Genomic DNA, 137,397 nt, shown 5'->3' on the forward strand with positions numbered 1-137,397 from the left:
ACTCCGCCATGGCCAAGACCAAAGAGCTTTCGAAGGACACCAGGAAAAGTATTGTAGACCTGCACCAGACTGGGAAGAGTGAATCTACAATAGGCAAGCAGCTTGGTGTGAAAAAATCAACTGTGGGAGCAATCATCAGAAAATGGAAGACATACAAGACCACTGATAATCTCCCTCGATCTGGGGCTCCACGCAAGATCTCATCCCGTGGGGTCAAAATGATCATGAGAACGGTGAGCAAAGATCCCAGAACCACACGGGGGGACCTGGTGAATGACCTGCAGAGAGCTGGGACCAAAGTAACAAAGGTCACCATCAGTAACACACTACAACGGCAGGGAATCAAATCCCGCAGTGCCAGACGTGTTCCGCTGCTGAAGCCAGTGCATGTCCAGGCCCGTCTGAAGTTTGCCAGAGAGCACATGGATGATACAGCAGAGGATTGGGAGAATGTCATGTGGTCAGATGAAACCAAAGTAGAACTTTTTGGTATAAACTCAACTCGTCGTGTTTGGAGGAAGAAGAATACTGAGTTGCATCCCAAGAACACCATACCTACTGTGAAGCATGGGGGTGGAAACATCATGCTATGGGGCTGTTTTTCTGCCAAGGGGACAGGACGACTGATCCGTGTTAAGGACAGAATGAATGGGGCCATGTATCGTGAGATTTTGAGCCAAAACCTCCTTCCATCAGTGAGAACTTTGAAGATGAAACGAGGCTGGGTCTTCCAACATGACAATGATCCAAAACACACCGCCCGGGCAACAAAGGAGTGGCTCCGTAAGAAGCATTTGAAAGTCCTGGAGTGGCCTAGCCAGTCTCCAGACCTCAACCCCATAGAAAATCTGTGGTGGGAGTTGAAAGTCCGTGTTGCTCGGCGACAGCCCCAAAACATCACTGCTCTCGAGAAGATCTGCATGGAGGAATGGGCCAAAATACCAGCTACTGTGTGTGCAAACCTGGTAAAGACCTATAGTAAACGTTTGACCTCTGTTATTGCCAACAAAGGTTATGTTACAAAGTATTGAGTTGTATTTTTGTTATTGACCAAATACTTATTTTCCACCCTGATTTACGAATAAATTCTTTACAAATCCTACCATGTGGATTCATGGATTTTTTTTTCACATTCTGTCTCTCACAGTTGAAGTGTACCTCTGGTGCAAATTACTGACCTCTGTCATCATTTTAGGTGGGGGAACTTGCACAATCGGTGGCTGACTAAATACTTTTTTGCCCCACTGTATGTGCACAGTCTAATTTTTGTCTTTAAATACTTGCAGTGTCATCGAATCCACAGAACTTTAGCCAGCCAGTTCAAATATGCCCTGGTTTGGGTAAGTTCAAGTTTCCAGGGTCAACAATCTTCAGAGACACATTTTCTGCTTGTCCTATGAACCGTTTGAGCTAACTCTGTACAATTGTACTCTTGACTAGAGTAAACATAGTCTGCTGACGTCCTGGTCACAGGGCATTTAGAACAGACACTTTCTTTCTACTAGAGATGTAAAGCAAAATTCTCATTTTGAAACATAGAGCAGAGAAGGCAAATAAATATACAGTTTACACTTGAACATGAAGCCCTTTGATTGAAGGGGAACTAAAATGTGTTGTCTCTCGGTCTTTTAGGGAACCAGTACCAAGTACAGCCCTCAGAGAGTGGGCCTAACGCACATCATGGAGCACGAGGATGTCATCCAAATTGTTAAGAAGTAAAAGAAAAGAAGAAGAAAAGCTTCTGTTTGGACAGAGGAGGAACTCGCCAGGAGAGGAGGAAAAAATAAACTGTATAGTAGAGAATAAAAACAAAATAATACCCACCATCCTTATTTTGTATATGGAAATTAAGAGAGGCAGTGAATCAAAGACCTTACAAGAATTGGATAAGGACAGAAAATGGTGCATTTTACCTTTTGATTAAGATAAAGAGAACACAAGATGCATTGATTCAGAGAGAACATGGATAGAATAAAGTCCATACAACATTTCCAGTCTTTTTATGTGTGTTTTATTTGTAGCCTTATCTCAATCTTAGATTGAGGCGCATGCAAACATGTATGTTTTTGTGTCCTTTATTATTATTATTATTATATATATATATATTTTTTTGTTACACTTCTTTTGTCAAAGTAAAGATTACTTTTTGGCATTTTATTGTCTGACTTTGAATTTGGTCATTTATAGCAATAATAATCCAGTTAAATTGTATTTGCATAGCACAGGTTCACCACAAAAGTCGTCTCAAGGTGATTTGTAAAGAGAACGCCAACAATCAGAAAATCCTAATGAGTGACATTCAGCTGTGGTGGGAAGGAAGAACTCCCTTTTAGCAGGAAGAGACCATCCAGCAGAATGAGGCTCAAAAGTTCATTATGTGAACATGCAATTATTTTTAATGAATTTGTTTTGCCATGTGAACTTTTTCCATTGTCAGAGCAATGATGCCTTTGAATTTATAAGCCGAGTAAACAAACTTGTAGCAGCACTAGCGGTTCTATTTTATTCTACTTTCTGCTTTTACTCATATTTCTGTTGTAATTATGATTGTGTTTTGGACTTCATACCATTTATTTTTAAAGAATTAATAGTTTTCAGTTTAAGTGCATTATTAAGCAATTCAAGCTATGTAGCAAGCAATAGTACTATCCAAAAACCTCAAACCACCCTTTATTTTTTGAATAGTTTCATATTTTCTGGGTAAAATGGCTGCAGTAATTTATGCACACACATAAGTGTAAATGGAGTATATAGGGCAAAAACAGTGTTTCAACAATTCTAACAAACTTGAAAGTCAGTATTTGATGTGACCACCTCAGTCTTCAGGAATAGTTCTCCACATTTCTTCAAAGCTCTTCTTTGAAAAGTCGAGAAGTAGGCCAAAATAACAAAAATTGTCATTGTCCAAAAATGTATGAACCAAACTGCATGCCTACATCATCATAAGCTTAAGGTCAAGGGTGAGAAAAGGCAAGTCTTTCCCCTTCATATGTGTCAAATTAGATTTGCACTAAAGCCACAGGCAACTCCCTTTTAAGTAGAAAGGCGTAGTGGTGGTCCCAAATAAATGGGAATCCTACAAAGGTCTAACTAACAGTGATAAAGACTATCACAAAAGGCCAGCTGTGACTTTAAAATGTTTTTGTCACATGAATCCTTCAGGTGCACAGTAGCTGATGGGGATGTCCCCTCTGAGCTCCCCCTCCCATACTGCCTCCTTGCAGCCGAATTGTTTGTATAGCTGTATCCAACGCTCCAAAGCAAGCTGACCATTTGTCTTTCAGAAAGTGTGGACTCCCAGCCAATGGACCCCATTCACTCGCGCACACACAAGCATAATAGGGCCATTAAAAATTCACAAGCATCTCTTCAGTCTAGGAGACGAGGACTGAGTGGATGCTTTATACTAGAAAGAGAGAGGGGGGCTGTGAGTTGACAGGGTTGTACTTCAAGATGCCTTAAAGATGTCTCATCGAGTGTGTCATGGATGGAGACATTCTGCTTTGAAATTACCTGAGCAGGAGAGGAGAGATGGTGGGATGATATCGTGGTGCAGAAACAGAAACAAAGGTACTGTTGGCTGGGTGTGTGCTGAGTGGTGCAGGTATGACACTTGATGCTGTTTGGCTCCATATGGCATGGCTAAGCGTGAGTGAGTGTGTGGGGTGCAGGTGTCCATGAGCTAGAGTTGTGTCCTTGTTCATTAGCTGTTTAAAGCAATGAGCTGAGAGAGCACATTTAGTGTGTGAGAGGAAGAAGTAGCTTGTAATTCCTGGATGTAAATAACTTTTTTCACAGCTTGGTGAATAACCGTTAGAAACACTTGACTGGGTTACCTATGAGTCACCAACGCATCTATAGCTCCACAACTGCTGCACCTTGTGGTTAACTGAAACCAAAAGTGCATCTTACCTTTGAGATAAGACAATCATAACATGAGGGCCAGGGTCATGACCTGCTGAGACAGTGTGGCTGTTTTTCACACTAAAAGTCTTTCCTGTCTCTCTACTGCAGCTATCATAGTCTGTAATTTTTTTCTGTTCTTATATATTTTTTTCTGTTTTTAGTTTAGACTGAGGTTGTTTGTTTTAGTTTAGTATTTACTCTTTGGAAACGTTTAGCTTTATTGTGATTTATATTAGTGTCAGAGACAGTTTTTAACCATGGTATGCAAAGTCAGCCCACCAGGGGGCAGCACAAGCGAGGGAAGGAAAAAAAGGTGTGACTTTCACTATAAATACTATTAACCATTAATCTGGAAAAATAATCCCACATTATTTAACTGTATAGTAATAATAATATTATTAGACTAAACCTGCTCTCTGGAATTGTATTTTTTTAGATAATAAAATTTAATTACGTTATATAGTCTGCATCTATTTATTTATTTATTTATTCCTAATTCATTTTATTATAATAGTCATTCACACTTTCAGTTTTTGGTTTAGTTTTAATATAATAATGGGGTATTGAGTTTTGTGACCCCTGAAAGCATTATGACAATGTCAAAACTGCCAAAACAGAAGAAGACAAAAAGAAAAGAAGAGGGGGAAAAGATAACAGAGACAGAGGTACAATGAAGTTAATGTGATGAAAATATTTGTCTGTTGTTTTAGCTATCGAGCAGAGTGTAGCGTTAACATGCTAATTTGCTAGTTTTGAATAGCAGTATCCTTTAGCCTAGCATGGCTTGCTAATCAATAAATAGCTTGTTTTAACATAAGCTAAAGTACTGCAGCATTTTATAATAAATATGTACAGTACAGATATCAAAGACAAAGCTATTCAGTGTCTTGTGTGTCTTAAATCTTGCCATGGCAAAGTGTTTAGAGGCAGGACTGATGGTACAGTGAGGTATTTGTCAGGGAAAGGATTTAAGAAGTCCATAACACCTTTTAACAGGGACAAAGGCTTCACTCACAATTTCCTTGTCCCAGTTTTGATAAACAAATGCACCAAAGGATCTTCAGGTACCTTGTGTTGATGAATTGTATATTTTTATTTTAGTTAGATTGTAAGTACAAAGTAATTTTTTTTTTTTTAATATAGTCTAGTTTAGATTTTTTTTAAATTTAGTTTAATATATTCACACTTTCAGTTTTTGGTTTAGTTTTAGTTGACTATAATAATCTGTAATATATTTGTAACTCCCTAAATGAGGTAGACTATGTTTATTTACGCAGATAACAGTTTTTCACAAATTTTACTTAAAGAAGGGTACAGTGAGGTTTTTGGACAGTGACCTTTTATTGCAATTTTGCTTCTCAACACCATTATAGTGGATTTGAAGTCCAACATTTAAGATATACCAACTTTCAACTTTAATTCAAAGGATTTAGCAAAAGTGTTGCATTGTCTATTTAGGAATTGCAACTATTTTTAAATATTCCTCCATTTTCAGAAGCTGGAAATAAATTGAAGTAGCCACCTTCAGTTGCTGCCTGTTTGTGGGTTGTTCTGCATTCAGTTTTGTATTTGGTAATTGAAAAGCACGCTCTGTTGGGTTGATATCGGGTGACTGACTTGGTCTTTGAAGAATATCTAATTTCTTTTCCTTGTCTTTGAGAGACTCTTGGGTTGCTTTTGTAGTTTGCTTTGGGTCATTATCCAGCTGCACTGTGAAGAGGAGTCGGTTTAGCAGCGTTTGGCTGAATCTGAGCAGATAAAATAATAATAATATAACTCTGTACACTTGACAGTCCTCCTGGTACTTACATCAGCAGTCACATTACTCAAAAAAACAAACCCAAACTGACTTGATTCAGTTAGCATTCACACCATAATATTGCCTCCACCATGACTTAAAGACATTGTATTATGGTTTGGATCGGGAGCTGTTTGTGTCATCTTCCATACTCTCTTCCCAGTGTTCTGGTACACGTGGTTTCATTTGTCTAAAGATGTTTTTTTCAGAACTGGGCAGGTGATGTGGATTGTAGACTTTGGCAATGATTTGGTTAGATGCTGTGAAATTGTGTTTCCTGACATGAAAATAACTCTGTGATTGTGCACTTTAGCTGTCTTATCTGGTCCTTCAGGCCATCATTATTGATTTGGCCACTCCTAAACCTTCTTCTATCTATCTCTAATAGGTTTATTTTCTTCTATTTCAGCCCACTGATGGCTCTTTCATTTGCATTGATCTCTGGGCCTCATTGAAAAATTCCAGTGAAGAGCTGCTAAATGCAAGCTCAAGACTTGGAATAAACTTTAAATGTCTTTAACCGTCCACAGGTCTCGTCTGTCCATGAAGCTGCACGTTAGTCGATGGTTTAAATTATTTTGAGCCTTCATGAATGTTAATCCAACGATAATGTTATCCCCTTTGAATTAAAGCTGAAAGTCTACACTCCAGTCACATCACGATTGCTTGATTTAAAATCCATTGCGGTGGTGTGCAGGGGCAAAAGTACAGAAACATGTGTCACTTTACAAAAAACCTACATACCTGACTGTATGGGCTGAGAAAACTTCATTAAAAATAGTAAGCAGACATGCAAGTCTCACGAGACTCTAAGTTGAATAGTAGTTAGTGGGAACCAAGCTTTGCTTTTTTTAATAAATATTTTTTTAGGGTGCCTTGAAAAATAATTACAGACAAAATCACACTGTGAATAATCACATTTGACAAAAAGTGTAAAATTACAAACGTACAAAACAACATACAGAACTCAAGCGTTGATCTGAGAGCCTGGATCACGTTGTCTCTCCTGCCCTCTTGTGCTTCATTTTGCTCACTACATGAAGTTGCATACTTGAGTTAAGAGTCCAGTTATCACTGTGTTTACTGCAGTGAAAAGTTAACAAACAGAAGATGACTAAATGTCACCTACAAAGAAATCTAAATGTTTAAAAGTTGCCAAATGAGAGCAACAGTTGAATTTATCTGACAGTATAAAAAAAAATTATTATAAAACAAAAAAAAAAACCCTCTAGCAGATCATTACATGAAGGAACCTTTTAAAAAACAAAAAACAAGCGCGTCCATGCTCACAGGTGTACACACGGGTGATCACACCCACAAACTACACCCTTTTTGGCTCCTACCTCAAAGCACACTGTGTTCTGTTGATCTTATGTGCTGCACAATAATGTTTAATATTTAGTATTTACTGTCATATTCCCATATATCATTGTGATGTTGTTTATTCTATTACTCTTGTTCTCTTCTGCTTGTTTTCTTTTTTCTTTCTCAGCAGGTGATCCAGGTGATTGATATATGCATTTTTTTTCTTTTTTTCTTTTTTTCTTTTTCTGCTCATTCTGTTGGTTTTTGGTTTTTGCCCTTCTCCCCCGTCCCTCTTCTCAGCTGTTTCTCTTTCCCTCTTTCTTTCTCCCCTTCTTTCCCCCAGTCACGTCTGTCCCGTATTCAGTAAGTGAAAATAAAATAAACAATAAAAGGTGAATCAAATGGACCATTATAGCAAGGCTGGGATGGTCAATTTGGTAAAGTAAATCCTTTGGGCATCTTTCTTTGCCTTTAGACAATAATTCTGATGGCAAAAGAGCCAAACGGGACAGGCAAAAAAAATAAAAATAAAATAAAAAAAATTGGACATTGTGAAAGGGTCTATATTGTTTTAGCCAATTGGTTCAACCATAAGAGATCAAACCAAGTGTTGAATGTGCAAATTAACTTTTTAGAAGTTGGACATTTCTGTATTTTGATCCTTCATTGACCTTAAGAAATATTCCAATGATTTGAGATATTGAATATCTTATTTTCAAGAGATATATGCCATTTTCTTCCACTTGGAGCCTGTCCCATGTTTCCCATAACCATGAAAAAAAGGATTGAGACTTTTCATGGATACAGAATATGTAAGTTCACCTTTTTTGAAATACTTTTTAAAATGAAAAAATATTCTAGCTGTGAAAGATTAAGAAGAATATGATTACAAAATACAAATGTCTCATTGCTTTTGATGTTTTTATCCTTAGTTAAAGAAACATTTGTGCAGTTTCATGTCTCTATAGACAGCAAGACATATTTAACTACTCATATTACCACTACTTCAGTTGTCAGAAAATGTTTGCTCAGCTGCTACAAGAATAGAGTTTTACCTTTTGCACTAAGTTATATAAAACACTCTGCAGTAATATCTGTGGATGTTAGTTTCTATAGACATTGTTTGTATTGATCATGTGTACTTTTGTAAGGTAAAGAATGGCAGACTGCTAACAGACATTTGCCTTTGTGTGACTTATATGCCTTTTAAGGCCAGTAATAAGTGGTCCAGTTGTTTCTCTGTCTAAAGCATCAGTGACATCCATAAAGAAGCAGGCCCGGTACAGAGAAACGAATCCAGCATTGTATTCTCTCTTCTCACATGCAAGCCCAGTTTCTGTTTTGTTAAAAGCACAGATTGAATCATTAACAGTTAAACACACTTAGTAATTTCCCTCGCAAATCCGATTCCTATTGGCCCGCTTTAAATGTTATTTTAATTTGAAATACTCACAAAGTCATGAAATATTTCAACAAACCTAAAAAGTAACCAAGTGAATGCAGTTTTCACATAACTGTCGTGTTTCCTGTTTAAAAAAAACATTTAAGTAAAGAAGAAAATGGAAAGCAGGAACTGTTGTGTTAGAATTATAGCCATTTGCCACTTTATTAGGTACATCTGTGAATCAGATGGTGCAAATATCTAGTCAGTTTAAGATGACCTGCTGAACTTCAAAGCAAGAATCCAAACGTGGAAGGAAGCAATGCAATGTTGATATTTTGTCCCAAAAATATAATTTTCCTGTAAAAACAGAGTTAATAGAGTTCGTCATTTTATCATTAGTATCGTTACTTCTGCAGATATCATCTGATGTGAAAGATATTCTCAGGTCTGTGAGGCTCTGTTGTGATGCTATTGTTATCATAGGCATCCTATCGCGCTCTATTATTCTGGCATCTGCAGAATGTGTCGATACACACACACACACACACACACACACACACACACACACATATATATATATATATATATATATATATATATATATATATATATATATATATATATATATATATATATATATATGATGATCAGAGCTACAATCTTGTGATTTATGTCTGTGTGTGTGTTTGAAAGAGAGAGACAACTTCTGAAAAGGCACCCCAACAGAGAAACGCACACACACACACAAATGTCTCACAGCTATTGTCACCGCACAGGATTTATAACAAATAACTCTCTGGGCTCTGACGTTAAGACACGCTTTGGCAATGATGATAGCGTGATATGTGTTTGTGAGTGTGGTAAGGAGAGGATGCTTGTGTGCCAGTCCTGCCATTAATACACAAAGGATCCACCCGGTTGTTTGCTTAAACACTTTATTGGGACAGGAAGCTGGGTAATGCTGCACGTTGACATTTGTAAGTGCAGCGTGTTTACCTAGAAACCCAATCACTGCGCTAATGATGCGTGGGACAGCAAAAAAAAATGCATATGTCTGAATCACCACTGTTCTCTCTCTGCTCCCTGTTGTGCCTTTGTTCTGTAGATGTACAGGTGGATACTGAAACATCAGAAGTTATGTTTACCATTCGATCTGCTCATTTCATTTCAGAGAAGCGAGGTGAACTTTGTGTGTCTGTGCGTGTGTGTGGCCACTATATAAATGTCCAGAAGAGGAGTCGGTCCATGCACAGAGGAGTCGGCGAGTTTAGTGGTTTTATTCCAGACGGTGGGTGGGTTGGTTCATAAATTGATGGATTTTCGTAGCAAACAGATGATCTGAATATCAGTCACAGTCACTCAGATTAACAGATGAGGTAAGCTACTTAAAAGCCAGGGGCTTATTGTGCTTTTATAACTAAAGAAGGGCCATCAACTTCACTGTCATGAGATGTTTTATCCACTTGTGCTGCTGCTTTCTGTGGAAAAAGAAAAAGGGAGATCGGTGAAATAGCAGATGCCATTTAAGGCTTTAAAACTGTGTTTTTAAATTTGGCACAAATCGCTGTATAGTGAATTATTTTTAGCTGCTGTGTTCCAACTAACAAATATTTGCACTTGTATATCTTTAGTCGGTTAAACTTTTACAACTTTGTGGAAAACTTGTTAAAGAGAAGTCCCAGTGAGGAACCTAACAGTTGTTAAAAAAGATGTTATTTTCACAGTTACAGTTTTAAAGTAAAATTTGTAGCACAAAGTGTCAGATCTCTTTGTGACAGTACTGGAGGAGTTACAATACTGTAACAGTGGCTCGTGTTGATTTAGCACTGTGAGTTTGTGTTTGTGTGTCCTCATGCAAATCTGGATCTGCTGATGCCTTCTGTAGGAGGAACTAAAGACCTTTTTAGTTTTTTTAAACAAGTTTTTAACTGTCTTTCGGCTCCTCAATAGACAAACAATAGTGTTGCAATGACGAAATTAAAACCGTTAAAGGGAATCAAGGGCACCTACGTCAGTGTTGCTGTTTGAATGAGCTGATGGGTCATTGCAAGTATCTTTATAAGGAATGTTTTTGAAAATAAGGTCGGAGAGCGCACAGGCATTCTGCTTCGTGTGGTCTGATGACAAAATGGTATATATAAGAACCAGTCTATTCATTCATGTCCTCTGTCATGTCATTCATGTGTTTTTGGTCTATATATTTTGACTTATTTGAGCTACCATACTGATCCTGATGTACTAAATAAAGGACATCCTGAGCTTTCCACTGACATCTCATGTGTTTGGGTGGCCTCTTTTAGCTCCAAAGAGGCAGGAAATCAAAAAGTTCAATGGGAAGATCCTTTTTCCTTGGATCTTAGGAGGCTATAATTGGTCAATTTTCCATTGTCATGGATAATCGCCCACATAATATAATTATTATCTGAAAAGAAAGCATGCTCACGCTCAATTCTTTTAAAGATAACATTATAAATGCTTTAAAAAACCTCACATCAAAGCAGAATATTCTCAGCCTGCATAACCTTTATCAGTTTTTGACATTCAAAGGTTCACTTTAGTTGTTTGCAAGGATAAAGTTGGACCCTGTTATTGAGAAACTAATGACTTCTCTTCATTCTGGTCATAGGGATCAATCACAAGTACAGAATTACATCTTATATTTAATATAAGCCTCACACACTGAGGCCTCATATGAAAGTCCCAGTTTTGGAATACAGCTATTGGGTTTAGCCAACAGCCCTGGGCCCTGCCTCTGCACCACAATGTTTGTGATTGTTTCATTCTCTGTAGAATGTAGAAATATAAAACATAGTTGGCTGGTTTTACACTGAAGACCTAGGATTGGCCCAAACTTTAATTCTAGACTTCTAGGCTTATTGAACATGAGGTTTGGGGGTTATACTTAGTATGTGCAATCTTCAAAACTACATCCGTGCATGTACTGCAGGAAGTTTGTCAGTATTACTTCATCAAAAATATTTACAAAGCTGTGAAGTATTCTCTCTTTTCTCGAGGTCTGTTCTTTTTGTGAAAATTCTGACTAATTTTCTAAATGTCTGTGTAAAGTCTGAACTTGTACATATTTTATTATGCATTTATTTTCTTTACCACTTTGTGGTAAAAGCTCAGTTTTTTACAGAGCGATAAGCAGGGTACATAAGTGAATAGCCAGAACATTTACACCCAGTAACATTAAACAAGTCAAAGTGTGTGTCTTATCTTTAGTGAGTCTGTTCAAGCAGTCAAACCAACCAAGAAATGATGTCTGATCCTCTGAGACAAGTCTTCAGTGAGTTACTAGCTGCTGGCATTTCCTGCATTGTCAAGTCTGACAGCGCAGGTTAAGACCTGAATGGGGCTTAAAGGCTTACAGGAAACCTGAATCCAGCCTCCTCATCCTCCTGTCTTTCCTTCAGTCTGAAGGACACTCTCCCTCCTTAACTCTGTGTTTCTTTCTGTCAGTCATTTTCCTCTTTATGTTTTACACCCATGTTTCATAAGCAAATATGTCACTGTGGAGTATTATTCTGTCACTTTGACCGTATAGCAGGTTGCGTGATCATCTCCAGCATTGTGTTTGTTTAAAGGTCAATTGTAGATCCATTACTTTGGTCTGTTTATATTATATTTATGGCTTGTGAGCAAAACTAATGATGTCATCTAAACTTTGTGTTTAGTGCTGCTATGTAGTAAATGTTAACATGCTAACATGCTAAGCCAAGATGCTAAGATAATTAACATTGTTATTGTGAAAATGACATGATGTTCATCAAGGTTCAGGGTTCACATGTCTTGGTCTCTGGGCCTATCAGTGTGCATGTTCTCCTCCATGTGCTCAGGTAGTGATGCTAAATATGCCATAGTTTTGAGTGCAAGGTAAATAAAGCTCTTAAGTGCTTAGATTAAAGTGCTGTATGAATGTGACTGATAATATGAATGGCCATTGGGGAAGTCTTTATCAACAGGAAAAATGTATTCAAATACATTTAAAAGTCCAAAAACGTATACCCTTCTTCACTGTTTCCAGTGCTGTCCAGTTGGTTGAAACCCCTGAGGTGTAGATGCATGTAGCAATTAACTAATGCAATCATAATAAACGCTGCTGCTTTTCCTGCAAATAAATTGCCCCTGTAACACTAGTGTGTGTGTGTGTGTGTGTGTGTGTGTGTGTGTGTGTGTGTGTGTGTGTGTGTGTGTGTGTGTGTGCGCGCGCACGTGCCCCCACTCACTGAATGAGCTTGTTGGCTATGCTCTGCTCAGGTGATCTCCTTTATTAGTCTTGTATCAGTGAGTGGGTTCACTGAAAGCCTGTTGTCAGTGGTTGGCACACGGATGAAAAGACTTGATCGTCATCTCTCGTTCACTCTCTATCTTCCTTTCCTGCCGCTCCTCGTTTTCACTTCTTCTCAATAACAGTTTTCTCTGAGGGACACCTATCACCACATAGTAATCCATAGTTTATTTGGAGTAATCTGCAGTTTACACACTATTACAGATTCTGTCTTTTACATGCCTTCTACCTCCCCTCTTTTTCCACCTCAGTCATTTCTGTCACTTGTACTCTGTTCATTGCACATTCACTCAGTCAGCAGGCCACATCAGTCAGACAGCAGATGCATATCACACATATCAAATAGAGCATTTTGTGTGTCTTGTTACCTGCCTGGTGACCAACAGTGTTCACATGGAAGGAACTTTTGAACTTTCCTCTGGGCCCGTTCTCTGTCCTGTCTTCACCCTCTTATCTCTACCGGCAGTTAGATGATACCGACAACTGCTGTTGTTATTGCTGCACAGGCTGCAGACAGTTTAGAGTGTGCTATGGTCACTGCCTTCGAGGAAACGTGATACCCATTTCTGCTTGGATGTACTCTCAGGTCAAGACTATTAGTCATTCCAATTCAGTGGTTAGAAAAGTTAGAGGTCAACCTGTTAACTGTGGTTAGCATTAATAACCACAATCCTTATTTTGTTCATTGTAATTTTCCTTGTAGATGAATGGTTGTAAATGCCAGTATTAAACCATTACTTTCCATCTGCTGTATGATGTCTGGCTGTTAACCCCTGACAGCAGTATGTATAATATATTGGTTGGGCAGCGGGCCTGGGTGGGGTTGACCCTTTGTGATATATTTAGAGGAGCCCTTGCTGAATGTTTTATCCATGCTACGTAGAAAGAACACAGGGCAGTCATTAAACATTCATATCTGCCACTGAGATGACCTCCTGGAATATCAGCCCATCATCAATGAATCCACGACAGACACTTCTGTAATTCTCTCAGTCTTTTGCACTTCCCATTGCGCATCTACTGACAGCCCATACATGTATGTATGTGTTTGTGTTTTTACCAGTTTAAATATGCCAACATGCCACAATAATGAGGGGGAAAATAATAAAAAGGTTTTTGTTGTTTGGCTGTTCTTTAGTTTGCCTCATAGCAGCCATCATTAATATTTAGAAAGATGCATAATAGCCAGTTTATGGTCACGAAGCAGACTGAGTTTTTAAAAGATCTGGGCAATATCAATAAGAAGCAAAGCGACTTGATTTTCTTAAATCTTTCCTAAATCCTTACTTGCTTTTTTAGTTGACATTTTAGATCCTTGAATGGTGTCTTTTTCCATAAAATGTATTGTGCATATGCACTGTAGGAACCTAATAGAAGGCATCACTCTCAGCTGTGGTCCATGCTGCTTCTTGTGTGTGTGTCTGTGTGCGTGTATGTGTGTGGTTAAGCTATTTGAAGCTTTGCCTCTCAGACACAGTTTAGCAACAGCTCAGCCAGCTTGCATTATTCATACAGAAGTGAGGCAGCAGATAGTGTTACCCCAAGCCAGTATAGCTGGGACATTATGGTTCCCCTTTTCAATTGTAACTGGGGAGACTCATATTCTGATGCACATGCACGCACAGACATACAATATATTTCTATATTTCTATATATGCTCCTATGTCATGCAACTGGATTGAGATGCGGAAGAGGCCTCGTGTTGAGGTGAACTGGGCTGTGGAAGTTTCAGTAACCAGAGAGAGATGGAGAAGGTTGCAGGAGGTCACAAAGGCAAGCTGACGCGGTTGTGGGTGGATACAACCGCAAACGCAACACTTGTGCACACTCATTCTGAGACAAAGAAGAGGACATCCCTTGACACGGAGACTCACTCTGACGCACTTGCATCGGCTCTCCTTGTTGGGGGGAGCATTGCGCTAAAGTTGGTGCGGTGGCCAAGATGAGGATTCACTGCTGGACTCACAGGACGAACTGACAATGGGAGACACACAAAGGACTACACAGAGTCTGTCAGTGGGATAGCAGGGTCTTTTATCTGTCGTGTGAACCTGGGAAATTACTTACAAACCCATACAGACCATCGGGACCAGGAACTTGCTTTGCCATGATGGATTATTTTCTTATTTTAGATGTTAAGTGGAAAAACTCAGTAAGTGGGTAAAACTTGGAAACAATCAGCACGATTTTTTTTTCCATATGTGATATTTGAAAATCAGTAAGCATCTGCAGTTTGGGGAGTTTTTGGGGGGTTTTTTGGGTTTTTTTTGCAATACTCCTGGAAAGGAGGTTTGTTTCTCTTTTTGTGCTTAGAAAACAGCTCTTTTGCCGAGGATTGAGGACATATTGTAATGCGAGCGAGCACTGATGGCTGAGATTCCGACTCTGTTACTAGATCGTCTTTTGAAGGACTGTGGTTTGTGTTTATCTTGGTGTGCATTATAGAACAACTGACTCGAGACAGAGTATCCTGAAGTGTGTGTTTGTGGTGTCACACTGACAGATCGGATGGAGGAAAAAGGAGAGAAGACATGAAAGCAACTGGGGATGAGAGGATGTCGCTTCTGTTTAAACTGCTCTTCTCAATGCTGCATATCAACATTTACATTAATGCTGCCCTGTCCAGCATGCGTTTGGGAACTTCCTGACCTTCTTTGAAATGATTTGACTCAGAATTCATCATGCCACCCAAAAAAGGTGACCCAAAATCAGCTGCCAAGAAAGGCAAGTCAGAGGAACCAAAGAAGGGAGGGAAGGATGATAAAAAAGGAGGAAAAGATGACAAGAAAGGGGGGAAGAAGGTGGAGGAGCCCCCAGCTAAGGGGAAAGGAAAGGATGATGGAAAGAAGGGAAAAGGAAAGAAACCTGTCAGTGAGTCGGAGGAGGGGTCGGAGGAAGAAGAAGAGGAGATGAAGACTGAGGAAGAAGAAAGTGGTGACAGTGAGGAAGAAGTAGTGACCAAGAAACCAGATAAAGGGAAAGGGAAAGCAGCTCTTAAAGGTGCATCCAAGGCCATGGCTGTAAAGGGTTTTAAGCCTCCTTCTAAACAGCCTCCTCCATCAGATGATGAGAGTGATGATGGAAAGCCACAAATCAAAAAAGGAATGGGTGCAGTAAACCTGAAAAAGATGAGTGATGTACACATTAAAGGAGCGTCTAAGGCCATGATGGGATTTGCTGCAGAGGGGCAGAAGAAGACCTTAGGAGCAGCAAAAGTACAGAAGACACCCGATGTGAAATCTCACCTGAAAGGAGCTTCCAAAGCCATAACAGGCCTTACAGGAAAGGCATCCCCTTTCAGTTTTCCCTCTAAACAACAGCAGCCAGAGAAGGCAAAACCAAAGAGAAACCTTAAAAGCACATCCCGTCTCTTCCTACGACTCTCCAAAAAAAAGAAACCAGCTGCTGGTAGTAAACCACTTCTAGGCACCAGTAAGCTTTTTGCTGGTTTTGGGGCAAAGTCTGCTGACAAAAAGCCAGGCTTGTCTGGCTTCAGCTTGCTTAATAAAAAAGACAACAATGCAAAAGAAACCACACCACCTAAAAAGACAATAAATCTATCCAGTTTAGGGGGTAAAGGAAACATGGCAACAGAGGCAAAGGGACTAGGAGGGAAGTTCAAAGGCATGTTTGGCAAAAAGAAAACCACACCAGGCTTTAAGGCTAAAAGTTCGATGTTAGGGAGGATAGCTGCAGCAACAAACTGGTTGACAGGGAGGTTCCTGACTTCAAAGGGCCATGGTCAATTTGGTGCAAGGGCTGGAGGACGAGGCCGAAAGCGCTTGTCATTTGCCAACAGGGACACTAGAGGGAGACAGACACATTATTACAATGGAGAATATGAGTATGATGATAATGAGCATGGATATGAGGATGATTACCATGACAGGTGGAGGCCTAGAGGCTTTGGTAGACAACCAATTGCCTATGACCCATATGACCCTTTTGGAGAGGAAATGGATTACTATGATGATGATGAGTGGGAAGATGAATATGGTTACTATGATGAGGAAGGCAACTTTTATTACGATGACGAGCTTTACTATGATGATGAAATGGATTACTATGATTACCCTTATGGCTACTATGAGGATGAGTATGACGATTACTATGGTGATGAAGGGGTGGAGTACTACTATGGTGAGGATGGAATGCTATATGCAATAGAGTCAGAACCATATGGCTATTATGGTGATGCCATAAATGGTTTCTCTGACCCATATGACCCTTGGCCATATGAAGAATACTTTGACCACAATGTGGGATCTGCCTTTGGCCTTTCAGACTCTTATGGACTGATGAACGGTGGAAATGGTTTTGTTTCCGGTCTATATAATGACCCAATGCTGGGATATCCACAGCCTGCTCCTACTTATAATCATTATCAGCAACCTTTCCATATGGATTCTGGGCTGATTCCAGTTGAGATTGGGCAGCTATATGGACAAGAACAGCTGTCTTATCCTCTACCTGAGCCAGTTCCTACACAGCAGTTCAGGTTTCCCAGGCCCCAGGTTAGGTTATTTGGAAAAGACAGACTAGAGGTGGAAACATTGCCACCACCTCCTCTTCATTCTCGTCCCCCATCCCCTATGGTTCCTCCTCCCTCCCCAGTTCTGGCCCTCAACAATCAGGAGATGATGTCAGATATACAATATGAGCAACCCATCCACACATATCATCCTACACAGCCAAATTACCCTACTGTCATGAACCAACAACACACTTCCATTCTTGCTGGACACGCCCCTTTTCTTACAGCCGCAAGCATTCAACAAGAACACATTCCTTTCCCTCAGCACACTTACCCTCCTTTCCCTGTTTCTCCTAGTCATCTGACCCCATCTCCCCTGCCACCTCAGTTCTCCTCACAAGTCTATCAAGATCCCCTTGCACAAGACCCACAGACATTCCAGATGGTTCAAATGACACCACTGGGTCCACCAGTGCAGCCAATGATGCATTCACAGCTACATTCACCTGTTGCCTCACCTAGGCCAGTGCGCCGAATGAGTCCCCTTCCATCCCCACAGCTATCACTGAGGCTGGGATCAACTAGGGCAATGGCGCCTCCTTCATCTCGCCTTTCACCACATCACATGGACTTCCAAACAGGCATCCGGTCTGACCTACACCTCTCTCCTCACCCTCATAGGCGGGTGCTCAGTCAGCGGGCCCCAGTGCCAGGTCAAAGGCCAACATCCCCAGTTAACAGGCGCAGACCACACAGCCCACCACCTTCTTCTCCACTACAACATAGGAGAGGTATGTCAGTGAGAACTCAACCTTCAATGACAAAAGAGAGGGGAGATATTCGGTTGCGTCGAGCACCTTCATCTGTCCGACCCCAATCCCCAATTTCCAGCCCGCTAGCTTCTCCCCGGGGATCGCTAAGGAAGAGAGCAAGCCCACCACCTTCCCCAAGACTCTCCTTTAGACAGCAACCTCCACCAGATGCAGTCCATTTGCCTTCTACCAGACCACAATTGTTCAGAGGAAGAAAACAGACATCTAAGATGAGGCGTTCCCCCTCTCCACCCCAGCCACATTCACAAAGAAGGAGCCCGACTCAACCTGAAAGAGCTGAGTCGCCTCCGCGATCCTTCCGCCCCACCTCTCCCCATCGCCCTCCTTCTCCATCGCCGTCGCGCATCACCAGTAGACCCCTCCCCACCCGCTCCTCTACTCGCAGAATGAGAGGTGGTGCAGGGATTCGAAGTCATGTGCCCATGGGGGCTGTGAAACCGTCTCCAGCCAACCCCTACTTACAGAGACACAGTCGACACGGGGCCCCTGTTACTCAGCATGTTGCCCCATTTAGGTCCTCCATCCATAGTGGTCCCGCCCCTCTTTCAGGTCAGATAGAGGATATAGCTGGAACACCGATGTTAGCCAGGGCAGGCTCCCGGCCTACAGGGTTAAGGGAGTCCAAGCGAATTGGTACCCCCCAACGAGGATTCCACAGACCTGTAGGTAGAGGGCAGCCATTAGTCCGAATGCCCAGAAACCAGTCCTCTCTTCAGTCTAGGCAGTCATTCAGAGCACCTCCTCCAGGTCCCCCTGCCCCTCCACAGCAATCATTGAAACAGAGTGGCCCTCTTTCTTCCCAGCCATCAGTGCGCCGGCTTCAGAGTACACCTCCATCTCCACAGCCCTTGCAGCAACAATCTCCAATGCTGTCCCGTTCTGCATCTCCCATGCACCATTTGTCTCATCCACCCTCCCCTTTGCCTCACAGGGCAATGAGTCCCCATGGTTTCAGACCAGCATCTTTTCAGCCTCCTGTTCCTAATGCTAATATTTCTCTTGCTACTTTTCCACCATCACAGAATATCACTCATTATGACTATACATTGATGGAGCCAGGCCCATCTCCAATGCTTACAAATGCTTTACCAAACGGTCAAATTGTAGGCTCACCCTTTCCTACCTCTCCTCTCCCTTACTCCACTATAGCTCACACTTCACCTTTACAAAGGCCCAGCTCCCCACAAACACAACATGAGATTTACCCTCAGAGCCTCCCTCAACTTACACCCTCATCACCTAATCTTGGACGCACACTCCAGAACCCTTACCTGCACAATGTCAGCAACACCACAGCTTTTCAGAGGAGCCCGTTACCTGTCATGCCTGGTGGACAGGAGGAGATATCAGCTAATGTACAGGAGAGCCAGATGATGCCCCAGTATCCCACTGCTGGTCTATCCAATGCTTTAATGCAGAACTCACGCCTACGGAGTGCCTCCTACTCATTTCCTCTGCAACGCAATGCCAACCTCTATACAACAGTTCTCACGCCACCTGAAGCAGCAGTCCCTCTTGCCCCTTCTGTCCCTTCCTCCCCACAGTTGTCCCCTGCTATGCTGACCTCTCAGCTACGTAATGCTTCTTTTGCTTCACCATTTCAGCGACAACCCTCCCCCACATTGCCAGGCTCACCTGCTCCTCCACCTTCCCCACAACAACAAGGAGGTGTCAGAGGTAGCTCCCCACTTCTCTCAGGTGGATTGCGAACTTCACACATCCAGGGATCCATGTTCAAGCTTCCAGGTGGCACTTTGACAATGTCCCGGGGCCCTGTTGAGACTCCAGTTAACACTGATAGTGTAGGTGGTGTTAGCAGTGGGATGCTCTCTAATGCCTTACAGAACCAAAGCCTACATCGGGCGACCTATAGACTACCCGATGGCTCTTTTGTCACAAGAAATGAACCTGCTGAACATGTCTCAGGTCCATCTCCACTGTCTTCCCCTATGCTGTCCTCTGCTTTGCTCAATCCCAATTTGCGACAAGCCACATATCGTTTACCTGATGGTACACTTGTTACCAGGACAGAGTCCACACCTGCACCCTCCCTTTCCTCTTCTACACTCTCCTCTGCTCTTCTCAATGCTAATGTTCGTAACGCCTCTTATCGATTACCAGACAGTTCATTTCTCACACGTCCAGGAGAGCAGACGCAGAGTGCAGAGAGCTCAGTAGCCTCCCCTGGGCTTTCTAGCGCCCTGATGAATGCTAACTTGCGTAAGGCAAAGTTTCAGCTCCCAGAAGGATCTTCATTGTTCTCACGGAACCAAGCTCAACCTTCTTCCTCTGCTTCTTCCGGCCCTGTCCTTTCTGGTGCATTGTTAAAAACCAACATCCGTGGTGCCTCTTATAGGCTTCCAAACACATCATTATTTAAGCAGCCTGGATCTACTGATGCCTCTCAACCGCGCTCACTTGACCTTTCCAATGCTCTTCGCAACCAGAACCTCCGATCTGCCACTTACCGTTTGCCAGACGGAACTCTCATGACCCGCCCTCAGCCGGCTTCGACACCCAAAGCGCTTGACCTATCTAATGCCTTATCAAAAAACCCAAACCTTCGTGGGGCGAAATACCGCCTCCCTGATGGCAATATCATGACACGACTCGGTGCCCCCAAAGCACCAGAACCTCGAACACTCAACCTATCTGGTGCTTTGCAGAACCCTCACCTTCGGGGGGCCTCCTTTCGCCTACCCTCCTCATATGCAGTAGTATCACCCCAGGTGCAAGGATCTGGCCCTAGACAGCACTGGGCACAGAACGCTGGAGTTGAAGCCCAACAAGATGAAGATGTGTGGGGGGCAGAGAGGGTTTTACCTCATGGGACAGTCCAAAACTTAAATAAGTGGTCCATGTATGGTGAAGGGGAGCTGCTGGACCCCCGCAGCTTGATGGGACAGGAAGGCTTGGGGAATGAGCAAGGAGAATGGAATCTCCGCAGGGAGGGGGAACCACATGGGCAGTGGTTTGACAAGGTAATTTCTAAAAACGAATGTGGCATGACAAAACTATGTATCCACAATGGCTAAAATTGTCATGGTGTCAACCTGTGAAGTGCTTTTGTTTATGCAGTGAGTTCGAAATATCTAGTGTAACATTAGAGTGAAAAAGTTCCATAAATGATTAGGTATGTCTTGATGTTTTTGTTTTGAAAAAGCAGAATGTTTTGCTAAACAGCAAAAAAGGTAAAAATTTCTGAAATGTTTTTCATAAAGTTTGAGGGTAAGCAACTAATAATAATTCAAAAGTAAGAGAATCAACAGTTCCTTGTGAGTGAATGTGTTCTTGTAACATGTACTTGCATTTAATTTCTGAATGTCTGTGCTTGTTTTAGATGTATGCAATCAGAAGCCTGCCCACAATGGTTCAGCGGGAGCAAAGAGAGGAAAATGGTGTTGAAGATATGACACAGCTAGAGTAAGTTAAAAACAAAAATGCCACAGTACACCACAGTTACACTTAGAACAAAGCAGTGGGGACCTTGAACACTGTCTGGTTGTTCAGTATTTGTATATATTTAAGTCATATTTTTGGTTATCAGATTATGGAGGCAATGCATTGTGCTCAGCAGGCAGTGTTGCACAACACATTTTATAACACCTTTATAACTAAAGAATGATGAAAGGGTGGAGAAAGTATTTGGCTGTAAGAAAAAAAAAGCTCAATTTAAATTCAGTTGAACTCAAACATGAAAAAATAGTGTGGTTTTGGGTTGCTTTTTTTGTTCATAACCCCATAAATAATACTCTAATTGCTTCTTTCCCCTAGTGACATGCATGAAGTGGCTGTTCTGCTGAACATAAGGAAAAGGTTTGAGAGAGAGGTTATTTATGTAAGTATTTAAAGTATTTAAGCAATACACACATTGCAAAAACAACCCTAAGGATGTTTTTTTGTTTTTGTCTTTGCAGCACTCATGTATGGTCAAGTTATCTTGTTGTCTTAAAATTTTCCTTAATTTTTATTTAGTTGGATGACAAAAACGTTGTCTATAAACATCTATGGCTACTTCACAAACTACATTGAGTTTGAAAGACAAACAAAACCTGACCTGTAAACCTTGGGTTACACCAAAAAGCGTACATTTTTAACCTGGAATCAAGAGTTATAAAAGGGACATAGTGCATGTATTTAATTCTTTGGTCAATAATTTTAGATACCAGTTTTAATACACATTGTAGCCAGATGGATTTACATCTTGGCTGTACATCTAAATTGACCCACAGGCTGATCATTTAACCTACGTCTGCTGCCTTTAGCAGTACTTGCTGTGTATGGCGTTATTTTTGTGCCACTATTCTGAGCGCATGTAAAAACAAATTGCAGGTGCAGGTGTTGCATTTTGAGGAGAAATTTATTTTGAGTGAAGAAAAGCTAAATTAGAGTGAACAAAATTCATTGCTGCTTGCAAAAAATGTATTTCAGTGTTTGCTATTATCCACACACACACACACAATAGCAGCCCCTCTCGCTCAGTTTTTGCATTTGTGCTCGCTCGCAATGTGTTGCTCGCGCTCTCAACATTTCTGCCTGTGCGTGCTCAACTCTTTCTGTACACCGCTATATTTGTGCCACAAAACCAGCCAATCACAGACTTGGATGCAAAAAAAATCTGATTGGCTGTTTTGGTCTCCAATCAGTTCGAAATGACGAAATGCAATATCCCAGAATCCATTTCGTCCAAAACTCAAACGAGGCAGTGGCGGAGGAACACAGAGTGGCGGAGTTTGAAATATTACTCTTTCTGGGTCACAAAATAAACTTTTAAGATATTTTCATGCGAGAATGGTGCTGTGTAAACTTCAAATATCTGCTCGATTTATCGAGACATCACATATTTGCATAAGTGCTCTAACGTTTTCGGAGATGCCTGTTACCCACCAGCTGACCTGGTGGTCACTCGGGTTAAACATAATATAAAAAGCTGAACTGACAAAAAATCGGCCGACTGCACCACCAGGTATTATAGGAAAAACCATAAAGCCTTTCAACTAAAACAAACGCTGTTGTGACAGTGATGTACACTGTCTTGTTGGTATATATGTATGATTTGTATCACCTTCATGTTTCCCTCTCACCACATATCCAAACCGATATCATGACCAGCAGCTTTTACAGCTGTGGCTCCAGCAAACATCAGCTGATACTAGAAAGTAATATTAAATAAATTCTAACAACAGCTTATCAAGCTTGAACGTGCTGCTGTTGTTTAGCGCGACATCCGCTGGTTTCCTGTTTCTGGTGCAAAGTGGGCGATAAACAAACAAGAGAGACGATCAGCTGATCATTGATCAGTTTCATGATTGAAATAGCAACAGGAGAGGGAGGGGGAGAGAATGAGAGAAGAAGAGGAGCTGTGCGTTCCTTTTCCCCTCAATACGGATGTATTGTAATTGGTCCAGCCCAGAGTTGATCATGACCAACTGGCTAATCCACCACCTTTCATTGTTTATATTGTTACAAAAACAAACATAAAAATGAAAAATCACCATCGGCCCACCGGGCAAATGTCCGGTATGCCCAACGGCCAGTCCAGCTATGCGGTCAGCTGGTGGGTAACAGGCATCTCCGAAAACGTTAGAGCACTTATGCAAATATGTGATGTCTTGATAAATCAAACAGATATTTGAAGTTTACACAGCACCATTCTCGCATGAAAATATCTTAAAAGTTTATTTTGTGACCCAGAAAGAGTAATATTTCAAACTCCTCCACTCTGTGTTCCTCCGCCACTGCCTCGTTTGAGTTTTGGACGAAATGGATTCTGGGATATTGCATTTCATCATTTCGAACTGATTGGAGACCAAAACAGCCAATCAGATTTTTTTTGCATCCAAGTCTGTGATTGGCTGGTTTTGTGGCACAAATATAGCGGTGTACAGAAAGAGTTGAGCACGCACAGGCAGAAATGTTGAGAGCGCGAGCAACACATTGCGAGCGAGCGCAAATGCAAAAACTGAGCGAGAGGGGCTGCTATTGTGTGTGTGTGTGTGTGTGTGTGGATAATAGCAAACACTGAAATACATTTTTGCAAGCAGCAATGAATTTTGTTCACTCTAATTTAGCTTTTCTTCTCTCAAAATAAATTTCTCCTCAAAATGCAACACTTGCACCTGCAATTTTTTTTTACATGCGCTCAATTTTTTTTACGTGCGCTCAGAATAGTGGCACAAAAATAATGCCATAGCTGTGGGGTTCATGCAGTCCTGGTCACCAAAAACATCGCCTGTCAAGTTAAATGTCTATGATATTTCAGGATTTTTTTTGTAATTCTTTATTCAATATTTGGTGGTGACTAAATGATGACAGTACGGTGGCCCTGAGAGGCCAAATGGACTGCAACTTAAGAAAACACCAGCAATAAGAAAAATGCTGCAAAAGCACACAAAACACAACAGAAATAGGAAAAAACACAAGGGAAGTGTTTCTGGGGAGACAATAACCCGACAGACCAGTTCCAGGAACCCAAAACATGGTAGGCGTGTTTTATCATGATTCATATAATACTGATGACGGATTTTTAGGCTAATAGTTAGGCTAACACACTTAGCTCTCATCTTTTCTTTCCTCACAAAACCGATAGATCCTCCACTTCTGTTAAGTGTCTTCCAGCGCAATTCTTAACATATTTTGGTTCCTGCAGCTGGTCCGTCAGATCTCCCCAGAAACACTTCCCTTGTGCTTTTGGATATCTGTTTTTTCCTATTTCCGTTGTCGTTTTTCCTGTTTCTGTTGTGTTTTGTGTCCTTTTGCAGCGTTTTTCTTATTGCTGGTGTTTTCTTAAGTTGCAGTCCGTTTGGCCTCTCAGGGCCACCGTACGACAGATACAAATTTTGATGTCTTTTAAATTCCACGCAGGTGATGTACAGGGAGTGCAGAATTATTAGGCAAGTTGTATTTTTGAGGAATAATGTTATTATTGAACAACAACCATGTTCTCAATGAACCCAAAAAACTCATTAATATCAAAGCTGAATGTTTTTGGAAGTCGTTTTTAGTTTGTTTTTAGTTTTAGCTATTTTAGGGGGATATCTGTGTGTGCAGGTGACTATTACTGTGCATAATTATTAGGCAACTTAACAAAAAACAAATATATACCCATTTCAATTATTTATTTTTACCAGTGAAACCAATATAACATCTCCACATTCACAAATATACATTTCTGACATTCAAAAACAAAACAAAAACAAATCAGCGACCAATATAGCCACCTTTCTTTGCAAGGACACTCAAAAGCCTGCCATCCATGGATCCTGTCAGTGTTTTGATCTGTTCACCATCAACATTGCGTGCAGCAGCAACCACAGCCTCCCAGACACTGTTCAGAGAGGTGTACTGTTTCCCCTCCTTGTAAATCTCACATTTGATGATGGACCACAGGTTCTCAATGGGGTTCAGATCAGGTGAACAAGGTGGCCATGTCATTAGTTTTTCTTCTTTTATACCCTTTCTTGCCAGCCACGCTGTGGAGTACTTGGACGCGTGTGATGGAGCATTGTCCTGCATGAAAATCATGTTTTTCTTGAAGGATGCAGACTTCTTCCTGTACCACTGCTTGAAGAAGGTGTCTTCCAGAAACTGGCAGTAGGACTGGGAGTTGAGCTTGACTCCATCCTCAACCCGAAAAGGCCCCACAAGCTCATCTTTGATGATACCAGCCCAAACCAGTACTCCACCTCCAGCTTGCTGGCGTCTGAGTCGGACTGGAGCTCTCTGCCCTTTACCAATCCAGCCACGGGCCCATCCATCTGGCCCATCAAGACTCACTCTCATTTCATCAGTCCATAAAACCTTAGAAAAACCAGTCTTGAGATATTTCTTGGCCCAGTCTTGACGTTTCAGCTTGTGTGTCTTGTTCAGTGGTGGTCGTCTTTCAGCCTTTCTTACCTTGGCCATGTCTCTGAGTATTGCACACCTTGTGCTTTTGGGCACTCCAGTGATGTTGCAGCTCTGAAATATGGCCAAACTGGTGGCAAGTGGCATCTTGGCAGCTGCACGCTTGACTTTTCTCAGTTCATGGGCAGTTATTTTGCGCCTTGGTTTTTCCACACGCTTCTTGCGACCCTGTTGACTATTTTGAATGAAACGCTTGATTGTTCGATGATCACGCTTCAAAGCTTTGCAATTTTGAGACTGCTGCATCCCTCTGCAAGATATCTCACTATTTTTGACTTTTCTGAGCCTGTCAAGTCCTTCTTTTGACCCATTTTGCCAAAGGAAAGGACGTTGCCTAATAATTATGCACACCTGATATAGGGTGTTGATGTCATTAGACCACACCCCTTCTCATTACAGAGATGCACATCACCTAATATGCTTAATTGGTAGTAGGCTTTCGAGCCTATACAGCTTGGAGTAAGACAACATGCATGAAGAGGATGATGTGGACAAAATACTCATTTGCCTAATAATTCTGCACTCCCTGTATGTTGAACGTGACAAACAGTGAAAGATAGCATTTGCAGGGGGATAGTGAAATGCACATATAGTAACACAGAAAATCAAAAGAATTGGGATTTATAATAAGTGTTTTTAAAACATATATTAATAATTGTGGTATGTGTGACAATGTTCATGAAAAGTTTTTGTTCAGATTGGTCCACGTGTTAAGGGATAGATAGGGTACACAGACACATGTTCCTACACACATACACTATGATCATTATGGTAAAATTACTTTCTTTGTGAACCTCTTCTTTCTTTTTTGTCCAGACATACATAGGCAGCATTCTGGTGTCTGTGAACCCCTATAAGATGCAAAACACCTATGGGACAGACATGGTGCTCATGTACAAGGGCTGTGCCTTGGGAGAAAACCCTCCGTAAGTTATTTTCACTCTAAAATTGTTGAACCGTGAACCTTATATTTAAAAAACAAAACAATAAATGTCAAATTATTAAGTATGTTTCATCCATGCTGACAGCTGTAAATAACTGTCAGCAACAGAGGATCAAAGTGCAGAAAGAGGGAAGCAGAATACTTTGTTGCGCTTCCTTTAAGAGTCTGAAGGCTTGTTGTGTATCTCTTTCTCCTTCAGGCATTTGTTTGCCATAGCAAACGCTGCTCATTCCCAAATGATGGATGCCAAAAAAAAACAGGTCATAATAATCAGGTAAGAGGCTGACTCTCATTGTTTCTTCACTCACTTTCTCTGTAAATATGAATCAGACAACAGAGACGTGCATGCAGTTAATTATACGATGCATTGTATTTTTAACATCTGAGTCTTGCAATGTGAAGCTTTTCTTTTGTATCCTTTGATATATCATTGGTAACCTTTCAAGGTTGTCCGTGAAGCTTCTTGGTTAAAGGTTTCCATCTACAGATGGATTAGTGTTTGTAAATTCATGAGTGTCTGTCTGTGGTTTACTGGCCAGCAAACTTAAGATGGAGTGTTTTGCTCCATGTCAGAACTGATCTCTTGGAAGAAAAAACACACACACACACAAACACACACACGCACATAAACCAGTGAAGTTAAATTTACCAACACTTGAGTGTGACTTCATTTAGTGGCTGCGCTCATCTGTGAAAACAAACACACCGACATCCAGAGGTTTGCACAAACATAGGTCTATGCTTTTGGATATGACAAAAGACACTCATAATATACACATAAACGCACACTCACACATGCACACGCCCTCACAAACCTGGAACACTTTAGCCGTATTCGGAAGGAGACACCTGTAAGGAAAGCCCAGCCAGGTCTGAGTTGGAGCAGGTTATGTTTCAGAGGTGTGTGTGTGTGTTTGTGTGTGAGTACATTTGTGCGGGCTGTGTGCTTGCAAGTGTGTCTTTGTGTTTCAGTTAGTATGTGTTAAGGGGTAACTGAGGTCTGGTGTACAGTGACCAATAATGGTCCTGTTTTTAGCTAAGCAGCCATTGAGCTGAAACCCTATGCTGGAATGCGGTGAAGGTGCCAGCATCCCTAAATGCACACACACACACACACACACACACACACACACACACACACACACACACACACACACACACACACACACACACACACACACACACACCCTTTGGCCAAGCTTACATAATGGTGGTATTTAGTGCTTGGCAATGGTAGATCAATGGACCTGTGTGTGCATGTGTGTGAAACTCTTTCAGGTGGTTTAATGCAAAAGTGGAACCGAAGCCTTGCCTAATGCAAGATTAGCCTTGTCTCACATCACTTAGTCAATTAAGTCAAACACTCTGCAAGCACCACCACAGAGGTGAAAAGGATCAAATAATGGACGCTCTAAATGATTTCTGGAAGTCCTGAGAAGCTGTGCTCTAATTCAGGGTAATGTTCACACTTGGTGAGCTTTTCCTTGCATCAAACCTGTTTTTGTATTTCCACTAGTAGAATGCAGATGATCAAAATAGTTCAGAGTTATTTTTGCCTACCATTAAAGAATATAATCTTTTACACTGCTCAAAAATAAAAGGAACACTTTTTATTCAGAGTATACCATCAAGTTAGTTAAACTTCTGGGATGTCAGCATGACTGGTTTGGTGGTGGGTCAGGGATGGTCTGGGGGGGCATATCCATGGAGGACACACCTCTACAGGCTAGGCACTGACACCATGACTGGCGTTACATATCGGGATGAAATCCTTGGACCCACTGATACACCCAACTCTGGTGCAGTGGATACTGGATTCCTCCTGCTGCTCAACTCATGTACCAAGAGTATGTAGGCAGTTCCTGGAGGATGAAGGATCTGATACCATTCACTGGCCCCCACGTTTGCCTGACCTAAATCCAATAGAACACCTCTGGGACATTATGTTTCAGTCCATCCGACGCTGCCAGACTGCACCTCAGACGGTCCAGGAGCTCAGTGATGCCTTGGCCCAGATCTGGGAAGAGATCCCCCAGGACACCATCTGTCTCATTAGGAACACCCCCCGACGTAGTCAGGCATGCATGGAATCATTTCTATCACTTGATGTGCCATCATTTCATTGAGCACATTGCCCAGTCCATATCTGTGTAGATATCAGCATCATTTCTTTCCACTGAGATCAGTGTTTCCAAAGTGTTCCTTTATGGAAATGGCACCTCATAATTAACCCATCATGGCTGTATAACAATAAAGCTTTTTGTATCTGGGCTTTGAAAAAGCACACACAAATTTTAAACATTAAAAACTGGGCATTGTAATGTTTGATAAGCTCAGTTTGTATGCACTAATATTCAAACTTTCCAGGTGCTGGTTATCTGAGGAAAAGTTGTCTCCAGCTCAGCTGAGCACTGGGGCAGTTCTTGATTGTTTTCATTGCCGTGTTGATGGGTTTTCTGTATTCCCAGTGAGACTCTGTTACTGTGTTTCAGTGGGGAGAGTGGGTCTGGAAAAACCGAGTCCACCAAACTCATCCTTCGCTACCTAGCAGCTGTACTTCACAAAACTAATCTTGCGCAACAGGTATGCACACACACTTCCTGACATGAATAAAGAACTGCCATCAGAGTTGGATATTTGCAAACTAAGACACTCAAAGTTTTCCTTCTTGTAATGACGACTAATGTGCTTGTGCATATTTTTTATTTGCCTGTATCTCCGGTGGCTTTCCTTGGGTGCAGATTGAGGTAGTTGGGGTTTTCTGCATGCTGCGTGTTTTATATTTTACAAGTAATTTTCATCAATGGCCATAAGAATATCAGGTTACTGTGTTTTGCCGTGGTGTGTTTTTCTATGATTCATTTGGCCAGACATTCCCACTGAAACAGCTTCTTTCCTGTGTGTTGTACAGTTACAGTTACTGCTCCCTTTATAAGGCGATCTGATAAAGGTTTATATATTGTTTGTGTGTTTGGCATCCCTGATAGATACTTGAGGCAGCTCCTCTTCTGGAATCTTTTGGAAATGCCAAAACCGTGCGGAACGATAATTCCAGTCGCTTTGGGAAGTACATTGAGGTCTTTATGGAGAAGTGAGTTGTTTTTTTTTTTTAAAAAGCAACAAGCAAAACTTTGACCTCTGCTCTGATCTCACTCCAGCTTCTTTTACTTCTGAAGCTGCTTCTTTTTCACGTGTGTTTTCTGATTCCTTGTTTTCCCAGTGGTAGGATCAGTGGTGCCATAACCTCTCAGTATCTGCTGGAAAAATCCCGCATCGTCTTTCAGGTGAGGCAAGCTGACACAAAGGTCTCGATAGCTTGTTTATTTCTGTATATGGAAGTGTTGCTGTAAATGTGCCGCGTGTGCTTCAGGCCAAAAATGAGAGGAACTATCACATCTTCTACGAGATGCTGGCAGGTCTTCCTTCGCAGCAGAAGCAGGCCTTCTATCTACAAGAAGCTGAAACCTACTATTACCTCAACCAGGTAGAAGATAGTTTGAGTTTGATCATCATCATTGTCAGTGATTTTGGGTCACGACCCTTCCAAAAATCCTTCTCGGGTCACGTTTAGCACTGCTGGTCTTCTCGTTCTGCACACAGGGAGAGGATTGTGGGATAAAAGGGAAGAACGATGCAGAGGACTTTCTACGTCTGCTTTCTGCCATGGAAATCCTTCACTTCACTGCGGATGACCAGTCATCCATCTTTAGAGTCCTGTCTTCCATACTGCACCTGGGCAATGTTTACTTTCAGAGGCATGAGGTGTGAATTATTTTATTTCTCAGGTTTTTCTCGTATGTCATCCCTTTTTTTAAATTTTGATTAATATAATAATAAGGTGCAAAGTGTTCAGTCACCTAGACTAATGAGTTAAATTCTAAAATAAACTAAACTTTATCAGGACAATAAAAACTATGTAAGATAAGCAGCAAAGATTTTCCCACAGGTAATTCTTCTTTTCTTTTTTCTTTTCTTTTTGCATTTCTATTTTCCTCCTGAACTGCAGGCTGATGGCCAGGAGGTGGCGTCAGTGGTTAGCACTCAGGAGATCAGAGTAGTCGCAGAGCTGCTGCAGATCTCACCAGAAGGACTACAGAAAGCCATCACCTACAAAGTCACAGTCAGTATCAAACCGTGTCCCGTCTGCATGTGCACTGATGTTCTGTCTTTTGTTCGTTCAGTGCTTGAAAACAACAAGCATAGCACTGCAGTCTGTGACATTCCTGAACCTGGAGGTGATTTTTCTACATTGTCAACAGGAAGGTTTCTACCTTACTTACACAGCTGTGGTTACATTAAAGGCATTGTATCGCCCAGAGTGTCGCTTACGCAGACACAAAGGAGACACATGTGTTGATGCCACACACAGAGTGAAAGAATGAAAGACAAGAAAGAGGCAAACTGCTGTCATCGACCTGCTTGGATGGTTCTTTTCTCATCCTGACCTCCTCTGGTCGGTTATTAGGATCGTTTCTAGCCAACCTGACTATTTCTATAAAGCAGGGGGTTTTGTGGAGTATTTGGTTATCAATTCCAATGAACCATGCCATGTTTTAAAGGGGAATTTAAATATATTGGAGTGCAAAACATTGGAAGATACTTTGTATATGTTTGCGTTTTAAGGCCTTAAACAGAACAATGAATTTAGAAGTGACAGAATTGAAAAACAAATCAAACGTGCATATAGCAGCCTGTAAACTAGGAGAGCCTTCAGCATTTGTGAAGGAGGTGCATGATTATTTATCGAAGGACTTCACTGCTGATTTAGTTTAAATCTAGGACAGCTCATAGCTCTGTGTAGTGCAGGAGAGTGACTCAGTTTATCAAAGATTTATTGGAGGAGTCTGATTAAAATTGTTCCCTTTTTTTAAAAAAAGTTTTGATTCCTTTATTAAGAGCCAAACATTCAACCCAGTAACTTTTTTGACCCAGCTGATAAACTACCAGCAAAATGGCAGACATCCTCAAGTGAATGTACAGCATGAAAAAAAAGTCTAAAACTGAGTTTTGCAACTTTAGCTTTTACCTTTGTTGGTGTATTAGTGGTATTCAAATAAATGCAGATGTGCCTTTAATAGGTCACTTTTAATGATCTGTATCACTTTCACATGGTGAAAACAAAACTTTGCAACATTATACACAAACAGCACAATTTGATTAAGCTCTTGACATCATTGAGGAGGAAACGTCTCTCACCAGGACCAAGATCAGGAAGGGCAGCCATCTGCCTCAGCCAGTGAAGGCAAAAGGGGCAAAAAAGTATGATGCACAGACAATATATATAAAAAAAACAAACCAAAAAACAAGGACGGGTCAGTCTAAATTAATTCAGTTCTATTCAGTTTTATTTTATATATGGATCAAATCACAACAGTTGCCCCAAGACACTTTATATTGTAAGCTAAAGACCCTAAAATAACACAGAGGAAACAGAGAACAACAATAACCCTCTGTTAGCAAACACTTGGGAACAGTGGGAAGGGAAAACTCCCTTTTTACAGGAAGAAACTTCCAGCAGAAAGAGCCTCAGGGAGGAGCAGCCATCTGCTGTGACCGTTTGGGCCTGAGCGGTGGAGACAGGACAAAAGACAGACTGTGGAAGAGAGCCAGAGATTATTAATAACTAATCATTAAATGGAGACTCCTAAAACGAGTGACTGAAACCATCAACTCAGCAGGAAATTGTATAGAGTGGTCAAGTCAGAAAGTCCTCTTTCTTATAGGCCTCTATAGGTCTGAATGTCTTTTTTGCAGCCATCTGGTGGTCTGCAGTTAGAATGCAATTTGAGGGCACTTTCACACTGGTTTAATTTTTCCAACCCAGAACAGGAGGCAGCCCACAGCGCTGGAGACTCGCAAGGGGGAAAGCATGAATGTAAACGGCTGCACACATCCACACATCCTCGATACATCAGAGGACACAGAAAAAATTCATATATAGTATTTAGACTGAGCTATGCTATTTTAAAAGGGAAAGCATCTTTTTACTTCTTTTATTTTTAGTGTGCTGCAGAGATGAACAGCCACATTCAGCTTATAGCTCCAGGGCGTGAATCTGTCAGTCATGCTTTTGTTGTGATTTCAGCTTTTTATGCTTCTGGTTTTTGAATCTAACCAGCTGGGAATCCTCTTTGTCCAAAGAACGCAGTTACTTATTTCCACGAGGCTTTGCTGTTTGCATCTTAGTGTCTTCATTTCTATACCTTACACATTCTCCTGCATAAAGAAGAAATGCTGTTTTGTTTTCATGTGAACTTTCTTGAGGTCCATTGAATTCAAACTGGGACAGGATGGTAAATTGGTCATTTTTTTTATGCTCTGAAGGAACTTCTTTAAAAACAGTAAACAGTTAGGTGGTGACAATTTTAAAACCTAGATTGTTTGCAGTACAAATAAATAAATTTGGTTCCATTTTTCCTTATTGTTGCCCACATGGTCAAGTGTGATTAAAAAACAAACTATTTTTGTTATTAATTCCAAACTAACCCAAACTGAGTGTGGAGAAGTGTCACAATACCAGTAAGTATTAAAACCAGAGAGCATAAAAACCTTTGCAGAAGCCTGGCTTTACTTGAACTTATCTCCTTTATTATTTTAAAGCAGCATAAGAGATTTCACAGCTCCAGAAAGTTTGATGGAGCTTTTGAAGGAACTGTCAGTGTTAACAGCGCAGTTAAAGGACTTGCACGTGACTTACAATAGCCAAAAAAAGAGAGGACCCTCCATCGCATTTGCTGTTCAGTTATCCTTAATTACCAGTACATGAGCTATTGATGTGGTCATTATCATCCAGCTAGGAAATGAAGTGAATCCATACCAAATCCAGGAAAGGAACAATTAAAATATCCCACTGTCCATACAAGTGTTCCAGTTGGTCATCCACCTATTTGTGTATTTCCTTGTTTGCTTAATTTCCATCATATCCATGAACAAAGTAGAAAAAAAACATATTTTTTTTGTTAAGCAAAGTATTTCTCCTCTTAGTATTTCGTTTTTTGGATCCATTTTCTTTTATGTGTAAGTGTCCAGTAGTTTCTCTGTCCGGTTTAAGGGCTGATTCAACTCGTCCTGACCCCTCTGGTGCTGCCTCTGGTGAGGAATGAGGGTGATGGGAGAATTAAAAGAGAGAAACATCTAATTATCACCCACCTTATATCTTCCACATACACATGCTCCTATACACTAACCAAGGACCTTTTGTATAATTGAATTCCTAATTACAAAGGTGCCTGAGTAACAGGAGAGGGGTGAGTCGTACCCACTCATTTCCTCTCACTGGAGGAATCATGTGTACACATTAGTGTCTTTGTGTGAGCGCACACGTGTGTGTGTGTGTGTGTGTGTGTGTGTGTGTGTGTGTGTGTGTGTGTGTGTGTGTGTGTGTGTGTGTGTGTGTGTGTGTGTGTGTGTGTGTGTGTGATAATTAAGTGTGTTTGGCAAGAGAGGGTCTCAAGTCTCAAAGCATTCTTTATCTGATCAGATCTCAAGTTTAAGACACCCGAATCAATGAATAAGAGAGTAGAAGAAAGGGAAGAAGGGAAGAGCTGAAAGGATGCAAAGGAGTGGATACAAATATAGGAAAAGAAGTTAAATAGGAAGCAGTTCAGTAAAAACAAAGGGTGAAAAGCCTAACTCTTCAGCCCAGAACTTATGGCGTCCTGTTGTGATTCTTCAATTGCAGAAGAAAAAGTTCTGCTTCTATAAAATATATATTACAGTGCAGGAAAAAAAAAAGGAAAAACAGGCTGGAAGAAGCAGGAAGCAGGTGGAGGATAAGACCACCTGATCTGTCAGCCCAAGATGAGAGCCTCACCACAGTTACTGAACAGGCACCAATGAGGGGCACATTAGCAGGAAATTTGGGTGCAATTCCATTTTTAATTTGAACTTAAAGCCTTTCAACTTCAAACCAAGATGAAAGGAGGCTTGAGACTCTATATTATCAGGTAGACGCCTGCGTAAAACGTGCTGACTTAATGTTTTTTCACAGGAAACAATGAGGGACAAGATCTACACCCCTCTGAGTGTAGAAAGTGCTATTGATGCCAGGTGAGAGACAGCTACACACAGAACATGCCGTGCATAAAAAATCATTACATTTATTACCGTTAATTTATTTAAATAACATGTTTGCATCTTTATCATTATGTATGCATGCACACTAATACATGTGCACTAAATTACTAACACATATGCAATCTTAAAATCCCTTTTGTCTTAAAGTCTTACCTAATAAAATTCTTGCTAATAACAATGCATATGTTTTCTTTCTCCTTTTTAATTTCTTATATCATTGTGTCACTCGCTGCCCACCACTCACACACATCCAGAGATGCTGTTGCCAAGATCCTATATTCGCTGCTCTTCCGCTGGTTAACAGAGAGGATCAATGGTCAGGTGTACCCTCACCAACACACCCTCTCCATCTCCATCCTGGACATTTACGGATTTGAGGTAACGGAGCCTTGTTGTATGTTTGACCTTAAACCCCTCAGAAAAAACTAGAATGCAATGAATCCTTAGTAGGTTCTAAAATTACTTTAAACTTAATCACAGATGAATAACAGCGCATGATATATTGCACCTTGTCATTATTTATTTAATAATTATTAAGCCAAAATGAAGAGGCAGCTTTACTTCTTCTATAGGAATTATAGGAATGCTACTTTCAGCTGCTCCTTTGCCACATGGGGTCGTCGCAGCCGGCAGCTCTACGTCTTTGATTCATTAGAGTTTTGCACCAGATACCCTTCATGACACCACCCCAAAGGGGATTTGTGGCTTTGGCTGGAATTGAAGCAGCAACCTTTCACTCACACTACATCATGAGAATGATTAGTCACAAGTGGAAAGTATTAAAAACTGCTGCCAATCGACACAGGAGTGAACGACCCAGCAAATTCACCCTGAGGTCATACCGTGCAATATTCAGAAAAACTGCAAAAACCCAAGAGCTCCATCTCAACTCTACAGGCCTCAGTTAGGATGTTGAATGTTAAAGTTCATGACAGTATAGTTATAAAAAAGACTGAACAAGTGTGGCCTGTTTGGAAAGGCTCACAGAAGGAAGCCTCTTCTCTTAGGACAGTTTAAGTGTGCAAATTTGCGGTGCACGAGCAGCTTATCAACACAAACACCTGATACCAGCTGTTAAACATGTGGTGCAGGGGTGATGATTCGGCTTGTTTTCCAGCCACGGGGCCTGGACGCCTTGCAGTTACTATGTTGACTATGAACTCCTCTGTGTACCGAAGTACTCTAAAGTCAGATGTAAGACTGACAGCTAAAGCTAAAGCATTTGAAATAATCCGTCGCATTCCCAGTAATGCAGTCAAAGCTTTTATTGACATAACTTATAACTATAAGAGAAAAGATTCAGATTACTATCAGCAGGGAAGGAAGGAAGGAGGGCTTAACAATGTTGCACGTTAAAGATACTCAGAGGGACGTCCAGATAATCACTTTGTAGGCATGATGATGAGACAGAATTACCATATATATGTGTGTGTGTGTGTGTGTGTGTGTGTGTGTGTGTGTGTGTGTGTGTGTGTGTGTGTGTGTGTGTGTGTGTGTGTGTGTGTGTGGGACAACAGGATCTGGTCCTCAACAGCTTCGAGCAGCTTTGCATTAATTATGCAAACGAGTACCTGCAACTCTTCTTTAACAGGATCGTATTCAGAGAGGAACAGGTGAGTCCACGTCACACTTGCCGATGAAAAGCACACACTCACGCACTTGTCCTATAACAATTGAGGACAAAAAATGCACATATTTGAGGCATCATATGCACGCAAATGGATCTCATTAAGTGTAGATTAGTGGCATATAAACATGTGAATCCTTTGCTTATTTCAGGCGTTGGCAACGTTCAACATCAAAACAGCCATTTTACCTCCTCCTACCAAACAGCAGGAGTAAAAGAGCAGCACTTGGGGGATGAGGGATAGACGGGTGGATGACAGATGTAACTGGGGGAGGATAAATGAATGTATTGCATATAGTATATGTATTAATAGGTAACCCTAACCTGTACCTCGTGAGCTGCAGGTTGCCAACATCTGGCTTAGGTAATAATGCAACTAATATTTTATGATCTTTTATGTGATCCTGTTGAAGGAGGAGTACAGCAGGGAGCAGATCCCATGGCAGGACATCACATTCAACGACAACCAGCCCTGCATCGACCTCATTGCCACTAAGCCTCATGGGATACTGAGGATTCTGGATGACCAGAGCGGTTTCCCGCAGGTGAGGATGAGGAGGAAGTACTGACAGACTTCCAGATTCCTTATATGGATTATAAAACTGGGACTTTTGGTGTGGTAATTTGTTGACAGGCAACAGACAACACTTTTCTTCAAAAGTGTCACTATCACCATGGCAGTAATCCACTGTACATGAAGCCAAAGATGCCGGTCCCAGAGTTCACAATTAAGCATTTTGCCGGGCGGGTCACTTACCAGGTACTAAGCTCCTCACTGAGATTCTCTTGGCTAGTTTCATTGTATTATAATTCATTGAAGTATTGAAAATGTGGTGAACTGTAATGACAAACAGAGTGATCATCTGTCACTGATGCAGGTTTACAAATTCCTGGATAAGAACTACGATCAGGTGCGTCAGGATGTCCTGGACCTGTTCATTCAGAGCAAGAACAAGGTCGGCTTGGTCTTAAAACTTAATCTAATCGACACAATCGCTAAGCAATGTTTTTGTAAAGTCTGTATTAATCTGTGCATTTGTGTGTTTCCAGATGGTATCGAACCTCTTCCTGGTTCATGCAGAGGCCACGGGTCAGCAGAGAGGTCACATAAGGAAGAGCAGCACAGTCACCAGAAAATACCAAGCTCCCACCGTCAGCAGCAAGTTTCAACAGTCCCTGCTGGAGCTGGTGGAGAAGATGGAGAGGTGAAGTACACATGTTCTCTCTCAGATCATAATTGGTTTTTATTGTTTTCATTAAAAAAAAATTATCATGTTTTTGTTGTTCCATTTCAGGTGCAATCCTTATTTCGTTCGCTGCATTAAGCCAAATAACATGAAGGTAGATCTTGAAGCGTCATATATTTAAAGTTAATTACCTGCACATACATTAGTGTTTCTGAGCTTTTGGACACCTGTCTTTAGCAACCAGGTGTGTTTGAGGACGAGCTGGTGAACAGCCAGCTGCGGCACTCTGGTGTCATGGAGACCATTAGGATCCGCAAAGAGGGATATCCAATCAGAATGCCATTCTATGTCTTCCTGTTCAGGTAACATGAACTCTGATCCTCAGCGTATTTGTTGAGTTTGTGAAGCTATTCAGGACTTTGTGTTCCCAAAAAAAATGAAGATAATTGATCTCACAGCTGAGGCAGAGGAGAACCTTCTATAACAGAAAATCCCAGCAATAACTGAGCAGACCGCGAAGTGGCAACTCATAGCTGATGCTCTTCTGATTTGCAAATATCATATGTCATGCCTTATTTAAGCTACTTCAACTGGTCCACAGTTGCACGTGTCTCTGCAAGTCACTTTGCAACCCAACTTTAACTAATTTTCTTCTTCTCATGCTTTGTCTGACTTAATCAGTGTCATAGCTGCTGTCATTGCGCTGCTCATTGGTGGGGTCTTGCTGCTGCCCTCCCAGTACAAAGCCATGCCACCAAAGTTTAAAATTTTAATTCATGTGTAACTTTGTTTATGGTGTTGTCTTATTTGGCAAAAAAAAAATGAACTATGGAAGATTCTGTAACCACAACCACAACCATAAAAGCACACAAAAAGAATAATTACACATTTCACACAATATACACTACATTGACTATGAGGACACGTACACATTATACCTACAGGAGCCTTTATTACATCCCATTATAAATCCACAGCCATTCATAATGTGTCTGTTAATGCGTCCATAATGCGTTTTCCTTCCTCCACCAAATTTTACAGTTGGCACAATGCAGTTTGGTGTTCAAACCCAGACTCATCCATCAGACTGCCTGATAGAGGAATGTGATTTGTTATGCCACAGAACTATTTTCCACTGCTTCAGAGTTCAGTGGTGGCATGATTTACTCCGCCTAGCACTTGGCATTGTGTCTGGTGATCTAATGCTTAAAGCATGGCCTTCAGCTATGGAGAGCCATGAAGTGAAGCTGCCAGTACTCCAAGAGCTTTGGTGTAAGTTGGCGACCCTGCTCTGTAACTTTGCATGGTCTGAGCTACTTTGGCTCCTAAACAATGCAACTGTTAAACAACAGTTTAACAGCTGATCGTGACCCAATACCTCTGTCCATATTACGTGTCTGAATTGCGACACAGTCAGTATCAATTTATATCAGTACTTCTTTTTTAAAAATCACTATTATCGACTGAGCACCCCTAATTTGAATGTGTGTCTCTGTCAGGTACAAGTCCCTGGCGGGGATACAGACACTTCCTGTGGCAAATGGAGAGAACTGTGTGTTGTTGCTCGGTAAACTGTGTCCTCTCCGACCAGGAGCCTACCATGTTGGAGTCACAAAGGTGAGCTTGTTCACATTAAGCCTCACAGTTAAAGACAGACCCAGCACCAACTGCTGGTCTAATGGCTGAGTAGAGATTGTTTTCCTGCTTTGTAGCTTGAAATTTGAGATACTATGGTTTGTTGGATCAATGTTATATCTTTTTTTTTTTGCATGAACTCACACATGTATTTGAATAATTGCACTTATATGTGTGTGTGTATGAATGGCAGTTGTTCCTAAAGGAGGACATCTACCAGCTGCTGGAGTGTAAGCGAGAGCGCTCTCGTCATCTTGCCGCCCTCACCCTGCAGCGTTACACTCGCATGTTCTTCGTCAGGAAACGCTACGTTGAATTCCGCAACAAAATCAGCAGGTTTCAGGCACACTGCCTAGGCTTCCTCGTTAGGTGAGGTGTCCCACAGAGATCTTACATTTTCAGTAGATTTTATTACAAAACAAAACGCAAATTCAGATTCTGATTGGAGTCCTGCATTCTTTCAATGTAATGATTCTGAATTCCAGTATGTGCTCAACCACATAGTTTAGGTTAAAAGGGCAGTGAGGTAAAGAAAATGTAAATTGTGTCTTTACATTAAAATCACTATAATTAAGAAATAAAGCTTTCAGTGAACTGTTGTGCTTGAGCTTGTAGCATGCTTGTGAAGTTTACCTCTGTGAATGTGGCAAATGTTAGGAAACAAGATCAACAATCAGTGCATTAGGATTCATTGTACTGAGATTCTCTTCATCTTCTAGGAAACGCTATGTGAAAATGAGGGAGAGTCTGGTCCGTTTCCGCTCTCTGGTCCACATGTATGTCAACCGGAAGCAGTACATTAAGGTACACTGAGATACTGTGGTTTGTTGGACTGATGTTTATACCTTCTGCCTGTGATTTTTTTTAAGTAACACATGTATTTGATGCAGTGTCCTTTCAAACATCTTCATGTTTTCTTCATTTCTAAGAAAATAATTTCAAATATGACCCACCCTTAAGCCTGCTTTGTGCTTTTGAGTCTTTCTGCTCTGGATTTACATTAAAACACTGACCGTGTGTTTTTGGGATCTCATTGAAGATGAAGTTTGAAGCCAGGAGGAAAGCAGAAGAGGAGAGGAGGAGGAGAGAGATGGTAAGATGAAGGACTAGCTAAGACAAGACTTCAATGAGAAAAGCATCCGTGTTTTTGTTTTTGCACACTGGCATGAGTTCAAACCAGCAGCCTATGTTAGAGCTCTTCTAACCTCATTGTTAGTTTGCAGATAGATTAAAAGTGGTGTTTCTTTCAGGAGCTGACCAAAAGGGAGGTGGTTAATGTGACCCACTTGGTGATCCCTGCAGAGCTGGGCGCTTTGCTGCAGACAGCAGGAGGTGTGTAGACGTCTGTCCGTCTTTCCCGTCAGTGTGCATCACATGCACATAGATTATTCATGTGTGTGTGAGTGCTCCAGCCAGCTGTTTGAATGTGTCTTATCTCATCAGCACTGACAGTATCAAATTAAGAAATGATACGAACAGTTCTGACAGGGTGGAGCAGGAGGCCCATCATCTAATAAATAAACCAGACACTGAAAAATTGTCAAGGAATGTAAAAAAGTTTTAGGATTTTGTACATGTAAGTTTTTGGTGCTCTTGCATTACTCCTGGCTGACTCCTCGTTTAACCTTGTCTGTTACTCCCTTCAGTCCGGAGGGAGTTGCACTCAGACTGCTTGGCTCTGCTTCAGGCTCCTCATATCCAGGATGATGCTGAACTCACGTTGCCTCTGGACATCAACAACTACCCTTTCTTCCGCTATGTTCAGATTTACTTCAGGGTGAGATGCACGTGCATCAGCATGTCGTCATATGCTGTGTAACATACTGTGTATGTGCGTGGTTACTCAGATTTGAGGACAGCTGTTGAAGTTTGTGTTTAGATTTATCGGTTATAACATAATTTTGAAAGGTTTTAGGTAGATTTGTTTGAAAAGCTGTTTATTAAACACAGCAAATCTTTTGTTGCTGTAGGAGCCAAAGTTTGGGATGTTGATGGCTCCTCTGGAGTCATCTCTGACCCGTGTGGAGGACGACCTGAGAGGGGAGGCTCTGGAGCTTTTCAACATGGTAGGGTGATTTTTGTTCTCCCCTTAAAAGGCAGAGACTATGTAAACTGTTCTTTTTGGTTGTTTGTCTGTCCGTCGTGCACAGTTTTGAAACATCGAAGAGCTCGAGCTGATTTCAGTTGGGTGGAAATCGCCCCAAGGTCAAGGTCAAATGTGAAAATCAGTAAAAACCTTCCTATTACCCAGTTTTTATGAATCGTCTTCAAACCTCTCAACAGTATAGCAGGTCTTGGGGAAATGAGTACGTAAGTTAGCTAAGCATTTGACCTTAATCTTCATTGTTAGTGCCGAAGGTCAAATTTAACCTTGAACACAAACTTCAAGAAATCATATCAAGTGTCATACACTTTTTTAATGCAACGCCCTACGACGTCACAACTATGCCATAACAGGTTGTAATGAAAGCATCATAAAACATCAGTTTAAGTTTCCCATTTACCCTGAATATTCTTGAGCACTGCAGTAATTTAAAATGATAACAGTTTCACAGAGACACACTTGCATCATGTCATTATGTTACTCTCGTTACACAGAAGCAAACCATCCTCTAATTATGAGGTTCTGCTACTAACTGGGAAGCAAATAAGAAATTTGGAACATGCTTTTTACATTGTAAAAGATTTAACAGCAGAATAAAAAAGTCTCTTCTATTTTCTCGTGTTTGTAGGACAAACCTACAAAAACACACACAAATACGTCACCAGACTGCCATAAAGCTGTAAAACCGACAGAGTTAGTTGTTACAGCTTTCACCTGGATTCTGTTTTCTTCAGGTATTACGGTTTATGGGGGACCCTCATCTGAATGGGGCGCAGGAAAACATGTTTGGGAATTACATCGTCCAGAGAGGCTTGTCGTCGCCAGGGTTACGAGATGAGATCCTGGCTCAGGTTGTCAACCAGGTGTGGAGGAACATAAACTCTGAGAATGCAGAGAGAGGCTGGCTGCTGCTGCTGGCATGTGTCTGCTGCTTCGCCCCATCGGCCAAGATGGACAAATATCTGCTCAAGTGAGAAATCATAAAATGACCTCGCAACTAATTATTTAGCAAATAGTTTGAGAGGTTAAAAAAAACACATGTTAAGAAGCTATATGCTGTAAGTAAGAGACTTCTACTCCACTGTTGAACCTCATTTCACCTCTGCTCCAGGTTCGTGTCGGACCACGCTCCTGCTGGCTGGCAGGTGCTGCTGCAGCACAGACTCATCCAAGCGAATCAGAAGATGCAGCTGGGATCAGGCTCCGCCCCCGAGACTGCGCGGACGTATCCGCTGTCGCTGCTTGAGTGGACCGCCAATAGGAAGAAGGCTAACATGGTGTTGCACGTGCACTGTCTTGATGGTAATATCTCACCTGCTTAATGTTGCAATGTTCAACTTTTCATCGGTCTGCTTCTTTGCTCTTTTCCAAGAACTCCAAACGATTCAAGCAAAGTAAATAAAAAATTCACAACATTTTCCTTTACAATCAGTATCTAGTTTTGAGGTGCACAGAAAAAAACCAGGAGCTGTTCAAATATTTAGGAAGTCTTTCACACCTGGGGTCTAAACTGGCACACACCTCAGAGAAAAGAAAGAGGGGCGACCTGGCATTGCTTTTATTGTGTAGGATCAATTACATCCCCAGATCATTGATTATTCATTGTCATTCAGGATCAGGTGATGTGACTGTGGGGCTCATGTGCTTTGTATTGCGCAATTAACACAGTTTGTTAGTTAATGAGTGTAATTTAAAGCAGCAAAGGAACTATTTGTTGCATTTTTATTAATTTATCTCTCCCTGCAGGAGGGTCCTTCCTGTGTCCTGTCCATTCCTGGACCAATGGAGAGGATTTAGCAGGAAACATTCTGCGTCACAGGTTTGGTTTTGTATTTTTAGCTCCATAACATTTAATGTAAACATCTGAACATGCCATGATAATGTTTAGAGAGTAGTTTTAACACGTGTGTATAGATATTGTGAACATCTGAATCATGCATCTTGCAGGGGAGTGTCTGACTGGTGGAGGGGGAGTTCAATTCTGATGAAGGAGCAGGGTCAGTGGGTGGAGTTAGCTGGTCATGACTATGTCATGGACCTGATTGCAGATATGGAGCTTCCTATGGACTTCCCAAAGCAGAAGAGTTACTTCATCATCAGCACTGACAACCCAGCTAAAGTCAGAGCTAATGCCAGCCTGTTAGTATGCAAGATGCACACATGCAGTTCATTACTCACGTGACTAAAGCTACACCACGTGGCACATTACTCCTCTCTCCTCTCATCTCTCAGTGCTTTGTTTGGCAGTGGCTTTGACTCAGATGAGGAGCTTCCTTCCTCCCTTCCTCTCAGCAGCAGCAGACCAGCCTACAGCCTGCCTGATTCAGATGGTTACTACAGCCACGGTACACACACACAGTTAACTCTTAACTGCATAACTGAATTTTTAAGCACTTACAAATTAAAGATTTTCAAATGATCTGATCAAATGTACAAACTAATCTTTCTGTGAATTGAAGCCCCCATCGGCTGTTGTTTTTAACTACTTACTAGCGTGTATCACTCCCAAACTGCTGAACCCAAAACTTTTATGCTCTTTGTGTTTAACAAATGCTTCAGCTGTGTTATAGATGAATCCCACCTGTCCAGATGTTTAAAGCTGAGTACCAAGGATGGCACTCAGAAAATAGCTTTTTTGAGTCGTGAAATCAGAGGTTTCAGGTTTCCAACTCACTCTGGGTTCCAAGAGATACAGTTAGCAGGATTATATGCAAATTTAAAACTTGTGCTAGTTTGAGTACACAGTCTATAAGAGGAACACTAATGAAGCAAGCTTGATCCTTGCATATTTGCCACTGCATTTTTGATATGCAAGAAAACACATGGATAGGCCTGCAGGGTGCTGTGAGTCTGTTTATGGACTGATGAGACTAAAGTGGACCTGTATTGACCTCTGGATGGGCTACGTGTGTGGTGTAGGAAGAGTAGGCACTATTTTACCATCATGACAGCCAATCCCTCTGATGTTCTTTGATGGGACTTAAAGAAAGCAGTGGATTCATAACTGAGCTGGATGCTTTTGGCTTCTTATTAGGAAATTACCGGAATGTCTTATTGTAGATTTTAACAGTTAAAAGGTGCCCAACAAAGTAATGTATTTGTTGATGATAACCTTTTTTGGAGAAGTTCATTAAAGCTTTAATTAAAGCTTTAATTTGAATAATTTTAATCACATGACCGGAATGTCTCTTACATTAATGCAGTTGAATAATTGTTTGTACAAGTTTCTGTATTTAAGTAGTTTTGTTTATTAGAGTTTTGGTTATGATGTATGCTCACCTAGTCCTCACCACTGTGTTGTATGTTTCTAACTCTAATTAGTTACTTCCTGGTTCATTTTGCAAGCACTTGTTTTTCTGTGTCTTGTGTTTGTGTTTTCATTAGGTTATTGTCTTCGTTTCCCACATTATCTGGTGTGTTTGTATTGTGTGAGTCTCCATCTGTTCCTTGTCGCATCATCCAGGTTGTGTGTTTCCTTTGTTCAGTGTTTCCCCTACGTTTCCTAGTTTTGGGCCCTTTGCTTCAGCTGTGCTCTTGTTTTGTATCTTTGTATCATTTGAAAGCATTCAGCACTACAGCTGCTGTTTGAGTTTACACGCTGTTTCATGAGCCCTGGATGTGGGTCCATGTCCTGCTTGTCACAGAGCTGCACTTTGGCAACAAAAATGGAAGAGTTGGGAAAGTTTGAAAGTCTTGTGATCTTGAAACAGTTTCCTGTGTGTTGTCCGAAGAGAGAGAGAGACGTAGATAAAAAGCTGGATCAATTAATCAAGGTTTCTGCAACAAATGTGACAATCAAAACCGTGAAAAAACAATGAACTGACTTAGGTTGCATTTTTGAGAATAAGACATTTTGATCAGTGACTAACAACCTTTTCTCTACAGTTAAAGTAAACCTGATCACCTGATAAAACATGCTTGATTAAAAGAAAAAAAATATCAAACATGACAGTTTCTGTGCACTAAAAACACTGAAAATACAATGTTTAAAGCATTATTGCTGTTTGTCTGTGTTCAGAGTCAGAAACATTGAGCGAGAGTCAGCCTCAGAGAGGGATGGACCGCTACCTGGACAGCCTGTTTGACCCTGTGCTGTCGGACAGCAGCACGGTGAGTGCTCGTCCTGATTTCTCATAAACTACACATGTCAACCAACTATTTCCTCTTTGTTTTTAAAATTGCTGTAGTGCTATGAAACTAACACGCAAAATAGTAATAAATGATTGCTTGGTATAATCTTTTAAGTCATCTACCAGGTGAAATACTCGACAGATGACCATATTACTGCATTGCCACTGCTTTCATTTTGACAAAGACTTTTCACTATAAATGTGTCTATGTAGAGCTGCAAGTGCTTTCCTGCCACTGCAACTCAAAGCTTATTACTTCTTTGTTCAGTTATATTAATTATATTATAAGACCAATCAGTTAATTGCCGACCTAAAAGAAAAGTAATAATACAGGTGGATAGTTGTAGCTCTGTGTCATTGATCTGTCCTCTGAGTGTGAACAGAAGAGTGCTGATGGAGGAATTGAGCATGTGATCCTCGGCTTGTGTTTGGGTATGAATGGAGCACACGGGACGGCTGATTAGGTTACCGAGTGACCTACCGTATATGACCGCAGCAGCAGTCAGCATAAACGAGTCACCGTGTGGGGAAAAGATTCCGCTCATAGCTTCATCTTTTGTTTATTAGTGGAAACAAAACGAGTTCAGCGTCCTCATCACTCGGGTTGCACAGGAAAGGTTGCATCAGGAATGTTTTAGGGCTTTGAGTAGTATATATCAATGGCAATAGTTAAAATAAAAACATAATATCTGTGTTTGGCAGAAGTCTTGATAGACCTGTTTAGATTTTCTTGAGCAGTTTTGGCTTTAAAATCATCTGACACTGGGAACAAAGTAGCTGAGAATTTCAGTCAGCTCAGGAGAATGAGGTCTGTCATGTAGTGGTGAATTTTGTTGTAGTCCATTTAGTGTCTTTATGCTGGAGCCTCTCCTCCTGCGTGTACGGTACTTCCTGGAGAGTATACTGTTCCTGCAGCTCTGGCTCAGAGAGGGTCTAAATCAACCAATCCAGTTCACTCCCTCTTGCTTGTTGTCTTAGTCCCTCTCCTTCCCTCCCTGCTTCTGACACCTTTTCTTTTTCCACTTCATGCCCCTTAAACTCCAGTTTCTCAACTATAAGCATCCCTTTCCTTCTGCTGAGTCTCCTGCTGCTCTTTGCTCACCAGGACATGGAGAAGAGTGGAAGTTTGTCAGAAAGGATGAAGGGAGGAGGAGGTATAGGCATCACAGGAGAAGGAAGGGAAGAGGGAGAGAGTCGTCCAGCTTCCAGCCGGCCTTATCCACCAGGAATACATCCTGGAGGTAAACACTGAGTGCTGTGTGTATTTGTTGTTATGTGTGTCAGTGCTGATTGGCCATATGTTTGTCTCTGGACTTCTATTTTTTTTGCTGCCTATATTTTGTGTCTAAGCGGATATTGCTGTTTCCAGAATTAGTGGCACCTTTCTCCCTTTTTGTATGTGAATATTTTGCTGGACTTTTCATTTTCAGACATTTCTTTTGTCCTCACAGCTCACTCTCTCTGCACTGACATTAATAATTCAGCTTAACCTAAGCGCTCCTAAATCATTGGCTTTTGTCTCAGGCTAATAGAGTTTCCCTTTGTTTCTCCTTTGTAAGCTCCTCCTCAATAAATTAATAATAACGCATTTAAAATGTTTTGGTGATGCTTTATTATCAACCTACTTTCATTCCCATAGTAACAGGCAGACAGAGTATTTCTTTATTGGTATCTTAAAGGCAATGAACAGACCTGAACTTTAAAAGTTTAACTTTGAGCTGTTGGCTGTATTGACTGTCCTCATAGATAATACATTAAAAGCCATTCACTATAACAGGTGACTGTTATTTCTCTTAAACACCAGTCATTACAAATTGATCACTTTCCACACATCTAGTAATGTTAAGTACCTGGTACTATTTTTACTGGCTCTTGTGTGCTCGACTGTAAAATTCCAGAATTTTTATTTATTATTTTACCTTCACAGTTTCCTCTTTTTTCCCCTCTAATGTACTGATGCCAGGCTTACGGCACTGAGCAAAACTCACATAGTGACAGTGCCAACATGCTGATGTTACACTGGTTTGATGTTTATCATCAGCAAGCATGTTTGCTTTACTTCTAAAGCAGGGTATTGGACAAATTGAGATTTTGACCTGACATGTGTTCAAAACGCAAATCTAAAAAGAGGAAACCATACAGTATCAAACAGCACATACTGTAGAGAAATATTGGACTTTTAAGACCAACACTGATAACAATATTTGGTGATTTAAAAATCTGATATCCTGATATATCACCAATGCTTTTTTTCCCCCTTTCAGACACATGAACAAACAGATTTCCCTAGCGCTTGCTTATTTACTTGCTTGCATATTTCCTGAGTCTGATTGGATAAACTGGTTGTTATGCTTATGGTGTTTCAAACATGTGTGTTGCCCTCTGCTGGACGACCTAAACAACGTCAACTCCCAGGACACGATTGAAGCATGTTTCACCTGTCTTTACTTTTTTGTTACATTCTCATTTGTCAGCCGTTATGTTATAAGTGTGACAAATAGCTGATATTGGCCAGTAATATCATTCCACTGATGTGCTCTAACAGTTACTACTACTTTACTCAATAGTAAAAATGTTAATTTTACAATGGCTCCAGCGTAAAGCTGAAAAATAAACCGAACATTGGCATGAAACTAATTTCTGAGATTTGTAGAAAGACCCTTTGCAACAGTGTTAATTTTGACAGCAAATTTTGATTTAGTTGTAGTCACAGACTTGACTATGATGTCATTTAGTTTTAGTCGACTAAATAGCTCATGATGAAGTCAAAAGCTGCCCAGCAAATTGGGGAAGTTGGTTGTGTTTTCACTGATGAGATTTGCTCAACACGATTTACAAAGTGTCTTATTTTCCTTGCCATCAAATGTAAAATGTGTACATGTGTCTACTCTTCTCTTCCTCCCAAGCGTTGACATTTTGTCGTGTTTTCATGAGAATCGGGGAGCATGGGAGCTGGTTGTAGTTTCCCTGGGGCGGCTCAGACGTGCGTGTCCAACCTCACAGCACAAGATTAGTTCTGCTTGGATCACTTCCAAACTCGCTTTTCTGTACAACTTAATTAGTTCTGATTGGATCTCGTCTCTCCAGAATGTTTTCATCTTGTTTTTTATTTGTTGAATGCATCAATACATTTTATCATAGCTTTTGTCGTCCTGCATAAGTTTTTATTAAGTTATTGTTCTCATTCGAAAAAACAAGGTTGTTGATGAAAACTATAATTAAAATTATTTTTCAACATAATTAACACGGTTTTTCAAAGCGATAAATACAGCACAAACATCTTCACACCAGCACTGATACAGAGCAGAAAAACATAACAGCTTCTTCATACAAATTGTATGAATACAGAAGTTGTTTGCTCAGCTTTAAGGACTTTTCTTGTCGTAGTCATGTCAGCACCTGCCTGATAACAAAGACACGGAAAGTGCCTCATGGCCTTGAACAGAGTTTACAGTTAGATTTGAACCTGTTGCTTCCCATCTTCACACACGCACACACTTTGTACTCTTTGTACAAGATGTTACAGTCACATACCAGCAGAACACAGAGATTAGAAAAGCTGAAACAGGTTTTCCATTACACACTCAGCAGGATTTGTCTGGGTCAAAGTTGGGGAGTAATAAACACATTAATATTGATGTTCTATGAACCACAGCATCAGTGTGGCTAATAACGACCACTCTGACATATTTTATTTCTGAATCTGAACTTGATCATACCTTGTTTGTCGTAAAATGTGAAATATTTCCCAGTCACTAACAATGTGTGGACTAACTGCCACTTAAGACCTGTCTATCTTCCTTTTCCCTGCCTGCTACTCCTCAAGCTGTGCCAGTGCTTCCAGTAGCAGGAGGAATGATGCCCCCAATCCCTGCTATGCCAATCCCCTCCCACCACCATCATCACGAGCAACATCAACAACAGCAGCAACAACAACAATACCACCAATACAACCGACCCCAACACCCCTACCACCGTCAGCAATCGTTTTCTGCCACCACTCCTTCTAGTCGTGTAGCACCCACGCAGTCACCCACTCGCACCCCCGCTGCTGCCCCCGCAGCTGCCCCTGCTGTTGATACCGATGTCGCTTCCAATGTGTCTGTTGTCCCGGGTCTGCCTGCGGCGCCCTCACTCCCAGCCACGCCTGTGGTTCCAGGCTTGCCTGTGATGACAGGTGTGCCAGGTAGAATAAAAGGATGTGTGTTAGGTTTTCCAGCATGTTTGGCCTGAAGTGTTTGGGCATGATGGACTCCTTTATTTCTTTTTTCTTTAATTAAAGCCAGTTTCAAGTTTTTTTGTGTTTGTTTTTTATGTGGGGTTGCAAAGTTCATTCGTGTGGTTTGTTTTAAACAGATAATTCTGTTTCTTGTGCTCTTAGTGCAGCAACAACATAACAGTTATATGTTTGTGCTTCTCCAGGATCGGAGCAAGTGGTACTGACTCAGCAGCAACAAGCCATCATCAACCAACAAGCCATCATTCTGGTCTGACATCATTTCTCTGAACAACTCTGATATTAAAACCACTGTTCGTACTGGGCAATACAGTTCTGTGTAAAAGAGAGACTGTGCAACACTTACACCTAATGATTCAGTAGTTTGTAGGAACACATCTAGCAGCAATAACTTGAAGTAATCATTTTCTGTGTGACCGGTTTGTCACATAGTTGTGGAGGAATTTTGGCCCGCTCTTCTTTACAGCGTTGTTTCAGTTCACTGGGGTTTGTTTATGCTTTCTCTTAAGGTCACATCACAGCTTTTCAGTCAGGTTTCACTGGACCATTGCAACACATTGATTCTTTTCTTTTTCAGCCATTCTGTTGTAGATGTGCTGCTATGCTGGGGATCAATGTCCTGTTGAATGACCCGGTTTAGGCCAAGTTTTAGCTGCCTCATGTAGACAGACATCACATTGTATTTTCTTTCTGCACCAAAAATATGACACAACAATCTAGTTTTTTGTTTGTTGGTTTTTTAGACTTGTTCAGTATATTTCCAACTTTCCAACTTACCTAATATTCATATTTAACATGCTAACTGATGGCTGCAGAGGCTTACATGTAGCTAATGGGTGTTTTGCAGTTCTTCTGAGTATTGCACTGTCTGACCTTAACTCGTGAATGCACCAGAGCAGCAAAGCGCCAAAACATCTGATTTTATAGATGTGCTCACACTTGCTGATGATCAGCTAATCCATTACATTTGATTTGCTGCTACTTACCCTCTCAATTTCAATGGAAACATTAACGGTGAACTTTTTTTACAGGACTGCACAGAGTCTTTTTCACATGGCTGTACGAGCAAATGAAGTATGATAAAACTGTCTTTATGCAGTCAAATGCTAAAAAGATAATGCTGCACTCTGAGCCCTTAAACTAATGTTTAAGTGAAAGATACCATAATCAGTACCACTTTCACATTTGTATGTCACAGTACACATGACGCTAAAGGCTGTACTACCAAAATACTTGGATAATCTAAGCAGTTAATTCATTTATTGAGTGAAAATTGACAACTTTACAAATGTACCACATTACTTTACTGACTCCTGACATCAAATGTCTTGCCTAAACAAATGATATCAAGTTACAAATTGACACAGTTAACCTAAACATTAAGTTAAACCATAAAAGATGAATATGTTTTAAACATAGGTATAAACTGTTGTTTACTAAATATTGAATATATGTTGGATTGTTTGTGTTGCAGGCCCAGCAGATGACGATGCAGGCCATAGCAATCCAGCAGCAAATGTTGTCTTCTTTCCCCCCAGCTGCTCCAGCCCCACAGTCACCACCCTCATACTATCACGCGCACTCACAACAGCGCTCACGCACAGCCAGTCCTGTGAGTAAACACACACGCTGCTGTGTTGATGTAACGTTCAATACACTTTATGCATGCAAATCTGAAATATAATCTTGAAGCCGTATCACTTATTGTTGTTTTTCCTGCAGACCAAAGAGAGTGAGGCGTCTCTGCACAAGCCAAGCGCTGCCGCTGTTCAACGGAAAACGAGTATGTGGTACACTTGCTGTGCGGTTTCTGAATCAAAAAAGAGTGGAAATAAAAATATTGGTGCATTGCAGCATAGTGATTTGTGGTTGGAAAGCCCACTGCAATAATTGAAAATGCAGAATTGAGTAACTGCCCTTAAATAAGTATATGATTATCACTTTAAGGATTTCTCCCTGTGTGTCATGAGTCGCTGTGTGGCAGGCAGGAGTTGGACCCAAAATGCAGGCACTCAGGCATGAGGTTTAAACACAAAAAAACTGAGCTTTATTTGCTGGCAGGGGAAAGTCATAAAAAAGCAACCTAAACTAAACTGGAAACTCATAAACAAACCTCACAGTGAGCCACAGGGAGATCCACACAGCATGAGGGACAACGCAACACTGACTCAGAGAAACACAGGGTTTAAATACACTGGGAAGTAACGAGGGGAATGAGACACAGAAGGAGAGCACAGCTGGGGGAAATCAGAACTGACGAGACAAGGAAGCGTAAACTGAACACACTGAGATAAGACAGAGACCTTCAAAGTAAAACAGGAAACACATAACACAGACTGAACAAAAGAGACAGACTCACATGCAGGCACTACAACAGAGGGAACAGAGACGTGGGACCAGGGCAGACACAGACACTGACTGGACACGGGGATATAGCGGACAGGGGAGACAGCAACTAAGGATTACACAGAGACAAACCATAAGACATGACTCTAACAAAGAAACCAAAGACTAGAAATGATAAATAATATATAAACTCAAAACCCTGGTTCAACGACCCAGGCATCCTAACACTGTGGCTACAGGGGTTAGGGATGAACCCTGAACAAACCGGGTTCGTGTGTAATCAAACTTTTTATTCCAGGTCCATTACGTGGCCCCCCTCCTGAGGATGTGGTCCGCTCCACTGTGAGTAACACTGAGCACTTGGACCCCAGCCATGATATTAAAGACATTATCAAACAGCACCAGCCTGAAGGCACAACATCTTCCTCTGGATCTCCCACGCAAAGGTTAACACACACACACACACGATGATGTGAGATATTGACGACTGTCATACTCTGTGGTATTTAATCTGTTCTGACTACTGTGGTGTGTGTAGGAGAAGTGATGGAAAGTTGTTTGGAAAGAAGCCAGACCCTCATGATGAAGCGATGGAGATCCTTAAAGATCAAATGGCAAACCCACCACAACCGGTATCCTAACTCCACACACACACACACACACACACACACACACACACACACACACACACACACACACACACACACACACACACACACGGCAAAACAATATCTAACCATTTTCCATATCTCAGACTCACAGAAAGACTTCGTCCGCCCAATCTAAAGAAGACAGGGGACACAAGACTAGCCAGAAAGCCAAGCCTCGCCCCCAAGGGCCATCTAGCTCCAACATAAGCCCCGCCCCTCCTCCAGGTAAATTTACACTGTAGAAATACCTGTGAATAAGCTCCAGATTAGACTGATACAGGTGTGTATTGTTCATGATATAAATAAATAAATGAATGTTCTTGCTTCCAGTCTCCAGAGAGTTGCCAGTTGAGGAGGAGATCATTCAGACTCAGCTCCACAGCAGAACCAGTGATGAATATTACACTTATTCCAACGTCCCGTGGAAACTCTACATGAGGAAAGAGGTTTGTTTTTACCTCAGTTTTTTTTTAGCTAAGTACAAAAAATGGAGCTGTAAACCCCAACGTCAATATAATCATTTACATAAAAATACAGTTTATTTATGTCTGTCCTCCATTTACAGGTTTTTTATCCTAAAGAGAACTTGAACAATCCACTGATCCTGGATCTGATCTTCAGACAGGTTGGTTTATAAATCCAATAACTGTCAATATTCATCATCTTTATTTATTTTGCTTTTATGCAATTCTTTGTGTAAACTTGTGTAAATTATCATAGAGACCTCAGGGTGTCTTCCAGCTGGTCTAGTTAACAGTAATTATGGCAGTAGTTCAGATGGTCATGATTCATTAATATTAAAATGCTAAAATAATGTCTGTGATGTAGTTATTTTTCACTCCAAGTGTTTCCCATTAGCACATTCCTATTCCTGGCTGTGTCTTCCCAGATTGTACATGACACCTTTTCTGAGGCTTGCATACGCATCACGCAGGAGGAGAGACAGAAGATGAAAGACCTGTTGGGTATGAAACTAGCATGCATGCTTTAAGGTTTATGACTTACTTGCATCTATGTGACGCTCTCTGTTGGTTCTCAGGAGTTCAAACCTTTACTGATCCTCTGTTTCTGTGACAGCGGAGAACAAGGTGGATCAGGTTTCAGGAACATACAATGAGAACGTGAAGAAGAAGGTGGTCACCGTGGCTAGAGACGAATGGGAGATCTACTTCTCTCGCCTCTTTCCAGCCTCTGTGAGCTGTTGTTTTGCTTGGCATAGATAAACTGAATTAATAAATAGTTTCATGTGTTTATATTGTGGTGTGTGTATATGGTTGTGTGTGTTTTCCAGGGCAGTGTCGGGACAGGTGTGCAGGTGTTGTCCGTGTCTCATAAAGGTATCAAGCTGCTGAAGATGGTGAAGAGCAGCTCTTCTGCTTCAGACTACTTCAGAGTGCTGAGGCCTTACAGGTGAGTCTCATACAACATATTCCTGTTAAAAAACCCTGTAAGTTAGATTGTTTTAAATGCATTTTCTTGTTTTAAAAACACAAATCAGATGCTAAAAAGAAGATCTGGTCATAGATCTTATTTAACTTTCTGTGTATACATGTCAAATGCCTGATTGCTTTGAACTATGACTTTAAGTTGACTTCCTGGTTTGGCGTATCACTTCCTTTGCAGCTATTCAGACATCCTGTTTGTGTCTATTCCATCTAAGAACATGCTTGAGTTCAACCTGACTAATGAGAAGCTGATCTTGTTCTCCGCCAAAGCCCCGCACGTCAAGCATATGACCGACTACTTCCTCACAGAGCTTAAGAAGGTCAGAGGAATGTTGTCAGTGTCTGCGTGTGACGAAGTGTGAATTATGAATGGATGAGTTTTTGTAATGCACACTGATTGGCACAATTAAATTAGATAACATTACTGTGTAAAAAAAACTCATATAATTTTTTTTTAATATATGTATGCATGGGCTTTACTCCATGTCCTCTTTGATTTGAGTGTTTTTTTATTAACTTTCTATTTATTTATTTCTTTACTTTAAAAAGATGAAATTTCAGGTGTAATCCAAATTTATACTGATGCCATAACATTGACATCTAAGCGCGTTCACAGGGTGTGTAGTGCTCTTTATCCACGTGTGAAACTGGCTCAGTTTTCAGTGTCTTAAAATTATGTGCAAAAATAATTTTTTTTAATATTTTGCTTCCAAGAAGCCAGACTTTCTTGTATTTTTTTTAAAGTGGTTTTGAGCAATACTTTTAGAGTTTTTCTTTGGACATTTTCTTCTTTTTCCCTCATTTTCACTCCTTGTACCTGACCATTTTCAGAGGAATTTTTTGTTTTGTTTGTTAAGCCACTTAACACTGACCTCTGAATCATTCAAGCACCAAAAAAGGCGCTTGAGTCAAAGGATAAGTCTGTATTTTGTCTACATGTGACACACAACTTAGCAAAAAAAAAAAAAACAACAACAAAAAAACCAAACAGGCACTTTGTTTCTAGCAGCCTGTAAAAAAAAAAAAAAATGAAAATCCCCATTTCTGGAGCTGGATCTTCAAAAAATTCCAAAGACAACAGACATGAAATAGCAATTAGCAATTTTACACCAAACAGGTCCTTCCCAAAGAGCTGCTAGCTGAAACCTGGGTGTATACCGGCATGGTGTGCAGTGTGTCCTGACACGTGACCTCATCAGAAATGGTTTGAGTGGAAGCCATTCTTAAGGAACGGAAACGGGGAGAAAAGACTGAAGTGTGCCAAATAACCCAAGAAGTGGACTAAAAGTCAGTGACAACAGGTGTTATGCACTGATGAATCCACATTTCAAATGATCGGTTCAAATCATCATCAGTATGTACGGAGGAGGAGGTCGGGAGAGATGTACAACACTGAGCGTCTCCAGCCATCTAAAGCATGGTGGAGGCTCCGTCATGGTTTGGAGCTGCAGACTACTTAAACAAAGCTTGCCTGATGATTTCAGGCTGTGCTGAAGAATAAAAATGGTCACACAAATCCTGTATTTCTTGTATGCTTGCACATGTTTCAATAAATCAATGCACATATTTCCCATTTTCTTTGTAAAATACAAAACCATGAAGTGTGGCTTAAGACTTTTATACAGTACTGTATTATATGGCACTTTAACTATAAAATATCACTACCTTTATTTCTTTATTTTTTACTTATGGAGATGTGATCAGTACGCAGGAATAACTATTTTAAGTTTATAAACTTTAAAACAAACCTACAGTGAGTAGCGCTGACAAACCCATGAATTCAAAGTGGACATTAAGCAGTGAGTGAGGAAAGGGATTTTCTTGGCACAAATGTTCTTTGGCTCTCTGCTGGATGTCAGCGTGCCCTGTCTTTGTCAGGACTCGGAGTATGTGGTGGCAGTGAGGAACTACATCACTGAGGACAGGACTCAGCTCAACTTCCACAAAGGCGACATCATCAGACTCCAGCACATGGACGGACTGGAGGCTGGTGAGATACAGGAACAATCCAACACTGAAAATTGTCACAGTGATAGATCTGCGTTCTGCCTCTGAATTATTTCACAGTGCCCATTTCATTGTGTGGTTGTATCTCAGGTAAACGTTATGGCTGCATTGTGAGGAAGAAGGTGATGCTTCTGGAGGAGCTAAAGAGAAACACCGCTGAGTTTGGTGCGTGTGGCGTGACCTTTCTTATTCTAGCTTTCTTCTAACATTTTGGAGTTTATTTATGTTGGTTGTGTGACGCAAAATATTTACGACATTGAAGAGTCTCTATTTTGTGTGCAACCTTTTACTTATTTTGTGTGTGTGCATGTGTGTAGGCTGGCGGTTCGGCGCCGTGTATGGAAAGTCTGGAGTGTTCCCCAGCGAGTTCATCCGTCCTGTGGCTGCTCCGGACTTCTTGGTCCTGCCTCCTGAACGCGTGGAGCCCCGAGACCGGCAGGGACGAGTCGCTGCCTCTGCTGCTGTTGCCGTTGCGATGGGCTCAGCTGTAGCTGCTCATGAGCTCGACCTCTCTACCGAGGTGCTAACTGCATTTTTTTACTCTTTTTTTCTGCTTTTTCAAGCTTCCCACTGTCAGAATAATAGATTAAAGGCTAGTGTAACCTACAGAGCTCAACATGAAAAGTACCCTTACATTATGGTATTAGCCAGTGTTTATACAGCATACATTGGAATGCTTTGGTTAGCAGAAATGGAAATATTTTTTAGATAATTACATTGTTGGTGCTCCCAGTAAGTGGCACTCTTGCTTTTGCTCCTCATGCTGTGGATTTGTGTGTGTCTCAGGTAGTGAATGAGATCTATGGAGACAGCCTGGGTGTCGAACTGGACGACCTGCCTCTGCACAGCAGCCAGTACCACATGGTTGAGTTTGCCAAGAAGTACTTCCGAGAAGCGCAGAGGAACAGGAGGTCAGACACACACATGTGCAGTGTCAAAAACAAAAAAGAGTTAGAAGGGTTCAATGTAAAGCTAAAATTTGCACTTACGGTGATAAATAAATAACCAAGAGTTGATTGTCTGCTTTTCCCCACAGTGATCAGAAAGCGAAAAAGGGGAAGGAGCTCAGGGACCCTGCTGACATGGTCAAATTCTCCAAGGTAATTCAAATCACAATCATGTCTCTGTGTTCAAATATATAGGATATGTTTCTCTGTGCCTGTGCACAGACATCTAAAATGTTTTTCTTGCCATCGTGTTCTGGTTTAACATCTTGTTTCTCTTTCTAGTCTCCAATCCAGGAGTCACTGATCGACTTCTCAGACAGTGGGATGAACCGAGTGGCTGCTGACATCTTCTTAGGTGAGAGCAGAGTGTGGAAACGAAAAGAAACATAGGAGGTTGAAGCAGAAGATAGCAGCATAAAATACGCATATATTTCGTGTTTCTTTGTGTTTATTTTTAGTTTATTTTTAGTATAAAAGCATTAATGTGCTTTAAACGAAATACATCTGAAAAGATGTGGTCCAGCTCCTTCTGTTTCTTTTGCCCAGCTATAATGAAGTTTATGGGAGACTTCCCAATGAAAGGCCAGACCGAGCAGGACCTGGTCACCACTATATTAAAGGTATGCTTACATCAGCAAATTGTCTATCCATTGTAATACTAAGACGAGGTCTGTGTGTGTGATTTTATGTTTTTCTTCATGCATGTGCTTAAACAAATCTAGTTAAGTGGTGACCATGGCCTGATGAAGGATGAAGCCTACTGCCAAGTGATGAAACAAGTTACTGTCAACACCAGCTCCAAACCGTAAGGCTTCCAGCGCTCGCTTGTTCTTAAAGAGCGGTGACATGATCGTGGAGAGGCTTTAATCTGTGGCTGTGTGCGCGCTTCTCTGTGTGCAGGGACAGCTGTCAGAGAGGATGGCGGCTGATGTATATTCTCACATCTTTCCATCGGTGCTCTGATGTTATGAAGCCGTTTCTGTTGACGTTTCTCCAGGATGCATGTGCCAGCCCTGGTTTGCAATACCAAGGTGGGCATCGTGTTCATCAGTCCATCTCTTTTGATCTTCACTGGTCTAAAGTGTTTACTAGCTGCTCTTCCAATTGACAGGTATTGCCAAGGCATGCGAGCAGAATCTGAGGAGGACTTTTCAGTATGGCGGGCGTGTGCAGTATCCCAACAGCATGGAACTCAAAGCAATGATGGTTAGTTTGTAAATAAGCTACACAGTGTTCCTTTGTGGCTTGAAATATGTCAAAATTGTAGGGATTGCTAACATTTATTAACTTAAAGTGTCAACAGGTGTTTAAAAATACGGAAAAACAATCGGGATAGTCCTGTATAGTCTCCTTTATCAGGTAGATCAGGCCGTGCTAATTAATCTACAGCGATATCTTTCATATTGTGGTGTCTGTCTGTCATGTTCAGATGTGACTTTGCTACATGACTTCTCAGTAACAGCTGTGGATAGCAGTGTGTGACGTTTCCCTCTGATTTGTTGTCCGTGTACAGGCCGGGCGTAGCTCCAAGAGACAGCTGTTCCTGCTCCCAGGTGGCATCGAAAGGCACTTAAAAATCAAGACATGCTCTGTGAGTGGAAAACACACACACACACACACACACACACACACACACACACACACACACACACACACACACACACACACACACACACACACACACACACAGAATGGCTGCAGTCTCTAAATGTAAAACACAGATGCCGAATTTGTAGCCTGTAGTGGCATATTTGCTTTTTCCTTATCAGGTTGCTTTGGATGTGATCGAGGAGCTTTGCTTTGAGATGGGACTCCAAAGAATGGAGGCACTGGATGAACATGCCGTCTTTCTGGTCACACACAAGGGTAACAAGGATCTCTTGTTTTAGTGGAGCTCTAAAATGCTAACATTTCCTTTTGCCGAGTTAGATATTGTTACATGTTTTGGATAATAGATGGTTACTAAAGTGTCTTTCTGTGTAGGTCAGAATGTACGTCCCCTGAACAAGCGAGAGTACATCCTGGACATCGCTACAGAGGCCGAGCCCGTGGATGCCAACTACAGTCTTTGGTTCAGACGGGTTATATGGAGTCTAGCTCTCAAACTTGACAATGAACTTTATGTCACCATGCACTATAACCAGGTATAAATCTCATTTCACAGAGCTGTAGATTGAAGCAGTCCTGAAATTTTAGCTCACGTGCTAAAAATTTGTGACATCCTAATATTTCATTGGATAGCTGACATCTTTTTTTTTGTGGCCACATACGTCATCACCACCTGATGAGGGTTTTTTTTTTTTGTGGTCGGGCGGTGTGCATAGAAGTACATCTTGTTTCGTCTTCTCATCAGTTGATATTTGTCATAGAAACAAGACGGACTAATGCACATTGTGCATCTCTTTTCAAGGTGTTGCCAGACTACCTGAAGGCCTTGCTGAGTGTGGTTCCTCAGGGTAAGCCCAGTGAACAGCATCTGCAGCAGATTACCAGGCTGGCTGCCCTACAGCATCGTGCCAAAGACACCATCTACCTCCCCACCCTGTAAATATATCCATTTGTTGTTGGAAACCTTTTGCATGCTAATGTACCAACTCACACTTGCATATCAATTACTTTTGGGCAAGTTACTAGTGATACAAGGGACAAATTAAAGGTAGGTTTATGTTGATTTTTTGTCACCCATCATATCTAATCATATCTATGCAATCAACATGTGACTGAAGTGCAGACTTTTAGCTTTAATTCAAACGGTTTAATGAAAGTGTTCCATTCACTTTTTAGGAATTAAATTGATTCAAAGTGATTTAAATTAAAGTTATCTAAAGAAACCAGTGATTGAGACTTTTAGTAGCTTAATTTTTTCCAAACAGTAAGACATGGCTGACTTACAGAAGAGCACGTTTGGCCCAGATATCCCTTTTCTACTATTTCTGATATTGTGGCTATATCACAAAGGGCTGAGAAGGTTGCTGCTGCATCCAGGGACTAAGTTAGTTACCTAAGGGTTTTATATAACAACACTCTTTAAAATGTAGTAAGACAATAATAGTAGACCCAGGACTGAACCTTGGGGAAACCTACAGGTTGGAGAAGCAGTGGAAGAGAATGTACGGTATCCCTGAGAGGTCAAACGTACTGCAACGTAAAAGAACACAAATAGAAAAATGTTCCAAAAGCACACAAAACACAATGAAAATTCATCAGGTTAGACCATTACATGGTATGTTGAACAACTAATATAAAACATTCATCTACAGTGTTATATGTATCATTCAATTACAACTTTACTTCCTCACAACAGCTACAAATCCTCAGGTTCTGTGTCTCAGTCGAATCCTGTGGATGTCGCTGTTTCTCTCATTTCCACAGCTGTTCTGTAAGATTTTCTGCTAAAAAACCACTTTTGTTGTGTTTTGGGAGCTTTTTTCCCCCAACTTCCACTGTGCTATTTATCTTTTTATTTTTTATTTTTGCTTTACATCTGTTGTGTGTTTCTTTTTTAATTTCATTGTGCATTTTTGTGTTTTTATGTGCTTTTGTAGCATTTTTGTATTTTTCTGGCCTTTTCTTATGCTGCAGTCTTTTTGACCTCTCAGGGCCACCATACTCTGCTTTGCACATTGTCGGCTTGCACAGAAAAATACACCTAACATGCACATGTATAATTTGATCTGCTGTCTCTCAATTACACCTTGTTCCCTCTTTGTGTGTGCGTGTGTGTTAGCCGTGAGGTGCAGGAGTGTATCCCTCCGCAGTTCTACAGCAAACAGGGTTCACAGCAGTGGCTGAACATGACAACACAACACATGCAGCAGGTCCAGCCCTTAAACCCACACCAGGCCCGTGCGCAGTTCCTTGGTAAGACAACAGTTCTTTGTGAGTGTGAAAGATACTCACAATTTGGCCATTTAACTTTTACATATGTCCTATAATATTAATAACTTTTGTATTGTTAATAGCAAAGCCCATTGCATGTTCTGTCACAATTCTATTAGGATAAACATCTGAAACATCTGGTAAACAAAAAAAAGGCTTATTCTGATCCCAAATAGCAGTTCTAAGTTGATATGAGTGCAGCAAGGTGTCTTCTTAGAGCATTTTTGTTGGACCAGTGGGAAAGAAAATGTTCAAAAGCACGCTGAGTTGTCGCGACATTTTCTGTAAACATCTTTACCTCGCAATTTGAATGCGGCAGCTTATCAGAAGTGAGCTTTGGTGTGTTTTTGCCCAGGTCTGGTCAGTGCCTTCCCCATGTTTGGCTCCTCCTTCTTCTACATCCAGAGTTCTGGCTCTTCGTCCGTCCACGCCCCATGCATCCTGGCTGTTAATCTGAACGGGCTTCATTTTCTTAACAAGGACACACATGTGAGTCAAACAAGCATTTTACCCTTTTACTGATCTATTGTGATTGAAAAATACAAAAAAGGCAGGAATTTTATTATATTTCAACAAAGCTTTTGGCTCCCCCTCTTGGTTATGGTGTTTACTGGCTCTCCCATCCATCATTTTTTAATAAAATCTAAATTACAAATAAAAAAAAAATCTGTGCAAGAGAAAATATAACCTTTAAAACTTGAGATATTTAATTTTATATTTTATGTCTGTGTGTCCCCTGAATGCCTATTTATATGCACATTGGTGTGTTTGTGTGTGATTAGGAGACTATGGTGCGTTTTCCTCTGAAGGAGATTCAATCAACTCGCACTCAGAGGCCAACATCTGGCTCCAGTTACCCATATGTGGAGATCATGATAGGAGACCTGCTTAACCAGCGTGTCACACAGCTGCAGCTGGAGCAGGTGGGTGTATAAGACATAGATGGAAGATTTAGATGTGTGTGTGTAACAGTGTCTGTATTTACAGTGACACATTTCTGCAGTCAACATGTGACTGAGGTGCAGACTTTTAGCTTTAATTCAAGGTATTTAATGAAAGTGTTGCATCAACTTTTAAGGAATTAAAGTGATTTTTATACGCAGTACCCCATTTGCGAAAATCTTTCGCAGTCAACGACAGCTTGAAGTCTACAACCCAGGGTCATCACCAAATGCTTAGTTTTCTCTCTTGAGATGCTCCCCCAGGCTTTTACTCCAGCCACATTCAGTTGCTGCTTATTTGTGGGTCTCTGCCTTCAGTTTTGCATTTGAAAACTGAAGAGCATGCTTTATTGGTTTCAGAAAGATATCCCATTTCTTTGCCTTGAGAAACTTTTGGGTTGCTTTTGCAGTTAATGTGTTATAATCTGCAGTTTGAATCTGCATCAATCTGAAAGTCTGGACTTCAATCAAATATTGATTCATTTGAAATTCACTCTGATGGTGTACACAAGAAAAATTACAAAAGGAAAAAGTGTCCACAAACTTTTGCCCCTTTCGCCCCTAACTGTACCACTGAGCAGTCTATATTCACTCTTCATCTTAAGTCCAGTGTTGTTTCTTTAAGGGTCTAAATGATGTTATGCTATATGATGTTTTCCAGGGCCTGGAGCTTTGCCGAGTCATCGCCATGCACGTGGAGAACATGCTGTCAGTCAGAGAGAAGAGACTCACATTGCCACCAAGTGAAATCACCCTCCTATAGCACAAACACGAGGATGACATATACATAGAAATCACAGTTTATGCCTTAAAAATGTACTCTACCTCTATTCGTAAGACAGGTTATTTTTGTATGTAAAGGCACTGTTATGTAAGTTGATAACTTGTTTATTGTGATGATTTTGAAAAAGTGCTTTTCCATTATGGCCATGAAAATGTTATTTTTTCTTAATTGATCAGCTGTTTTCTTAATGAATGATTTGGCACATAAAATGTCATTCATGTCAGTCACATTCTAGTTTTAGGAGAAACTTGAATGAATGCCTTAATCTTTAATGTTTATAGTTTTACATAATCATCCAGAAATGTTTAAGATCTTGTCCAATATAACTATAAGGGTTAATGTCTCCTTGTTTCCATGCCCCCTCTTTAGAAGAATAGCATGATTTGCTTTGTTCTTGGGACAACATTAATTTAGTGTAATGGTGGCGCCAGTTTATTGCTGTATAACAAACAAACCCTTATAACCTCATCTTGGTTTTGACATTAATGGAAACTTTTGGTTTGATAGGATAAAGAACTTTTTCTGACACATCTCTTATTCTCTGCTTTGCCAAGGGGCAAAGTCTTTTTGGCACATAAGCTTTGAGGCCACATCACTAAGAGTTTGCACTAACTTAAATATTTTATTTTTACAATAAATTTTTTTGCAAATAGCAGTTTTACATAATTATTGCATGTGAATAATAAATTAAAGCTTTAGTATAACAGTAGTGGTGTGTGAGTACTTTATTTTTTAGCAAATACACAGCAATGTATATGAGTTAGGTGGAATTAAAGAGTATGGAAAATCATTGGTGAATACAATACTACTAAAAAAACAACAACTAGTAAAATATAATTAAAATAAAATATATGCTAATTATAACCTTCAATTAATGGTCAGAGTTACCATTCTTTTCATGTTTTTCTTCCTAAACAGGACGTATAATCATGTTTGAAGTAGTCATTCAAACATGATTGAATCTGTCTGCTTCCATTATTTATCTTAAACCCAGTTTTTGACATCTTAAAAAAACAAATTTACAATAGTTAAGGTAAAATATTTACATTTTCTCCACAGTTTCGAGTGAGAAAAGTTAGCCGTTATTGGCTATTTAATCTCTGGCCGTTCCATTTTGTTTAAAGGAACTCCCAGTTGTCGCAGTGTACAAACTCAAGCAGCTGGGACATACCGCCGGTGTATCCTGTGCTACAAACCGAGCATCCGTCTCGCGAGCCCTTGGTTGTGTAGGCGTTGCTGAGTAATTGCTCGCAGATTTCCTCGTCCCTATTGGTTACCAATAACGGGATCCGTGTGAACCGGGAAGAGGAGGGAAGGGAGGGGGGCTGCTGTGGTCAAACCCACCAGGACCTAAACAGCACCAGGAGGGAGAGGAGGGAGGAGAGCCGCAGCAGAGGCAGTAGTGTTGTACCCCCGCTTTCAGCCTGCATGGGCTAGTCCGTTAGCTAGCTTAGCATCTTCCGACTGCGCCGAACCGCCTCTAGTCCCGCCGAGAAGCTCGGGTTGATACCTCCGTGTTACCCTCTCTGTCCCCTCGGTCCTGCCTCCCCCGTGACCGGCTTGAAGATGATGAAGTTTAGGTTTCGTCGGCAGGGCACCGACCCGCAGAGAGAGAAGATAAAACAGGAGCTTTTCGCCTTCAACAAGGTAAAGTAACGGGACAAGAGGAAAGAGAGGGAGATGGTATTCCTCCTCTCGCCTGGTTCCCCTAAACTAACAGACTTATTTTTTAAGTATGGATATATAAAAAAGCCAGTACTTTGCAGCTGAAGTCCGGCCACTCCTCTTGCGCTTGCTGTTTTCTGTCCTACTTCGCGGACAGAAAAACAGATTAGCTGTGAAGTGCGGGTGGTGTGTTTGCAGGGCGCTTTGTTGATGTGTGTTTAGTAGCTGTTGAGTTGTTTTCACGGCGTGTTAATTACCCCTCACCCAAACCAGGACCTCGCTCAAAGTGAGCACCAATCAAGGAAATCTGTAGCGCTAATATTGCTGTAATTAACCAGCAACAGAGGATTGTGTGGGTGTTGGGGATTATCAGCATGCAGATTAACGGGATTAAATTACAATACATGCTTTTCCATCAGTTTGATGCTTCGTGTGGTGTGACCCATCTGTCATGCAATGAGCAGGGGTGTCTCTCAGCGTGATGGCACTTTTTACTCCTCTCGTCTGGTTTTAGTAGAAGCTGCCAGAACTCTGCGAGCAGGGTTTTTTTTTTTTTTTTTTTAAATCTCTGCTGCTTTTTGTTATGCAGAGTCCTCATACCCCTTGTTCCAGTTCTTGGGGGTCTTTGGGTGCAGCCACGAGTGTCAGGTTTCATGCTGGCATCACATCCACATGGATATGAACCAGTTCATGTACAGTAAATCTGAGCGTCCTGTGGTAACATTCAGTGGTGGTGATAGTGGGTTTCCCCTCTGGACAGTCAATGTAAGAGCTCATTTCAGTTCCACTTTCAGTATAAGCTGAATCTTGTCACCCAGATCACTGTTGCTCCGCCGGTGGGAACATAAAAGCAGCTTGCACCACCCAGATCTGTGGAATGTACTGATAATTCTGCATATCCAGTGTCAGCTGTAGTAACTTACCTAACAGGTTGTTTCTAAGCTCATACTGAGCACTGCAGTGGCCTTGAACTCAGGTTAGATGAAGGCATGGTCTGCATGCTGTGTCTCAGAAAGTGTCCCAGAGAGCCGGGCTGTCTGAACCTTTTAAATGTTAAAAGAATCAAGTTTGTCCTGCACGCTGGATGTGATAGTGACATTAACCCTTCTCAGCAGGATTGTTTAGGACTGCGGTGCAAACAACACGATGATGACTGATGATCGTTAAGAATCAGCACTACAGTAGATTTATTTCTCCAGAATTAAGTACTTCAAGTCTGAAGTAAAAAGAGTCCTCTTTTAAGCCATTTTAGCAAATGAAAGAATAAGTAATATAAAAAAACACGAACCAGTGCATGTCCTGGAAAATATTAATCAGCCTTTCGTGGCTCCTAGAGTCGTACTTGCATGACCTTGCAGACTTGGGTAACCTCAGTTGTCTGAGTAGCATGAATGAGATTGCTCACTGTGGCCAGCACAGTGACATGAGCGCTTTGACAAACTGTCCTTACACCATCCCGCCTCAGTATCTGCATTCCAGTCGAGGCCCTCATTGAGTTTGCCATTGAACGGTTTTAGATTGTGGCTTTCCTTAGAGCCACAGCAAATAGTCGATTTGTCAGCTGGTGGATCTGACTGAAAATTAATCAGCAAGCATGTCTTTTGGTAATAGAATGATCAGGTGTTTGTTTTGTTCATTTAATTTAGTTATGGGATAAAACAGCTCTCACAAATTTGAAAGTAATTGCTCTTGTTAACTTCTCAAAAATGAGGTGTGATCAGTTATTGTTTTTTTTTTTTTCTTTGTTTTTCTGTTACTTATTCCTGATGATATCCTATGTGGAAGTAAGCTTTTGTGTGAATGTGGCTCAGGCGGGCAAAAACTCCAGAGCAATCAGTTTGACATCATTGTTGCCGTTACACAGCTATCAGAAATGTGTTGACGAGAGTGATTTAACAAGAGTTGGTGTAGTGCCGAGTCATATCTGATAAATATATTTTGTATTATGTCTAACCAAACGAGACATCTGAGAGAATCGCCCACTAGATAAATGCCTTTGTGGTAGGAGAGTACAGTTAGGGCCATTATTTGTTGGACAAAGACATCATTTTCTGTTGTAGTTTTTCTTCCATACACCATCACAGAGGATTTAAAATCAAACAACCGGGATGTGGTTGAAGTGCAGACTTTCAGGGTCATTTTAATAGGTTCAACAAAAGTGCTGCGTTAACTATTTAGAATTCACAGCCATATTTTTCACAGTCATCCATTTTTAGAGACTGAAAATAAATTGGAAAAAAAATGAGGAGATCATGAAATGCTACGTTTCCCACCATGAGACGCTCTCCTCGGCCTCTGCTGCAGCCAGCTTCAGTTCCTGCTTGTTCAAGGGTCTTCCTTCAGTAACTAAAATGACATGCTCTGTTGGGATGAGATCAGTTGATATTTATTTTTCCTTGACAAACTCTTGGGATGCTTTTGCAGTCTGCTTTGGGTCATTAACTGTCTTCACTGTGAAGTACCATCTGGTCAGTTTTCAGCTAGATCTGAGCAGAGGCTCTGGTCCTGTACATGTCACAGTTCATCCTGCTGTTTCTGTCAGACTAGACTGTGGCGATGATGCACCTCCCTTCCAAAGGAGTGTTCTTGTTGCTTGGTTAGATGTTGAAAGTAGTTCTGTCATGAAACATTTTAGTTGTCTTCTGTGGTCTTTGAGGCCTTTCGGCTTTTCTAAGTATGTGTCAGATTGTTTGGTCACTTCTAAAGTTTTTGCTGTTTCTCTAATTGGTTTATTTTACTTTTTCAGCTTTCTCCTTCACTTGCACTGACATCTCTATTTATCTCTTACCCATAATTCCAATAAACAGGTACCAAATGGGACATCAACTACTGATCTTTTATCTGCTATTTTGTTATGGAATAATGAGGGAACAGGCTTCACCTGCCCATCCAATTAATTTGGACTCTCTGAAAATGAGGGACTGTGTATAAAACTTACTGTAATCCATAAACAGTTAATGCAACACTTTTGTTAAATGCCTTGAAAAGAAAACTGAAAGTCTACACTTGAATCATATCTTCTTTGAGTTGTAAAGAGGCCAAAGCTGCAAAAATGTTGTCTTTGTTCAAATACTTACAGACCTCACAGTTTTTAGGTGGGGAGACACTTAAACAGCTTATGTTCATGTTAGCCAAATGATGATTCTTTGTTTGAATCTCTGATGAAAGTCCATGGACTGTTTGTTTTGCTGTAACACACACACACACACACACACACACACACACACACACACACACACACTTTTGTAATGTTTGGCAGCAGCTGCCAGACTGTCACAGACGTTGTCTCTCTTCAGGAGGGTTGTTTTGATGTGACTGTGTTTGTGTGATAGAGACAGATCGCACTGCACCGGCACTTTAAAGACAGAAGGAGTTAATGTTTTACGTTATGTCTGAGTTCAAGCAAACAGCCAGGCTCAGTTTTTTCAGTTAGCCATGCCGAAACCTCGAAGACCTCCACAACCTGTTTTTAAACCAGTTTTAGGTGTCTCTCTACTGGTTTCTGTTCCCTTTTTCTTTGTTGACATAAACACTTCTCCAGCTGTCTCACCATCTCCTGACATGGGCTTGGAGAGAAAAAAGTTGAAATTTTATTTCAACCCAATTTAACAAGGTCTGCAGCACATTACAATAAAGCAATGCTGCTGCCATCAGTACTTTTTAAACTACTTTCCTGTAACTTTATTAAGGGAGTCCTCCCTTTTAGACGCCTCGCTGACTATATTCAGCGAGTCTGATGAGCAGAAAATGACACGCAAACTCTCAGACAGAACTGGGTGCATTTATGGAGGAAAGTCTGGAAAAATAAATGCAAGTGTACTTGTTGTTGTATTTCTTGTGGCATTTGATAAATCTGTCTCATCAGTTTGTCTTCTCTACCCTTTCTCTGCCTGGCTTTCTCTCACAGACTGTGGAGCATGGGTTCCCCCATCAGCCCAGTGCTTTGGCCTTTGACCCCAAGTTGCAGCTCATGGCCATCGGGACAAAGTCAGGAGCCATCAAAATGTATCCTTCTGTCAGTGAGCTCATGCATCTGCAGAAGTTGTTTTGGGGGCTTGGTAAGGATTGACATTTTCAAATAAGAAACAACAGCATCACACTTTTTAAATGAATACATCGCATTAGACTAGATTAACAGATCATATTGTAGTCCAAGTCTCAAAGTGGTCATGCTGTATTAGTCAAGGCATGCATACTACAAGTGATCTAACACAAAGCTGAGGTGACTGACTTGTGTTTGTGTCAAACAGATTATAATTTATCATATTTTAGGTTGTGTCATGAAGCTGATAAAGATTTTGGGGACAGGAAAAGATCTAGGAGTACCTCGGATAAGATTACAGAGACTGTTTCTTTTTCACTGCTGTCAGTTTACATCTTTTGAAGTGCTGCTCTGCTTATCTCGCTGCAGTGCAGATACCGTTTTGCTTTAGCTGTGGGTTTGTGGCAGAAGTGTTTCATGGATGTGTCTTTTTTTTCATGCTCTTTAGTGAAAATGCACATGTTGTGGGATGACAGCTAGTCATTCTTTCAGCTGCTGTTATTACACCAGGTCTACAGTGATCATACTCTTCATTGCTTTTCAATAGAACTATATCTTATGGTCTGTCTTTCTCAAGCTCCACTTTTTTTTTTTTTTTTTTTTTTTTTTTTTTTTTTTTAAATGTGGAGGAATGTCTGATTAGTCGGGATTTGCAGAAGAGCTGTTTACATAACATCAGTTTGGTAGAAGTGTGTGTGTGTGGGTGGGTGGGTGGACCAGTGTGTCTCTAGATTTTCATGTTCCATGTTTTTGTTTTTTTTAAGTTGTGACATTAGTCACATATATTTACCACGCCAACTGTGTTTCTAGAAAGAAGCCTACCATGTGACGCAGCCTGTGACCAGAGAGGTTGTGAAGAAACCCTCAATTTTACTATAATTATTTCTCTAAATAACTGAAATTTTACTTGCACTCACATTCTGACAAGTGGGTTATAAGATATGATTGAAGTGGGGGGGTTATTTACCATCAGTAGCATCATCTGGTCACATGTACTTGCATCCCCAAGTAAGTTGCTGGCAAAAAATGTCATCACAGCTAGGGCTGGGCCATATTATACCGTTCACGGTAATACCGGTATAATGTTAGGCAACGATAGGAAAATGAAATATCGCGATAGAATGGGAGTAAAACGCGCATGCGCAGTGCCTTTGTTTTCATACGCACATGGCCGATTGTTGAGTGAAACAGATGAACCAGAATTGGTTTGTAAAAATGGTGCAACTTCCGTGATGTGGAACTGGTTTGGTGTTTGTCCGTCAGATACACAACAAAGCACATTTTTTTGCAGAACATGCAAGCGGCCGTTCTAAGATGCTCTTAAATCTGGGAGTAATCTGGGTCCTAAACTCCGTATGCTTCAGGTCAAACAACACTGCAGCATCACTGAGAGTTAAAAACTGTCTAAATTCTTTCATCTTTAATAAAACGATCAGCATTGCTGCTTTACCAGGTGTAACTATAAAGTTTAACTTCCAGGCATCCATGAAAACAAAAGTTATTACATTTAACGGAGTTAGAAGTTAGCAGGAAGCTAGCGGAAGTTAGCTCGCTAGTTTCGCTAGTTACCTAAGCATGATATAGCATGTTCTGACGGAGAGATTTCTGAAAAAAATCAAACGTACAGCTCTGCTATCACTTCCAACATAAATGAAGACAGGAAACTAAACAGCAGTGACGTTTGTAGGGTTACTGAAGTTGGGCTAGCTGGTATATAATGATGTGCTACGTGATCGCTAGCGACACAGCTATGTTAGCATAACATAAACAGTGAAGCTGGAGGACGAACACTAACACTTTTCCACTTATAAAAGTTAACGTGAAGGTTCTTCATGGTTAGAGACAAATGCAATCGCATGGCAGGATACTGTAAACGGACCAAACTTCAGTCAGGAGAACAACTGAGATAATCCATCCACAATACGAGGTTAGTCATTAATATACTGCAACAACATGGGAATAGAGCAGCTGCCAGAGAATTCAACATTAATGAATCAATGGTACAGAAGTGGAGGAAGCAAGAAGAATGAGTTTAATAAAGTTTGATTTATCTGACTGCTTTGTTTCGCTTAATGTGCCTTATAATCCCGTGCACCTTATGGTCCGAAAAATGCGTACTGCACACTGCAGTTTAATGTTGCAAAGCACCTCTTTTTAACTTCAGTGGATATTATACATGGTTATGCTCAGGATATGTCAGCCCATTTCTACTGGAAATGCCTTTTGGTTAAACTTTCAGCAAAGAATTTGCATTTGCACTGTTACATTTTTATAAAGCTTTAATGTACATAAAAACCAGCTTCTTGTTTAAGTGAAAATAAATGGAAGGTTGTCTTTTTGCGCTAGTAATGTTGTGGAGTTGTATTTTGTCTCGCATCAATTATATCGTCGGTTATATCGTTATCGCAAATTTTCAAATATATATCGTGATAAATATTTTTGGCCATATCGCCCTGCTCTAATCACAGCCAAAAGGATGGTCAACAAGAAGTATGAGACTGACACAAAGCCTGGAAAAGAAAAACTGATAAACAACATCATCTTTGTTGCAACAGAATTTAGATGCTTGAAGAGGATTTCATCCTCAGAGGCTTAGAATACCTTAAATGCATTTCTTGGTGTGCGGTCAGTGGGGGAATCTTAACCCCCCGACCCAGGGAGTGGCAGTGTGACGTTCACTCTGTTTGAGTAATGCCGGATGAGCCGAGTGAAGCTGTGCTGGGAATCTGTATCGGGTTTGGCTCATGATATGCATTATGACAAAGCCATAATCTGGCTCAGTGTGTCGGTTGTGTCAGAAATTCCAGCAGCTCTGAGGCTAGTGCTTCATCCACACCAGCAGCTCCGTGACATGTTGTTGATGTCTGTTATCTCTGTGGCATTCAACTCTGCCGTATTTATGCCGTAGCTTCTAGAGTGAGTAGCAGTCTGCTGCTGCGGTGTTGTATTCAGGATTGCCCAGAGTTGGGCTTTCCTCCCTTTCATCGATAAGACAGGTGAACTTCACCAGAGTAAGACCTTAGGTGGAAAACGAAACGCTGGGATATGTTAAAACTTGCATTAAAGGTGTTTCTGCGCAGATTATAGTAACTGCGTGTGTGTGTGTGTGTGTGTGTGTGTGTGTGTGTGTGTGTGTGAGTGAAGGGAGGCTGCCGGCTGTGTGTGCATTATGCTGGAGAATCGACTCTTTCACATTCAGATGGGAGGAGAGAGAGAGAAACTGGTGGTACCAGGCACTTGCACTGCAGAGAGGGATGGATCGAGGGGGGAATGGTGAGATGGAGATAAACGGCAGCAGTGAAGACAAGGGAGTGTGAAACAGACAGTGGGGGGGAGGCAAAAATAACTCCAGTCCACGGCGAAATGTCTGTATCTAGCAAAACGAACCTGCCATCACCCTGCCTTTTAACAAGATTCCAGCTGCTGGAGAACATTTACCTACATTGCATTAGAACTTCAGCCTGTGGCTCAGGACCACCTAAAGCTGGTTAACTTTCCCAGGTAGTTACACGAGACACTGTTTTAGAGGGCTGGACCAATAAGCTAATAAAGATATAAAATTAATATTGAGGTCAGCTTTTTGGTGCAGTCCTCTACAACATCCCAGTTTCTCATGTGGCCCCTTGGGCGAATTAATTGCCGACCCCTGAGCTAAAGTTGTAAGTTGTTTAAAAAAAAGTTTTATGGTGCCCAAATCTGAGAGTTCTCCTAAATGTTAAAAAACTAAACACTTGATGGCAGTGAGATGTTTGTTTGTTTTTTTCCCTTGGAAGAATGTTTGTCACAAAGAGCTGCAGCTAATGATTTTTATATTAAGCTGATGGAGTTACAGTAATGTGGCAGCTGTGACTTTTGGTGTTGGATGACGTTTGATCTTCAGTAGAGATTCTTAGAAATGAGGGGTCACAGAAAACTTGGCCAACCCGCTGGCTAATCACTGCTTTCCATTCAAGCAAGAGAAAAAAGAGCCAAACCATACACTACAAGGACAAAAGTATTGGGCCACACCTCAGTCTTTGAATTCAGGTGTTTTCAGTTTCGTTGCCACAGGTGTATAAATTCAATCACCCAAGTCATGCAGTCTGGCTTTACAAACATTTGTGAAAGAATGGGTGGTTCTTAAGAGCTCGCTGAATTTGAGTGTGGTGTTTTAATAGTGTAGGTTTAGTTGTAAATGCTTTTATTTAGACCGTGAGAAGCTGAGCAGGAGCTTTTTTTTGTGTGGAGGTGAAACACCATGTCCAGCTGGTATTTTTTAACAAAGTGGCAGGTTAATTATTTGTAGATTTCCATCTGGTGGTGTTCCTATCTGTAGATCCACCACATTTGGTATCAATAAGAACAATGTGAGAGCAGCAGCACCAGTTTCCTTAGGTTTGTTGTTTTTCGTGAGTGTCCTGTTGTCTTTGAGTCTCAGCCTCCGGTCATCTGCATCTTGTTTTCTGTTTGATTTTAACTGCGTGTCTAAGATCTGGTTTCTTCAGAGAATTATGAGTGAAACAAACTGCTGTTTACTAATGAATACACTGGTGTTAAGGTCATCTTATGGTTTTCCCCAGAAACTCTTCATTTCCCCAAATCTCTGTAGACACTACAGGGATCTGCATGACACTTTGAGCCACAACAGCCACTTTAGTGGGAAATTCATTGGAATTTCCCTTTAATCTCTCAAAGCCTACTACTTGTTTGTTTTAACATTTACAGTGATATACAACAAATAATAAACTTGAAGAAAGCAACACCGTTTTATTCCACTTCCGAATTCAAGGTTGGGGGTAAACTAGACAGACAAGCAGTGAGAATGAGTTTCAGGTTTGTGTATGTGAGTGAGTGTCCACATTCCTTGTTAATCTGACAGGCTCACTGACTTTGGTTTGACCTAGAAGTGGTTGCCAGCATACCTGTACTGTAGTACGCATTCACAGCCCTGTAGAGCCAGATGTGCAGTCCTCCTTTCTGACGCTGATGCCTGAACTGTGCAGAGAGCGTGCTGAGTAGTAGGACTAGAGAGTATTCACAAAAGAAGAGTAGAAAATTGCTAAATTTGAGGTACTCGTTTCATTTGAACTCATGCTCTCCGTCCTGGCACCACGTCTCCTCCTCTCCTCTTGTTCACATTCAGCCTCTCGTTCAAGTTTCTCACTTGCTCCCTCTCCTTTTCTCCTTCTCTCGTTCTGTGTTTATAAAGGCAGGGTCATATTACACCCTCAGAGTTTCTGCTTCGACCACAGACTGGGGCTCAGCAGAGGGAAGGGGACAATGTAGCGTGGAGGGGTTTTTTTTTTGTTGGTTTTTTTTTCCCCCCCTATCATCTGTGGGGGTGGTGGGGCGACTTAGGAGTCTGTCTCCTGTCATGGAATGCATGTTGCGTTGCCCTGGGTTAACCCTCCCTCATTGTGTGTGTGCGTGTGTGCAGATCGGGTGAGTAAGAGCTTTGTTGCTGAGTCGAGTCTTAATAAAGGGCGCTTTTGAAATGGTTTCCAAGACGACCATTGCAGTTGCCTGGGATGAGAAGTACTTGCACACTGGAGGGGTTTAAAAGTCTGCAGCTAAGCACATCAGACATTAGAGTTTGGTAAGAAATGCATCGGTTAAAGGTAAAAAGGTCAGAAAATGCTGCCTACAGTATTACAGAACCTCTTTGCGATGAACACATTTATTTCAGAATGACAAGTCAGGGCTCTGATTACTTCTAGACAATGTGGTACGTGCTCAGTCGCACAGACACTCTGACCATTTATCAAAAGGACCGGCCATCTAGCAGCCAGGACGAGCTAATATTTACACACTCGGGCAGCAGAGCTTTGATCTGTGTGTTTGTGAGTGTGCTCCAGCTGATGGCTCTGCATCTGTCTCGCTGACATCCTGCTGGTCAATTGCCTGTTGTTGTTCTGATTCATCAGTTCCTATCTGACACTTTATATTTGCATCTTTATTCAGTATTTTTATCTGTACTGAAGTCACCATAGTCCAGCTTAGTTTAGACCACACGGTTGTTCACTGATTATTTTTTTTTCTTTTTTCGGGAATTCAAGAGAAATCTGTCTTTAACACCATGAGTCATGCACTGTTGCAATGTCACACTGACTGGATTTAAAAAAAAATAAAAATAAAATAAAATCCCTGTTTTCTTAATTTCTTCTCATGATGAGTTGATTTTATTCTGACAGCTGTTTTAGTTTAATGCGAGTGCTCATGTCTGTGTAGTTGGTGGTGAAAACGGTGCATTTCCTTTGTGCTTGTTGGTGCCATCAGTTTCCCTTCTAATTGTAGTACAGCTTCAGCTTCTCCTGCCATTTCCCCATCATCAGTCTCCAGCTTTTGATCAAGTTATATGCATTTGTGTTTTTATGCACAACTGTGTGGTCTGTGTTGCAGGGGAGTCTGCAGAGAGGGTATACCATTTTATGTAAGCTGCATTATTTTTGTTTGTGTTGAACAAATCAATGCAAATATTCATTGGTATAGTTGAGATCAAGTTAGACTTTGATTTAATCTGGAACACTCCTCCTATCCTTTACCTCCTACCTTCTCCTCCCCCAATCACCCACACACAGCCTACTCTCTGCTTGCTTATACGAATGTCTTATAAAGTACTTTTCTCTCTACAATATTTTTAGTTTCTCCCTCCTCCTATCATACTTTTGTCTTTGTTTTTTCTTTTTCACTTTCTGTGTCACTTGGTTTCCCGACTATTCCTAGCTCCTCATTGATATTCCTGAAGAATTGCAGGACCTTTTAACCCCACCCCTTCTGCTCTCTCTGCCTTCACCCTCCTCACGCCTCATTCTCTGCTTTTAGTCCCTGCCTGCTTTTACACCCACACACATGAATTAATGTGCACACACTCGCTCGCCCAGTTGGCAACAAGTTGCAGGAGTCTGTCTGCGGGGATAAAGACTGTGCGGGCTTACCAAGTAGAGCAGATTGGATGGGTTCTATAATAGAGTTGAGGCATGAAAAGGAAAACATTTATCTGAACTGACAAATCAAAGTTGTCTGATTTGCTGAATGAGCAGGGTAAGGTGACTGAATTAAAGAGAGCATTATGGCAGCATTAGCTACTTGGTAGCTTTACTTTGAGTTGTATTTGTAAGCCATTACCTCCCAGTGTTACTGGCTCTGGCATTGCAGATAATAAACCTGTTAAAGCTATGTTTACATCTTTACATAAGTAACACTCAAAGCACAATTTTTATTAATTTTTTTAAAAATTTCCTTTCCTTTTTTGTTTTTTCTTTTGTGAATTAATCAGCAGCTATGCTTCTGGGTTTGAGGCTGTAATTTCAGCCAAAAAAAAAGACTAATGACAACATTAACATGCCCATAGTCACTATGTCCGAAATCAGGTGTTATTTACAATAGAGTAGTGTAAAGTTTCAGTCAGTGTACTGCAAACCTGGTGACCTGCATCACCTAAACATCAGGAATTGTACAATTTTTAGTTAAGTTTATTTTAGGTTTTCTGTACGTTAGCTTTGCTAATGTATCTTGTTGGCTTTTGCCTTAAACTTGCGTTCTTTTTAAAGGTGGGATTGTTGCAAAACAAAAGCCCTCAATATGTTGTACATATAAATAACATCCTTTTCTATTTCTTTTTGATGTTACTTTTAGTAGAGGGTTTTCTCTAGCTAGACCTGGCTTAGGTAGAAATGCTCTACTCGAATTGCTGGACTTGTGCTATTTGTTCCTTCTAATGATGTTATTTTGTTCAGCTGATCTTCTTGGGACCATTAATGTTTGCAGTGTTAAAATAAACCGTGTACTGTTTTGTAGTGATTCTCCAATGTACATGTACATCCACTCCTTCAGGTTTGACTGCCTCGGTGTGACAGAACGTGCACTGAGGGGGCTGCACAGAAAGGGGAGTGTGGGAGGTGGAGAGGTACTAGCAGAGGGAAAGGATGCAAATGAGACAAGATTGTTTCTCTAGTGGGTGGGTGGAGTTGTTTGGCTTGTCTTGTTGTAGACTTTTGCCAGACGTCTGAAGAGTTTGTGCATGTGTTGCTATGCATGTAGGGAGGTGAAGGAGTTAGAAAATGCACATAAATGATGTCTTTCATCAGTTCAGCTTCCCTGAAAGTCTGAAACTTTTAGGAATATATTTTTTAAACCTTTTTTAGGGCCTTCATTCTCTTTCTGTGTGTGATTAATTTGTACTTCATCTTTAGGTCTAGTGATGGGGTCAGGCAGGAAGTAAGAACATATCTTCTGTCACTGTTTGTGGGTGGGTGGGTGGGTGTTTGCTGCTACCTGTGTGTCCACATGGAAGACAATGCCTTCTGTTTGTCTGTATTCAGACCGTGAAATCGCTTTATCCTTGCTAACGCACTCTCTCTGCATCAGCGGGCAATTGTGCGTGCGTGTGTGTGTGCGCGCATGCGTGTGTGAGGACGAGACAGTGATTCAGTGATTATAAGTTACTGTAGGCCTCCATTGTGTGCTTTTCTGTCCTCTGGTGAGCAGTGAAGCAAACCTTTGCATGCTACAAACAGAACATATAGATCAGTTCAACCAGTCTGTCATTCAACAGGTGTCGTTCTTTTTCTTTAAAATTTTCTCTAAACCCTTGGCATGCTGTTTAGGAGTGGTTTTACACAGCTGGAGTGTCTGTTTATACTTTTTTTCCAGACTGGATGGAGGAGGACTTTAAGTTTCTGCTTTGAGTCAGCGTTTCATTCTGTTTACGAGTATTAAAGTCTGACTCCCTTTAGTTTTTGCTGTTAGAGCCTTGTGTGTGTTCGAAGTGTCGATGAAACTTCTGCCTTATCTGGTGAGGCACCCTGAGACTTTGCAGGCGTTCCTCTTTACCTTATCCTGCGTTTGGTAGGCACATAGTTTAACTCTTTCCTCCATAAAGATGCCGTTTGATGTCCTCCACCTGTACTCTTAATGACAAGCTTTGACACCTCAGTAATAGATCAATAAAGACATGGTTCAGGTTTTCCAAGGGTACCTCCATAAGCAGAGACCACCCTCACCAACTTCTGATGCTGCTCATTTCAAAAAAGAGCTTTCAGGAGGTAAAGAGCTGAGCCTCAGAAGCGTATTTTGTACATGATAAAGGAAGCACTTTCCAAATTACCTTTTACAGCACATGTTCCTGGTCCCCAGAGGATAAATCCTTACATATTTTATTACAATCCTACTTATTTGTGTATCAGCATCAATATCAAGTCATGGGTATAAAAATAAAATGTGTGCGTATAATGGGCAGATTGCCATGTCTTCGATCTGTTGAGCACATTTGTGCTTCCCAGAATACAAAACCATTTGAGGATCAACACTGCAGCTCCAGGGATATCTAGTGAGCCGTGTGTGTGTGTGTGTGTGTGTGTGTGTGTGTGTGTGTGTGTGTGTGTGTACATTATTCCTATAAATGTTTAATCAGTTCCCCTCTGATCACTTTATTCCTGTTGGCATTGCTTTATCTTTTGTCTTGCTGGAAATGAAGGTATTGGATATCAAATTACCTGATGCTTCTGAAGGGATCAGGACTAGAGTTGATGGGGAAATTGAATTCAAACACATTTTAAAGAAACTTTTATTGAAATCAATAATATATGTAGGTTTTTAATATTTTCTTTTCAGCTCACCTGTTTTTTTTGTTTTGTTTTTACCGTCAGTGCTTTGTTTTTTTTTGTTTTTGTTTTTTTTTTAAGTGCGATTTCTCAACATTTTAATGGTCCAGCTCTTCTGAATAATAATCTAACGACATTCCCAATCAGCCTTAGTCACACTTGTGGTTTGTGCTTCTTGACAAACATTTGCATGTTAACAGGCTAAAGTAAGACTATGATCATGGTGAACATTATACCTGCTAGACATCAGAAATTGTGAGCCTGTTAGCTTTTGGCTAGTACTCAGAGGTGCCACCATGCCTGTAGACTCTTATGCTAAAACTTCTTAATGTTTATTTTAAGTTTCGTCATTAATCAGAGTTTACTGGAATGAAGATGACAAAGCTGTGAGCACAGGCACATAGTTGTAGAGGCAGGAAGGGTGACACATTTACTCACTTATTATGACCCCACAGCTTTTGGGGGCTTGTATTATTGGCCAATGAGCAGACCTCTTGGGGGAGGGAGCTTAATTCAGACATGCACATAAACTTTTAATGAGGTCAAAGCAACAGGGTGACATCATCCCTGGGAATCCCTCTACCAGCTGTCTGCTGACACACCAGGAGCAGGAAGTGTGTGTGTGTGTGTACACATTTTTACTTATAAATTTTTCTAACTGCTCCTGATTGATAAACGTTTTTATTCCTGGTTATGTGGTGTTGGGCTGGTTTCTGTCTGAGCTGCTACAGACCAGCCAAAAGTCAAGTCTCTGACAGAGTCCTAAATATTAGTGGTCTTCTTTTTTTTTTTTTTTTTTTTCCCCTCAATGTGCTGACAGCTTTCTTTGCACTCGTTTTTGCGTAGCCAACCTAAATGTGTGGGAGCTGCGAGATTTGTGATGAATGAGCTGTGGTCACCATGACATAGCTGGAATATATGCACAAACCGCTGCTGTCTGTCTGTTTTTCAGTCCCTCTCATCTTTCCCACACAGCTGTGATTTTTCTCCGTTCACTTATTCTCCTGTCGGCTTTTTCACTTTTACCTTTAAGTTACAACAGAGCACTTTTAATTTGTCCCTCGGTAATTTACCTTTCTGTGGAAGCTTATTTCTGCTGCTGGAGGGGAACAAAATGCCATCCATAACTTAAAATTTGGGTATCTCACAAGTTTAATTTAGTAAGATTGACAGAGCTAACACAAAATTCAATCCGGAAGCTTCACAAAGGAAAGCAGATGGAGCAGCATGCACACTCAAAAGCATCAGAGAGCTACCAGTGAACGTGAACAAAGACCAGGATGAGTGTGTTCATGTCAAACTGTTGGGCAGCGAATACTGTCAGCCACCTCCTTGTTACCTGCTTCCAGATGGCAAGGAGATGACATATCTTCATAGACCTTCCTGATTGGGAGAGCTAACTTTAAATTTCAAGTTATTATTTTTTTTCCTCTCCCCATTGGCGGTAATGCGGTTCTGTACCTTTTTGCCATTATTGCTCCTCTTTAGCTCGTGATGCCTACTCTGCTCATTGAATCTGCTTTTAACACAGATGTTGTAATGCAGCAATTCAGTCCTTTTAATATTTTAGCACACATGCTGTTGTGCCACGCACAAATTGACTCACAGCTTTGGCTTAAAAAAAAAAAAAAAAAAAAATCTGCACTGGCAGTTCATGACCCACAAATGAAAGCCCTCCTCACACCTCCACCTCCAGCTGTCTGAGACTTGTTACTGCCGTGTATAAAACACAGGGACAGGAAGTGACAGCACTCAGGAATGCCAGTATAACACCCAGCTTGGTCTCCAGGGGATCGGCGTCGTGAGGGAATGAAAAAGAGGGATTTAAGTTCTTCCTGATGGAAGAAGACAGCTTCCATAAACAAGAGGATGGAACTTACAGTTATGAAAGCTGTAGGAGGATTTTTTTTGTTTTTGTTTTGTTTGTTTTTTGCACCCCCTCGTCTGACAATAGAGCAGTAAAGCAGTGAGAATGATGATGATCGAATATCTGTGACTTTCTTAACAAATTCCTGACTATGGGGATTTGGAGTCCTGGGAATAGGAAGTGAGGGAAAGAAACGTATAAATTAATGTAATTATAATATTGATCTTTTCTTTTTCCTCAGATAAAACAGGAATGTAGAAAACCCGCTGTGCACACAGTAGAATACAAACATGCACTCCCCAGATTTCCTCTTATTTTTCTGCATTTTTAATCCACATTCCTACAGGCTTATGTAAGCAGTGTGCTGAAGTGTGTCGATATTGCTTCCAAGCACCACGTGTGTGTGTATATGTGTGCAGCTTCTAGTGAGGAGTGTGTGTGTGTATGCGCGCTAACTCACAATTTAGTCCTATTTAGTGCAGTTGTCGTCACAGATCTTGAGAGTAATCTTTATTTTATCAGCTCGGCTTCATTTCCTGGGCTAACAAAGGGGTGACTGCGGAGATTGCCGCTGATTACACACACGCTCAGACGTACATATATGTACACAGTGGTGGTTTCAGGCATCTGCGTCATCTGGTTTTGATAATTGCTATGAGCTTTGTTATAGTGTTCTAATTCCACCCCTCTATTACACCTAAACTGTGTGCGTCTAGTTTACAGCTCAGAATTATAGCACTCTGTCCTCTTACTCACTAGTTTTGTTTGTTTGTTTTGTTTTTTTAAATAAAGTGAGATACTTTAAGGTACTCCCCTCTGCCTGCTGGTGTGTACGTGCATCTTTTTTTTTTTTTTTTTTTTTGTGCCGTGATTGTTTTGTGTATTCACATTGTCTTGTAGTATCTGAGGACGCTGAATTTTGTTACAGAATATATGCATCTAAACAGACAGGAGGACACAGACGACTATGTTATGGTCCCCTCTATCTCGTGACCTTTCTGAAAAACTAAAAATATCCACAGTTTGGTTATCTGCTTTTAACAGCACTGGTGTTCCGTACCAGTCATGCATATTTTTAAACCATGATGGGAGTCTAATTGCTTGCCCTGGCAGAGTTGGCGCCACGCTTGGTGCACAGTGTTATACTGATGTGCAGGGAAATGGGAAGGAGTAAAAGAATGATATTTTAAACAGGAATGTTAATTTGGGCATGTGACAGAGAGGCAGATATATCCAGGTTTATGTTTTTAAACCTCTCAAGCTTTGTTTTAGGAGTGTTCTTCTTGTGTATAACTAGCCATTGACTTAAAAAATAAAATGTGCTTTTGCCCGTCTCTCTGCTGAGACCACTCAGTGTCTAATAATTCATGCAAGTTTTTTGCCTGCAGAAATTATATTATGTCTTGCTGCACCAGCTGTGGCCAGAGGCATCTTCTCTATAATGTGATATCTCAGGATACTGAAAAAATGTACTTTTCTGATTTTCTATGAGTTTGAACACGAAAAATAAAATGATGACAATGACACGCCATGGGTTATGTCTTTGTCAGCAAGACGATTGTAAGACTGATGAAATTGCCGTTAAAGGTTCAAATTTTATCCTCCTCCGTTTGAAATGACCATATTTTTGAAAGACCAGGAGCAGCCGGGACCCCCTGGCAATATGTTTGACACTCCTGGTCTAAAAGAAAACATTATACATGGAAAAAGACAAGCCTGGAATGACAAAGAGGTAAAATGCAACTTTACTGACTGGTGGAAGCAGAAAGTTTAGTTTGGATTAAGGTGGAAATAGAGCAGGGCGATATGGCCAAAAATATTTATCACGATATATATTTGAAAATTTGCGATAACGATATAACCGACGATATAATTGATGCGAGACAAAATACAACTCCACAACATTACTAGCGCAAAAAGACAACCTTCCATTTATTTTCACTTAAACAAGAAGCTGGTTTTTATGTACATTAAAGCTTTATAAAAATGTAACAGTGCAAATGCAAATTCCTTGCTGAAAGTTTAACCAAAAGGCATTTCCAGTAGAAATGGGCTGACATATCCTGAGCATAACCATATATAATATCCACTGAAGTTAAAAAGAGGTGCTTTGCAACATTAAACTGCAGTGTGCAGTATGCATTTTTCGGACCATAAGGTGCACGGGATTATAAGGCACATTAAGCGAAACAAAGCAGTCAGATAAATCAAACTTGATTAAACTCATTCTTCTTGCTTCCTCCACTTCTGTACCATTGATTCATTAATGTTGAATTCTCTGGCAGCTGCTCTATTCTCATGTTGCAGTATATTAATGACTAACCTCGTATTGTGGATGGATTATCTCAGTTGTTCTCCTGACTGAAGTTTGGTCCGTTTACAGCATCCTGCCATGCGATTGCATTTGTCTCTAACCATGAAGAACCTTAACGTTAACTTTTATAAGTGGAAAAGTGTTAGTGTTCGTCCTCCAGCTTCACTGTTTATGTTATGCTAACATAGCTGTGTCGCTAGCGATCACGTAGCACATCATTATATACCAGCTAGCCCAACTTCAGTAACCCTACAAACGTCACTGCTGTTTAGTTTCCTGTCTTCATTTATGTTGGAAGTGATAGCAGAGCTGTACGTTTGATTTTTTTCAGAAATCTCTCCGTCAGAACATGCTATATCATGCTTAGGTAACTAGCGAAACTAGCGAGCTAACTTCCGCTAGCTTCCTGCTAACTTCTAACTCCGTTAAATGTAATAACTTTTGTTTTCATGGATGCCTGGAAGTTAAACTTTATAGTTACACCTGGTAAAGCAGCAATGCTGATCGTTTTATTAAAGATGAAAGAATTTAGACAGTTTTTAACGCTCAGTGATGCTGCAGTGTTGTTTGACCTGAAGTATACGGAGTTTAGGACCCAGATTACTCCCAGATTTAAGAGCATCTTAGTCCGACAAATACGACAATAACGACGGCCGCTTGCATGTTCTGCAAAAAAATGTGCTTTGTCGTGTATCTGACGGACAAACACCAAATAAGTTCCACATCACGGAAGTTGCACCATTTTTACAAACCAATTCTGGTTCATCTGTTTCACTCAACAATCGGCCATGTGCGTATGAAAACAAAGGCACTGCGCATGCGCGTTTTACTCCCATTCTATCGCGATATTTCATTTTCCTATCGTTGCCTAACATTATACCGGTATTACCGTGAACGGTATAATATGGCCCAGCCCTAGGTGGAAACTTGTAGTATATGAAGTGTCTTGGTAAGGTGTGCAGCCAGAACAGCCTCAGTGCACGTCTCTGGAGGGATGAAGGACCATTGTTCCAAACATTTATTGATTTGCAGTGAATCTTCTCTTTAAAGGGAGTAGTGGACACAAATTATACAGAAGAACAGAGATTCCCTCCTTCCAATCTTTTTTTTTTTCCCCTCCGTGTCTGTAGCTCTAGACAATAAGTATGCTGCTTTGTGACATCTTAACTTTAGCCCACTGCTCATGCCAGTCTAAATGTCTGAATGCCAAGTTGTGTATTTCTTTAACGGGATACCTGCAGCTATGGGGCGCCTGGTGTGGAGTTCACAGGTCTGCACAATGACACCACTGCTGTCACACAAATCCACTTCCTGCCTGGACAGGTGAGCTCAATTTTCTCCTGAATGTTTAAAAATGTTAAAAAAAAAAAAAACCCTCCAAAACATTAAAAATTAAGTTAAGGTTTCGGCAGTGAGTCATGGCACACATCATATATTAATTCTTTTCTCCCAAGGGTCGTCTGCTGTCACTGTTGGATGACAACACAATCCACCTGTGGGAGCTGGTGGCCGGACCCCTGAGAGAGGTCGGTGGGGTTAAGAAAGAGGGCGTGGTTTCTCTACAGGAAGTGAACACCTACAATCTGCCCGGCAGACCTGGCATCGAGAGCTGCAGGTACACAAGAGTCCTCTTTACAGAAACCTGAATGAAAATTGGGAACTTTTGAAAGTCTGTAATCATGTCTCGCCTTCTTTCACACCCCAACTTGTTGTTGGTTGTGCCTGTTAGAATTTTGAGTATCATAAATTTTCCTAATTTCCTTTCTCTCAGTGCCACTCGGGTGACTGTCCTCCTCTTGCTGAAGTCATGTGACCTCCTCTGCGTTGGAACAGAGGGAGGAGGCGTCTACTTCCTAGAGGTGCCCAGCCTCTCGCTGAAAGATAACCAGACACTGCTCCAGGATCAGATCACACACAGGTGAGATTGTTACACAAAAGGAATTAATACAAAAAAACATGAACAAAGAGACAACCCAAGTACAGATCAAGCAATAAATCTGTGTCTTTTTTTGTTAACTTACACTGTTAAACAAAAGAATCTGGTGGATACAGCAGCTAAGCTGATATTGGAATGGAATACATAGCCTTATTGTCTAACTGTCAACACATGTGGAAGGGTTATATTTTTTATTTTGCAGATATTTATTAGAGAATATGAAATTATCCTTGTAAATAGCTTCACATGCTTAAATCTTTTGACTTTTCTTCACCATCCTTGTTCTCCACTCTTCTCCGTCCTCCATCACAGTGAGCGTTCCTGTAAACATTAAACACTTCAGCTTCCTCCACTCACAGCTCCAGCTGAGCAGCTCACACACATGCGGATACAAATATCCCCACTGACCCTAGCACCAGCAGGCAGGTCAGGTTCACTGGGTTCAGGCTCCATTAAACGCTGTCAGATGTTTTATATATTAATTTATTTAGCTTTTAAAAAAACCCCAAAAAAACCGACAAGTCAAAAATAATTACACACCGTAGTGTGAGTGAGGAGCACTAAAAATGAAGATATGGCTGCTTTTACTTGCAGAATAAAATGATCAAATCAGTCATGACAGTAAAGTTGACCTAACAAAGCAGCCTATTACCTAATTTTGGCTTTGTTCCGGTAACTCACTTGCACAGTTTTTTAACAGACATGTTCTGTGAAGCTTATTAAAAATGTACGTGTGTTTTTTCCCTTCAGCGCTTTTGTTTTCACATAGGAGGTTTGTGTGTGTAGAGTTCATTTGAACAAAGGTAATGTCACATAATGGATTTTTTGTTTGTTTGTTTTAAACCAGTGCAGATTAGAAAACCTTCTTTAATTATGTGTGAGGGTTTTCAGCTTTAATTCTTCATTTTCTGCCATATTATGACAGTGGTTTATATAATATAATATTATTACAGTGGTATTAAATATGGCCAAAGTTGAGCCTCATTTTTGTGGGTTTTTTTTTTTTTTCTTCTTTTGTCTAAGATATCAGAGTGAGGGGAATAACGTTAATATTGGTCCTCTCAGGCTGTGGCTGTGAGCACAGTAGCTCCAACCACCTGCTGATGAAAACCACCTCTATGCTAATAGCAGCCAACCATTAGAATTAGAAAGGTTTAGAGGAAGGGTGGCCTTAAAGAAAAGCTAAAAACGCCTTGTTTCAGACTGGGGGTTGCACCATGATATCAGTTGTAAAGGCTGCAAAGGAACTTGCTAACAAAGCAGTGTTAACTAGATATACAGACACCTGAAAGACGGCTATGTTACTTCAGGGCTGTTATTTGTAAGGTGTTTTTACCCCCTCCCCCTTAATGATGGTGGAGCCTCACTGTGGCAAGCAGTGATGTGAGAGCTCAGCAGTGAACTAGAACAAAACACAGTGAGAGTGGAGCACAAACACCGATCATCACGCACGTAAAGGAATTCAATTGTTATCATAGAAGAAAGGAAATGCAGAATGTTGTATGATATCTGACAGAAAACAAACGTGATTTTTTTTTTGCCTCCCTACATACCACAGACTACTTTGTGGTTCGTGCTTGAGCTTTGCTGTGCTGCCACACTGGCTGTGTATCAGTACTACTGTTGTTTCTTTTTCATTCTGCTGTGACTGTGTGACTGCTTGGCCAAACCCCTCATTAACCAGGCTTGTCGAGGGAAGTAAGCAGAACTGAAGCCTAACGAGGGCGCTGATAAGGCAGGCGTGCGTGCGTGCGTGCGTGCGTGCGTGCGTGTGTGTGTGTGTGTGTGTGTGTGTGTGTGTGAGAGAGTGTGTTTGTGCGCAAAGGAGGGGAGGTTTTAGACAGTAAAGCTTTGTACCAAATGCCAAAACACAGTATTCCGGTTGGGGAAGTGTTTCAACACACACACACACACACACACACACACACACACACACACACACACACACACAAGCGTACACAGGATCATCTCTAGGACTCTATGGCAGGATGCTGGATTCCCTAAAAATACTTATGAACAGGGCGACAGAGACAATGGAATGCTTTGTTGGGAATGTTTCTGCCGCTGTGCTTCCGGAGAGGATCTTCCTCAGTGAAGCCTACAACAGCAGACAGAAGTTATATATGTGTGTGTGTGTACGCTTCACCCGGCGCTGCTGTTCATTGATCCTTGTTTCATCTGCATTAAAGTCCATAAAGCTGCAGTACTTTCTTTCTTTATCACTTCATTTTCTCTCTCTGTCTTGGCTGTTTCGTCTCCTTTCTTCTTCCTTCGCTGAGGGAATCCTCTGACATCTCAAGGGTGTGTCCTGCTCTACATTCCTGCTCTGGCTCAGAGGAATGTCTTGTTCTCAAACTTCAGCAACTTGGGTCTTTGCTCTGTGCTGATTATACATGTTTTAGCACTTTTGCTTTGGGGTGTTTCGGTGCAAAGAACAGCTTTGTGTATTTGCTGCAGTGACTTCAACATTTTGTATAATCTCCTTGCACTGTTTCCGAAACTCTGTTGCGCCGTATGTGTACTGCATTATTTACCCTCTCCCTCCACACACCATAATTTCAGATGATAACAAACACTAAACCAGTTTGAGGATGTAGTTGTTGTTGTTTTGTTTTTCAAACTCAGCTGTTTACTGTGTCTGTACAGTGTAACCAAAACACAGAATTTCTCTCGCATGGAACCAGGTGACTCTGTCCTCTGGTATCTCTCGTGTCATTGGATAATTGTTTCATCAGACAGATGTCTGACCTCGTCAGGATGTGTAGATAAATGTAATTTACAGCCGTGTGGATCACAGTAAAGCGGGAAGCTACAGATGTGGGATAATGGATAATGTTTGTTTTCATTTTCCCAGTCTGCCAGATGACTACAGATGTGGGAAATCTCTGGGGCCGGTGGAAGCTCTTCAGGAACACCCTCAACAGTCAGGGAAGATTCTGATTGGCTACAGCCGAGGCCTGGTGGTCCTGTGGGATCTGAGCATTCGTCACGCTGAGCAGCTCTTCCTGGGCAAACAGGTACCTGTTACAGTTGGTGCTCATTGTTCTTGCTCCCAGTTTTCAGGGTGATGTTATAGCTAGATGACCTGCAGTGATGACTGTGTGTCTATGACCCTCCCCCCAGCAACTGGAGAGTCTGGTATGGGAACGCTCTGGAAACTTATTTGTCTGTTCCCATAACGATGGAGGCTATTCAGTTTGGGCTGTTACCAGTGGCAGCACCTGCAATCACCAGCCAGTGTCCTCCACTATCCCCTACGGTGAGAAATGCACACATGCATACATCACATGTCACACACTCCACACATTTGTATTTCAAGTGTAGGAGTGAAACATTCTCAGGTCTGGAGGACAGAGTGGAACCAGTGATGGACAGTGGACTCCACAGTGATGAGAATAAGTGCTTCAGCTGAGAGCTCGCTGTGGCTCCACACACAGGCTGTGTTAGATGCATTTTTCCCAGTCATGCAAATTGTTTTCAGAATCTTTTTACCTGTCATTTTACATTTCTTTCATGATCATAAACATTTCTAAAGCATTTAACTTTTGTTCAGTAATGAGCTCTAACGTGATAAAACTCTGTTCTGCATCTTAGTTAATTCTCTCTACCACGCTGCAGACGTGTAGAGAATAGATGAAGAGCCACAAACCATATAGAGACTTTTCATGCTTACCCTTTTATTTTTCCTGTAGTAACAGAAGCATTGAAATAAAATGGACTAAAACTTCACTTTAAAGAGAACCTGAGAGAACTTCGCACCTAAATTACTTTGGGTGTGAATGCTGAACTCGTACTTCTATTACAGTTATGAACTCGGAAGAACCCTTCCTGGAAAGTGTTACAGCTTCCTCGAGTTGTGGTGGATTCTGTAATGGTTTTGCTGCTTAAGATTTGATACTATGTTAAGAACAGACCACTACTAGTGCATACACGGTTTCCGTCTGTGTTGGCTGTAAATTATTTAATATTCCCGTGGAGTACCCTGAGTGCTGTCTAACAGACGGCCCCTTTCATTTGCCCTCTCTTGGACTAAAAAGGATCTCTGGTAGCTTTTAATAGTCTTCTTTTTCTTCTTTCTTTTGTAATTGTCTATCACAGGTCCATTTCCCTGTAAAGCCATCAGCAAAATCCTTTGGAGGACAACACAAGCAGGGTGAGTGTTAAACCTCGTTTTGCAACCTTCCTGTTAAAGTGTGTTTGAGTCCTTCTATCAAACAGGTCATTTGGAATCAGCGCTGGCGAATTTTCACTTATGACTGTTTTCTCAGATTCATTTTCATTTTATTTTTATTGGTCTTTTCTTTTGCATCCCTATATTTATGCAATTGCTGATTATTTTCCTAGTTTTGTAAATCTAAAAGGTATAATTTACCACATCATGTAACTATTATCTGTGGTGAGAAAAATACTATTAAAACATAATAAAGAGAGAAGTTAACTTTTTGTTTGCAAGTTAATGTAAAAGAATGCAGTGATGCAGAGTGAAAATAGAAAAAAATTGTGCGGTAGAAAAGTAGCTAATCTGTGTTTCTCACTGTAGTTCTCCAGTGCTTTTATACAGTGGAGGGATGCCCAGAGCCAGTTATGGTGACCGCCACTGTCTAACGATCCAACAGGACAAAGATCACGTCACCCTCGATTTCACATCTCGAGTGATTGATTTCTTCACCGTCCACAGTGTGGAGCAAGAGAGAGGTCAGAATCTGACCTGTGTTAAAGATGGTGTATGTAAGGTAACATTTTCACGAGTATCAATCCTTTATCCCCTGTGTGATCTTTTCTTCTTATAGAGTTTGATGAGCCATCTGCTGTAGTGGTGTTACTAGAAGAAGAACTGGTTGTAATTGACCTCCAGACCCCCGGATGGCCCTCTATGCCCACTCCCTATCTTGCTCCTCTTCACTCGTCAGCCATCACCTGCTCCTGCCACATCTCCAGCGTCCCTCCTAAACTCTGGGAGAGGCTGGTCAACGCTGGCAAAGCACAGCAAAGCCGGCAGCACACACACAGGGTAAGAAGCTCATTGGCACTGTGAATGACAGGATTATTTAGCAAATTGGTTTATACATGGCAGTACGGGATATTCAGTCGCAGGAAATCCGAGATCCTCATAAGAGGCTTAACCTGAAAACACCTTAGACAAAGTCTGACCCATCAGCTGACGTTTTACTTGGATTTATATTAAAATTGCTTGTTTCAAATCTCAAAGGCAAGAACAGTTGTAAATTGATCAGAGGAGGCTATTTGCATGTAAATGGAAGTAATAAGTCACAGGCTCTCAGCCCAGCAATGAGAAGAGGAAGCAATCAGGAATGTAACCATGAGCCACTGGTAGTGTGTGAGCTTTAAGAGCAGGTGTAGACAGTTAAAGGCTTTTCAAAAGCTCTGTGGCTTAGATCGGTTGTGCGATCAGTGGGAGATTAGCAACACACACGGACACACAGCTGTTACGCTCTTCATCATGGCTCTTTGTTTGTCTATGTGAGGCCAAATCAGATTGGCAGATCCTTTATGAGAGTGTGAATCTCTATGGTACATTTTTCTGCTCTAACTTTTAAGACGAGTTCATGAGAAAATATGTTGATGTGAAAAATGATGAGTCCTAGCTTGGTTCAGAATGATTATTTATTTATTGTTTGTGTGTACAGAGCTGGCCGATATGTGGGGGGAAAAATCTGGCACCTCCACCTAAACAACAAGAACTGCTATTGACAGGGTATTTACACACACACACGCACACACACATACACTCTTTGCACATGTCTACCCTGCAAATGAATTCAGGTCTCTTGTTTTTTCCCATAACGTAAATCTGATGCTTTCTAGTAAGATTAGGTCACTAAAAGCAGCGTGAAGAAAGGATATCCTGCATTCAAAAAAATGGTGAAGGGGAAATCCCGTGAAACTGTTGGTGTTGCCAACCGCACACTTGACAGAGCTTGCATTGGCCTAAAGTGCAATAAAAAGAGTTATGTAATAGAAGTGGTTTAAAGACAATTTGAAAACTGAGAATAGCGTGAAAGCAGGAGGAGAATTTTGATGCCGCTGTTAGTTTTGTTAGCAACAAACTGACTGACGTTATCCTTGTTTTTCTCTTTCTTTGTCCTTTGTGTTTCTCTCCATTGTTTAAAGTACAGGAACTTGTTTCCATCACCAAAGATGAGTTAACTAAAAGCAATGGATTGCAGCAGATAAACACTTATATGATTTTAAAAACTTGATGGTCAGAAAGTGACAGGTTTGAATAGCTAGCTAAGAGTATAAATAACTGTTGAAGTGGGTAGTGGATAAATTGGTTAGTGTATCTATTAAACATTTTATATAGCGACCTAAAATTCAGAATTAAAAAGGAAATTATTACTTACAAGTTTGTTTAGCATAGTGACCAGCTGGTCATGCAGAGGTTGAGCTTGCAACACTCTCAACCTCTGGGTAACTTTTTTGGATTGCAATGTGGTTGCACAGGTCGTTGAGAAATAACATGTCTGCAAACCATCATGCTCTGACTGGGACTGACTGCAGTCACTCTCATACAGTTCGGTGAAGGCAATCAAATAAATGCTGACCAATTTACAAGCACGGAAGGATTGCCAACATGTTGCGATCAATTTGATTGTGCATTAATGAGCGCAACTCGTCTGGGCTGCGCTGCTTTGCTGCAGGGTACTCGACTCAGCCAGTTGCCAGCTGGTTGTATTTTGGTTATTTTCATATATAAAAGCAAGTTACTGAGTGCTTGTGTTATTCTGCAACAACTGTACCACTACGTGTGGAGGATTTTCTCTGACTGATTGCAATGTGTTGACAGTCTGTCTGCATTTATAAATTAGATGGTGATTATTTGCAAACTTTTGCCAGTCAGTCTGAGAGTGATTCCAATCGATTCACGTCAGACCACGAGTGCTTCAACTGCCATAGCAGGCAACCTGAAAACTAGCAACTACGTATCCAGCCAGTAAAAGTGGAACAAATTCAGTCATTGAGCAGACACTGATTTTTATTTTTTTATTTTATTTTATTTTTTTCACTAGTGATAATGAGGTTGCCATCTAATTTTTACTGCAGTGTGACTGACCCATGATTTGATTGTCTCTGTATGAACACGGCAACTTATGTAGTCATTTCTATGCCAGTTTTTCCCAGTCAATCGCCACATTATCACGTGATCCCATTCAGTCATAAACTGATGGAATCAGGTGAATCTGCTATCTTATTGCCTTTTTATTGCTGTCTTGATGCACCAACATCACTTTGAACATGGCACCTGACTAGCTGGACATAATAGACTAATAGTTTAAACTGGTCACTAGCTGTTATAGATGGCTGTTAAAGGGAGCAGTTGTTGAATTTTCTGTGATTGTTATTTATTTTAAATCTGTTGTGATTACAGCCATGAGGATGGCACGGTGCGATTCTGGGATGCTTCGGGTGTCGCCCTCACTCCGCTGTACAAACTCAGCACAGCCAACGTCTTCCACACCGACTGCGACCCTAGCGATGACCCGCAGGACCCCAGCAACGACCCCGATATGCAGCAAGAGGAGGAAGAATGGCCTCCGTTCAGGAAGGTGAGAAGCAATGAGGCTTTTCACGAAAGGAGGTGAAATGGACATAAATATAAGTCTCTCCTCAGAGTTCAGACACAGGGTCTGGTTTTACAAGCTGAGGGAATAAAAGCAATCTGTCTTTCGCACACATGCAGCCCTGTAATGCTGCATCTGTGGCCCTAATTTTCTGATTGTTTTCATGTGTTTGGATTTGAGACTGACCCACCCCATTGTTCCTCTTATTAAAACTCGACTCCAGCGTAAACCGCAGTCTGTTTCTGGTTTAATGGACAGTTTTCTGTGCAGAAATACATTCAAATGAAGTGATTCACAGTCTGGAGGCAGAATTTTGTGTCAAGGGGAATCTAGCTGAGCTGTTTGGCTTCATTAGTCAGGAAACGGAGACGGGAGATTTTAAAGAAACGGTTTCTACAGTCAGAAATGTTTCTCAGTGCTCGGGCATGTGATCAGGATAAGAGCACATTATATCTGGGATTTGATATGAATGGAGAAAAAAAATAGAGGCATCACACCAGTAGAAAATAGATGAAGTATTTGTACATGCTGATAGACAGAATGGCAAGTTCCTTCTGCTCACTTCTTTTCGTCCTCTTCGCTCTTTAACTGCCTTACAAACACATCTCCTCGTGTATCCTGTGGTAACAGAGCTGCATGTTCAGGAATGTGGCCCTCATATGGGATGAAGAGCCTTTCCCTTTTTTCTCCTCTGTAATGAAAACCAGACCCATCATCCCACTCTTTCTGCTGTGTGTGTGTGTGACAAGCTTCTCTTACTCCTTGTTTTGCTAAGACAAAACTCCAATGTGAGAGGGATTCCTACTGTGTGCGTGTGTGACGGACAGATTAATGCGCATTTGCAGAGACTGTCAGGGTAAAGTAGGGACTGTCCTGGCATTTGGTTGATAGTAAGAGGAGAGAGGCCTTTAAAGGAGGAGGAAACCATCAGGAGGGCATTTTGGCATTAAACTAAATTTGTAATTGGGCCATTAAGACAAAATGTTTTACACTGATGATGCAGTTTTTACAAGTTTCCAAAAAAGGTCTGCTTGTGAAGTCAGGTAGAGTTTATAAGATAATTTCTGACATAGGTACATTTCATTAACTGATTTGCAGCTCACTACCTAGCACTTTTCCATGGGGATATTTATGATGAACTTGAAGTGTGTGGGAAGTAATCTTCAGTGTAACTTTGCGTGGCTTAGTGTCACTCACTGCATAGTTCAGTTTTGCTTTGATCATCTAGAAAGGCACAGTATTCAAAATGGTTTAATGTTAACAACTTACAAGAAAGTGGTTTTATATTCAAATGAATTAAATCCAATGTGTGTGTGTTTAGGTGGGCTGTTTTGACCCCTACAGTGACGACCCCAGGCTTGGCATCCAGAAGATAAGTCTGTGCAAGTACAGCAACAAGCTGGTGGTGGCCGGAACCGCCGGACAGGTGAAGATCAAAAACACACTGTCACAAGTTATTAAAAAAAATAAAACCAACATTAAGTAAGTTTGTTTCATTAATTATATCATAGAAAAACTGAAATCTAATTTTAGTCATTTTCCAAGTGTTTGCTTATAGGGCCTTGTGTGATTGTTGGTTTATTTCTTTTTATTATTGTGAATTGGGGATATGTAAACAAAACTGAATTGCTTGAAAAAAAAAAAAAAAAAACCCCAAAATGAGCCACGGTGTTTCTTTACTGTTTCTAGGTGATCGTGCTGGGTCTGAGTGATGAGCGTTCGGACCACTTGGTCGATGTGTCAGTGGTTGATCTGCTGTACGACAGGGAGGGCTTCACCTGGAAGGGCCACGACAGGCTGGAACCGCGCTCTAAACCCGCACCTTTCCCCCCGGGTTTTCAGCCGCTGGTGGTGGTGCAGTGCTTGCCCCCGGCCTCTGTGACGGCAGTGGCACTGCATGCCGAGTGGAACCTGATCGCCTTTGGGACGAGTCATGGTTTTGGCCTTTTTGACTACCACAGACGAAATGCTGTGCTGGCAAGGTTAGGCGCACACAGTCATGTGATTTGTATTCTTTGGTTAGTATTTTTGGCATAATGAAGATCTACTTAGTCCCTGCTTAACCCATTTTCCCGCTGTCTTTACATTCATTCTGGTGCTCTTTATGCTCTCCTAGGTGTACCTTACACCCTAATGACTCCTTAGCAATGGAGGGTCCCCTGTCAAGAGTCAAGTCCTTGAAGAAGTCCCTACGACAGAGCTTCAGACGCATCCGCAAAAGCAGGGTTTCAGGAAAGAAACGCACCATCACTACGCCCACCAGCAAGGTGAGAGACTGTGTGTCTGAGAGTAAACTGTCCAAAAAGAACACTGTCTATACTATTTATACTATGTATTGTATGTGTGTATAGGTTCAAGAGGCAAATGCTGCTCTAGCGGAGCAGGAGGAAGTAGCTCCGGTGCAGAGGCGGATAGAGCCGCGGTCAGCAGATGACTCGCTCTCTGGAGTGGTCCGGTGTGTCTGCTTTGCAGACACATTTCTACGTGATGGTGCGTTTACTTACTTTTCAACATATTTCCACTCTGTCTTTACTTCATTCACTTTTTCTTAAACTGTTTGAACTGCATTTGTTTGTTGGAGAAAATGTCAGGATTGAGCTAAGGAAGGTTGTCGTTTATCGTTTGTGCCGCGCTAACAACACGCTCGGTCTTACTTAGGTACACACCACGGCCCCACGCTATGGGCAGGCACCAACTCGGGCAGTGTGTACGCCTACGCTCTGGAGGTGCCCGGTGTGGGTTCGGGGCGAGTGTGTGAGCGTGGCGGTGCGAGTGAGAGCAGTGTGTGCGTGGAGGCAGTGCTGGGTAAAGAGATTCAGCTGATGCACAGAGCGCCTGTGGTGTCGATCTGCGTGCTGGACGGTCGGGGGAAACCTTTACCAGACCCGTACGAAGCCTCTCAAGACCTCGCCATCGCGCCTGATATGACCAACGCTCACTCTGTCCTGATCGCTTCGGAGGAGCAGCTCAAGGTATCGTCTGGAAACAACATCACAAAGTCTGTATTTACATTTTTATCGTCATTTTTTTTAAGTTTGTAATGGATCTGGGCTTAAAACGTGGTCTGTTACTTGTATATTGTTTTAAATCGTACCTTTCTTCCTCCTCTGCTTAATTCCAGGTGTTCTCTCTTCCCAAAGTCAGCGCTAAGACTAAGTTTAAGCTGACTGCACATGAAGGCTGTCGGGTGAGGAAGGTTGCCATGGTGGTCTTCAGCTCCACAGCTCAGGAGGATTACAGCGAACACACACTCGTCTGTCTGACCAACCTCGGGGACATGCACCTCTTTAGTATTCCTGCCCTCCGACCACAGGTGCAGCCTCAGGGTTTGATCAAGAGCTTGACAGCAGCGTGTGCTTTCAAATGTGTTTTTGTGAGTCATAACTGTGTTTTATGTGTCCTCAGGTGCGTTATGACTGCATCCGTAAGGAAGACATCAGTGGCATTGCATCATGTGTCTTTACCAGGAATGGACAGGGTGAGAAGAATATGCTTGAATTTAAAGTGAAAGAAGTTATTTCAAGACACCTAAAGAGCAGAGTGGGATTTCTTTCATTATTATTTTTTGCTTTTAGATTTTCATCACGATAACATTTGCCTCCTTGTCTCTGATATACACACACATGAGGTAGTGCAGGAAAAAATTAAATTAAATGTGGAGGCAACATAAAATGAAAGCTATGTATGTTCAGAAAGGTCAGCGTATGACTAAAAGGATGGTTTCACTCACTAATATAAAAAAATTGTTCTCCTCTGCAGGGTTTTACCTGATCTCTCCTTCAGAATACGAGAGGTTCTCTCTCTCCGCCAAGGTCCTCACTGAACCGCTCTGCTTCGTTCAGCTCGACCGACCATTAGAGCCCACACCCACCAGGTAACACACACACACACACTCCGATTGTAAGCATCATTAAATCTCAGGCTGCTTTTACTCTGTGATTATGAGCGAGTGTGTTCAAAACTTTAACGGGTGTGTTATGAAAAGGCGAAAGGGAAGCAGATCCTTCTTTGCTGAAATTTGGTTCTAGATCTGAGGATCCAGTTAAACTAGGGTTGGCTATATGGATTAATCCTTTATCAGAATATACGTGCTAATAAATATATCATAAATAATAAAAAAAATTAAAAAATTCAGTGTCATTGTTACTGATTTGCAACATTTCCCAGGACCAGTGTAAGTCCCTGGGAGGTCTCTGGACACCGCACTGAAAACCACTAAGCTGTGACTGTTCATTATGATTTCTCATGTGAAACCAAAGAAATGATCATTTTATTGTTATTGCTGTATTATTCCATCGACTGCCAAAGTAAATGGTGCATGCTTGTGTGTGTGTCCACAGCGATGGTACGACAGTGCAGCCTCAGGCCAACGGAACCCACAAGAACCAGATGGGTCAGGCTGAGGGTAGGTCTGGACACACACACACACACACACACACACACACACACACACACACACACACACACACACACACACACACACACACACACACACACACTTCTTCCTCCTGCCCTTCTCTCCTTTTTTTTTCTTTCTCCTCTCGCTTATTCTTCCTCTTCATCACTCTCTCTTCTTTCTGTAAACCTCTTACAACCCTGACCGTGCCTTAGCAGGGGTCCCCCCCCCTCTGGTCTCCACGGTAACCATTCAGTATGCCCCACTCGCCTCTCCTATCCAAAACCACCTTCCACAGCAGGAAACTGTGGTTGCTGTGGAGACCAGCAGGCCTTTGATTGATTGATTGATTGATTGATTGATTGATTGATTGCTTGAATCTTTATTTTGAACATGTTGAAAAAGTATAAAAAAAAAAAATAGAATTAAAAGAGACAAATGAACAAAGCAAACAAAAGGAAAACGAGCAACCACAACTCCAAATAACGTCCATGTTCAAAAAGGAGCAGGAAGAAGCATAAGCTTATTTAATCCCACCCCTTTTCCACTATCTAGTATCAATAGACTACAGAAATACCTCCTTGTAATTACATTATATGTTATGTGTAATTTTTTTTTTTTTTTTTTTTTTTAAATATATACACATATATGTTTCTATCTATCCATACCTACGTATATACACACATACGCACATATACACATTTTCAATAACCCCATTAACACCTGAAGGATACACAACCTACAATTTTTTTATATATATATATATATATATATATATATATATATATATATATATATATATATATATATAAAAAATAAATAAATATAAAAAACACCCAGCACGCCCCTGCGGGCGGTTTATCCTTCAAGCTCGGGTCCTCTACCAGAGGCCTGGGAGCTTGAGGGTCCTGCGCAGTATCTTAGCTGTTCCCAGGACTACGCTCTTCTGGACAGAGATCTCCGATGTTATTCCCGGGATCTGCTGGAGCCACTCGCCTAGCTTGGGAGTCACCGCACCCAGTGCTCTGATTACCACGGGGACCACCATTACCTTCACCCTCCACATCCTCTCGAGCTCTTCTCTGAGCCCTTGGTATTTCTCCAGCTTCTCGTGTTCCTTCTTCCTGATATTGCTGTCATTCGGAACCGCTACATCGATCACTACGGCCGTCTTCTTCTGTTTGTCTACCACCACTATGTCCGGTTGGACAAAATGGTGGTGGCTAACCGTCTGTATCTGGAAGTCCCACAGGATCTTAGCTCGGTCATTCTCCACCACCCTTGGGGGCATCTCCCATTTTGACCTCGGGACTTCCAGGTTATACTCGGCACAGATGTTCCTGTACACTATGCCGGCCACTTGGTTATGGCGTTCCATGTATGCCTTGCCTGCTAGCATCTTGCACCCTGCTGTTATGTGCTGGATTGTCTCTGGGGCATCTTTACACAGCCTGCACCTGGGGTCTTGCCTGGTGTGATAGACCCCAGCCTCTATGGATCTTGTGCTCAGAGCTTGTTCTTGTGCTGCCATGATTAGTGCCTCTGTGCTGTCTTTCAGTCCAGCTTTGTCCAGCCACTGGTAGGATTTCTGGATATCAGCCACCTTCTTTCTCTCTCTCTCTCTCTATCTCTCTGTCTCTCTGTCTCTCTATCTCTCTGTCTCTCTGTCTCTCTGTCTGTCTGTCTGTCTGTCTGTCTGTCTAAAAATTACATTACACATACATATATACCCATACCAACAAACCCGTGCATGCGCACACACATGAAAATATTAGACAAGAACACCCTATCAAATCTCTACCTTTTCCCTGTACCCTGTAAAAACCATATCCTTAAACCGCTTTTTAAACTGCGCCATGCTTGGACATTGCTTCATATCTTTACTTAGTCTGTTCCACAGCTTCACTCCACACACAGAGATGCAAAAACTTTTTAATGTTGTACGGATACGAGGATGTTTTAAATTTAATTCCCCCCTCAAATTGTATCCCCGTTCCCTTTTAGAAAACATTTTTAGAATATTGTCAGGAAGCAGGTTATTTATTGCTTTATATATAATTTGTGCTGTGAGAAAATGAACCAGATCTGTGAATTTTTGATTTTAAGAATAGTGGATTTGTATGATCTCTGTAACCAGTTTTATGGATTATCCTTATGGCCCTTTTTTGTAATATAAAGATTGATGATAGCGAACATTTGTAAGTATTGCCCCAAACCTCTGCACAGTAATTCAAATACGGTGCAATCAGGGAACAATAGAGAATGTGGAGTGATTTGTGGTCCAGAATGTGTTTTACTTTACTCAAGATTGAGACACTTCTTGAAATTTTGTTATGTATATGATTTATATGAGACTTCCAGTTTAATTTATCATCTATAATCACACCAAGAAACTTATGTTCAAGTACTCTTTCAATTTCCACACCATCTACATGAATCTGCACTTGTGCATTTCTAAGGGAATTCCCAAATAAGATAATTTTAGTTTTACTTAGATTTAGTGATAGTTTGTTCCTGTTAAACCATTTTTTAATTTTGCACATTTCTGAAGTAATTGTATCCAGCAGCTCCTTTAGATTCCCCCCAGAACAAAAAATATTTGTGTCATCTGCAAATAATACTAATTTTAATATATCAGATGCCTTACAAATATCATTTATATAAATAATAAATAATTTTGGACCCAGTACAGAGCCTTGTGGAACACCACAAGCAATGTCCAAGCATGATGAGGAATGGACACCCAGCTTCACAAATTGTTTCCGGTCACTTAAATAATTTTTCACCCATTGCAGTACAACCCCCCTAATCCCATACCGTTCCAGTTTATTAATTAATATGTCATGATTGATTGTGTCGAATGCTTTCTTGAGATCCAGAAATACTCCAGCTGCATACTGTTTCTGATCTATAGCATTCGTAATCTCCTCAATTGATTCGATTAATGCCAGAGATGTTGATCTTTTTGATCTGAATCCATATTGACTGTCAGAGAGTAATTTATATTTATCTAAGAATTTGTCTAATCGTTTATTAAACAGGTTTTCTAGGATTTTGGAGAATTGTGGTAGTAAAGAAACAGGCCTGTAATTTGTGAAGTGGCGTCTATCCCCGGTTTTATACAGCGGCACAACTTTAGCTATTTTCATTTTGTTTGGCACTTTTCCCGTCTGAAATGATAAGTTGCAAATATATGTTAGAGGTCCTACAATTCCTTCAATGACCTTCTTGACGATTTTCATGTCAATATCATTACAATCAGTGGATGTTTTATATTTACACATGTGTACAATGTCAATTATTTCTTTTTCCTCCACTGATGTGAGGAACATTGAGTTAGGGTTCCTATCAATCAGGTTTTCACTACATTCTACTGATGGCAGTGACTCAGGAATTTGTTCTGCCAGTTTTGGTCCAATATTTACAAAATAATGATTAAAGCTGTTGACCTTATCAGCAGTGTTTTCCATAATATTGCCATTATCGATAAAGTATTGTGGATAACTTTGTTGTCCAGAATTATTTTTAATGATACCGTTTAAAACATCCCATATTCTTTTCATATTATGTTTATTGTTGTTCAATATTTTACTATAATACTCCTTTCTACATACACGTATAATATTGGTCAACTTATTTTTGTATTTTTTATATTTATTTTCAGCTTCTTTTGTTCTTTGTTTTAGGTATTCCCTATAGAGTGTATTTTTCTTTTTACATGCATTTTGTAAACCCTTAGTGATCCATGGTCTATCTGAATATTTGTGCTTTCTGTTGTATTTTATTGTTGGACAGTTTTTATCGTACAACTCCATGAATATTCTTAAAAATATGCCATATGCAATATCAATATCAGCTTCTTTGTACACCTTGTCCCAGTCCTGATTTAATAGATCGTTCTTAAATGCAGTCATCGTTTCTTCTGTCCTTACACGTCTGTATCTCAGTTGTTCTTCATGCTGATTTTTCTTATAATTAGTGTCATAAACTGCAAAAACTGGTAGGTGATCACTGATGTCATTAATTAATATTCCGCTCACAATGTTGTTTTCCATATTGTTAGTGAAAATATTGTCAAGTAAGGTGGCACAATGTGGTGTAATTCTGCTAGGCCTGGTTATTTTAGGATGTAAACTCAAACTGTACATAGTGTTTAGGAATTCGTCGGTCTTTTTATGCTTTTTTGGATTCAACAGGTCAATATTAAAATCACCACAGATAAACATAACTTTTTGATTTGTTTTAGAGAATATTTCCTCTATGAAGTCATTAAATACTTGAATACTAGAGCCAGGTGTTCTATATATACAGCTAATTATTACATTTTTTTCTTTTTCCTTATAAATTTCAATTGTTATACATTCTAGTAAATTATCAATTACAGTTGTCATACTTTCTACCACCTTGTAGTTTAGGTTTTTATCCACATACACAGCTACTCCCCCTCCACTCTTGTTCCTTCTATTTACAAAATTCACTTCATATCCCTCCAGTCCAAAGTCCATTCCTTTCTCCGCATTGATCCATGTTTCAGAAATGGCAATAATTCCAAATGGATTTGTCAACTCATTTAGATATTCCTTTATATTGTTGAAGTTGGCATACAGACTTCTGCTATTAAAATGGATTATTGATAATTTATTTTCCGTGTTGATGGTGTGCTTAAACTGTTCATCAGTGAAGTAGCAGCAGTTACAGCTGATGTTGTAGAAGAAATTATTTTCCGGGTCTATATCCTTTTCTAAGTCTAGAACATTATGGTCTGTGTATCGAAATGTTCTCAGTTCCAGATTATCATAAAGAGAATTCCAATGAGTCATGTTGATATTGTTGCCGGATGCAGATGAAGTTCTTTTGGACTGTGCCATGTGTTGTGTTGTGTGTCACGTCACATGTGCATTCATACCTCCAGAGTAAGTTGACCTCAGTATTTGTCCAGCTCTTCCATATTTCTGATGACCAACACTTTGGCTTGTTCCGGTGTTCCATTCAGTTTAATGAATACTTTGCAGTTGGTGGTCCATGTATTTTGAATTTTTCCCTGTTTCTTCAAGTAACGTGCTTTCCTGGCAATGTCCGCATTTCTTTTTATCAGATGTTCGTTCATGAAGACATCGGATCCTTTCAGTTTCCTTCCTTGTTTTAACAGTGCTGTTTTCTGTTTTCTGTTTGCAAATCTCACAATGATGGCTGGTTTGTTACTGTCATTTTTTCGGGGTAGAGGGTGGCAAGCCTCAATGTTGTTATAATCCACTTCCACACCTTTGGACCGTAGAAAGGTAACCACTTGATGCTCCGTGGAGTTGACATCTTCCTCTCCTGGCCCTCCTACATTGTCAGTGGCGACCGCCCGGGCGTATGACCGGGGTTTGATGCGAAGCCCCGTGATGATAACATCGTTCATCCGGGTGTACTGCTCCAAATCCGCCACTCTGTTCTCCAGGTACGCCAGCCGCCGATCCTTCTTGGCGTTCTGGATGCGGAGAGCCTTAACTTCCTCGACCAGGTCCAGGATGGCTTTCTGCTGCAGTTTGACAGTAGAAATCTCCTCTGTCATAAACTCCAGCGACTTCTTAATATCGTCTCCTTCCTCGGCTGACAGAACTTTTTTCGGGCCCATGCTGAGAGACGCTCTCGTAGCTTTGCCGTGACGACCGGCTAGCTACTTCCCTTTCACCTGGGACTAGGTCATTAAGAACTTTACACGCAGGCACCAACACATTATCCTGGATTATGATACATTGGGGCAATTTTTACTGTCTTTGTACAAGACAATGTCAATTTTGGCACATCAGAGCAGCTCCAGTGTCTTCAGACAGTGTAGCAGGGCGCAGATGTTTAAATGTTTTGATCACATGCAAATATTTCTAATGAGGAGAAAACAGTAAAATCCAGCTCAACACACAATAATGAGCAAGTTACTGGAGGAGAGAGTGGTGGTGGTTTGTTTCCGGCTGTTCAGATGTGGCTTGTGGTTACAAGTCTACAGAATACAGTAAAGTGCTTTATAAATATCAATCTGTTCGCCATATTTAAATCATTTGTTTTCTGGGGCGACCAATCAGTCACTCTCTGTCACTCTCTATCGGACGTAGATGAATCTCTGGATTTGTCCCTTGCAGGGCAAACAGAAGAGCCTCCCAGCTGCTTGTCCTCGCCAATCCTGGACACCCCACTGGACTCCCCCCTTAGCTGTGCTGACCTCACCCTCGACTCGACAGCAGAACTCACCGTGGAAGACGTCAGGGATTTCCTAACGTAGGTACACACACACACACACACACACTCTTATTAAATGTATTATCGGCAAAGACGATAAATAATTTGCGTGTCCGTGCTACAGAAGTGTGGACGAGGCAGAAAATAACCTGAAGAATATCAAAGAAGAGGAAGGACGATCGACTGGCATCCTCATCAACTGAACAGGTGAGAAACATTGGTTTATTAACCTCATAGTCCTTGAAGCCCGTCCACCTCTATGGTGAGGGTATCAGAGCGAGTGGAGACACACACACACACACACACACACACACACACACACACACACCTGTTTCTAATGGAGCGCATCCAGACTGTGCAAACTTCAAAGAGCCGCTCTGTCTGAGCGCTGCATTCCAATAACGAGCCGTCCACACTGTTTCCACCCAAACTATGTGTCTCTGAAAGCCAGTCGAGCTGAAAACCTTTGCACCGAGGCGCACTGAAGCTTCAAGCTGTAGCTCAGTATTTTTGGTTACTGTCATTATAAAGTACACGGAACGGGCTCATGAACTTTTTTCTTTTTTCCTCACTGTTCTGGTTATTATTTCAAACATTTGCAACTTTTACTTCACATCAATCAGATTTTCTGCAGCTGTGACCAACACGAGTGTCCTCAGCGGGTTTCCTTAAGACACTGGGGTTTCACAAATAAGAGCTCGTTTACTTGATTTAGATTATAAGCTTATTATTTATGACAGGATAGTATTTATTTTAAGTCTCTGCTTCCCTCTTGTGGTGCTCAAAAAATATCTTTGCACAGATTTGACAAAGGAAACTCAACATCTGTCGTCACCCCTCCCAAAATAAATAAATATGACTTCAGGGTTTTTTTTGTTTTTTGTGCAAAGCAAGATTGTCATTCGTACTAACAGTGTGACTGAAAACTGCTGTAAATGTTGCCATAAGACGGTGTTACACTGCATGTAATTGCCAACTTGACCCCATTCAGTTGCAGTCTGTTTCAGATATTACAGCAAATAACTGATAAATCATTGAAAATCACGTGTTGCGGTGTACACAGACAGAAACATTACATAAGTAAACATTTGGAAATCTTTTCTTCTTTTGTGGATGTGAGACGGCTGCTGTTCAGTATTTATTTTTTAATTCATTTTTTTCCTTGTGTGACTAAGTCATTAGCTTGTTCTGAATTAGGAGTTAGCTTCATGGAGCTCAATGTGTTGTGTGTTTGGTTTGTTAGTTGAGCCGATTTATTGTGAATTTGCTTGTAATTATGTATTTGTTTATTTCAGTATTACAGGGAGGGGCTCAGGTGGTCGTGATGGATTGGATTTCAGTGCTGGACCACAAACATCTCCCATCAGCCCACAGTGGAGCCCCCTGCCAGCACTCTGCACTCTCTTGTTTACCTGGCACAAGCTGGGATGAAAGTCTTACTCCAGACACAGAATCCAACGTTAAAAACACTTGTTGTGGTTCCTCCTGCTGGAAGAACAAATTCTCTATTGTCTTCTTCTGGAACCCCTTTGGAAACATGTCGTTTCCTCCGATGTGGAGACACAAAGTGGGCACAGTGTGGCGTGGGGTCGGCCTTGGAGCTGATGGTTCTGATTTCAAGAGCTCAAACTGAAACGTCCGTCTTTGAGGTCTTTGTGTTCATCTGTTATCGGCCCTTCAGCTCAGCATTCGAGGAAAGAGCCGTCACAGTCTACAGCGGAGACTCGATGGTCACTTTTTTCCCTCCACCTGCAGCCTGTGGCGCGCCTGGCTCGGCCTGAGGTTTTGCAGTTGCCAAATTCCCTTCTTGATCTTCAGCACATGAGCGGATGCGATGGACCGCTCTTCCTGACGCGTCCTGTGAATAACCCGTTTAAAAAGAACCGAGATTGTCCAGCAAAGCCTGAAGGAGAGCACTGTAGTGTTGAAGACAGAATAGCAAATGAAGTATTTTGAGTATGAGTCTTAAAGTTGTAGCATTTCTCTATAGGTGCCAACAAAGGCAGCTGACTTTTTCACCTGTGGGGGTCGAGGCAGCGCTGAAATCGGCAGCAGGCTCTGAGAAGCTCTCTCCACTCTGTGGGTACTGAAGAGGAAGCTGAGTGTGGGACAGTGGAGGTGTTTTTGTATTGCAAACTTTTCTATGGCTTTTGGAGAAAGTGAAGATATTTTCATTGATGAATGAAGTGAGGAAATATTAAAAATTCATACTGTGACTACAAAGGGAACCAGCTGGGGCAGAGGGCAGATTTTGGTGATTTATTTTTTAACTTTTGAAATATCTTTATTGCTAAAGAGCCGGGCAGTGATGTCACAGGGGTAATAAACACAGAATTACCATCCTCGTGTTAGTGACTGTGGCAGAACATCTGCTTTCCCTCCCACGTTAACACCTCTTATAAAGGACCCCCGTGGCATCACTGTCCCCGACTACAGTGGGAGTCAGCGGGGCCATGTGATGTGAGGTTACTGTGCAGTGTCAGCCTGTTTGAAATTTAAAATATATTTTGTCAATAATTCAAACATGTGGATGAAGGTGGAAAGTGGGTCTCTCTCCTGAACCCTCCTCCTTCATCGCAGCATGCAGAAACCTTCGGGCGGGACTCAGGGAAGTGTTGCAAGCTAAGCAAAGTTAGCGTGGAAGTGGAGTGGGACTACTTTTTTGGAGGGGGGGTCTCTGAGTTGGTGCATTCTGCATAGTGTTGGTTACACACAGAGCTTTGATTGCTAGTATTTTTACCCCCCTTGTGTTTTTTTTTAAAAGACGTTTTACTGTATATAGAAACAAATGTATACAGCATCTATATCTGGGTTCACACAAGAAAAGAGGGAAGTATTTGAAACTGTCATAACCTTAAAACCACTCTGTTCCTTCACTTTAACACACGTCACCACTAACTAATTTAGCTCAGCAGGTAGGAGTCATGTTAATGCCTTTTTAAAATGTTAGCTTTTTTCCCCCTGTCGGCGTACTGGTTGATGCACATAATTAACCCTTTCATGCTACAGCTGGCACGATTTACCTTCTTAATCCACATTTAAGATGAATCTGTTTCTATTTTTGTCAGTTTCGTGTGTAGGAATTTATTAATCGGGTCATTTAGCAGTTTGGCTGATGAAGAATTGAATGTTAATAAAATTATTTACACTCAAACTCAAGTTTGGTTTGTGCTTACAAATCACCTCTGCTTTATTAGAGCGCTTAAGAGGTTTGACACCTTGCTTGAAAATGCCTCAGTTTGAAGAGCTGATGCTTTAAAAAAAAGAAAAGACCAGATGGACAAAGATGTGATGTGAAATTTTATTTTTATATAAAATACATAAATAAAGCATCTGCAGGTGGCATCAGGAGCATGTGCAAATTTTCAGATACACACATGTATGTGTGCAGGACTCAAACACACAGACAGGCATACACCCCACACAATATTAACCAAAATGATGGAAGTTGCAGCCATCTGGGAACACAGACTGGGTTTTGCCTGCACCAGTGCCAACATCCAACACAGGTCACATGATCATTAGAAGCACTGCAGCAGTTTAGTTTGACGGCGCCGGCTGCAATGATTTTTAAAAAGTGCTTTAACAACTCAAAGATTAGCCAAACCATAAGTCACGATACAATGCTCGAGCTCTCCCATTTCAGAGTTCTGTCCCAATAAGGAAGCTATTTGAAAAGCAAACATGCGCCTAAAGTTTTAAACCTGTAGCATTTTAAATATCATGCATTTACTTTTTCAAATGTAGGTACACATTCTATTTTTTTTTTTTTTTTTTTTTTAAATTTGGAAAGAAATATCTTCTTTCTTCGGATTCTCTCCAGAAAATAAACATTTGACAAGTTAAAAGCAGCCTGTGATGAAGAATACAGTATTGTTCAGTTTCAGAAACTCCCGATCTTCACCAATTGCACAAACATCAGTCCTCAAACATTACAAAAAAACCAAAACAAGACTTTGCTCTGACCTTGACAAGATTTCTTTGGCCAAATAAACGTGACTGTGTTACTTTACTTCAATTACTGTCCATCATGCTCTTAACAGGATCAGGAGGTGAGCGCAAAAGTATACTAATATGATGACAGGAAAGGGGATGACCCCATTTCAGCAAAGGCGCACAGGGTAGACACTCACACTTCATGAAAAATATATAATATATAAAATGACATTCCTCAGAAAAACTATTATAGTGCTGTTTCGTGTTCAGTCCCTCAATGACGACGAGAATACACACTAGTCCCTGCCTTAAGCTGCGTGAAGGAGCGCCTAGCCCTCCCCGCTGACGACCGTCGACCATGCAGCACGAGCCACGTGAAAGCAGCAGAACAGATCGATATGTTAGATGGTGCAGCTCCCTTAGGTTTTCATAAAGCCCATTTTTATCTCAAAACATAATTCTTTAATTCAGACTTGCTAAGAAAATAAAAAAGCTTGGGGGAAAAAGGGGAGGGGGTAATTTGCAGTCTATATCAGATACTTAGCAGCCAGCAGCCGCTTGACCAAAAAGGCTGCTGAGCATGGATGGAGGGGAAGGGTCTCGGGTAAAGCTGGGATAGATTTCTGTAGAGAACTCTCTGGCAGTGTGTGTGCACGTGTGTGTGATTGGGATAGTGTTTGGCCTATGCAGGGGGAGTTTTGAAGGGTCCCCAGGCGTGGAAGCAGCGCGTGAAGCAGTGAGGCTCGTTGCCCTTCCTCACCAGCCGAAGCTTCCTCGGTTGTTCGGTTTCCTTGGAGCGCATGTGCTGGATGTAAACCTGAGAGGGAGGAGGAGGAGTTACAAAGATGTAGATAACACAAAGCACGCACACAGAAAGTGCACTCCCCCTACTCACCTGGCAGGCTTTCAGACTGAGTTTGATCTCCACCTGGCTAGTCTGGGTACCAACCCACATGTACACCTGAAGGAAAAATGATATCAAGTATGATGATAAAACCTAACAAAGTCCATCAACACACCAATCCTTAATTGTCTCTACCTCTTTGCCGTTATCCAGCAACATGATGTCATCATCAGCCAAGTCATCCTGGCAGAAGTCTGAGCACTTCTCTGACACAGAGAAATAACCTTTCTCGTTTGAACACCTGAAGCAGAAGAGTAGAGGGGAAAGGAGGAAAACGCCACAAAGATAGAACCAATGTGATGAGTGAAAGAGAAAAGCAGCTGTTTCATACTGTAATGTGTAAAAACACGAACAGTTACTCACCGGAAGAGACGAGCGTGTTTCATGTACTCTGCGTCTTCATCATAAGGTTTCTGAGAACCAATGCCGACCCAGAAGAAGTTCTCTGGCTCCTCCCCTTCATTAATCACCTAGGAGACACATTAATGATCTGTGACTGCATTTCCACTGCTGAAGGCACACAATCTTCTTTAGAGAGTTTAAAAGAGAGGCCAATGCTTCCATTAGTCACAAGTGAGTCTCTCATTTCCTGTATGATCATTTTTACCCGCACACCTGCCGAGCTGGGGGGGGGGAAACTGTCAAAAGTGGCTACAAACAAGTTTTTGGAGGTAAATCTCAAAGTGACGATGCTGTGAAGTTTCATCACTGCCGAGGAGACGTATGAAGCAGTCTCAGAAAAATTAAAGATTCATTATCTTGCTTTTTAGCGAGGATGGATTTTGTTTTATCGAATGACTCATAATGCCAGCAGCTGTCACGTCCCAGCTTTTGAAGAAGGCCCCTGTGAGTCGGCTGTTTGGTAGCCTACTTTCAGAACTTGCTGATTTGTCAAATCTGGTAAAGGCCTGACTTTTTGTTTTCCTCTTTCAAACACACGACACGCAAATAGGTTTCCATAGCAACTGCTGGGTGTGGTTATTTGTGAGTCCTTAATAAGATAATGTTACAGTATATAGTATACAGATTTTGCTAACACGGGAAGTTATAGAGTGCCCTCTGGTGGACAAACTATGCAACATCAGCACCCGTAACATGGCTGAAGGGTGTTCCTCCTGCGTCTTTCTCACTTCTACAGATGCTGATACAGATAAATAACAAATATCAGCCAGGTTACGAAGAATTAAAGACTAAATTGAAATTAAATCATGTTATATAATGTAATGGAACATGTAATAAATCAAGAATTTATAAAAAGGTATCTGCTGTGTAAGCACTGAGCAGCTGTAGTAAAGGATGAAAGCACTTGAACTCAAAGTTAAAGGTTAAGTGTGCAGAGGTTTCTACTTGACTGTATTAGCTGTATGCAGAATAAATAAACAAACACTGGCGGGTACCAGTGGTCCCCCTCAGCCTCCCAGTAGACACACCGACGGTGTCAATTTCAAACTCCTATTTTGCCTTTCTCTTGAGTTACCGCAGTCACAAACTTGGGTGCCTACACCGCCTGTCTGTCTGGAAGGGTGACGACAATACCCGTGAAGATCCATGCTTGCACATGATCTCACCTGCTTGCTGTACGTGTCGTCGAACATGCTGTTCATGATGTCCTCGGCCAGCTTTCCTTCATCGGGATCGGCGGCTCTGCCCACCCAGGTGTAAACGATGCCCTGATTATCTGTGCTCTCAAACGGTACCTGCAGAAAGCACATTTTGGGATTGGATCCACATGAAATCATGCTTTGTCTTTATTAAGTTGCTTGAATGACAGATGTTCTTTTTTTATATCCAAACCTTGAGTATGTAGCAGAACTCAGAGTTGAGATTGCCGGAATCTGTACCAATCTGGATGGTTCTAAGAGAGAGATGGAGGGAACATGTTTAGCTTTAAAAAAAAAAAAAAAAAAAAAAAGATCTTTCTGGGGGAGTGGAAGCTGGCATGCGTCAAAACATTCAAACTTTTCTGAGGACAAAAGAAGCAGGTTTTGCATGCCTGGTGCAAAGTGCGCTGCCATTGGTGCGTATGTGGTAGAGGGAGGGCTGGGCAGAGTCGGTGTTCTGTTTCCTCTTCCCTTTGTGGATGATGAACTTCCTCTTAAAGTGGGACAGGAACTTGAGGTTCTCCTGCTGCTGAGTCATACGCACCACCTAAACAACAAAACAGGACGTGACTGTCATTGTGATGCTGATGGATGTAGTGTGGTAAACATTTTTTTCTTATTTTGGAAAAACAAAATTCCAGAAACTAGATTAAACTCTTTGCTCGTACTTGCAGTTTTCCAGGGAAAAGACTCTCAAACTTCTTCTGCAGGGAGAAGGTGAAGGTGAGCCAGCCCATGTTGGAGGCCTGCCTGCCCTGCCAGAAATAAACTACACACTGGAAGTCCTCCTCAGGCTGTTTGTCCTCCTCCTCCCCATCTCCCCCTGCTCCTTGCTCACCCTCCTTCTTTTCCTTCTCTTCATCCTCGTACTCCACAGGCACCCAGTATCTAACAAAGCACAGAAAGTCACCAGTAAAATGAGGTTTTTCTTCATCTTTGAAATCAATTCCAGCATTACAGCCCCAGAAAGACTTGTCTACCTGCAGAGGAAGACATAACAATCTTGGGTGTAGAAGTGCCCAAACTCCTCCTCGGGGAGGCGAGCAAACTTCTTTCCCTCCAACACAAATCCTTCCATGCCATCCAGGTCCTCGTTCCACTCCTCCATCAGCTGTTCAGCCTACACAGGTAATACAGTAAATATGTGAGATGTAAATATGTTGTTTTACTGTGCTTTACAAAGTCAACAACAATCAAAGGTAGAAATCAACTGCACTGCGTTGTTACCTCAGTGAGGGGCATGGGTGGCTGTCTGGGAAGGAAGAGAGCTGTGAGGTCAGCTTTCATCTGGTCTTTCTGCTCTGCATCCTTCTTCACCTGAAAGAAGAGCACAGTTTAACTTGTGCATTAACAACAAAACAAAAAACAGTCTGATGCTGGTCAGCATGTGTCACTGACCTTGCCCTGCAGATTATCCTTCTGTTGCACAGTCTCCGCTGCTCTGGTGTAGTCCACCTTCAGCACATCATCCCAATTCTTAAACTTGGACTTGAAAACCTGAGGAAGAGGATGAAGCAGAGGAGAGGTTAAGCAGGAAGAAAATAGTTTTAAAGAGTGTAGATTAAAAAGTGACAATGATATTTAAACCGTATTCAACTGCAGTGGCTTCAGTAGACGTTTACCTGGCACTCTGTGCCCTCCAGGTTGCGGGTGACACATGCGTGTTTGGGCCGGTGCAGCATGGAGCACAGCTCCTGACCAAGCTTTAACGCGGCGGCTCGGACGAGACGGGGAGACTTCCTCCCGATCCAGATGAAGACGTCAGACCAGCAGTCCAGGATGTAAACGCACTTTGTGTCCAGCAGGGACTGCAACTGAGGAAAGGGGCAGACATAGAAGGAAAGGAGGGTGAATTTATGGAGTGCACCATGAAGGGAAGAAAGGTGAAACAGGACTTTACTGCTGCTCATTTGCAGCAGATGGACGTACCAGTCTGAGCTCTGGTAGGACGTCCAGTTTGACCTTGTGATCTTTGTGCTCGACTGAGAGCTTGTAGTTAATCTGAGGCAGCTCCAGGTAGCCAAGACCCAAGCCCACCTAAAAGAGAGATTAAAAAGTAAAAGCCACTGATGAATCTTTGCTTTGAGTCTTTCTCATATCCGAGTAATGTCTAAGAGCTGTAAATTAAATATGGGCTGTCATGCAGATGATTTTTCAGGCTACAGAAGGGTTACGGTTAACTGATGTAAACAAACAAACAACCCCCCCTCCAAAAAACCAAACAAACAAAAAAAACCCACATGCAGCTTCAGGTCTGCATCCCCTACAACACTGACCAACACACTTTACACTTGTGCCACCTTAAAACTTAATGTGAAGTTCAACTAAAAGATATGCACAGCATGTAAACATCAATAAATATTTACTTTATATAGTTTAGGTCTTATTGGAGTGAAGTCATCTGGCACGTGTTTCTTGATCTCCTCTGGCTGCCCTCCCAGCGTCTCCCAGAATCCTGGAGGCTCCTGGTTGTGCATGAGGGTGATGATCTCTGACTTCCCCTTACGTTCGTTCTTATTTATCTTTTCAGCAAATAACCTGGAGGATGACAACAAATCACATGACATTTCACCAACTTTCTGGGCTGTAATAATCGGTACAGTGTCTCTAACACCGTCGGTTAGCGTCTCACCTGGCCTTGGTGGTGGCGCTGAGAGTAGCGTTGGCTCCTCTCCAGATAAAGATTTCCAGGCCTGAATCCAACAGGAAGACGAAGCTGCCGATAAGGAAAAACGCAGAATGTTATGGACACAATGCTCCGAGTTCCAATAGGAGAAATTAAAGCTTGAAGATTAAGGATATAAAGAGGATGATGATTGTGTGTCAACTGTGCTGGAATGTGTAGAGAGCTGGTGGGTGTCAGAGAGTGTTGCAGCAAGAGTGTGTTCAAAGTCACCGTGGATCGAGGGACGAGGCCTTTACAGGAACAGACTCCAGTTTGATGTTTTTCTTGCCGTAGACTCTGTACAACCTGATAAACACATGAAAGCATTCGAGCCTGTTAAAGTGCTCTGAGCCTGAGCAGACGCAGTACTTTGAATTTACCGCTGATACACTCACAAAATTAGGCTCAACATAAAGATATGAGCAGCTGTTTAAAGCTAACGTGTTTCTGCACATTGCAATGAGTCATTTTCTAAGTAAAAAGGTGCTCCAGCCTACCTTAGTGGATACTGTGTCTCTTCCACAGTGTAAAATCCACTGGCTGTTCCTCCCTCGATGTAAGAGATGTCATTGTTAAAAACCTGAACACAAGAGAAGGTCCTTTATGACAGCACAAAGCGAATAACTGCTCACACAGGTACGTGTAGTTGTTTTAATGTTTCTACATACGGCAGTAAACTCGTCGCTCTCGTCTCCCATCTCTTCCCTTATCGTCCTGCACTCTGCTCCCAGGAAATTTCTGAGGTTGACTGCATGGATTGCAGAGCCGGCCTTCTTGTCCAGGGTGGCTTCCTGACCAATCCAGTAGAAGATCTGCCAGTTTAATGCCCCATTGTCATCCAGATATGTCTGTAATTGAAAATTGTAAGATTAATGACTGGAATATTGTTTATATTGCACATTATCGTGACCAAACAGACGAGTTTATCCCGCTTTGTTTTGCTGATCAGACTCCTCTGAGGCAAACACACTTAAATGACACGTTACCTTGAGGATGATGTAACAGTCGGCCTCGTAGAACTTGCCGTGCAAAGCTTCGTCCACTTGTAGGGGAATGAAGTTCTCTATCTGCCACACTGTCACACCTGGAATCTGGAGAAGAACAACAACAGAAATATGTAAGGTTACATTTAGTTTAGACCTCTAAACTGTCGACTGACCACTTTTCTGTCCCATTTAAGGGAGGATGTGGCTCAACAGGGGGTTTGATCCCCAGTTCGCCCAGTCTGCATGTCCTTGGCAAGAAACCCAGCCTAAAACTGCCCCCAGCTGTGTCGGAGTGTGGAGAGAAAGCCTTCTGAGAGAATGTGAAGTGCAGCATACAGCACTCTGAGGAGCCAGCAGGACTCCATGTGATGCAGACTGTAAACAGTCATTTAAACACAAATAGGAAGTAGGAGTTGCTGATTGTTGGAGTTAGGTGTTTATATACACACACACACACACACACACATATTACCTGCCCCACATCCTCCATATAGAACTCCGAGTAGTCCAGCTGAGGCTTCTCTAGGCTCTTGTCCCAGCGCCGGACTTTTAAATCACCATATTTCAAATCCCCGTTTTCCTGCAAAATTAAAGGATTTCTTTGTAAGGATTACGCAGCCATTTCTTCTACCAGTCGTTTAGATTATGTTTAGATGAAATATAAAGACATTCACACGACAACAATTACTTAATATAGCCGAATAACCTGACTTTAAGTTGGAGTAGGCTGAACTTACTCACTTATCAGATTACTGTAAACCTTAGGCCTTGATTATACTCTGCTGTGCACACAGACAAACAGTTGGAGACCCAGCAGCTGAGCAGTCATTCCTACCATACGAAGTCCACCGCCTGGACCACATGTATAGTTGGTACAGTGTCATTAAATTCTTTGCAGATAAGTCCAAAAAACAGACATCCATACTGACCATTGAGCTCACTGTCTGATGATTACATTTAAATCACGTGGATCTGAGTGGACCTGTGGACGTGTGAAGCACAACCCCAGCTTTAGGTGTGTTTACACCACAGGGCTGCAGTAATCTGAGGGAACCACTGCGGGTTGTTATCTATATCACAAATCATGATGTCATCACATTACCTAACAACCACCTATCAATAGGTTTAAAATACACTTCTGTTGTATTTACTTATCCTGTATAACACTGTATAACCTTCCAACAATAAAATCTAAGTCATAACCACCTAATGTTATTCTGATGCAATCATGTTGCTTAGTAACAACCTACCAAAGGGCTAAAACAACTCATTTATAATATTTATGCACCTGCAAAACATTTATTGCTAACCTAAATAGCACATTTTACACATATTTAACAAATGAAATTAATTTATATCCACAATACTTGCATGTTACATAATATATTAAGACGCCATCATGTTGCCTAGCAACCACCTAACAACTGATGATTAATGACTAAACTCACAGGCCAAATAATCCTGAAGCATTACTAGTAAATTTAATTCCAACAGCTTCCAATAACATGAATAATAACTGTCATGCAGAACTTAAATCCCTATTTCTTCTGTGTGAAGTTCCAGGATCTGTTTGATGTCCTTAACTTGTCTTTTGCCTTACCTCCAAATTCTTCTTCTCATGTGCGACATCACTCATGCCCTTCAGCACTTGCTTTGCTTGATCATCCTGAGAACAGTCCTTCCTCCTCCTCAGTCGCATCCTCCTTGCCATGGGATCCCGGGGGCTGGCTCCTGGACAAATGTGTACAAAGATGCAGATCTGAGCCTCCAGGAAATGATCAAGATGTATGCAAAGAAGGAAACAACAAAACATACTGTTGTTACCAATACATTCATTCATATTTAGAAGCTGTCTTACCTCCTCCTGCGGCTGCAACGGTAGCAGGGGAGGCTCCGGCCAGACGGAGCTGGTTCTGTAGGGAGAAGTCAATGTTGTACCACTCTGCTGCGCGGTCGACTGGTTTAGGAGGCATCACGAGGTTGGGGTTCTCACGCACATCAAGCACCTACAGAGAGAGACGGGAGTGTGTTTGTGAGTGCATTTCAGGCAGAGATTCTTTTCCTAAATTACAGCAGGGGAAAAAAAAAAAAACCAAGGCATATTTAATAAACCATTTGTTTGTTACAAGGTCAATCACGATTCTAATTTGTTTAAGAAAAATATCATTACATAGTTCCATCTCATTACATTCACTGCTCAAACTTCTTCCTGGACTGTCTCTTCAGTCATGACTCAAGCTTGCTGGGGTTTTTTCCGCCAATAAAAGGATCACAACCACTGTTATGCTCCATTTAGCCAAATATTACAAACATTGTGTGTAAAGGTATTTTAATTTTAATATAATCTGATTACTTTACTAGAGTACTGTACCTCTAAGTCTGTCAAGAAGTGGATAGCCTCAGGTAATGTAACCAGACGGTTTTTATTCAGCACCAGCTTCTTCAGCTTGCCACACCTGGACAACACAAAAACACAAGAAGCTTTAATATTTCTTGGTGTAAACTGGAATGAGCAATGTAAACTAAATTATTTTAAGTGTCAGCTGATTGCCCAAAAACTGTGTGTTTGTTTATGGGTTAAACTGACCTGCAGAGTCCCTCAGGGATGAGTTCCAGGTTGTTGTTAGCAGCCATGAATTCAGTGAGGTTGGACAGTTTGCCCACTCCGGGTGGAACCCCATCAAAGTCCAGTTTGTTGGAGTTGAGGTACAGCTTCTTCAGTTTGGACAGCTTGCAGATGGCAGACTGGTTGGAGAAAACAAAACCAAACTTTATATTATGGGAAATTCCACATGAAATACATTTCTTTTTCCTGTGTCTCCGCTTCCCCTCTGCAGGATACTAAAGCAACAAATTTGTTTCTGCTTGTGCTTCTAATGTTAGTTAACAGAACAGAATAGAATATAAAAATGGCAGCTGCCTGCTCATGGTCCTTACAGGCAGTGAGGTGAGCTGGTTGCGGCTTAGGTTAAGCGTCTCCAGCTGGGTCCACTGGTCGATGCAGAGCGAGAGCTCAGAAATCTGATTACTGCTCAGGTTCAGCCTCTTCAGACTGCTCAGTGAATACAGGCACTCTGGTACTCGAGTCAGGTCATTACATGAAAGGTCAACATCTTGGAGGGAGAAAAGAATAGAATATGAAACAGAGAACACATGTTTGCAAAACGCCGATAGGTGTGTGTGTTTATGGTGTTACCTGCTAATTGTGTTAGTCCCTCCAGGCTGGTGGGCATGTTGCTCTGTGTTCTCTGGGTGTTCCTCAGGTGCAGAGTCTGTAATGCCACCATTGCTGGGAGCTGACTGCTCAGACAATAAAAGAAGAAGCACTAAAATCAGTAAGGAGGTTTAAAAGATAAAATCATCCTTTCTGGATGTTTGTTTAAAGGTATAAGGTGACTGTTAAATTGAACAGAGGTTGGCAAAAAATGATGCAATATTAAATCTTTTTTTTTTTACCGCAACTGGGCATGCATCAGCGGGTTGTTGTTTAGAATCAGAGTCTGCAGGTGCACCAGGCGTCTCATCTGGGGTGGCAAGCTGTCCAGTTTGTTGTCACTCAGGTCCAGATACAGCAGGTCTGTCAGATTGATGAACAACTGGTTGGGGATGGAGTCGATGCTGTTGTGGCTCAGATTGAGCACCAGCATGTTCTTGCTGTTCTCCAGGTCCCTGGGGATCTCTGTCAGCTGATTGTAGCTCAGGTCCTGGTGGAGGAGAATGTGAATAAATAAAGAAAAAGTAGTGGACTGGAAGAAACCGATTCATGCTCAAAATGTTAGTGTTAAATTTAAGGGTATGTTGAAAGTATGAGAGTTAAGAGACGTTTGTGTACCAGCACAGAGAGGTCATCGAGCTGAAAGATGTCATCTGGGACTCCAGAATTTTTCAGATTGTTGGCTCTGGCTACCACCGCCTGCAGACAAAATTTAGAATACTAGATTACACACTGGTGTACAAAGAAAGAAGCAATCATGTGGCAGGAGCTCTGTTTTTTAATGTATGGGTGGAACATCATTTCCATTTTTTCTATTTTTTTTTAAAGGCATGCGGTTTTTATGTTTTTTTAGTTACCCGTAGATTCGGTAAGCTGGACAGTTCCCCATGTAAAGTGGTCAGGTTGTTGTGACTCACTGAAAGGTGCTCCTAAAAAGGGAAAATACACACAGACACATGTCACTGCTATACTTTGGTCTTCACAAGTCATGAGAATACAGGGTATGTGTGCGTGTTTCACAAGCAAATCAATCTGCTGATTGCACCCTTGTAGTTACCTGCTATCAGATTAAATACTTCTATGTTTTGACTTCAAACACAGTTTAAACTTGTTCATGTGACCACAAATACAAAGTTGAATCCAGCAAGGACAAAATGAAAATATATTGAGCTTTGATCTGTCTCATCTCCTGTATAAATAATTTTCTTGCACGAATATCTACCTCACTTGATAAAATAAACAGTTCCTTGATCCTTTTATCTTTGGAAAACTGCACAGTACAGATGTAAAACAAAAAGACTGTGGCCATTACAACGAGGTCTACTCACAAAAAATTCTTATCTAATTGAATTTTAGATGCACATACACACATATAATGACATAAATGACTTCATGTATGAGGATGCTCCTAACTAGTCAGGATGTCTCACCAGCTTCTGCAGAGAGGCCAGCTCCTCTGGGAGGTAACACAGTCCTGTCCTGTTCAGTTTCAGCCATCGCAGGCTGCTCATACACTTAACGTGCTCTGGGAAATATCCACCCTGAATGAGATGACACAAAAATACATGACTTTTGACAGCAACAATGCAAGAACTTACTTTGTTATAGCGCAGGGGGGCTGAATTTTTCAGGATTTACCAAAGCACTGAAACACCTGAAACAAAATCGCAGACATGCTACCAGAGAAAGATTATATTTTTAAACAACTTCCCCCAAAAGATACTCTAACAATCTCATTGCCAATTATAGGAACGAACTGCACGCATGTTCAGGTTGCATAAAAAGTGACAGTGGCACATTTTCATACAAATGGGCAGATAGCATTAATCTTGATTTTTTTAGCAGATGAAAAGTGCACACATCAAGGAAGAGAAATGCTAGGTCTACATATGCTAAAGCATTTGGAATATAAGGAAATGATCTCTTCATGTACTGGCAGATTTCAATCAAAAGCCACCGATCGACTAACAGATAACTCAGTTGTTTAAGCAGCATATTTCCAATACTTTGACGGGGATACGTAAATAGTTGTGTCAGGACAAATACATGCCAGGTGATCGCAGCTGTCAATCGGGCTGTTTTTTCCACTCTCCCAAAATAAGCTCACAAAAGGGTGTCGCAACCTAAAATCAACAGCAGGCTCTATTAGTTAGCTGACGCTGTTTGTCAACTTCACTTTCTGACAAGTTACAACACGGAGCTTGAGCTTCTATAACAGACATTTAGTTAGCCATAAGTGTGGCTAGATTACTTAGCTAACATGACGGTGAAAAGAAGACCTGGCTCATCAACAACTTCACAAAAATAATATTAACGCTAGCTGACGAGCTAAAAATATATATCATTCGCAAACCAACACGTCAAATAAGAACTGTGTTAACCACCAAACTGGGCGGTGGTGGCTGAGAGCAGACTGTGTCACTCTGACAACTGGCTAACGCCCAATGCTAGTAACGTTAAGCTAAGCTAGTTTATAGCTAGCCCTGCCGTTTGTTGCTCTGAGAATGACTGAAGTCGCTCCAGCCACGCTAACGTCGTATTTACTAAACATCGGAGGGTGTGAAAATCAGTGAATGCTGTTTAAAAATCCTTACTTTAAAGTCGTTTCCACTGAGGTCTACCCCCCGTATAAAGGGAAGAACTCCGGTGGCAGCCATTTCTAACTATTTGATGTCTGCTGCTCTATTTTGGTCAAAAGAGGGTTGTGGCTGAAAAGACTGCCGTTTCTTTTTCTTATTCTTTTTCCGTGTCGCAAACCAACGCGATGAGTGGCATGTCGCCACCTAACGTACACCCACTGAGTAACAGCTGTCCCAAGCATGGATGAGTGGAGTACCAGGAAGGGCATCCAGGGGAAAATCTACTCCAAATCTAATACGCGGATCATCAAATGATTAAATCCCCAAAATTGTGAATTTGCTGCAAAAACAGTAAAAAAAAAAGTCAAACACAACCCCAATAAATACATAAGAAGGTCAACAATTAAAAAGTAAAAATCTAAAAACAATATATATATATATCTATATATATATATATATATATATATATATATATATATATATATATATATATATATATATATATATATATATATATAAATAAAACACCCAGCACGCGCCTGCGGGCGGTTTATCCTTCAAGGCCTGGGAGCTTGAGGGTCCTGCGCAGTATCTTAGCTGTTCCCAGGACTGCGCTCTTCTGGACAGAGATCTCCGATGTTATTCCCGGGATCTGCTGGAGCCACTCGCCTAGCTGCACCTAGTGCTCCGATTACCACGGGGACCACCGTTACCTTCACCCTCCACATCCTCTCGAGCTCTTCTCTGAGCCCTTGGTATTTCTCCAGCTTCTCGTGTTCCTTCTTCCTGATATTGCTGTCATTCGGAACCGCTACATCGATCACTACGGCCGTCTTCTTCTGTTTGTCTACCACCACTATGTCCGGTTGGTTAGCCACCACCATTTTGTCCGTCTGTATCTGGAAGTCCCACAGGATCTTAGCTCGGTCATTCTCCACCACCCTTGGGGGCATCTCCCATTTTGACCTCGGGACTTCCAGGTTATACTCGGCACAGATGTTCCTGTACACTATGCCGGCCACTTGGTTATGGCGTTCCATGTATGCCTTGCCTGCTAGCATCTTGCACCCTGCTGTTATGTGCTGGATTGTCTCTGGGGCATCTTTACACAGCCTGCACCTGGGGTCTTGCCTGGTGTGATAGACCCCAGCCTCTATGGATCTTGTGCTCAGAGCTTGTTCTTGTGCTGCCATGATTAGTGCCTCTGTGCTGTCTTTCAGTCCAGCTTTGTCCAGCCACTGGTAGGATTTCTGGATATCAGCCACCTCCTCTATCTGCCGGTGGTACATACCGTGCAGGGGCCTGTCCTTCCATGATGGTTCCTCGTCTCCCTCCTCTTTCTTGGGTTTCTGCTGCCTGAGGTATTCACTGAGCACTCGGTCAGTTGGGGCCATCTTCCCAATGTATTCTTGGATGTTCCTTGTCTCATCCTGGACTGTGGTGCTGACACTCACCAGTCCCCGGCCCCCTTCCTTCCGCTTAGCGTACAGCCTCAGGGTGCTGGACTTGGGGTGAAACCCTCCATGCATGGTAAGGAGCTTTCTTGTCTTTATGTCAGTGGCTTCTATCTCCTCCTTTGGCCAGCCTATTATCCCAGCAGGGTACCTGATCACGGGCAGGGTGTACGTGTTGATGGCCCGGATCTTGTTCTTACCATTCAGCTGACTCCTCAGGACTTGCCTGACCCTCTGCAGGTACTTGGTGGTTGCAGCTTTTCTAGCGGCCTCTTCATGGTTCCCATTCGCCTGCGGGATCCCCAGGTACTTGTAACTGTCCTCTATGTCTGCAATGTTGCCTTCTGGTAGTTCAATCCCCCCTGTTCTGACTACCTTCCCTCTCTTTGTTACCATCCGACTACACTTCTCCAGTCCGAATGACATTCCAATGTCATTGCTGTATAGCCTGGTAGTGTGGATCAGTGAATCGATGTCTCGTTCACTCTTGGCATACAGCTTGATGTCATCCATGTACAGGAGGTGGCTGACAACTGCTTCGTTCCGTAGTCGGTATCTGTAGCCAGTCTTGTTAATGATCTCACTGAGGGGGTTCAGGCCTATGCAGAACAGCAGTGGGGACAGAGCATCTCCTTGGTAGATCCCGCACTTGATGGTGACTTGTGCTATGGGCTTGGAGTTGGCCTCTAGTGTTGTACGCCACATCCCCATTGAGTTCCTGATGAAGGCTCTTAGGGTCCTATTGATCTTGTACAATTCTAGGCATTCCAGTATCCAGCTGTGGGGCATTGAGTCATAGGCCTTCTTGTAATCAATCCAGGCAGTGCACAGGTTGGTCAGTCTGGTCTTGCAGTCTCGGCTGCAAGACCATATATATATATATATATATATATATATATATATATATATAAGCGGAAGGAAGGGGGCCGGGGACTGGTGAGTGTCAGCACCACAGTCCAGGATGAGACAAGGAACATCCAAGAATACATTGGGAAGATGGCCCCAACTGACCGAGTGCTCAGTGAATACCTCAGGCAGCAGAAACCCAAGAAAGAGGAGGGAGACGAGGAACCATCATGGAAGGACAGGCCCCTGCACGGTATGTACCACCGGCAGATAGAGGAGGTGGCTGATATCCAGAAATCCTACCAGTGGCTGGACAAAGCTGGACTGAAAGACAGCACAGAGGCACTAATCATGGCAGCACAAGAACAAGCTCTGAGCACAAGATCCATAGAGGCTGGGGTCTATCACACCAGGCAAGACCCCAGGTGCAGGCTGTGTAAAGATGCCCCAGAGACAATCCAGCACATAACAGCAGGGTGCAAGATGCTAGCAGGCAAGGCATACATGGAACGCCATAACCAAGTGGCCGGCATAGTGTACAGGAACATCTGTGCCGAGTATAACCTAGAAGTCCCGAGGTCAAAATGGGAGATGCCCCCAAGGGTGGTGGAGAATGACCGAGCTAAGATCCTGTGGGACTTCCAGATACAGACGGACAAAATGGTGGTGGCTAACCAACCGGACATAGTGGTGGTAGACAAACAGAAGAAGACGGCCGTAGTGATCGATGTAGCGGTTCCGAATGACAGCAATATCAGGAAGAAGGAACACGAGAAGCTGGAGAAATACCAAGGGCTCAGAGAAGAGCTCGAGAGGATGTGGAGGGTGAAGGTAACGGTGGTCCCCGTGGTAATCGGAGCACTAGGTGCGGTGACTCCCAAGCTAGGCGAGTGGCTCCAGCAGATCCCGGGAATAACATCGGAGATCTCTGTCCAGAAGAGCGCAGTCCTGGGAACAGCTAAGATACTGCGCAGGACCCTCAAGCTCCCAGGCCTCTGGTAGAGGACCCGAGCTTGAAGGATAAACCGCCCGCAGGGGCGTGCTGGGTGTTATATATATATATATATATATATATATATATATATATATCCTCTCGAGCTCTTCTCTGTGGAGGGTGAAGGTAACGGTGGTAATCAGAGCACTAGGTGCGGTGACTCCCAAGCTAGGCGAGTGGCTCCAGCAGATCCCGGGAACAACATTGGAGATCTCTGTCCAGAAGAGCGCAGTCCTGGGAACAGCTAAGATACTGCGCAGGACCCTCAAGCTCCCGGGCCTCTGGTAGAGGACCCGAGCTTGAAGGATAAACTGCCCGCAGGGGCGTGCTGGGTGTTTTTTTTAAAAAAAATATAATACTTGGTGTATTCAATTAAAACCAAGCATGGCAAATATCAGTCAACATAAAAATGGCTCACTGTAACCCACAAAAGTACATTTTTTCTTTACAGTCTTTAGTGCAGAGTGAAAATAAAACATTTGCTCTCATCTAATTTCTTTTTTCGACCCTTCATCCCAGTTCCTGCAGTTTGTTGCCCTTGTTTAATATCTGTGTCCCACTTCTTCTGCCAGGAATCCCACATTGCCTCTCTTCTTAACCAGGTCGAATTTTCTAGAGAGAACCTTCATAATTTCTTCCTCCTAATTGCAGCACTTTTTTTTGTATAATTTCACCTGCTTTCTCAAAAAAAAAAAGGGGGTAAGGACGCAGCAACCTCCAACAAGCTGTATTCTCTACATTATGGAGAAAAATATCCACCAGTCAGTCATCTCCTTTTATTTCTGCTGGATTTAAACTAATATGGTCTGCTAAAAAATGTAAACAAATTACAGCTCCCTCGGGGCTGAACTTCTTATCTATCATCATTTCCTTTGCACACACGGCCATTGTCTCATATCTTGTCTCGGAATACAGCGCCCTCCAGTGGTTACCACTGATCATAACAAATCCAAGGACTCACTTGTGTCCCACTTTTTCTACATTTTTCTCGCTAACAAGCCAAAACCTGTAGAAATCTCTGTATAGAGGTGATATATTTATATATTGTGGTCCTTATTTTTGTTTAAATAAATAAACGAATTTTTAAAAATATATTTTAAAAAATGGCTCCCTTTTCTGGGTGATATTAGTGTCAGCTATCAGGCTACCGAAGCGTTTATTTAATCTTGATAAACCTTGTAATTATTTTCTATTCGAAATAAAAACACAAGCTTTGTGTTATCAAATTAAAATTCTGTCAAGTCATTCACAGACAGCGAACTAAAATCGGAAGAGCCACAGAGATCCTTCAAAATAAAGCAATCTCACAAGAAAACAGTCGACCTTTCATTAAAGATTCTCGCCAGCCGTTCTTATTTTGAAAGCAGTGAAAGCGGAAGTGCTTGGGCTATTTAAAGGCCTGACATCATTCCTTTCGTTTAGAACCTCGCAGGAGCGTATGTTGAGAAAGCTCTGTGGCTTAGCTAGCTAAGGAAAAATAGAAAAATAAAATTTCTGAGTTTGAGTTATGGACAAGAATCCTACGCGATACAATGTACAACTGTATATTTATGATTTGTCCAGAGGAATGGCTCGGAGCCTTAGTCCTATAATGTTGGGTAAGTAGCCTGCAGACAAATACTGATGCAGTCTGGCCTTGGGGGACAAATAAGTGATGATAACCGGCTGGAGAAGCCTTCTTTGACGGTCGTCTAAAGTAGATGTTGCTGTTCTCTGGTTAAAATATCAAGGTCAAGGGACTTTTATAAATATTGTTTGGTTTAAAATAAATGGCGAACTTAATCGACTTGCACCCGTACATCATTAGAAATGGCTCATCTCTTGTTTTACCGGCTTCTTGCATTAGCGACCATCTCCTGCCTTGCATGCATTAATCCCCCCCCCCCCCCCCCTTTTTCTATTGCAGGAAAGCAGCTGGATGGGATATGGTAAGTGTAACCTCCTTATCACGAAAACACAGCTTTTACTGTAGATACATCAGGTGTAGGCCACTGACCTAATTCTGGTCCCAGGGAAGACGGCAGTGGCATTAAAAATGGTCAAAACACCTCCTGGTGGTCTGCCTGTTTGTATTTATTAATGAAGGTGTCTGGGGATGTATGTGAACTGACCAAGTGAGCTATAATTAAAAAGATTAGGCAGATACATATGATATTTTAACACTAAATAAACAGCTAGTTGCTCACTCATCCACTCGTCTGTCTATGGATGGATTTTTAGTCCTTATAATTGTTGTATTCGGTAGTTTGTAAAATGCACCGTGACTGTATTGTGTTATTTGGTGTGCCAAAGTGGATTAAGCGTCATGAATGGTGCTAATGTAATTTTAAATATGCTGTTATGCCACTGAGATGCTCTGACCTGGATTTACCAATGTAATAATTTTGCAGGCACACAGCTATAGTGGCATATGGTGATGAGTTCTTCTTTGGAGGGGAGGGGATCTCCAGCTGTTCTCCGGTAAGGATGTGACGTCCATTTCACTTATATCACCAAACACCTCAGCCTTCTCCCAGACTGCTGCACACATGTGGAAAATAATTTTTGAAGGTGTTTTAGACGTGTGTCGGCTGCCTCTCATTTCTGCAGTACCTTTCATTTTTGCAGGACTTACAAAGTATACCCTGAGTTTTGAAATGGTTGTTGTCCCGAAACAAACATTTGTATGTTTGTCCCTTGGGGCCACAAATGAATCGACCAGATGTTTGTGATGTCATGATAGCGAGCAGGGGGAAACAAAGAAACAAACAAAAGCTGTGCAAAGAAGGCAAATCACAACGCCTGAGACCAGTGTGACACTTGTCAAGAAAGAAAAAGTACAATTGGGTAGGTGATATTCTACAAAAGAACTCAAGAAATGAAGTTCTATCCATTTTCTTTATTTATTCGTGGGGTGATGGGTTGAGGAACCTATACCAGCTGCTGTTGGGTGAGAAGCAGGTCACCAGCCTGCACAACGCTAACACAGAGAGACGCTTCATACCTACATAGAATTTAACTATATCTATATGTACTACTCATACATATGAAAGTAGTACATACCATTTTTTTTATATATATATATATATATATACACACACACACACACATACTATCAGTAAAGAAATGTTCAAATTTGCCTAATAATTTAGATCATAGTATATCGTATAATATACATTTCATACATCTATGGTCTGCTACCACAGCTTTATTATCATGACAAAAGTCCACCTATTAAAAATAATAAATTAGTTAAAAATAATATAAATGGGTTGTTTTAATGTTTTGGCTGATTGCATATTCTTACCTGTAAGTTGAAGTATTTTACTTTTTTCCAAGACCAAATAAATGATGTGAATTCAATCATCTTTTCCTGATTTTTTTTTTTTTTTTAATTTATTTTTTTCCCCCAAAAAAACAAAAAACAAAACCTCAGTCATAACAATTAGCTTATTAGCTTAGCATTTTTCCCACCTTGGAAGTAAGGTAACACGGTAAGGTAGCTAGTAAAGTTGGCCAAGTTAGCATTGGCTCTGTGGCTTGCTAACTAACTTAAGCGTGTATCACAAATACAGAAAATTGACTCAAGAAGACCTCTTTATTTTTTTATTTATCTAACATTTCTTTATGCAGGTAATCCCATTTTATGCTTACTAGCGAGAGTTGTTTTAGACATGCATAATAAAATTAAAACAATAGAAGCTAATACTGCAGCAGCTTCCTCAGACCATCACTGATTTACTCTTTAATCATGTTTCTGTTTTATGACACATTTTCTTTGTTTTTGGCAGGGTGGGACTATGCTGGGGCCTCCTGACACAGTGGTGGAGCTCGGTGAGACTGAAGTCTCTGAGGAGATCTTCATGGATTACCTCTCTTCCCTGGGAGAAAGCACATACAGGTCAGTTTCTTTCCCGCATACAGAAAAGCTCCAAGCTCCTTACATAAGTAATGTATAATCAGGAGATAGTCAGGTTTATTATTTGAACTTTCCATGTTACTGAGTTTTTTTGTTGTTGTTGTTCAGAGGTGACAGGTATCGTCTGTTTGAGCACAACTGCAACACTTTCACCAACGAGGTGGCTCAGTTCCTGACTGGCAGGCCTATCCCGTCCTACATCACCGACCTTCCATCTGAAGTCCTCTCTACGTGAGTGAAACTCGGGCTGTCAGCTTACATTCGCTTCATTTGAGTCTGTGGTATTAATAATGTCCCTGCTCACCACTGCTCACCCCATGACTGTGAATGTGTCCCATTGAAATCTGAACAAGGCGGCAAGTCTTTGAACGCCACATTAGTCGTCTAGACCTCCAATTGCAGTGAAGTTATGTACTATTAGTCATGATCGCAGCTAAATTATGAAATGTTGTGTTTATTATTAAGCATTAATTATAAACTACAGTGTACCTTTGATATGTTGCCATACAGTCTTGGATGAAGAGGAAGAAATTTTAAATTTGGCCACTAAATGTTAATATAGTGCAGCCTGCAGTGGAGTTGTTTGTACTTTGCCCTGGTTGAACTTTTTGTGGTATTTAACTATTATGAAAGCTCAGTTTGAGCCTTTTTTAGCCAACAACAAGGGCAGTCATAGCAGAGGCACAAGCTTTTACCACAAATTCAGTGTGACTGCATGAAAAGGGAACAGGCAGCACTACCTTAGGCTGTTGCTATTGCTCCTATACTTTAAACATCCCTGCAGAGATTTGCTTCACATCTGCTGATGCATAAAAGTAAATATGTTGGAGGGAGTTATTGGGTTAAAAATGGGGCAGTCATTGTGCTTATGTGTTTTTAAAATGTCAAATGAAATCTCTCCATCTTTAGACCATTTGGACAACTACTGCGGCCCATCCTGGACTCTATTCACATCGCCCCTCCGGGAGGAAACGTCATCAACGGGGGACGAAACATGTAACCTGAGAGAGTGCAGAGTAATCTCGAGGTATTCCAGTGTAGTCAGGCAGTGTGAAGTCTCAATCGTTCTTTTTTCTTTCTTCATATACATCACTAATATATAATATAATGAATGACTTGGGATTGGGGGGGTATTATTTGACACTTTAGCTTTTCAGGAGTGAAAAGCCGTCGAGTATGTTGAGTCATGTTTTGTATAGAAGAGGTTTGAAGCACTGAAACATTGTTTTGACTTTAAAAAAACAGACTTTGTAGTATTAAGAACAGCTCATGTGGTAGCTGTAACTAATCCACCTACGATATAACTTAGTTTTGTACTGAGGTACAAAATGCTCTTTTATCTTAAAGCTGAAATTCATTTGGTCACATGTTTGATCACAATTTTCTCGCTCCGTTTGCACGACTAATATTTTTAATAACACTCACCTCTGAGGATCTTCTGCTGCTGACTACAGTGGATTGAAATCTCAGCATATCAATTTCCAGTGGATAAAGACTGACATGAACACAATGGCTGATTAATGGAGAGGTTTTTTTTTTTTTTTTTTTCCATTTTGGTCAATCATGTTTTGATTTTGCACTTTTATGTTGTTAATTTTCCATCTTCTGTTCTTTTGTACCTGTAATCTTTGTCTTTGTTTGTATTTAGGTCAACTAATGTGGATGCCTACTTACATGATCGCTCCATTTGTCACAGAGTGCGATGTAACATACAGCAGGTGATTGATTGTCTATACCACGCCAAGGTTGTAAGACTAGAGTGTATAGACTGTATATAAAATATGATTGTAGCCGTGGTGGTGGATTGGCTTGAGAGGTCACCAGTAGAAGCCTCCAATTGCGCATTTTGGCCACACCCTTTTTTGTACCCAGACTTGTTAACAGTTAAATTCCGTGTTTTTTTTTTTTTTTTTTGTTTTTTTTTAAAAAGACCGTAAATGAGACTATAAACTCCTCAGACAGTGTTTACTGTGATAATAGATGATGTGATCAGTACTATAATTCTACACAGTCAGGCTTCTTTTACCTGACTATGGCTACGTTCACACTGCAGGTCTTAATGCTCAATTCCGATTTTTTGATCAAAGCCAATTTTTTTTTTTTTTTTTTTTTTTTTTTTTTTTTTGTCTGCTTGTTCACACTACAACTAAAATGCGACAGCAAACGCGCTCTACTGTGAACCCTCAAAGCGGCCCGCATGCGCAAAAGAAGACGTCACACACAACTCGCTCTGTTTAGACCCAGAGCAAACAGTATTGTTTGACTGATGGCCCTTAATATAAAGACTTCGGACTTTACGTTTCCCAATTTTTGCTTTAAGTTATTTTGTTATTTACATAATAATGTAAATAACCTAATAATGATCCTTATTGCTGTTTTAGAGGAGCGGTGCTTCAAAGGATAGTTGCAGATTTCTGTCAGAATGTGCAGATTATACAGTACAAATAAAATGTTCACGTTGTCTTCCCAACAGTTTCACTAACATCTACACTGGATGGCCAGGAAGCGTTCACGATGTGTTCTCGGGCGCTACTCCGGAGCTGATAATTGGCGTCTGTCTTGTGTCAGTGACGTAAAAGACGGATTTAATTCGACCTGACCGTTCAAACAGCAGTTGCTTTCTAAAACATCGGATATGTATCGGATTCAGTACTACATACGAAAGTGAGGTCTGATTTGAAAATATCGGATTTGTGCCGTTCACACTGTCATACCATGATCGGATATGGGTTGCATAGGGTCAAAAAAATCGGATTTGATGCGCTTTCACCTGCAGTGTGAACGTAGCCTATGAGTCGCCTCCTGCTGGCGATTAGAAAAGAAATGCAGTTCTGCTTCAGTCGTCAGATCTGGAGGCTACATCTGTTTTTATATACAGTCTATGGAGTTGACTACTGCTTAAACTTGTTCTTATGTGTGCACATCTACAGCAGGACTGTAAATTCTCTGTATATGCAAGTAATCCCTGGCTTTCAATAGTTAATTGCAGAGATGATTACAGGCAGCAGAGTTCCACAGTGCTGTAAACTAACTTTCCACACAGTCTCTCTCTGTCTTCTTAAAAACAAAGAACAAAGCAGTGCGTTTGGCTGTTTCCGATTAGGCCGAAACATTTTGAGAAATAACCTTGTTTTGGTGTCGAGTCTACTGAAAGCGATGCGCGTCTCAGTCCCGCTTTGACAGAAAGTTGTCATAGGTGCTTCGTGGTCTGAATTAACTCTAGAAATAGATGCTGATCATAGATACATTTTCTTATATAGATATATTTTTACAACTGCCTGTGATCCAGATGCCATGACAGTAATTCCAAACGATAGCACATCCACATTTGCAGGCAAAGTTGACCTGTACTCTTAATAACTTCCCGCTCGAGTCCTTTAACAACCACCAGAGTGTGTTTAAAAATACAATACACCTCTGTGCCTTCATTCTCCTCTGCTTGGCTGTAGTTACACTGTTGGCAGTTGACGTGGTTTCCATATAGCACGCAAGGTAATGCGCCGTGCAGGCTGTGTTATAAGCATCTGATCCTACGTGAAGAGAAAGGAACTAAAAGTAGTAAGAAGCAACACTCATTAGAACATTTACCGTAAACTATCAGAAATATTCAGATTTAATATCAGTAAGTGCACACACAGCTAACTTCAATATAATGCATTTAGTAGGTGTCAATCTGTTAAGCCGATGTTAAACACGTAACCCACATTTGAACTTACTAACTTTTCTCTGCTTAAACAGAGTGATGGGTGAAAGAAGCACAGAAAAAACAAATTCTCACCGAGTGATTAAACCAGCATTAACTCTCCTCACGTGTTCCTGTGATAAACAAACCCTGCACACACTATCTCCATCACTTTGGCACGGCACCTGTGGCTCGACTCTTTCTTTGTTGCACGCGCACAAGCTAACTGGACCTGCAAGCTTTTTAAAACTTTCTTTTAGAGTTTAAGCTGACCTTTGCAAAGCTTTAACCGTACACGTTTGGAATATTTCTCTTCAGCGAACTTTTGAAAAACTCAGGTGATTCTGAGTTCTGTAAATCTGCCTTCTACTAATCAACTAACTCATATAATAACCCGACCGCTGAAATGTTTTTAAAAGTCACCCTTCGTTGCTCTGATTTTTGTTGTTGCTGGCTGCTACCTGTAATGTGAACTTGCAACAGATGTTTATGGATATTATTTCCTGATTTAACTAATAACTATGATAGATATATTTATGCATATTGTTTGTATTGTTTGTGTGATTGTTTGTGTGATTGTTTTTTGTAATTCTACCTATACATAAAGCCATTGACTGCAAATACTAGTTGTATTTTCTTTTTAATTATTTTACCCCATAAATGTAGCATTTTGCCTTTTTTTTTTTTTTTTTTTTTTTTTAATACTTTTTCATAGGCATACATAGATCCATAGGACCTTTCTCTCCCACAGCTGCACTGCCGCTGATGTTCATTTCAGCTTTGACCTTTGGCCTCTGGGGGCTTCTTAATGTAAGCCTGGTCTTTACCCTATTCAGTTTGATGCTTTCTGTTTCAACAGGAATAAAACCCAGAGTGAGAGCACGTGATACCACTGTGTACATCTGTGAGGAAAGTGCTTTAAAAAAAACACGATTAACGCTGTAAAACTGAATGTGTGTGAATGGAGGAGCCAGAGTGGCAAAATCAGACAGCATCAGACTCTGACTATACACGTGCAGAGACACAGATGGGAGAAGATAACAAAGAGTTTATGAATATACAGATGTTCAGCAGCTGTGTTCGCTCGTGTGTTTGTGTTTTACGTACAGTTCTCTAACAGGATGCAGGTACTGGACCATGTCGTCAGCAATCTTCAGCACATTATGCTTGAGATGATGATGATGGCTATCAGACAAGCTGCAATGCTTCCATCTATTCAGTAGGTGGTAGAATTTGCCCTCTTTTACATATAAAAATTGAATGTGTGCGGCGATAATATACATTCACGTGAATGCTGGGAGACTGCAGTGTGCGAACAGGAGCTTACTGGGTTTGAAGGAGTAGCAGAAAGAACAGTTGCTGTTGTTGCCGCTGTGCATAAAACCGTAATACTGACACTTAGGCCGGCATTTCAAAGACTAATAATGATAAACAGCACAGAAACATGAAAGTGTGGAGTGATTAAACCTTTGGTAATCTCTTTGCATGAACTATGCAAAGTAGAGTGAACATGTGCAGAAACTACATTCATTTAAGTTTCTATTAAAACCCTTGTGTTGTCCATGGGTCATTTTTGTCCTCTAAAGAAATCTTTTGCTATCAAAAATGTATTTGTTATTCATCAAATGGGCTGAAAATAACAGAAGTTATTCATTACTATACTATGAATGATTGGAATAAGTTTCAAGTAATTTGATTTATTTATGTGGTTTTTATTGAATTTTATAACGTTGTTGGTCCTCGTGGACAAAAATGACCCCAAAGTACAAAGTGTTGCAAAGAGCCGTATTTTCACACCATACTGTTTTCAAACATCTTTGATCTTGGATCACTGATGTGTGGGGTCAAGCACTGGTCATAACAACCACAACAGGCAGCACAATGAGGAGGCAGGTGCTCTATATTCAATGAAATTTTATTTATACAGCGCCAAATCACAACAACAGCCGCATCAAAGTGTTTCGTATTGTAAGGTAGACTCTACAATAATACATACACAGAAAGTATCCTCAAAAGCCTCCATTGCACTGGAGATTTGCATACTTTGATGAGCATACTTTTTTTTACCATGTTGTGCAAAGCAATGACCAGTAGGACAAAGCACATATTGTCCTCTAGTATAATGAGGAGGGAGAATCAATGTTAGAAGGGTTAGAAGATATAGAAAATATTGTCAATATTTAGAGCACATGCTACCCTTTCTCTGAAAAAGCACATCAGCCACCTGCAGAAGTGGAAGAAGGCTATGAAGTGAAGAAAAGTGATGAAGAATCTGAACTATGTTCAAGTAGGTTCTCAGGCATCCAGGACATGGTAGTCTGAGGAGCTTGGAGAGAAAGTGACTGGGCTTCTTGAAGTTTCTTGAATTTTCAGAATGTGAAACTGAAATAGAAGATGTGTCAGAGGACTACACATCATCCATTTCAATTATGATGAAGACAAAGAATCAAGCAGGAAAGAGGAATCAGCTGAGACAGAGGAATATTTGCAGTAACGTGAGGAAACACTGATCTGGTCTTCTAACCTTCCCAGTGACAGACGATGCATGACTCTCTCATGTGCCTCAGAGAAAGATGATCTACCACAGTCCAAGCACATGTGCCAGGTCCCATACTCCTTCAGTGGCTTTTCTACTCGAGTACTGAAAGCATTATACACAGTGTATTCTGCTTGTATTCTGCTTTTTAACGTTCACATGCCAATGGATGCATCAGAGACCAAGTTGGGGTTCAGTAACTTGCCCAAGGACACCTTGGTAAGAACTCCAGACTAGAGCACACAGAGATTGAACCAACAACCATCCAATTAGCAGATGACCTGCTCTACAGCCAACTCAATGATGAACAAGGAGGGACAACAAGAGAGGAAGAAAAATGGACCGAATGCAGCTGTAGGCATATGTGGGTGTGTTGATTCTTACTGCCGTGCATCCAGTAGAGTCGCTACGGCCAGTTTATGACATCCTGAGTCTGGTAGAGAAGTTTTCATGCTGACACAAGATTAATCATAGAAGCACAAAAAGGACATAATTTCTTGATAAAGACACAATAGATGATCGTCGTTCATGACACAAACGTGCTCCCATTTGAGGTGTATGATGTGTGTTGGTGTTGACTTGACTTGAAACACAAGTGGGTGTTCCTCCTGCTGTGATGTAAGATCCTGGTACTGATGTGACTGTATGAGCACCAAGTCCCCTTCAGAGGACTCTGTCCCCTCCAACAGAACATCCAAGTAAACCAGGGAACTTTGAGACAAAAACATGGGCAGCATGTGATGCAGGTCCAGCTGTACATGGAACATGCTCGTGTGCGATGGCAAACCGTCTGTCCTGCAGTCAGGACACGAGTTGTCCCTAACATTGCAGGTTTCCAAAAGAAAACAATCACCTGTAACAGCTTGTTTACTGTATATGCCCCTTGGCCTGCAACTGCAGAAAGAATGCTGTCCATGATGGGACCAGTGCAGAGGAATAAACCTGAGCTTCCTCCTGCACTTGGGTCAAATATGGACACGCCTTTGTCCTCATGAAAGTTTGCCTTCACTCAGACTCATGCCCTCCTACCATGCCAAAATATAGAAAACTGTCAGGCAATGAGTTGGAATAAAGTTGAATAAAACCTTGAAACACAGAGATGGATGATATTTTATACTTGTTGCTTCAAAGCAAACGGGGTCATTTTTGAGCCCTGAGGACCACAGGTGTGATTATGTGCTGCCATTTAAAATTTATAAATGGTTCAAAAAAAGAATTCTCACTAAAGTTCAACATACAGCACTCTGTATGTTGAACTTTAGTGAGAATTTTTTAAAAAAAATTTTTTTTTAAATATTTAATTTAATTAAATATTTAATTTTCTTGTTTTATTTTCGCTAAAAAACAGGGTGTATTTTTTGTAAACAAGGTCTGGTGGCCCTAAAATGTAAAATGTTGGGTAAATTATGTGTTAATGTGTTGGTCTTAAGTAAAACTAAGGTGTAACACTGAATTGATTGACAATTTATACTTTTTACTTTAAAAAAACAGTCAAATGAAGTGGGGACATTTTTGACCCCTGAGGACCACCAGTGTGATTATTTGCTGCCATTAAAAATTTTCAAACGCTTGAAAAAAAACTTTCTCACTAAAGTTCAACATACAGCACTCTCTAGTTATTCAGATAGTCAAAATTATCTAAACAATTAAATATTTAATTTTCTCAATTTGTTTTCGCTAAAAAACAGGGTTTATTTTTTGTAAAGAAGGTCTGGTGGCCCTAAAATGTAAAATGTTGAGTAAATTTTGTGTTAATGTGTTGGTCTTAAGTAAAACTAAGGTGTAACACTGAATTGATTGACAATTTATACTTTATACTTTAAAAAACAGTCAAATGAAGTGGGGACACTTTTGACCCCTGATGGCTCACATTGTATGCAAATCGGGAGGACATCACAAGGGTTAAGACGTGCTACACAGACTGTTCAGTTTGCTTCACAGCAAAGATGTACTATATCGCCTAAAGTATTCACTCACCCATCCAAATCATTAAATTCAGGTGTTCCAATTACTTTAATGGCCACAGGTGTATAAAATCAGGCATGCAGACTGCTTCTACAAACATTTTGTGAAAGAATGGGTCGCTTTCAGGAGATCATTGAAATCCAGGATGATACCAGGATAGGTCCACCTGTGCAACAAGTCCAGTCGGGAAATTTCCTCACTACCTATCATTGTTTGCAAAGCACGCTACCACTGGACAGTAGAGCAGGGGACATGCGTTCACTGGAGGGATGACGCTCTGGTGGTTGCCAGGAGAACAGTACTTGACTGCATCGTACCAAGTGTAAAGTTTGGTGGAGGGAGGTTTGTGGTCTCGGGTTGTTTTTCAAGAGTTGGGCTCAGGCCCTTAGTTCCAGTGAAAGGAACTCTTAATGCTTCAGCATACCATTTTGGACAATTTCATGCTCCCAACTTTGTGGGAACAGTTTGGGAACCTGACTGCACATGCGAGCCAGGCTTCTAGTCCAACGTCATTGTCTGACATCAAAATGTGCTTCTGTAAGAAATTTCTAAACCTTGTGGAAAGCCTTCCCAGAAGAGCTGAGCTGGCATATTAAACCCTAGGGAATAAGAATGGGATGTGACTCAAGTTCATATACGTGTGACGGTACAGCAGCAAATACTAATATAGTGTATAATGGCATGAACAAACACTAACAGTTCCTCTGGAGATAATTTCCTAATGAAGCATTTGGTCTTTACTTGCACTTTGCTCGCCTGAGTCTTTGGAATTATGATTCACTGGAAGTGATTTAAGTTCACTGATCAGCAAAGCCTCACAGCACAGTTACACAAAGGTAAACTACAAAGAAGATAACAGCAGATTGATTTTTAGACTCAAAAAGAAGTTTTTCTTTCATTTGGCCTGAAGCATCCAACAGTTTCAAGCACCTTTATCAATAAAAGTCTAATTACACCTGTCACTACCTCCAAGTGTCTCACCTGTCCCTGGCTCTCTGTGCCTGCCTGCCTGTACATGTGAGATGGCAGCATAGTGATGGGAGCAACCATGAGTGGAACTTGCTGTTGAGACAGAGGAGGAGCTGATCTCAAGCAGGTGTAGCTGCACTCGGACAGCCACCCACAAGATTTAGAGGAAATATTTTTGTAGAAACCGTAATCATGAGTTAAAAGAATCAAGTGTATTTGTTTAGATTAAACAACCTGAGTTTCAGTTATTTTAAAACCATCTATGCCAGTGCTTATCAAAGTCATTCAGTGATGGTTCAGTTTGTGTTGTAAAATTGGGGCGACCGTGATTCAGGAGGTTGGGAAGCTCATCTGTAACCGGAAGGTTGTCGGTCCGATCCCCCAACAAGACACTTTACCCTACCGCCTACTAGTGTGGCTGTGGTTTGCCTGCACCAGTGTGTGAACGTGAGAGTGGAACTGTAAAGCGCTTTGGGTGCCTAGAAAAGCGCTATATAAATGCAATCCATTATTAAAATGTTTGAGTTCATCTAAATATTTCATTGGATTCCTGTCCATTTCTCTTCACCCACAATCATCATCATGGTGGGATCAACTTCCATGGAGACCCCCAGCAGTTACTGGACCCCCACTGACCTAACAGTACTGCGAGATATCGCTATACACTTATTTCCTAAAGCTCCCAGGTGTGATGCTGATGATTTTTGGACATATTATATATTTAATAAATGAACTGACTTTTAAAGTAAATTGCTTTCTTGCAATTCATTGCAGTTATGCAAGCATCTGCCAAGTGAATTAGCGTTGGGGTGAGCATGGCAATTAAACTGCTAATTGCCGTAAAAGGCCCTCAACCACTAACAAATGACTGATGTCCTACTGAGCAAGTGCTCCATCATAAGTGTGAGCTTTGAAGGTCAGTGATCCTCAGCAATTGTGGGTCATTTCTTGGAAAACGCAGAGTAAAAAAGGGAAAATGCACAGAACACACATTAATGTGTGAGCTTTATACACCTAAAGCGCTACGGTAATTTACTTTTAACTTTTAAACAAAACTCATATGCAACAATTAAAGTTCATCATTCTTCAGCAATTTAACCATCAGCACAAAAATATACAAGACCTCCTCTGTACTGTGCTGTCAGTTTGTCAGCTAACCCCTGTGCTGCGTGTTACGATGGCAAAAAAGATATCACTTTTCCAGATGGCCGACTTCTCGCTGTGGAGCAAAACTGTTGTGCAAACAGATGTGCAGCAGACTTTCTCAATGGCCTTTCGACCAGCATCCCTCCTAAGTGAGAGGAAAATAAATGCATGCAGACCTAGCCCGTCCTTGCTCCCTGTGGCTGGGTAGCTGAATCAGTTGAGTTACTGACACGATTATAAGAGAGCGTGTGACATTTGACAAACGTTAACCTTCTCTTTTACTTCAAGGATACTCTCAGGCAGGGCCAAAGTTGTAAGCATGGCACCTGTGTGATAAAAGCTGGTGAGTCACACCAAACCTCCTGCTGTGGTGACACATCCTTCCATGGCATACAGAGGTGACTTGGCTTTTCTTTCTTTAGGGTCTCTTATAACTGTGAGTTGTTCATTTTACCATTATCATTAAAATATGAAATGATAAGGCTGAAGATTTTAAGCCAAACAAGTTAATATATTTAATGTGGCTGATAAAATAAAAAAAAGAAAGAAAATATGACTTATAATACAGTAACACATTATATAGTACTGCACAAAAGACTTGAGCCACCCCTCCTTTCTCAGAATATGCATCCAAGGATCAAAACTTTGTCACTTTTTAAAGTCGTCTTCAGCAATAGTTCTCCAGGCTTTCTGAAGCTCTTTCAAAGTGTTCCTTTGAACATCGGTTGATTTTCTTTTTCACTTATTTTCAGTCCAATCTTTGTACCTGATCATTTTCTGGTTGCCACTTAACAGCAATCTATGAATGATTCATGCATTAAAAAAAGGCAACTAACTCAAGGGATGAACCAATGTTATATCATATAACAGAAAACTTAGCAGAAGACTGATTTTAAATTGTACTTCCATTAGATTTGAAATGCCTGATTGGTAATGGTTTTCTTTTTCAGCATGAGAGGAGGACGGCGTTTAATCTCGCTGATCAAATAAAGTTATTTAGATATAATGACGCTATTTTCTCAATTGCTTTTTTGACAGTTTGAGGTGTAAAGTGCAAATGAAACATGTAAGATGTAAAACTACACAAACTGATTTTGCATAGACTTAAACATCACAGATCTGTAATGATCTGTGATGTTTAAGCTTAGAGAGATTGGGATCAGAGGACAGGTGCAACGGCAGGCTATAAGAGAATTAGCTAACACTGCTGAGAGGACCAGTCACTGGCTATGGCTAAAAAAGGCTGACATCACTTGGGCAGCTAAGGCAGTCAGCTAACCGCGAAACACCCGCCCAGGATTGATCAACCCGTGGCTGGTCTGCCTCAAGGGGGCGTCAAAAGGGTAAAACACAACATTAGAAGTTTTGCTGGTTGACTGATACAGCTGTCTCAGGGCCTCCTGGGGACTGTGCAGTTAACCTCATGCACTGTAAAACCTGACAAGTTAAGTTAACTCAAATGATTTGGGGAAACCGATTGCACCAATTGATTCAAGTTTTATAACTTAAACAGTTTGGGGTTATTTAAGTACTTTATTAGAGTCCCAAGAACCCAAAGCAAATATGATAATGTAACTCAAATGCA

At 41.3% G+C, this 137,397-nt stretch overlaps 5 protein-coding genes across 7 annotated transcripts in view; 4 read left to right on the forward strand and 1 right to left on the reverse strand.

The window, feature by feature from the left end:
* Positions 1 to 1,990, forward strand: part of drg2 (developmentally regulated GTP binding protein 2) — an 8,009-nt gene extending 6,019 nt beyond the window's left edge. Inside the window, exons 13-14 of the mRNA XM_085403372.1 lie at positions 1,287 to 1,340; positions 1,633 to 1,990. Coding sequence (XP_085259498.1) covers positions 1,287 to 1,340; positions 1,633 to 1,719 — 141 coding nt within the window. The 3' untranslated portion in view covers positions 1,720 to 1,990. The remainder of the gene's footprint in view (positions 1 to 1,286; positions 1,341 to 1,632) is intronic.
* Positions 1,991 to 15,365: 13,375 nt separating this feature from the next.
* myo15aa (myosin XVAa) lies at positions 15,366 to 63,435 on the forward strand. The gene is made up of 64 exons (XM_085405044.1): positions 15,366 to 20,972; positions 21,332 to 21,414; positions 21,766 to 21,829; positions 26,713 to 26,822; positions 27,039 to 27,113; positions 29,332 to 29,422; positions 29,827 to 29,930; positions 30,060 to 30,123; positions 30,210 to 30,323; positions 30,440 to 30,601; positions 30,846 to 30,959; positions 34,830 to 34,888; positions 35,170 to 35,293; positions 36,433 to 36,528; positions 36,956 to 37,087; positions 37,177 to 37,302; positions 37,421 to 37,498; positions 37,593 to 37,747; positions 37,838 to 37,883; positions 37,967 to 38,091; positions 39,229 to 39,346; positions 39,558 to 39,733; positions 40,084 to 40,168; positions 40,404 to 40,457; positions 40,615 to 40,696; positions 41,011 to 41,141; positions 41,335 to 41,430; positions 42,203 to 42,438; positions 42,580 to 42,770; positions 43,215 to 43,287; positions 43,416 to 43,607; positions 43,701 to 43,813; positions 45,487 to 45,578; positions 46,704 to 46,839; positions 50,021 to 50,085; positions 51,310 to 51,447; positions 51,558 to 51,618; positions 52,480 to 52,627; positions 52,720 to 52,813; positions 52,936 to 53,056; positions 53,162 to 53,277; positions 53,397 to 53,456; positions 53,721 to 53,796; positions 53,909 to 54,024; positions 54,123 to 54,241; positions 54,455 to 54,596; positions 56,155 to 56,266; positions 56,374 to 56,448; positions 56,601 to 56,803; positions 57,070 to 57,194; positions 57,320 to 57,383; positions 57,513 to 57,585; positions 57,777 to 57,850; positions 57,953 to 58,035; positions 58,131 to 58,261; positions 58,342 to 58,436; positions 58,744 to 58,821; positions 59,000 to 59,096; positions 59,214 to 59,374; positions 59,641 to 59,774; positions 60,958 to 61,091; positions 61,465 to 61,598; positions 61,892 to 62,032; positions 62,712 to 63,435. The coding sequence occupies exons 1-64, from the start codon at positions 15,366 to 15,368 to the stop codon at positions 62,811 to 62,813; spliced, it is 12,576 nt and encodes a 4,191-aa protein (XP_085261170.1). The 3' UTR covers positions 62,814 to 63,435.
* A 701-nt stretch (positions 63,436 to 64,136) lies between these two features.
* Positions 64,137 to 105,599, forward strand: llgl1 (LLGL scribble cell polarity complex component 1). 2 transcript variants are annotated; one of them, XM_085403379.1, is made up of 24 exons: positions 64,137 to 64,481; positions 68,407 to 68,504; positions 83,545 to 83,626; positions 83,758 to 83,918; positions 84,075 to 84,221; positions 87,094 to 87,256; positions 87,363 to 87,498; positions 88,338 to 88,392; positions 88,780 to 88,934; positions 89,030 to 89,250; positions 89,888 to 89,955; positions 91,630 to 91,807; positions 93,144 to 93,248; positions 93,512 to 93,804; positions 93,939 to 94,089; positions 94,174 to 94,312; positions 94,481 to 94,794; positions 94,944 to 95,135; positions 95,228 to 95,300; positions 95,582 to 95,696; positions 96,163 to 96,227; positions 102,341 to 102,476; positions 102,565 to 102,644; positions 103,733 to 105,599. In XM_085403379.1, the coding sequence occupies exons 1-23, from the start codon at positions 64,401 to 64,403 to the stop codon at positions 102,638 to 102,640; spliced, it is 3,204 nt and encodes a 1,067-aa protein (XP_085259505.1). In that variant the 5' UTR covers positions 64,137 to 64,400; the 3' UTR covers positions 102,641 to 102,644; positions 103,733 to 105,599. The 2 variants fall into 2 exon arrangements, with proteins under 2 accessions (XP_085259505.1, XP_085259504.1); XM_085403378.1 differs by having other exon boundaries at positions 64,139 to 64,481; positions 102,562 to 102,644.
* A 120-nt stretch (positions 105,600 to 105,719) lies between these two features.
* Positions 105,720 to 118,470, reverse strand: flii (FLII actin remodeling protein). Its single transcript, XM_085403377.1, has 31 exons — positions 118,338 to 118,470; positions 117,174 to 117,284; positions 116,601 to 116,672; positions 116,362 to 116,442; positions 115,986 to 116,233; positions 115,726 to 115,829; positions 115,467 to 115,642; positions 115,117 to 115,274; positions 114,901 to 114,985; positions 114,388 to 114,535; positions 114,130 to 114,260; positions 113,002 to 113,109; positions 112,530 to 112,634; positions 112,212 to 112,391; positions 112,041 to 112,123; positions 111,775 to 111,849; positions 111,511 to 111,594; positions 111,245 to 111,416; positions 110,808 to 110,915; positions 110,501 to 110,692; positions 110,277 to 110,375; positions 110,106 to 110,195; positions 109,859 to 109,998; positions 109,547 to 109,766; positions 109,271 to 109,425; positions 109,072 to 109,132; positions 108,846 to 108,974; positions 107,641 to 107,747; positions 107,413 to 107,518; positions 107,269 to 107,334; positions 105,720 to 107,190 (listed from the first exon to the last, which is right to left on the reverse strand). Exons 1-31 carry the CDS (start codon positions 118,398 to 118,400, stop codon positions 107,056 to 107,058), a joined length of 3,792 nt encoding a protein of 1,263 aa, XP_085259503.1. The 5' UTR covers positions 118,401 to 118,470; the 3' UTR covers positions 105,720 to 107,055.
* Positions 118,471 to 123,032: 4,562 nt separating this feature from the next.
* desi1a (desumoylating isopeptidase 1a) lies at positions 123,033 to 127,666 on the forward strand. Of its 2 annotated transcripts, XM_085403381.1 has the most exons (7): positions 123,033 to 123,214; positions 123,523 to 123,544; positions 124,007 to 124,076; positions 125,387 to 125,496; positions 125,623 to 125,745; positions 126,424 to 126,541; positions 127,163 to 127,666. In XM_085403381.1, the coding sequence occupies exons 1-6, from the start codon at positions 123,124 to 123,126 to the stop codon at positions 126,512 to 126,514; spliced, it is 507 nt and encodes a 168-aa protein (XP_085259507.1). In that variant the 5' UTR covers positions 123,033 to 123,123; the 3' UTR covers positions 126,515 to 126,541; positions 127,163 to 127,666. The 2 variants fall into 2 exon arrangements, with proteins under 2 accessions (XP_085259507.1, XP_085259506.1); XM_085403380.1 differs by having other exon boundaries at positions 126,424 to 127,666.
* The last annotated feature ends 9,731 nt before the right edge of the window (positions 127,667 to 137,397 follow it).

This window comes from Rhamphochromis longiceps, linkage group LG4 (assembly GCF_057381845.1).
Source record: "Rhamphochromis longiceps isolate RC_006_pf linkage group LG4, R_longiceps_female_GT1.1, whole genome shotgun sequence".
Classification (NCBI taxonomy): domain Eukaryota; kingdom Metazoa; phylum Chordata; class Actinopteri; order Cichliformes; family Cichlidae; genus Rhamphochromis; species Rhamphochromis longiceps.

Bases quoted from the DNA above. Each gene is read 5' to 3' on its own strand.
- myo15aa (XM_085405044.1), top strand. From the start codon at position 15,366: ATGCCACCCAAAAAAGGTGACCCAAAATCAGCTGCCAAGAAAGGCAAG. The intron at 53,457-53,720 runs GTTGGTTTATAA...GTGTCTTCCCAG, and splicing joins TGGATCTGATCTTCAGACAG to ATTGTACATGACACCTTTTC. The intron at 57,851-57,952 runs GTATGCTTACAT...AAACAAATCTAG, and splicing joins TGGTCACCACTATATTAAAG to TTAAGTGGTGACCATGGCCT.
- llgl1 (XM_085403378.1), top strand. From the start codon at position 64,401: ATGATGAAGTTTAGGTTTCGTCGGCAGGGCACCGACCCGCAGAGAGAG. The intron at 89,251-89,887 runs GTAAGAAGCTCA...TTGTGTGTACAG, and splicing joins GCCGGCAGCACACACACAGG to AGCTGGCCGATATGTGGGGG. The intron at 93,249-93,511 runs GTGAAGATCAAA...TACTGTTTCTAG, and splicing joins TGGCCGGAACCGCCGGACAG to GTGATCGTGCTGGGTCTGAG.
- flii (XM_085403377.1), bottom strand. From the start codon at position 118,400: ATGGCTGCCACCGGAGTTCTTCCCTTTATACGGGGGGTAGACCTCAGT. The intron at 109,999-110,105 runs GTAACAACGCAG...TTACCTGTGTAG, and splicing joins CACCCATGCCCCTCACTGAG to GCTGAACAGCTGATGGAGGA. The intron at 109,426-109,546 runs GTACGAGCAAAG...TTTGTTGTTTAG, and splicing joins TTTTCCCTGGAAAACTGCAA to GTGGTGCGTATGACTCAGCA.
- desi1a (XM_085403380.1), top strand. From the start codon at position 123,124: ATGGACAAGAATCCTACGCGATACAATGTACAACTGTATATTTATGAT. The intron at 124,077-125,386 runs GTAAGGATGTGA...TGTTTTTGGCAG, and splicing joins GGATCTCCAGCTGTTCTCCG to GGTGGGACTATGCTGGGGCC. The intron at 125,497-125,622 runs GTCAGTTTCTTT...GTTGTTGTTCAG, and splicing joins CTGGGAGAAAGCACATACAG to AGGTGACAGGTATCGTCTGT.